Here is a 125,559-nt window from a genome sequence, read left to right on the forward strand (position 1 = left end):
TGCAGACCAGTGGGCAAGTAGAACAGAGCTGAGCCCCCGATGCTGGAAGGAGTTGCGGGAACATGGAACAGCTCCAGCTCTCTAGCTAGCGACGCCAGCCAGCGATATGGGAAAAGTTTTGGTCGCTTTTCTTCAAATTTTCCACCTTCTCAAAGTGGTGCCGCCGCAGTGCTTTTTACGCCGCCAAATGGCTTCACGCTCTGGCTGGTGGGCTGACTTCACACAATCCCCGCTCCAGTCCACCGCGGGCAGAAGACCGCGGGTGTGTCCAGTTTGTGCCAAGAGTTATCACTCGTGCAGGAAAGCGTGCAGCGGGGCGTGTGTGTGTGTGTTGCAAAAGTAAAACTTTTCGCCTTACATAAGCCGGTTGGCACCACCGAGCCATCAGCTCACCGCCACCGCCGTGTGTGTCCGCAGCCCGTCCAGCGTCCATATGGCCCCCCCTCGGGTCCAGGGCGCGAGGTTGAGCTGAGCTCGGGAGCCAGCGAATCGAAACTGACTGATGGCGCATCGTGCCATCGTGGGGTGGCCGGGGCCGGGTATGTGGCCAGTGTCGCTGGACCGCTGCCAACGAGCGACCCACCCAGGGGACGCCTGCGGAGGGTGGACAAGAATTTTGCAATTCCCGATTGCATTATAAATCACACCGTTTTCTTTCTCTCTGCCCGCGCGCGCGCCCGCGTTTGCGCCACAATGCGCCACGAAATTCCCCGTTGGCCGAAATGCAATCTCGGCCCAGGCCGGCTCGGCGCGCAAGGGGTTCTCCAACAACATGTTGACGTTTGGCCATTATTGCAATCGTGACGTTCCGTTCCGATTGCTCGGCTGTCGTCGTGCCCGGCCCTCGGAACAGGGACGGCAGCGGCAGCCCCTTGCGGACGTCGCCGTCGCCGGTTTGGTGACTTTCTGCGACTCCGTCGAAGACTCGCGGCAACGACGACCGCCCGTGGCTAGATGGACAAAATTTCAACCCACGACACACCGACCGACCGACCGACCGATCGGAACAGACCGAGCGGAGACGGAGTGGCCAGCCGGGCATGTGTCCGTGGAGACTCTCCGGAAGGCAGCGACTTTCGAGAGGGGGCCCCCGGTGACGAGGGCCGATTTAGATTTAATCGATTGTAATGTTGCCCCCTGCCGTGTGCGGACCGCGTTATTCTGCAGCTCTACCGAAAACGGACACTGTGGCACACACACACACACACACACCCACAAACACAAACAATGTGGCACAAAGTGTAACTGCCACGAATGGCAGGATCACGCCAGGGCATGGTAGAAAGGGGGTGTAAATAGTTTTCGTATTACTCTTTACGATCGGCGCAATTTCGGTGCCCGACGACCCAACAGCTGGCCCGGAGTCTCGTTAGGCCTTTCCAAAGCTGGGCGACTGATTTTATTAATATCGAGCAGAAATGGAAAAAAATGGCATGCCCCGTTAATGTAATTGAAACGGATGGACACCGAATATGGGATCTTTCCATCAGTCATATTTCTTCGTGACTTACAATTGCCAACAAGGGGCCATTTACTGACGGGGTGGGCAGATGAGAAGGTGAATTTGTTTCCTGCGAAGGTAAGAGTACAAGCGTCACCATGCAGCATCAAAAACATGATCAAAGTTGGATTCTTTTGAGCTTCCGCAATTCAAGCATTGTTTTAGATGCTTGGCAAGTCCTTAGACGAAGGATTTCGTAATTGCATCACAGCAATGCATTTAAATCTATCGTTGTATTATTCTATACTACACCAAAATGTATTACTCCATGGAACTTTGAACGACTAATCAGGAATTCGGATGTTGTTTTGGGGAACTGAGAACGTATTGTTTTAATGGAATCTTTGTAGCTCAGTTTTGTAGTGTTCTCATTAAAAAATGCAGCTACTTTCGCTTTGTTTGTAAATATCCGCAGTTCTATGTCAAGGGAATAGGTCAATAGATCAAGAATAGGCTTCTCGTGTGAAGTCTTTGAAAATGACAAGGAACTCAGTCCTCTTGAGCGGAGGGTTTCAATTGCATAAATGGTTTGATAAGTTACTTATCTGTACTTCCAAATTGTAGATTCGAAGATGATAGAAATTTCAAAAAAAAATTTCCCATGATTTAAAGTTAAGTCGCCTGTCAAATGTATCCTTATTCCACTAACTGCTTATTTTTATGAACCTTTCTTGGACCGATGATCGGGTGACGTATTTTGGTTCAGTTTCAGTAATGTCAGATTTATGTTTTCCAATGTGTTGCAGTTTTTGTAATATTTGAGCGGAGTAAGATTTAGGTTATTATCAACATTTCTCGAGCTTTACCATTGAGTGTAAATTGCATTATCGTTAGTGTGGTTTGGGAATGGGACTTCTCACGCGTATTCCCTATGTCATTATTTCTCTTAGTGGGTCTTAGTGGAATGGTTATATTAAATGTATAAAAGGGAAATTTGATCATAAAACCTGTGCGCCATAGTGGTAATTGAAGCCTTTTTCGGTGCTTTTTTGGTGCTGCTTAGCAAAACTAATCCCGTCAACGTTTGGTTGTTACTCTACTAAATGATGTTTCTGCTGTCGTTTCTGTAGTCGGTGGAGTAGTTAGAGCGGCTAGAGACGGTTGAAAGCCATTCTGCGTTGTAGGAATTATTTTATTACTGCTGCGGTCGGTTTAATCTTTGCTGTAAGAATCTTTTGGAACCATTTGCCCACACACACGGCTCGGCAGGCGGTTCTTTTAGTATCTTTAGCCGATGTGAGTATGAGACCATTTACACGCTGCTTCGAACATAACCAGGCCCGACCATCATCCGTCACGTTTATTGTGTCCGCCCCGAAGCGGCAATCATGTTATTTCGCGAAAAATAATTGTTGGTTCAGCTCCTAATTCTTATCTTCAGCGTAACGATTAAATTTAAACGATGCTTGTCGTTTCTTCCCAGCCCCCGACACTGTGAGGGCCAGGCCAGGCCAGCACCTTCGTACGGTCTAACCCTTCTCGCTGGCTGGCGGCGATGCTTTGACAAAACTCACACGAAACCGGTGACGATTTCAACACATCAAAGCCATCACCAACAGCGTAATAATGCTGCTAATTTGGCAGGACAAGCACGCACCGTGCTTCTTCGCGGGGCGCAGTCTCGTGCTGGAGCCACAGCCACACTCGGGGATGCCATTAAAACGCCAGCCCGTCTTCGAAGGCAAACGAGAACGCTTTTGCTTTTCGCGCACATCAAGCCTCCCAAGCAGCGTTTCCAATGCTCTCGGTTTTGGACTTGGCTCCCACACGCGGTCCGCGTCCAAAGGGGCGGTCGGTCGGGTTGAGCCAAGATGAATGGGCTTTGTGCCGTCGCTTTTTTGGCACTTTTTTCGGCACTCGCCCTCTCTGAGTTTATGTCGTACTTCGCGGTGCTGCGGCGTTTACGACTTTTTCCTTATTAATTTGCCGCGCGCTCGGAGGATGTCGGAGCAGGCAACAATGTCGTCAGGTCGAGCGCGGCATATTTCGGCCGGAATATGGGTTTCTGGGGTACCCCGCGGACCCCACGTGGCGTGGTGCCGAGTGTGAAGATATTATTTGGACACATGCATGGTTCCCTGGAGGAGGCTAGGCCCCGGGAAGTCCTGGATCCACGCGCGGACCGATGATAACTCGAATGGCTGCATCCCTCATTTGCGGACCGAGGTTATGGTTTTCCCAGGTCCACAGCACACGGCACGGTCGTTGCGATCGCTGGCCACCACAAGCCGTCCACGGACGGTGTGGTCAAGAGTTCTCCCGGGCAAGGGCCGTGGCCGGTTATGCAATGATTTATTGTGCCTGTATCCATCACGGTTTGTCGAGCTCGGTGTTGGCCCGGCCCGGCCTGGCTGTCACCGGCGGTCGGAAACCAACCGAGTGCGTGATGGCTGCGGGATACACCCGGGGGGGAGAACCCAGCAACGGAGCATTCGTCATCATCCAGCGTGATGACAAAGCCGCCACTTACACGCTCTTGGGCAGTCATTACCCGGCGTGGCCGGCGGAGTCGGAGCTCGGTCTCTCCGCCGGGCGGCGGTTCTAATGCTGCGCCATTAATGCTGCTCTGTGCTATTTTTATACACAACACCACCACCAGGAGTCATCGTTCGGGAAGCAACTCGTCCGCGCTCGTGTTGGTTAGAACAAATTGTGGCAAAGTGAAAGATGGCGATTGTCGGTTTGGCCGAATTGCACTTACCCCGATTCTGTAACTGTTAAGAATTGCGGATTGTGACCGATGCGAACTGAGGAATCCTGAGAAGAATCTCCAACCGCATGGGTCAACTCTCGCTGGACTGGACATCACGGTGTCGTCGTCACGAAGCGAAGCATCGTCGATTCCACCGAGGACAGTGAACCGTTCGGCGGGTCCGCTAAGTGGAATTAATTAGACCGCAGGACGACGCCGTTCCCGTTAGAGCCCGAGCTCTCCCGAGCGAACGGGTGCAACGGTCCTCCTCCGTTGCGGGGGGCGGGGGCTGGGTGCGTTACACAGGCAAGAGGACCGGCCGGTTGACGTAATGCGTAACTTTGGCCGCGCGTAACCACGATCTGACACCGATTATGGGCATTCCTGATGTCAACATTGTTGGCTACCCTTGGGAGGGGGCTTGGGTAACCGCTTTCGCTTCGAACAGGTTCAACTACCCATCGCACAGAGATGGGGAGACCGGCGGGGGGAGCATCATCGCGTGCACCGCTCGCGATGACGTGCGTGCAGCGGGCGAGCGCGGGTTCAAAGCCCCCGTCTGCCGCACAGTCTGCAGTGGGTCAAAAGCGCATATGCCCAGAAGCGATCGACACGAATTCCGCGGGGTGTACCACCGGGACGCGGTAACCTGAGCCAGCGTCGCTACCGGCGGCGGAGGGACCAGCTGCGCCAGGCTGGGCTGGCCTCGAACTTGAACGGCAAGCTGCTCCTGCTGCAGCGCGCCGGTTGTTGGCCCCCACCCGACGGACCTATTCCGTCGTACGGCAAGCCTTTAACTATGGTATTACTTTCTCGCGACAAGCAGCGACATGGACCGAGTGTTTGCCCCCAGGAGCAGGCAGCTTTTCTCCAGTCCGCACGCGACTGGGTTGCTCGATAAGTTTTGCGGTTCAACAACAGAGGGCGCTGTTGCTAGGCTAAATTTTTTTGCGATGGAAAAAATCAAGTATCGTGCAGTGATTGAATTTTTATTTTTGGAAGGTTTTGGAAGCAAAGGGAATTTATGAACGAATGTTGAAGGACTCTTCGACTTCACTTAGTACAGTAGAAAGATATGTTGCTGAATTTACACGTACAAACGTATGTATTTAGTCGTACAAACCTTGAAGAAAAATTCACGTCAAGGACGTCCAAAAACAGCACCAACACCTGAAATCTTAAAAAAATATTGAATATCGTATTGGAAAATTGTCGAGTGACTGAAAGACAATTAATAGAAGCCCTAGGGATCTCAATGGGCAGTGTAAGGAATATTTTGACTGAAGTATCGGGTTTCAGAAAGATGTGTGCCGCTAGTGAATACCGCTTTCGCCAACCATGGAACAACAACACATTGGAATGCAACTATCTCGTCAACATTTAGAGTGTTTTCCAAAGGATAAAATTGATTTTGTGCCTCAACTCATCACTATGGATGAGATTTGGGTCTATCACCATGATCCTGAATCAAAACAAGTGACTAAAGAGTGGTTCCTGGTTAGGTTAAAGAGTGAACCTGGTTCTTCAACGAGATCGTGTCCAGAAATCGGCCAAGAAGGTGTTAGCATCAGTTTTTTGGGGTGCTAAAGGAATTTTGTATGTGGATTACTTGCAACCGAAAAAAAACAACTAATTTAACAACCTTTAAACAGACTGAGGAAAAATATTCGTGTGCCCTACCCAGTTTGCAGAAGAAAAAATACTTCTTCTTCAGGACAGCATTGTGACGATGGGAAAAATCCATGAATTGTTCGAATTGTTAGAGCATCCACCATATTCCTCTGATTTGGCCCCTAGTGACTTGCATCTGTTTTTCAGACCTAAAAAATGTCATGCGTTGAAAGCGTTTTTCATCAAATGATGACGTCATAGCAACCGTGGAAGCGTATTTGGGAACGACATCTTTCTTCAGGGAGGGAATTCATAATTTAGAATCTCGTTGGAACAAGTGTAAGTGATGTTGCAGTGAGACCATACTGAGGGGTATTTCAATCCATAAAATTGTGTTTTTCTTATCGAACGGCAAAACTTATTGAACAGGCTGGAGGCGCGCGCATGGCTGGTGGCCGTGTGTGGCGACCGGCAAGATAGACGAGGCGTCGTGTGCTATTAAGGCGCAATGGGAAAAGAAACGGCGCGCCATAAAAATAAAACTCATTTCGTGTTGGGCAAAATGGGCGACATAGCGAAGGTGATTAAATTAGATCTTCTCTCCGTTTGGCCGGCCCCCCGGGGTGGCCTTCTGCCACTTCTCCTCCACGGGCGCGTGTGTGGTTCGACAGGCCGTCAGGCTCGTCAACATCGGCGAGTCTGCGCGAGCTTGCGTCGATCGGCCATTGTCGCCCGAGGGACTCGCCTGCGGGGGGTACTCCTGACCACGGTGGTCTAGCACCAGCGTATAACGGATTGAAATTCCAACCTGGGGACCGGCTACTAGCGAGCGAGATGAATGTACTAATAAAAACGGATCTCCTGCTCTCCCGAGACCCCGGTACGGTAGCGCATCCAGGTCGGGCGGGCAGTCCTCGGAGAAACTCGATCACTTGATCATCTCGACGCGCCCTAACGATGCACTTTACTCGAAATTCGCTCCCTCGGCCGATCCGCGGTGCCCCGGAAGATGATGGAGCCCATAATACGATAATTGGCCACCGTGGCCGTAATTGAAATTAATCCGCGCGCGTTGTGTAATTTCTGAGGCGAGGTGTACTTCCTTGGGCTTTTTGCCGCCGCCGCCGCCGCGCAAACGATGACGGAGCAGCAGCCCAACAGACAGAGCCCGCGTGTGGAGTCAATTGGGGCAATCCCGTTTTCGTTCCGGCCCAGACGGACGGACAGAGATCGTACGGTTAGTCGGATGTTTAGCGGCGGTCAAATTACGGGGCCAGCGATTCGCTGTGGTACGCGGGTGCGCACGAGCGCCCGGAAGCAGTAGGACGACGTGATCTATGGCGGAACTAGGACCGCGGGTGCGAACCAGGTATTGCTGGCACCCAATATCGGAGCAGATCTTCCGCGCTATCCGGGCGTTGTTGGCCTCGCTTCCCGCAGAGGCGATGAAGACACGTCGGTAATTTTAGCACCATCTCCTCCAGGGGTGTGCGGCTGGCCAGCTAACGGTACCAACGGCTCCGTTGGCTCTACTGGACTCCGCGGATTCTGACGCCAGCTGTCCAGCTGTTGTGCGCACACCTTGGCGTCACTCCGAGCTGTCACAACGCGAGGAAAGTCACACGTTTCCGTAGTGCCGTATCTTCATCTTCCTCCAATCCTGTGGAGCAGACCCACCTCCCTCGAGACCCGGGTGCCAATTCTGTGAATGACGCCACGCGATTAATTCTCGGCGCATTAATCCTAGGTGCCTAGGAATGCGTCCCGCTGGCGAACAATAAGTAATTATGTTATGACACGATGATTTGTTTGATCGTGATAACGACGCACCCCTAACGAGTGTTCTGTTCTGTGCTGTTCCTTCGAGTGTTCCGTGATGCATTCTAATGATTACTGATTGGCGCTTCGTGGGCAACGCCTGGGGCCGGACTTAGGTGTCCGGGGCTTTAGACGACACAGGGGCCAAGTTCTGCGAAATTAGCGGAGCGGCCATTTCTAGGAACGACTCCCGTCGCGCTTCGCAATCAGAAGTTGATGGAAACGGGCTGTGATTAATTTTGCTGCGTCTCTAGCTGTTGTGGTTGTTGTTGGAGGTTAACCAGGGGTTCAGTGACCTCACACACTGGACACCAACAGCTTACAACCACTCTCCAAGGAGCGCAGTAGCCCGATTGTTCCCGATGACAGTTGGTAGCCCACAGGTAACGACCGAATGGATTGCCTCACCAAATCCCTCTTTCAAGGCTATGGAGAGCGCAAAAAGCCTCACACCCTCGCGAGTGGCCGAGCGAACCGGTAACATGAGCCTGACATTTTTCCTTAAGACCGCATTTTATGTCACATAATCTGGATTTACCGTTCTTCGCTGCACTGCGATCCGATTTCGCGAGCGGGCAGCGTAAGTGGATCACCGTCGCCATCCGACTCGAAAAGGGTAAATGGTGACTCAATTAGGGCCGCCCTACGCCACAGGCTTACCGGTGGCGCGGTGGCGTCGGCATGTTGTACGACTCCTGTCGCTGCCGCCGCCGCCAGCGTGCGCCCGCGAGACAGTAATTCGTTGTGACAAAGTAGGTAAGAAAACAATTAACAATAACCAAATTAAGGTCCACCATCCTTGGCCAGTAAGTGGGCCGGCGACAGGGGCTGCGTGTGAGCCTCACACAATCCCTTGTGACTTGTGGAGGTATTCCTTGCGGTGCGAATGATTTAAAGAATGGCCCGGACCCTCTTGACAATTGGGCCACAACATATTCGGGGTGGGGTTGCCACTGGTGTGGCGTGTTGTGCAAAAGCGAAAGTACCTCCTCGGCCTGGAACCATTGCCCCTGCGCCGCTGTGCGTACAAGCCGCGTTACAAGCGGCTTTAATGAGATGGACAACTCGGTCAATGAATGCCGTGCCTGCCGTGGTGACGAAGGCGTGGGCTCGGACTAGAACTGCTCCTCGTGGCCGGACAGCTGGACAACGCGCCCAGCCGCCGAAGCCCACGCACCGTCGTACTCGAAATCGGGATTTACAATCGGGCGGAAATGGAGCTCTCCAGGTCAGCAAGAAATCAAAAGTTCTGCCCCCTCCTGCCACGGTCCCGGTGCCGTGTGCAACGGGGATCGTGTTGGGAGATTGGAGTCGTATGTCCACGATGGTGACGTGTGTGTGTGGAACTGTGCTATCTGAGATCTGGTCGCGATGGATTAATCTTCAATCGTACCTTTCATTAGCGCTGACTAAGCGTGCCACAACGGGCACGAATTTAGATGTCTGAGAAAACTAACTGGATTGCAGTGTTTTTGGTCTCTTCGGACGTTCGGACTTTGGACTGAGCTAGAGCGTGGTCCATCTAGAGTTTCGATTCCTAAGATGGGGCGCAAAATAATGATTGTTGAAACCAAAAGTGGCGTCCAACTTTTCAGCTTCCATTTCGGCGAAGAACCAATCAGCAAACAATTCTCGGTAGCGTACGCCATCGATAGTTACAGCGGGTTCTTTATTTTTGGAAATTCTCGACGACAATTCTGCTTACTAACATAGCCACCGAGGTGGAAATGAACTTAAACGAAATGAGCTTTTCAAATCTCGTACAGTTTGAGTTGAAGACTCACCGCTTTGGAAATAAGTTTTGAATATTTCCAAACATTCAATTATAATGGGATAGAGTTCCAGAGTTCGTAAATGTAGAAGTGTTTACTAAATATTTACGTAAGTTTGATATTTTAAAAGTCAAGTAATCGATAGTTTCATATCTCAATATTTGATGAATCACCTTAGAACTTAATGAATAGAATGGTGTCGTAAACTTTTAAACCGTTTTGAGTGATTGCAACCATGAAATACTCATTCTACAGAGCCGACGTCATTTCTACACTTGTGGCCAGTTTGGCTGTAAAATATTGCAATAAAATATTATTATATGTAAGGTACCCATATCAGGGAACATCTCATTGCATAGATTTAGGCGTGAATAAAGTTCTCCAAAATGATCTTATCGGTCGTTGGGGTTGGTCTTATTGGGCACATACTGAACTTGCCACCAAGTTCGATTTCTTCAGGCCAATCGTGTAGACACAGTGGCAAAGAGCTATCCTACGTATGTTCACCTATTTCTTTTGATAAAATTTTACATTTTCCTGTCAGAATCGAGCTCCAACTTAGGCTTACCATTCTATGTTTAATGAATGTGGCATGAAACACTTGCTTCCCACGTGAGGCCAAGCTTCGTGCAAATTCTTTCCTGAGATGTAACCTGTGTCGACGGTGTTCAGTCTTCCCGTCGACCTTTCCAAAATAGTTGGACCGTTAGCGCGGAAGCGTTTTAATCGTGAATGACGTTTGCATCTCGTGTGCCGGTCCCAAAACACTTAGAACCCCTCAACACTGAGTCGTTACACTGATCCAGCTGACTGAGCAGGAATGCTGGATGACAGCCCGGTTTGTGTGTTGGAGAGACACAGTGTAGCAAACTTACCAATTCTTGCGAATGAATTCCAACCCCCGGACGTCGTCGCCGGGGATATCATCCGTGGGCCGGGGGCTTCGGCGGCCAGCGAGGTGTCAAATAAAGCTCTGCCCGGTGGCGGAGTCGCGGTGTCGCGTTTCAGGGTCCTGGTTCCGGTTTTTTTTGCTGGTTTCCAGTACCTCACAAACGGCCCCGGTTCCGGGTGAATATTCGCCACGAACCGTAAATATTCGTTTCATCATTTTCCACGACGTAGAGAGTTAAGGGTGGTTGGGCTCCAACGCTCCACTGTCCTCTTCCAGTTTGTAATCATCCGCGCGGTCACCACACCCCGGGAATCGTTTCATCTTCCCCACTCTGGCGAGGCATCTGGTGCGGCTGCTTTCGCGAGGGCTTTTCGGCGGGTTTCTCAACATTCTGCCCCAGCGTTCGCCCCAGCGCCAAGAATGTGTCCTCTTCGTTCGCCTGGTCGGCGTGCATTTCCGAAATTGTTTCGAAATGCTCCGAGGATGCCACGTGATAAAGTAATTGCTCCGCTCGGCGCTGTCGCAACAATGTCGTCCGCTTCTTCGCGCCGCGTGGATGAAGTCATCAGCATAACGCGCTCGGTCTGCACAGTTATGAAATAGTTTTCGTTCGGCGCGTTCTGTTATTAATTTCTGGGAGCACACACATAGTTCTTTGACTACGGTTCGTTGTTTTCCCGCAATCCACAACTCGTAACCGTATGCAATCTCGGGAGCGGCTGCTGGTGCTCCTGTAACGATTGTGTCACCTCAACCGCGCACCGGTTAAGGATGTAGGTAGGTAGGTAAATAACAAAAAAAACAGCACCTGAACCAGGAACCCGGGGACCCGTGGCCCGGCTGTGTACCGTACCGCTCGGCATGCACGCGAGAGTAGCAATTATGGAGCATCTTCATCGGTGTGTTTCCTTCGTCTCTTCTCTGAAGAGCTCCGGAGCGTGGTGCGATGCACCACCACGCACCACGCGATGGTGGAATTTATCCGCCCTCGCCGGTAACAACACCCTCCGGCCACCAGAAACCTCAGGGCCCGCGCAGAGTGGTTGTTATGCTTACCGTCGTCGTCGTCGTCGTCGTCGGTTGTTGTCATTCGAGTGAAAGGAGATCGACGATAATTGCCAACTTGTTTGGATACCCTCCGACCACCGAAGCCCAGTCAGAGTTACCAGCCAGCCCGGCAGCCAGCCAGGCAGGACAACGCTCGGCAGGACTTGGAAGCGGCGCAGGAACGGGATCATTCGGGAACGATTCTCAGCCGCGGTGCGCAACGGCAATATTAGGACCTGACACTCTCGGAGGTGCGCTTTGGCCGTGTCCTCGTTGTCGGCAGCCTGAAGGTAGCGTACGCCGGGTGAGAACGGTGCTGGGCACACTGCTGTGGATACCGTTAATGATGTCCCCGGGAACCGCATCGTTCGCTGGTCCCGGCGTTCGCGCGGCAGCGTTCTTGATTTTTATGCTCCACACACCTTGACGTGGCGTGGCAATGGGGCCCCCGGCCCGGCCCAGGCCGGGCCCGATGCGCAAGAAATAGTCTCGTAATCATTGATTGGCTGAAAGTATCATGGGACACGCGAATGTGTTATTAGCGTGATTCGGGATCGCGGCCCGCTGCGATTTTCCGCTGCTATTCATCCCCCAGGCCCACAACAAAGCCCGTGTCACAAAAAGCGGGTGTTGCGTGTGGATGCGTGCGAAGGAAGCGCCGCCCCCCCGCACCGTTTCGGCCGCAGCTATTTGGGGCATTAAGCGACGCGTGGCCTGACGTGGTGTGTGTGTGGCAAGAAATGGTTTGTTAATTTTCACAAATAATGTTCACACTCTAAACGATCCTCGTCAGGGGAGTGGCGCCGCGCGTCCTGTGTCCTCCCGGTTTCTGCAGCTCCCGATTACGGCGGGGCCACCCGGGCGTTCCCGGGTGACTAATTAAGGGCGCGAGCGAAGCCGCTTGACGTGCGCGCGCGCGCGCGGGGTGATACTCGGTGAGCGGCGCGGTGTTATTAACGTGGGCTGTACTGGGGGGGACGGCAAGTGCTTAAAAGTTTCGTAATAATGCCGAGCGAGATGCCATTGGCATTTATGGCACTTCACCGGCGGTACTTCATTCACTCCGCGGCGTTAGGTCTTAATTTCGGCCCGCTCGGTTTCGGGCTGGTGCTTTGGTGGTATGATACCCGCCGTCGGTGGCCTCGCCAGTACTCGGTTCGGAACACACCACTTAACGAAACTGGGCATAAAGTTAACGAAAAAAAAAAAAAAAAAACAGAAGAGCAATGCTTAACATCCTTACGCGGCGACCGGCGTGTGATGACCAATTTCGACAGCATCCGGTTGGTGGCGGACATGGCACTAATCCAATAGATGGTCTGGGTGATCAAAGTGGTTGAACAGAGTGAATTGATAAGAAGGCAAATCTGACACTTCCTGCCACAGAAACACTGAGGTGGACTGGACATGAAACTGTATTTATACATTTAAATTAACGATATTACTCTTCTAAAAAGGCGATTGACGCACAGATAGTTTCCAATGGCAAATCGTTCATCAAGCAATTCTTTTAAGAATTTATTTTTTTATTCATCATCGAGTCATGTTTGCCAAAATGGCAACTTCGAGGCGATAAGAATATTGACAAAAAAATCAAACATTATTCCATTCCTCCTTGATCCATTTGTCTTTAAAGTACTCAATACTCGGCGGATCCTCGAAAAGATTCATCGCAAAATATTGTGATGTAAATCCGACCTACTGAATTTTTCATCACCAAATTTGCCAAACAATTTTGAAAATATCACTATCTTTGCACGGCGCAGCATAAACAACACAAACTAATAGATCAAATCAAAGACATCCTAACAGAACGGCTTTTTCCGTTGCAAAAAGTTTAAGGAAACCCGTTTTTTCAAATTCGAGTCTCCGTTTGAAAACCATAATGCCGCGACAACTCGATCAATCGACAGAAAAAGTTCATCCAGTTGAAAGCTTTCTAAACGGGAGCTCAAAAGGTGCGCAGATAGCAAAATGACGGTCGAGTGAACATTTGAGTGAACGTTTGAGTTTCATGATAGACCCGATTGTTAGCTCGTATGCTGGTGATTTCAATTACTAAGTACACCCCAGGGTCCCGGCGTAGAAAGCGCTCAACCATGTTCGATAGAACGGTAACTGTTGAGTATAATGAACGTTTGCTTGGCTATCGATAGTTTGCAGGATCGATCGAGATAAAATTAAGTTTCAAAATGTACCGAACCGATTAATTTCATACTTCAGTCATACGTCGATGGGCAGAACTCGCAGCACTTTGTTCCAGTACTCGAGCCCGGTAGGAGCTTAAGTTCAATTTCATGATCTTTTGTAGGACCGAAAAAAAGTTCTCAACTAAACAATCCCGTCGACTCCTGAGAGTGCGCAGGATCACAAAAAGAACGAGCTGAAGGACGATGTAATTGAAAATGTTACCCAAACGCCCGGGGTTAAGGGTGCCGATGTACCAGGTGCGCTCGCCAGGGGCCGATGTCGTTCGCGCAAACCTCTGCAGTTCAATCGCTGCCAGTGACACTCTCAAGTGATTCTGACTCTCCACTTGAAACTGGCGAACTGGCCGGGTCATTTGCCACTCCCCGGAGTCTCCGGAGTCGGTAGTTAGACTCCTGTCACTTCCTGCGCACTTACTTCAAGGTATCGCCAGGTGTGTGGAGGATAGTTTTCGAGCGTCACTTGAGGCTGCCAAACGTGCTACGCGGCACGGTTTTCGAACGGCCGGCACAATGCCCTCACCTGAGGTCGTTACTTGAAGTGCTCTTCCAATTGTCGGTCTGTCGAGTGGAATCTAAATTTTCGAAACCCCGCTCTCCCACACACACACCCTGTTCGCGGGTGTCGCGGAGTTTGTTTGAAATCCGAAACCTGCTTAGCCTCGAACTCGGTGGCCCCCAAAGCTGACACCGCCGCCGACCACACGACGGCGGATCGGTGGGTCCCTACGGTGCTGAGCGGAGTTTATTTTCTCCGGACCGTGGTCTCCCGGGCCATAGTCCAGGGATGCTACCGTATCTGGCCCGTCGCGGGGCCGGTATCGAGCAGCATCTCGGGGCTTGCTGATAATTTATTTCAATTACTCGTTACGTTTTTTCTCACTTTCGTACTCACGGCGCGCGGGGCCGTCGGATGTGTGGATATTAGTCCCGCTACGAGCCCAGGCTGTGGGGGGGGGGGGGGGTTCGGTCTCGCGGGCAGCTGTCTGATTGGCGTGTCCGATCCACCGTGGAGATCTGCGGGCGCTGGCTGCTATCGACGTTGCGGCATCGCAACGGAGTCATCCTTTTCGCCATTTTTCAGACGAAGCGTGATAAACGGAACCAACGACCGTAGCCTCGCGATGATTGAGGCACTACCGCCTCCCGGTGTGTGTGTGTGTGTATGTGTGGCTGCTGCACCACCCACCGACCGGCGGCGGCGGACGGTGCACCGACCGGTGACAGCGACTAAGAGTCCTTTCGCATAATTGCTGTATGATATCGTTTATTTGAAGTCGCTGACAGACTGTCATCCTCGACGTCGGCAAAGTCGCGGGGTTCGGTAGTTTTGCCGTTTGGTTCGTTTTTTTTCCTGCTTCGTCGCGCACATCGTTAGGGAAACGCAGGTACGGTACGTAAGGTCGCAAGGATCGCTGGCCCTAGCCACGGTGGCGTCGCTGGAGCGTTTGTTTTATGTCATTTCCCGCACCGATGTGAGCGGGATTAAGCATGAGCGCAACATTGCAAGTATGTTGCGGACGCCTAGAAAGCCGTGATGGTTATGGTTTATAGGAGCCAAATTATGCCTTAGTCACTTGCAAAAGCTTCGCCAAAATCTAACAAAAAAAAACAATTAAAGGAAAATCAAATAAATAAATACTAAAAAAATTATAAACTTCCTACACAATCGATGCATTAAGTTTGACAGCTTAAAAGCTTGACTGATTCATACCTTCTGACAGCTCCAATAATTATTGCAAAATATTTGATTCAACCAACCATTTGACACGCGGTCGATCGATCGCCAAAAGTTATGCAATGCGTCATGCATAGCTATTGTATAGTATGTTCCCCTATTAGTTTTGCTTAATTTTTTGTTCTCACTTTGCGAAAGAGATTCTTTCGAAATCTTTTTATTGATTGATGGTTCGAAACTTGTTGCTCAACAAAGCACGGCTGATTGGAAGAACACTGTACCGAAACAGTGTAATGACCGTGGAAACCGTTTTTCGGCGCAGTTCTGCCCGTTTCGGTCTCAATTCTTAGAGTATTATCGCTTGGTGCAATTATTTTGGGCTGGATCGTCGTTAAAATTGGAATGTTTTATTTCGGGACCGCAAACGGAGTTCGGCCCGGCTGGCAGCGGATACCAAGGCCGCGTTACAGCCGAGCCTTTCGGCACACCGGAGTGTGGGGCGAGACATGAAATAATTGGGTGTGCTACAAATTCCTCCAGCAACAGGTGGTAACAGCCGTGTCAATCATCGGGCAGACATCCTTGCGGTATTGTCTAACAACTCTCCAGAAGCACACCTTAACACGGCGCGCGATAATGGCGCAGTAGTACTTTTCATTCCGCAACAATTTGCCAGCCTTCGCGCATAACCTCTTCACTCTCGAACCGATTGTTTTTTTTTTTTTAGCTCCATTCCACAACCTGGTGTTTGGTTTTCCTGGTTCCAGGATTTTTTTTTTTGGTTCGCTTCGCTGGGTTTGTTTTCATTCGGTATGCCATCCAACCATCCAGCCAGCCATCCGCTCATGCGTGTTGTGTTTCCATTCCGTTTTTTTTGCAGAGTGGCGAGCGAGATAATTACGCGAGTTCCTGGTTAATCGGACGCAGCGCAGCATTCCGGTGTATAATTTATCAGGCACAGCCCACCGCCACCGCCACCGATCGATCGATCAATCAATCAATCAAGCGACGGATCGATGCTCGGTTCGCCAAAACCCGGCGGCATAAATCCACGGCCTCGAGGTGAGGTATGATAACGGAGGTCTCCAACCCGGGGTCCGATCGCGCATCATCATAACAATAAACAGAGATCCCGTCGAGCTTGTTGACGCCAGCTTCAGCTCCAGGTGGTCCCCCGTTCTGAGCTACCGTGGTGTTGCTGGCTAAGGCTAAGATGGTGCTAAGCGGGCCCACTCGTTATTGAAGGCCGTGCGAACGGGCGGACCTTTCGCGTGTGGCGGTTACCCAGCAGTGCCAAGACCGCGCTTGACTGTTCTGGAAGCCAGTAGTGAGTGAGAGTCGTTTGTTTGTAGGTGTCCGAAAAGTGGCCACACACCGAACGCAACATGTACTGCCTCTGCCGATCGGCGAGAACCATCACCGTGCGGATCGTGCTGCTGGACGAGACGGAATTTCTTCACGAACTGCAGGTAAGATGCTCTGGGGATGCTCATTAATTCGACCGCGCGCGGGAGCGGTTCCGGAAGTTGGATAATTTGCCCCCTCACCAACCCCCTTCCAAGGGGTGGCTGAGGTCCGGGGGGTGGCAGCTGTGTCTGCGCTGGTCTTAAGACGATTCGAAAATTGAATGGAAATTGAGCTCGTTAACAATCGGCACCTGTGCCGCCGGTGGCCACGCCAAGAGCACCTTCCCCTTCCGCCCCCCCCCATCCCACAGGGGCCTCATCGATTGGAACGCCGTGCGTCGCAAGACAGGGCTTGGGTAGTCTTGCGCGCCCCCGGGGGGTAATCGGGATACGATCTTTTGCGACCGACCGTGGGCTGAACCTCGCCGGCCCACGGCCTCCTCCAGGGAGAGAGAGAGCGAGAGAGAGAAAGGGATGCCACAGAAATGCTGCGCTCCGTGGCCAGCGGCACCTGTGGGATGGAGCGAAATTTATTCGAATTGGAAATCAAATTTATTCAATTCCACACAATAGTTATATTATCGCCTCATTGTTCTAGCCAAGATGGCGACCGCCGGGAGCCTGAGCCGGGCGCGGGGAGATATCGCGCGTCGCGGCTGCGGACTGCGGTATTCGATCGTAATTTCCGTGCTCCGCGCCGTTCTAGGCCTTCGGGCAGTCGGCAGGAGCCGGGCTCGTCGAAGGCGCCCAGAACGGAGACCACTTTGCCCGATGGCACTCGGCATTGAATTCAATTGTAAATCCTTATCGCTGACCAGCCTCAGCCCCCAAGGGGCGGCATCGGGTTGGCCGCCCTCTCGTGGGCAGCGTATTTTTAATGAGATTTTTGTTTTTCCAGTTTAACGACTTTTTTACCTCCTAGATGTTGTTGTTTTAGAAGCAGGCACTAAAATAGTGTACTCCCTTCCAGTGTCCGGTGTCCGGCCGCCACGGTATAGTTCGTCCGAACCGACACCCGGACAGGGCGGCGATGGGTGTTCGTTCCTTCGCCACAATGAAAGGAACCGCAGTTGCACCGCGACCGTCTTCGTTGCACAATCGTTACCGATCTTTACGACAAACCCGGGGCTGGATCCGGTGTGGCTAGTTGAGGCTGCGGAATGGCTTCCTCTGCCAACCCCCTCGGGTAATGGTCCACGGTCCTTGGTCCAGCTTGGTCCGGTGCGAGTCGAGGCCGTCCGATAAGCGGCCAGAAAATCATTGCCAATTGTAATTGTAAAACAAAATTGTCCATCTTGGCCATTGATTCTCTCGTTCTGCGCGCTTCCGTGCCGGGCACTGGCAGGCACGCTGGGTGGTGCGGGGTGTGAGAATTATGTATCTTAAATTCCTGCATAAAATGGAATCGTTGGCCGGCGCGGTCCGCGCGCTCACACCGTCCGAGGCACGGGTAGCTTCGAGCGATCCGGTGTATGATAAGAATTTACGGTCAATGTTTTAACCGGAAAATATGCCGCCGAAGCGCGGGTTTCCGTGACGGGAGGAGTTGCGACTTCCGGGCGCAACACGGCAACGGCAGCCCGCCATAAATTTGACGTTTTGCTTTCCCGAAAAAGTTTCCTTTAAAGTTATGATCGAAGCGATACATTAATTTTATGTGGCTTCCTGGCCTGGCCCGGCCGCCTTTCAGTGGCTTCATCCGGGAAGCCTTCAAAAACCGCCCCAAGCCACCACGAAGCACGAAGGGCGGGAAGGGTTAGGCGAAAGAACCACAGCCCGGACCCGGACTATTGTTTCACACCCCGTTGTTGTTGGATGAGCTTCGGTTACTATTTACTGATTCATTACTGAACTGCTGTTGAATCAATCCACGCGCAGCCTTCGGCCACCAAACTCCCGGTGGAGGAAGCATGGGGAGCGTTCTGGGGAGCTTCTTCCGTGTCTTTGTTCTTATTTATGTAGGCGGGCTATCAGGCCCGGGGCAACCTGCAGCGCAATTATAGGCCTATTTTAACTCAACCAGAAACTTTTTGGCCCGAACGCTCGGGGATTCCCTTTTGGCAGGGCCCGTATGGAAACCCGGTCGACCCGGGTTCCGCCGGAAAGATGAATAGTCCCGGCGGAATTCGGACACCGTGCTCTTCGCTTCCCGAGCCCAGTTCTCACCTCTTTAAACGGGGAATGGGAAGAATTATGTTGTTGATCCTGATGGCCCAGAACTTTCGCTGGGTTTTTGCGGAGACATTGGGATTGTGGGTATATCTGCCACTGGAGCATCAGTCACCGAGGAAACATTATCCGGCCTGGTTCTAATAGTGTGTGTGTGTGTGTCTATTTATGTACAACGGTTCTAATAAAGTAGAAAAGGGTGGACTGTTTATAAAGTTCCCGATCGATAGGTTTCAGATAGCTGGTCGAAACCCGAGCCCTATGGTTCTGTTTTATAGCCAGAAACCCGTCCTGTAGGTCCGTAAAGTGAAGACGTCTTCTTATCTGGCATTGCGCCTTCGTTTGTGGAAAAACGTCGTGATTCTTGCCACCTACCCTTGGGAGTCCTTGGCCCGTTGGCTCACATGAGCCTCACAGCGGGCGGGTCTCCTGTGTATTGCAGCGAAAATAACACTGTTTGTAATCACTTAATCGGATCGAGCGAGCGCACAGCTACAGTAGCGTACAGTGCGAAAGTAGTCCAAATTAATGACAGCCATAGAAAAAGCCATCTTTTCCGCCGGATAAACACTGCACGGTTTTGCGAGAAACGTTACGCCAACGGAGCCAGTACTCCGGTGCTCCAGATTATTTTCTACGGGACCGGCACCGGCTTCGGGAGCTAATTAACTTCCGGATTATGGGTTCGGTCGTGCTGTCTTATTCACCGACCGAAGTGCAAAGCAGCGAAAAGTATACGCGTGCGGCACCGACCTTAGCAGGTGGCATATCGTGGGGAAATATGGGGAAAAGTAGGTCGGTGAGAGAGTTGGGGACACCCGTGCGGCAGCAGCCGGTGCTCTGTCGTCTTAGAAACAATGGCTAAGCCAGATTTCGACAATAGCACCATAATTAGGGGATCCGCGCCACGGGAACAGGCGGCGGGATCAAGATGTGCTCAATATCGGGCGAAGGTTACCGCGGTGGAGGCAGGGCAGCACCGAGCGGGGGAAAATATGACCCCTTTCGGGGCGAGATAGGTAAAGTAATGGGCGGGAAAATAGAAAATAAGCACCTTGCTAATGCACTGGTTTAGACGGCACGGCTTCCCGGCACTGTTTACGCGTCTGTCTCGGGGTAGTCCCATTTCTGGTTAAATGTAGCGATAAAATATGCAAAACAACATCGGAAACCGTTTCGGAATGGCGATGCACACCGGAAGAAGCGCACGTGGGAAAAGCTTTACCAGGCTTTCTTATTCGGCCAACCGGCACTTGGGAAAAAATTGTTGCAAGGTGCCCGAAGAATTATTAGCGGAATACTGTCGTCCTCGATTAGAAAGCTTCCTTGTGCTATAAAATCCTTAAGCATTTGGTTAAACCAACATAAATCATAAGTTTTGGCTATATTCCTTAAACAAGAATTTTAATTTCAAAACTAACGAACCATTTACGGTCTGTGAGTCATTTTAGAATAGAAGTCCAAATATTGCAACTGAGCAGCACAATCTAGCCAACGTGTATTAAATCTTTCAAACACAACCTGCTTAGTACGTCTAATATGGAACTACTCCCAGCGTGGAATCGACAAATTTGCATTGTAATTTGCTTGTTTTTTATGCTTAAATGTCCGGTAGAGTACATAACGTATGTATGCTTGAAGTTTGCGAAAGTAAAACTTTGACATAACGTTTGCTCGTTAATGGTGCCAATCTTTAGCCCCACAAGTGAGCACCGCTACGACGCCGATCATTGCACTGCAAGCTGGCGTTTTTATGATAAGTAACTGATTGCTTCCAACGGCCCTACGGTGCACTATTTCTTTTATGGAGATCGCATAAATAAAATTTCTCTTTTACCACCTCGAAAAAAAATGAGAAGCAGATCGTAAAAGATCAATCATCGCATGCACCGGAATGCGGTTGGGCAAGTGCTTAGCTATCCACTGACTCGTGCCGCCGTTCGTTTATTAAATGACCGTAAACCGATGCAGCTGAATGGGCCAAATGGGCCAAAAGTTAATTATGCACGTACGGATCGTTTAATAAAACTCTTCAATCATAAATGACGCGCACGGGCCGAGTGCACCGGACTAATGGGAAATTATCGCCATTTTAATGAACAATTCCCGAACCCCGTGTCCCGAGTGCGGACCCGGGCCGGGGCGTGTGCCGATTGTTAGCGAAAGCTGACAACCGGAGCGTTATTAATCTACGGTATTTCAGCTTTAAGCCAAACACGCACCACTTCAAACAACGCCGTAGTTGCCCGGCATGGGAAGACCGGGGGATCTGCACCGGGCTGATGCACCGGGACGGGGCATCACATAGGCGTGGCTATGGCCTCGATGACGAATCGATCGATTTTTCAATAATTGCTGTGCCGAATCGAGCTTTCTTCTTCCCGGCCCCGGGTGACAAGATTTTAAAAATCATTACCTCGTTTATTATGCAAATTTCATTTTTGATCCGAAAAGTCATAGACCGGGCCGGGCCGGACCGGGCTGGGAGGCGGACGGACGGTCACCGCACATTTGCACCCAATTGCAGAAAATTGCATTCCACCGTGTGGTGGTGGTCGTGATGCCGATGGTCGCGGAAAGACACACCATAATGTGGTGTCGTTGGTGAAACCGTGTCTCGCCCCGTGTCCGTGGCTGGGATGCTGCGGTTAATGTTGTGTGATGAGCTAGAGCATTACCGGGGGCCGAGAGAACAGAAACGCAAATAATTAAATCATATTTATTTTACCACGCGGTTTTGGTGGCCTTTCTACACCGGAAAAGCATTCCGGGGGGGAGAGTTCGTCCTCGCCGTATTGAGGACACGATGAATTAAACAGCACGCATCGATTTTGTTGGGGCATTGTTCATTTTTTTTCGTTTCATTTTCATGAGGAGCCAACGAAAATGATGAATTGGAAAATATATTAAGCGTTTGTTGATGAGCATTTGCGGAATCGAATTGTCGAAAGATATAACAAATAGCGAATAATGATAGGTTTCCCTGCAATAATCTATTTCTGGAAATCGTTAGTCATTTATAAAAAATATTCCTGTGTTTGTTAATAATTACATTTATGTTGGAGAAGTGGACATACGGCAAATTACCACAAACCACTATATTAAATACTAGGGTAAATAAATAATTTGATTAAATTTAATTATGATTTGATCCCTCACTTTGCTGACCGGCATCATCGTAATTCATCGACGGGGGATTTTCGGGGACCCTGCCATGACCTTGTGCTGTCGCCGATCGTTCGCGCGAGCATACATTTCGTCCACCACCACCACCACCGCCGCAGCCGATCGCGGGAATTTGCATATTTTATCGCGCGCCGCTTCGTTGACCTTCACTCATCAATCAGCGGCGATGGGTTGCGTGAGCCCATTTTAAAAGCCTCTTGTAAGCTATTCGCGGCATTGCTGTAGCGCTACCATTCGCCCGCGTTGGCGTCCGGTCTTATGTTGAGCTCTGCGGCTGCTTCTTCTTCATCGTCTTCTTCTCCTTTCCCTTTTTGTTGGCTTGCTTTTTTTTTGTTTCCGAACCGTCGGAGAGCGAGTGGCGGCCAAGGTGTCGATCCGATTGCCGCGCGCGCTGCTGTGCGCGCGGCTTAAAATCTGGGCCCGTTCTGGTGAGAGGATAATCGATTTTCGTTCATCCACCCAAAATGCCACGGGCGAAGGTGCGCCGGCGGGTGGCGCGGGCGGCTTGAGCAAAGATCGATGACCATGGCATTGAGGAAAGGCAACCGGCTACAACAACAGAAAAAAATGATGCTGCCAGGCCAGAAATGAGTGCTAGGCTAGTGCTGAAGACAAAATATTTACCAATCGCGGTGCTGGTTGGATCACTCGCCGGCGTTTGCATTGAAGCGTTTAATGGTGAATCGTATCGAGCGATCAGCGGGATGGACACGGCGTGATTAAGTGATTGAAACGTTCGCCAACTCGCCAGCGCTCTAGTATGTCGGCCGCGGACTGGAATGGCGTAATGGTCACTGTAGGTGGACGTTTTTATCGCGTTCACAAATCGCAGGTCCCAAAAAGCTGTGCGTCATTCGATGGGGGATGGGGGGAGGGGCTCTTCGGCACGCAAGGACTCGCGCGCAGGATGCGCAGAGTCCGGCCGAAGCGGATGTGGCGGTCCCCAGGCCATCGAAAGACAATAAATTTTAAACTTTAAGAGCCCCCGTTTTATTGCGACCTTTCTTACCTTCAACAACCGGCCAAGTAGTAGGTCTCCGTGTCCATTTTTTTTCTTCCTTCGGGTGAGGCCACGGTGAGGCTCATTTGCGTGCAAGAAACCGATCGGCCATGATTACCTTTTGTGTGTGTCTATTTATGACTTGCAGGTTTATTTTACTTCTTTTTTTTACGGGGAACTATGTAGCTTCCAAGGTACCTAATGCTATAGTCAAAAAAGGCCCCCTTTTTCACAACAAAACGACCGTCTGGGTTCGAGTGGCGTCAAATGTCAACACTCCAGCGATGAGTAGCTGCTCAATTTCTTTTGTATTCGGTGCTGGTCTTCGTTTTGTCGAACGCATAGAATATGAATGTTTTTCGGGCATGTTTTAAACAAACCTTAAAGGTCACGAACGCCTTGTAAATCCAGTTAGAATTGCGCAAATCGGATAGTTATTTGTTACTTGTGTCAGACGTTTTTGTACGCTGGTAGAGAACAGTGAAGCCAATGAACACGGACATGATGACAATGAATACGGACAGAATTAATTGGCCATGTAATTATTTCGATAAATCAAATGTGTGTCAATGTCGAATGAGTCAGTTGATTGATGTATTCGGTTACATATTCACACAATCTTGTGCACTTCCAATTCTTGGTTAGGCTTTATTAAAATAAAAACATTTATCCTGTCGTTTACTCTTAAAGGACATGCAATTTTGCCAGTGATTCGAACTTGCGTGTTTTCTATCTAAACCCTAGCATTCGTAGCTTAATGAACTGTTTTAGTAGGTTGATTGCTACCTCAAAATGTGCCGATAGTGTCATTTCTGTTCTGTATTTGACAATCTTTGACGTTTTTATTTCCCCCATGTAGATACTGAAAAGAGTTTTATACCATGGATTACAGATATTCGTTGAAATTAGAAGCTGTATAAGATTTTGTGACCCGTTGAAATTTTGTTATTAAATTTATGAAATCCGTGTTGATTTTGAGGGCCAAGCTAGTCTAACATGCCCGTTCGCATCACCCAGCTTTGAAATGTTTAATACTTATTAATCTCTACTTTTCGCCAGCTTAGAGTTAGTATCATCTAACAATTCCATTGAAAAAAGCCCCAACAGCAGGTAGCTTTTCTTTCTTAGGATGAGAATTCGATCAACAAAATGTCGCCTATTTAGTTCTAACTTGCACGAAAATCTGAGTCAAATTTTTACAACCTCAATTGGTTGTATGCTACTTGTAGGCTCAACTACTAATTGACCGAAACGAAACAGTCTATGAAGTTTCAGTTTGTAGTTTTATTTGTTGTTTTTTTTCGCCCCTGTCTACAACATGACAACGTTAGCTATTTAATTAGCCCCCACTTCCATGCCAACGTATCGTAGCATAAATTAATTAATTAAACTTTCCCAAGCTGGCGCTGCCGGGAACTCGAACCCTGACGCAACAACGGGGCCCCTGACTGAGAATGTCTGAGCTCTGACTCTGAGCCACTCAAAGGTCTAGTGAGTGAAGCCAAAAAAAAAAAAGTGTGCAAAAAGCCCACACACTCGAGCACGGTTTCCATCAACACCGGACACGTGAACCAGCTCATAGGTCAAGCTCGTTATGTGTAGCACGTTGCAGCGCCGTGGTTGGGGCGCGATGCCTGGATGCAACTTTTATCGTTATTTTTATTTCCACCACAACTGGCTGCGCTTTCCGGTCATTGTGCAATTGTGTCGCCAACTCGCCAACGCTCGGCCGGCCGGCGTTCCGTGTCCCATGTCCTGTCAGCGGCATCTGTTGGACGGACGTTGGCACTGGTCCCGGGACCTGCCCAGCGCACAAAACGATCAAAACAACGAGTAGTCCCAACAACGTTGTAGTCGTACCGGTTCAGCCCTAGCGCTGTTTATTCTTTCTTATGGCCCATCGGCGCGAGTGGGTCTCTATGCAAAGCAGCAGCACCCCGGTACAAGTCGGCATCGGCGAGTCCACTGTGCCACTGTGGCCGCGGGTTGTGACCGGAGGTGAGAGAAGAAAGTCGCCCTGGGAATGTGCGCGATCGTCCAAGAACCGCCGTGGTCGGTCGTGCCGGAACTGTGCCGGATCCCTCGCCCTCTCTTGCATCGCGAGAGTTCGAGTTGGCACACAAAAAAGGTACATCTGTCCGGCATAAGGGTCGCCTGTGTGTCGTCCTCGTCCATTAGCGGCGACGGCGACGGCCGGCTATGGTTGGCAGCTTCGGATGCTGTACGGACCCCACCAACTTCTGCGCATCCTCCCTCCTCGCTGGCTGGCTGGCTGACTGATGCTGGGAAGATATGTTTTTCGCCGAGATTGCAATCTTGCTCGGTTGCAGCACACGGTGGCGCCGGTGGCTTTTCCCCTTGTATTCCTTTTTTTTTGCTTTTCGGGTTGGCACACCATCACAGGTCGTGGAAATTCGTGCAACATTTTCCGCCGGGTTCCGGTTTTTTTGCGCCTCGCTGTGACTCCCCGGTCGTCGGGGAAACAAAGAAATGCATCGCTCATATCATTGTTTGGCTGTGGCATTTTTCCACCACGACGCCGCAGAAACGGATGAAATAAAACCATCAACACTAACATCTCTGCTGCACGGCCGCGGGCGCGGCACTTGGGTACCACCGCTCCAGAGCGGTTCGGCCTCCATATTCATGGCCGGGGTGTTGGTTCTGCGGACGCGGAAAGTCTCCGAAGGCTATCCGGCGGGCATTTGCCTTCGCTTCGCTTGGGAACGGGCCGACCTGAAACAATAGCGAGCCAGGAAGATAAGACCTAATGATTATTTAATTTCCTCCACTGTTTATCGACTTTGAGGCTCGATCCGGGACAACGGCGTAGGTGTGTGTGTGTGTGCGTGTACGATAAGTTATGACCCGTTCTGGAAAAGGCACGCTCCGTCCGTGCGCTCCCGCCGAATCTTGACGGTGCCCCCGAAGAGGTAATATTGAATATAAATAATGTATTAAATCACTCGTGCGTGAAAAGCGCCGATGAGGCAGATATTTACGACCCAGAGGGTAAACCCAACCTTCGCTCGGGACGATTTTCCGGACGGTACCGCTCATCAAGGGTCGGTTGAGAATTTCCACCTGACCGAAGAAGGTGCCCGCTGTCGACGGCTTGTCATGTGTGGGGCAGGTGTGCGTGTGCAGCGGAAGGCTGGGATTTTCCTATGATTTTCCAGCCCACATCTCTAAATCACTGAAATATTAGACTACCCGTAGGTTATCAGCAATCCGAAGAGGACCGAAAGGTTCGTGCCATAATACCTGTTGCCAGCGCTTCTCGACGATTTGTTTGATAACAGAGCCATTAAACTAAAAGATTTGGAATTACAATATCCTTTTGATCGAGCTCGTAAAAAATACTAATTATTTACATACTCTCATGAGTGTAATTACACGATAGAATCGAGTCATACTGAAGGTGAGGGTCGTTTTTCTATTTGAGAAAGATTAAAGTAAGGCTACATTTTCGCCTCTCTAACAAGGCTAGCACCTTACTTCTAGCGTATTTTGAATTATTCAACTTACTTTTCGTGTCCTGCTGAGTAGCATTTGCATCATTACGTCGTTTGCCTGACACCGGCAAACAGAACCGGCAAAGCTATCCAAACAAAGTCGACGTAAAGCCCCACGCCACGCCAGCAAACACTACGGCCAACGAAGGGCGGTGCGCCTCTTGGCTCGGCGGGCGGTTAAAATAATTGACTTCGGTAAGAAAGTCGGTGGCAGATTTTCCGCCCCCGAATCGGAACAGACCGCTACCCCGCCGCGCTACCGTGGGATTGTTTTCAGGAGGCGTAGGAAGATGGTTCCCTCCAATGACGCGGGAGTCAAGTGAGCAAAACACGGCTCCCCATCGAACGGGCGGCGAGCGGGACGGGCCCACGGTGCTCGCGGTGCTCGCGGTGGATAGTGTTACCTTTTTTCATAAATAATCATTAACAATTCAAAACAACTACATAAATTATTTCGCAAAATGACAAGCCGGCGCGCGCACTCGGTGATGGGCGCCGTTCTGTGGGCTCTCTCTGGCCACAGTGTGGCGGTGCCAATGTACATGTGAATAAATCGTGCCCCGGGGGTTGTAAAACAACGGAAGCACCGGCCAGCTAGCACTGCCGGTGCCGGTGGATGTTGAACGAATTCAGATCTTGGCGCTTTTTCTTGGCGTATGACGCCAAGCCGCCGGCCGCAGAACGATGCGACTCCATTAGCCTCGATTGTCTGGGGCCGAGGCGTCTGGGAGACTGGAACGTAGACTCCTGCGCCGCCTCTCTCTCTCTGTGTGTCAGCCTGGTGTACTGGGCTGGTTTCGGCGAAAAAAGTAAAACCCCCGTCATGTGCAGTAATGCGCCGGGGAGACACACGGTCTCAAAGTCGGCCAAATGAAGGCCGACATGCCGACGACGACGACGGTGTCGAGTGTCAACTGTAGTGCAGTCGCAGACGTGTTTGCCCGTGAGCATTGCCGCACTCCAGTTTTTCCTCCTTTTTTGCAGGTATGCTTAAGTTAACAAATGCCCGAGTATGCTTTGATCGTGTGGAACAGCTCGGAAGGGTAATGACATGAAAACATCTTCCAACTTTCGCGCTCAGCGAAAGAGACAACGGGGAAAGAGCTTACCTTTCGGGATCGCTTCGGGAACAGCATCATCATCAGGAGACATACGGTGCGTCCTGAAATTGGGACAAATTATGGTGGTTTTCCATAACAATAACTCGTGGCATAGCTAATCGATGTGAATAACTCGAAATACTGAAGGAATGGTTATGTTGAGAGAACTACCAAATCGCTTAGGTGTCATACGTTGGACGCTGTAAAAAATTTAATTAACCGAACGTTTGAATACATTTTTAAAATAATCATACATTCACTGCTTAAGTAAAATAGTTGTGACATCTAAATGACATTATGGTTCAAACCATTGGACAATATAGAGTGGATTGCAGCACAGTAACATGAAGCTATGTTATTTTACTTCATTTACCAACCTCTAAAGTAGCTTCGTAGCGTTTATGAGTTTGCCCATTGCATAACATATAATTCAAATAGATTTAAATCGAAACATTTTCATTTTATTCATTTTAATACCTTAGACATATGAAATAGCTGCAATCCCAGTGTGGAATATCTCTGTACTCTTATGTAACCAACCATTTATGTCTAATAAAGATCCAATCAAAAAATGCCAACACCACGTCGTTTGGCGATAGTGTCTGAACGGTTACAAAATCTTGTTTTGCAGTATGGATATTGTAGATGTGTTAAAGCACGGAACACACACACACATTTCTCTTGTTAAAATGTAGCAATAGTTTCATTTACACAACGTACAAGATGTTTACACTTACCTTTGGCTAAAATTCTTTCTCGTATAATGTGACTCTTTGTTGCAGTACACTTCAGGGTGAAGTATACAGAGTGCGCACCCAAAGTACTTGAAGGGATGTTTAGTGACATTTTTGTTAAGTCCGAGAAGAATCCTAGTATGGCTGTTGTTCGCCTTCTGACCTAGGTTGATGTATTAGTATAAGCTCATGTTGCTAAAACAATCCTTGTGTAGCCGTCCAGATAATCCTCCATAACCAACGCAGTCAACACCATCGAACCCGCAGCGTAACTCGTGGGCTTAATAGGGCTATGTAAATAGCGTTAGTATCACTCCCCCCCGGGCTGGAGAGTCCCTTTTGGGCTCTCTCGGTGCCTCGGTGCCTAGAACTTCCCGACCGAGGTCGTAATAAAATGGTATAAACAGCGATAATGGCCGTCGATTATAAGCGATTTCGTATAACTTAATATCGGCAATTATCATTCGTAATTATGGCAGAACACATGCGCGCCTCCCCAAAACCGGATACCCCGTGCGGGCGCTGGTGGTGGAGCCAGAGACCAGTTCAAGAATCGGCGCCCGACGGCATTCGTGCACCGAAACTGTGCGCACTGCAACAACCGACTCCTAGAACCTAGCAGCTAGCGTCGTGGTCGTGGTCGATGTCTGGGACCGTGGCCGCCCCTTCTGGTGGTTGGCACTGGGCTGGGCGGTACAATCCCCCTCCCCCTACCTGCGCCAAAGTTATGTTCTGAGCCGCAATTGCAGTTGCATATTAAACAAGACAAGAAGCAATTCTTCGCGCCCCGGCGACACACTCCAATATGCACGACCGCGACCGCAGCCGTCGACGTCGCGGGCGAATAAAGTGCGGATAATGAGCTATAATTACACCTCTGCGGCCGACTTCCTTCTGCCCCGTGTACTCTCCGCGCACAGACTTGATTAAACGTTCGGGTCTCTCCGGTGTGGATCTGATTGCCGGCCGTCGACACAGGGTGTAGAATATTTGCCGAACCGTGGTTTTTCGGCATTCCTAAACTCTAGTCGTCGGCGGTTTCGGGGAGTGTGTGGGTCGCGCGAAGGATGAATAGCATTATTATCGGCGGGAAATTGATGTTGAAAGCTAATGGGATAATCATTAGCACGAAGAAGGTGTTGCTCCCAGCAATTCGACGCTTGGCCTCGGCGAGAAGAAGTGTTTAATTAAGTTGGCATTCCTACTCACACCTATACACGCGCCCTCGCTTCGTGGCAGGTGCCGTGCCGTCTCGGCCCACCGGAAGTAAAGTAATCCTGTGGCCCTAATTGGATCGTTTGGCACAACTGGCGGCCACTCGGGGAGGTTTACAGACAAATGGGTCACGTTTTGGTGCTCCTTTCGAGTCCTTTCGAGAATCGCGATACTATCAACACTTTCACCCGCCGGTGGACGTGTCTCTGAAGCCTTACCCAGGCTAGGCCGGAAAAGTTACAACGTGGTGTGCCCTTTTTGGACTTTCTCCTGGGGTTCTTCTTGGGAGCCCAGAGGGGGGCCGGCTTTTGTAGTTCTGTGCGAATGCGTTTTGGTCACGTGGCAGGGGGGTCGTCGTATAGTGAAGGTCAAGGGTTATGCGATCGTCTGTCTGGTGACCTTTTTTTTCTCGTTGCGCTCCCTTTGAAGTCTTTGAAGTCCCTTGTGGGGGAGATCGAACACGTACGGCGGCGTGCGGGCGATCATCGTCAACCACGATGCAAATCTCACGACCCATCTCGAGAGGCCACAGCAGAGTTCGCAGCTTGGCACGTTCGCCGTGCCGCGGAACAAAAAGCGCAACCATGCGCACCAACCCCTTGGCGGGTTGCAGGCTGTTGCTCCGCGGTAACTGAAACCACCCATAGCTCATTGTGGCCGGAGTGCATCGCGTACGTACGTACGTACGAGAGAGCCCGGTCCGCGGTTGGCAGTGATGTCTTAATTATGGCACTGACTGCGATCCCACGGCGACCGGCGGGACTCGGTTATGAGTCGCAGCGGGCTGCGGCGCGGCACGATGGAGGCCTCGATAGTAGTGTGGTGTGCGGCGCGGAGTGCAATCGTGGGCCCGTGTAATTTCATGCTGTGTTCTGTTTCCCTTATTTATTTATGCCCGTTTTTTCACGTTCCCTTCGCTCTAGTCCTTTTTTGTGATTTGGGAACGTAAACCGACGACGGCCCCGGATCCAACGACTTGAACTGCACAAAGCCATCGGTAGGCGAAAAGAAAAAAAACAGGGAGGAAATGCAGAAATATGCCTCCGGGCAGGCGATACGAAAGGGTGACCTCCAGGGCAGCAGCAAGCGGAGCCTGTTGAATGCAGCTGCCATTCGCCGCCCGATGTGGAAGGACGCCGGAAGGACTCGGTACCCACTACTTCCGTTCACACCAAATCTCGCCATTTGTCGGCCTCTCCGATTCCTCGGCCGTCCTTTCTGTGGCGTGGCGGTATCGCGGCCGTTCGGTGGAGTGGCGTTATGTTTTTCCGACACCATTGACACCTCCGAACAATGACACCACCATGACATTTTGCGTTAATAGCATTAGATCATCGTAAGGATCGGTGGCATCGGTGTAGGATGCCGTACGTAGGGCATACGGCATGACGAAGGACGAGATCCCTCACGACATGGCGATGACAGTGTGTGTGTGTGTGTGTGTGTGTAACAAACATAATTAAATCATGCGCTTACTGACACTTGCTGTTTGCAATTTGTTAAATGTTTTCGTCCTCGCGCTCTGAGGAGGCCGTCGGATTTTTATGCTTCATGGGCGGCCGGTCCCGTTTACCCGCTTGGCGTCCCTGGGGTTCTGTATGTTTCCTGGGAGGCTTTATCTTAATTAAACGACACTTTGGAGGAGGCTGTGACGGGCGAGGTTGTAAATTACGCATAACATAGCGCTCTCTGAAAACGATGTTTTTTTTATCGCGTTAATCGCTGTCAGAACCGTAAGAGTTTAAAATGTTCCCAACGGTCGTTTAAATTGGACCACAGTTGGAATACTCTGTTGACTCAATTCGCTTCTTCTGTGTTTTAATCAATTTTACCATTCCTTTTAGAATAGTGTCTGGGCTCTTTTAAACTCATCATCTAATGAGATTACTTCGAGAAGGTCAGACGGAATGGTATGCGTTTCGATTCAAATCATTTTATTTTTACCTTAATGAGCTATGATCCATTTTCGAGCAGTTCCTGTAACGTTGGTTGGTGCACGAAAGTGTTGCCCGGTGACGATTTATTTCTATGGCTCGCGGCTATGATCAAACAGGGTAAAATCATGGAGCTGATCGGTGTTTCTACTGAAGGTAGTACCAGCTTGAAGGCATTTTTTTAGTATGTTCAATATTTGGAAACTGTAGCACTTCTTAGCAGGGACCTTTTGGGGTCCGAAATGGTGACCTCCAATGACACTAACGGCCCGAAAAGGTCTTGGTTTGATAACACAATTTTAGACAAAAAAAACCACGGTAAGAGAGAAAGAGAATGAGAGAGAGAGAGAGAGCGTGGCCACCGAAACACGCGCCACATTGATCGATGGTTTGTGTGTACTTCTGACAACACTCGCCCCAACGGTCACCCGCTGGATGCTGGCCGGACTACGTTTGGCCGGGTCCTTCTGGGCTGCTAAACGCGTGCGGCACCAGTTTCGAAGCTGTCACTTTGACAAACAAGTTCGATCACTCACCTCACTTTATGACAGCCCCCCCCGCCTGATCGTGGTTGGCCCAAATGCGTCGTTTCACCTTCACTTTCATCGTACGGAACGGCCGGTCCCCCCAGAAGCATCCGATACGTTGGTTTGTTGCTTTTTTTTATCACCCCTACCGGTGGACACATCCGTCCGTAGCTGTCCGGAGAACGCACGGCGATCGCAAGTCGATCCGATGGCTGAAAGGTATACCCGCGGCTATATGGTTCAAGGCTCTTGGGTTTTGGGATTCGCGGAACGGGTTCACGCCAGCCCGACCCGTCAATCGCACAATTTATTATCCAAGAGTACGTCGGGCGGTGTGTGGGTGTGTGTGTGTGCGTGTATGCCCTGCGGAAAACATGGCGGAGCGGCGATGCGGATGACGGATCACTGACAGACTTTTCCGCGTTCGCCGACCAGCTGCGATTAGCTGCGGGGCATAAATTAGCTGCGATCGGGGTTGTGAAACCAACCGGGACTGGCCGACCGTCCGATCGACGGCGGCGGCCAGAGTAAGCACACCGCCAGCGCCCGCGCGTGCGCCGCAATCGCGGCCGGCGATCAGATTCTGTGACTGCTCGAGGGGTGACTCCGTTTTGGAAGAGTATCGCGATTAGAAACGATCATTACAGGACTTTGACGGGCAGACGTTGGTGGACGTTACAGAAACCTAGCCGCACGGAACAAGATCAGTGCCGCCACGTACCTCGCGGCCGCGATGCCTATCTCGTGCGCCAAGGATAGGTGCGCGGAGTCTCGTGCGACTTGATTGATGTCTAGCATTTGCGAGAACAGTTGTTGAATTAATTATTGAATACCCACCGGCGGTGGCGGCGGTGATCGCACGTCCGCTACCCTCGGCAACAACATTCTTGTAGCGGCTGCAAGATTGAAGTGTCATTTAGCCGCCACTCTCGGGTTGACAGTCCTGCGCCATATTAGCACCCTCCCCGCCAGCAGGCCCATGCAAAGTGACACCCTAGTTTCAGCGTCGTCGTCACTTGACTCTCAAGGACACTGCCGACGCGCAGTGAAAGCTTTCATCCCCATCGTTCCGCTATATTTATGGCTGGTGAGTCCGAGTCAAAGCGCCGTCACTTTTATTGAGGAAATGAGCCTAATTTTATCGCGAAAACCCGAACCGCCCAGCGGCGAGACGGTGAGAAGGCGCGCTGGCTGTTCAAGGATTGGTGGAGTTCAGCTCAGTTTTAAGGCCAGATTTGAACTTGATATTGACTGGTTGTGTATTTTCAATTCAAAATTCCCACTAAATATGAAAATCGATTTTCGAATACATTTTAGATAGTACATTTTATGCACCTTATGTTACTTATAATATTATAGTAATAAATTAATTTTATGTTGTGTTTATGTACGGGTGGACGACGAAAATACTTTGAGGATTCAAAATTTGTGGACCTTCATATTTTTCCGATACTATTAGTTGACGTGATTTAGCTGAGAGTTTGCGATACATTCGTTTCGACAAAGGAAATCAGAGAGATCAACGTTTGCAAACCAACAAATTCGGTGTAGTGTCAGCAGATTGGGACAAATTAATTAAAAACAGTCACATATAATCCAAACTTTGAGGAAACAAACCCCCTAAATTTGGTATAACATTTTGGCTTGTCTTTGATGTAGAGACGAAATACGTCGTAAATGGCTCTCTGTATTAAGGATAGACGAGGCACGAAATGCATTAACCACCTTTAGTGAAAAATGCTATGATGAAATAGCACGGAGTATTCCACCGAAAGACTTTATATGTTTCGATTTGCAGAAGATTTTTTTTTTAAATTTTCGGCCTTCAATGTAGAAACCCCACGAAGCTGATATACCAACTACAAAAGACTCGGTTTGACGTGTGTTATAGTGTTATATTATTTGACAATGTCTAAACATTCATTTATTTTCTATGAATAATATTTTCAATTTTTTTTGTAATATTTTCTTAGAGTGAATAAAGCCTGGAAATCGTAATAAGCCATTTTTGCGTATACACCAGTCATTTGGACTGGTTTGGGTAGAAAAAGATATATCTTAAATAGCTGGTCGTGAATCTAGTGCTACACAGCGTCGGCGATCGTTGGAGCCATTACCTTGGCGGCCAAATTATGGCTTTGGGTTCGGTTTTATTACTCCTAACGGCGGTAGCCCCCGAACCAGTCGGGATTGTGACCATTTTTGGTAGTGCGGCGCATACGTTTTGATAACGAAGTGCGATTTGGCGGTTTTATGGTGGCTCCACTATACGGCGCGTTGCTCTCCACATCGCGGCTACCCAATCGTAATGTTTGCTTAGTCTTTTAGATTTTTATTGACTTGCAAGCGCCCGGGACTGGTTCCAAGGGTTGGGTTCCACACTGGCCTAACGCGGAGCTCATTTGGAAGATTTTATTGGGATGCAGAAAAACAGTGTTAACGTTCGATCACTTGGGACCTCGTTGACCTTCGGCGCCCGTCGGCGGTTCGCTGAAGGATGTTACCGACTGTCTAACCCATAATCAGTTACACATAACACCCGGTCCCCGTTTGAAACAGGAGCAGGTCTAGTGTTCTTCTTCTGGATGTTTCTATTGGTTTTTGGGCTCACAATCGGCTCGGCTCGGGAATTAAGACAACTTTCGCGGGCGGTCAGACGATATGTTTGCCTCGTCCGTAGAGCGTAGTTACTTTCCATCCCGCCCTGTTCCGGGTTCGATTCCCGAGCTCCCGAGGAGCCAGGGGTGATAAATGAAAGAATGTCGGACCGGACATACGCACACACACCTTCGCAGAGGGGGGGAAGATAATTTAACAAATCTACTTGTCGTGTCCGGTCCGCCCTCGAGGATGTTCGGTCTGCTGCTGGCCGGTGGGCAGGGACGCGCGCTACATGACACAAAAACGCACATTACCGCCCGAACGGCGTCGGACGGACATTAACTAAATTAGTCAACCGCAGGCGAGGGCGCGGTCGTCCTCGACCGCCCCAAAGCTCGCACCGTACCGCACCGTTTGTTCTCGCCCGCTCGCTGGATCGATCGTTAAGCCTTTTTCGCCGAATGCAACTCTCTCGCCGTCTTAAGTACGTAAGAAATGAGTGTTCCACCCACCTCGAATACATTATCCCGCCGCGAAAGCCCCGCACCAGCCCTCCGACCGACCCCGACTCCGACCGAAAGACAAATGTCTCGCCATTTCTTCTGCCCGATGCGGTTCGTTGAACGCGTTCGACACACGTATCGTTGTCCGCGTGAGGAGGGTGATGCTGCCGGGCAACACCGGACGATCATCACTTTGCGCCCGAAAATGGGCCGATGCCGGACCAAGGGTTGATAATTCGTTTGTTGGGAACAGAATTAATTACACCATTAATCAGCTTCCCGTGTTGCCGGTGAGGTGTTGTCGATTGGCCGGCCGGAGGATTGGCGGGCTGCCGGAAGGCTGGATGCTGGAACAGATTTTTGGCCACCGCACGTGCTCTGCGGTTGCCTTATCGTTTATGTTCGATCGGTTGTCGTCCCGACTCCAGAAGGCGAGACAACCGGGCGCTCTTGTGTGTGGGTACGCCCCAGGTTCAAGTCCCAAGTCCGGCCTTCCTACACGGGTGGACCGATTCGAAGCGCTAATAAAGCGGTTTCCGCTTGCTCCGCCCCCGTCACCCCGGTCCGCCGGAGGTGGCTTGTCGGACAAGATTGTCAAAGGCCGGCCCGGCACAGGAACGGCGGCCCGGCGTGAAGGCCGACGCGAACCTCCCGCAACAGAGTACTTGCGGTGGTGCGGTTTGCAACCCGTCCGAAAATCCTGACCCGCCGCCGGCGAGAGACAGAAAGAGAGAGAGAGGTGGGAGTCCATTTTCTGCGCGAGAGTGATACTCGACAGAATCAATACTGACAGCTGGTCATAAATACTCATTAGCATTTTCGGCGGCAGCTCTGGACGCGGACCCATTGACAGCCCACATGAACTCCGAAACGTGTTGCTCTTGGACCTCAGAGTCCGCCCGCGGGCACCGACCGGGCCGCCGGCTACAACAAAGTTACCCAGGAATTCTAAGAACCACCAACTAGAACTCTCTCCCCTTTTTCTCCCTCTCTCTCTCTCCCGCTCTTTCTCTCTCTCTCTCTCTCTCTCTCTCTGGGTGTATAAAGTTTGCCGACAATTTCCACTTCCTCGCCCGCCGGAGCCGGTTCGATAAGCCGGCCCGGCCTGGCTTTGTTTACAATGTTTTATCAATCTGTCGGGCCGTCCAAACGGGTTGGAGGGACGGGAAGTATGCTCATCTGGGCGGGCGGGTGGACCTGCACTTCGGCCGCTCCCTCCCTCGGCTGCGCGCAAAAGCAATGCATAATTTATGGGCGAACCTTTTACGACGACGAGCGGCCCGCGGACTGCACCGAGTGCTTTGTGGCGGCATTCCGGACGGAATTCTTGGACTACGCAAACTCCGCAAACCGCCACCGCCCGGTGGCCACCTGTGGGTTTGCGAGAAAAACCCACCTTCGTTCACCGGCACCGGATGCCGGTGCACCTGCGGGATAAGGATCGGGGTTGGTTGTGTGTGCCGTACTCTGGCTCCGTCCGGGCCTTGCCTCGAGCCTTTGGCCAATGGTCCTTTTTTGGAGCCGCGTGGCACGGCATCTCTGGCGGCCGGCGGGTTCATAGGGGAACATGGACAAGTTTATTAGTGGTGCATGTGGCCGGTTCCATTTTTAAGCCTCGGTTCCGGCGAAGTAAGTCGGGGTCGGCCCGAGATGTATTGGGTCCGTTTTCATGATTAGGGACAAGATATGCACCTATTCCAGCCTATTAGCGTAAAGAAAACATATCGATTCCAAGGGCCGGCCAATCACAACAAGTTTACAATGTTGGCGAATCGCTAGTGAGTGAACTCAGTAAATATTGTCCAGCGAACCAGCGAAGTCTCGTGTGTGTGTGTTACGGGGAACTATGGGAGGTTGGTGCACACACAGGTGGTGAAAAGTAGATTAAACATTATCTGAAAATATAAACAACCTACCAGATAATAGGGTTCTAGATTCTCCTCATTAACAAGATGTTTGTGACTACTATAGGTGCGAGTGTTTTTTATATCTAAGTTGACATCACTGTCACCAACAAAAGTGAATTCTTCGATTTTCACTAAGTCTGAAAGTATTGAACAACGCCCTTCCATTAAATCCCTTCCTTCGGTGAGAAAACTCTATCGAAAACAAGAGCTTATAAGTGATACAAAATGTTCAAAGAGGGTCTGAAAAGCGTTGAAAACAAGGCACGGCAGGACGATCATTGGCATCAACTGGTGAGGTAAAAGTCAATAAAATTGAAGAATTGGTGCTCCAAAACCATCGATTAACAGTCCGCAGTCTTCCTGACCTTGTTTGAATATCGAAAGGATCAGTGGAATCTATTTTGGGTGTCCAAAGAAAAGTGAAATGTCGATTGCAGCCAAAAGCGTAATGTTTTCGCATCACATTTTTGGGATCGTTTCTCCCCAAACTCGGTCCATATCGTTCCACGACCACCGTCTTTGCATGACTTGACACCATGTTAATTCTGGCTATTCGCTACACTCAAGGGGCCGCCCCGTGGACACCGTTTTGTATATATGTAGAAGAGATGTAAAGCGAAGCAAAGAGGAACGAAATGAATTTGAAGGAATAAATGAGAGGTTTTTGAGTTATAAGCAAATTCTCATTAGTTTTGAGGACACAGTAGTATTTTGAAGCCTTAGAAACTTTAACGTGTTTGCGCAGTTTGCGACTGAAGAAATATAATATAACACTTTTAGTGAAAATCTGCAGTGTTCTCTCAGCAAACTCATTTTATACTATACTTGACATTGCTCACATGGTACCTTTCTCTGTAAGGCAGGCACAGTTTTGGCAGGTGCATGTTAAAGATTACTATTTGACTAGGTTTCAATGCAGATTAGTGTCAAAACTTCACTTTACTTTCATTGCTGTTTTGATTTGACTTTCCGTTTTGACTCGCCGATACTCTTTGCTCAATTTAATCTTCTCGATTATGTTCGATGTTTGGGACAACGACCTGACCTGGAATATACTCAGTTTCAAGCCTACATAGTCACTGTTTCAGTCGTTTATCAGTTCCCAAACAGGGTACCGGGTGCCTTAGTTGTCTCTCTTCAGCTACGATTAGTGGTGCTACTAGTTCTAAGTTCGTCCTGTAAGTTGTCCTTCAGGATACCCAGCCTGCTGTTGACTCTTTGAATAAATAAGTAAAACAACGCCCCAATCGAGACCAAACAAGGAAGGTCATAAAAACGGTTGTTACATTGCTTTTGTTACCATCTCCCGTCCCATAGTGACTGACCGCGCCGGTCTCGGTGGTGGTGGGCCGTGAGCACGCCGCCCCACGCCCCGAACGCGCCTTGTTGAACGTCCACCGACGCGCGCGCGCCCGGAACCGCGCGTATATTCGCGGGCTATCGTGATTTATTGTTTTCCACTCGCTGTTTATAAATAAAAGCGATGCAAGCGATATTTTATTGGCTTCTTATTATTTTTTGTTAATAAATCCCACAATGCACTGATTGTTCGCAGCGCGCGATGGTCAAGAGCCGGCTGGTGGAGTCGTGTTTTTTTTCACTCTCCCGAGGTTTGTTAGCCCAACGCCTAGCCGGGGCTTGTAACTAGTTTCGCGGGTGGTGCGCCGTGGCCGTGGCGTCGTCCATCGCGCGCCCGTTGGAAGCCTTAGGGAAAGGATTTATGGGCCCATAAGAGGCGGCCCGCCGCGAACTCCGGCGGACTACGAGGCGATCGGTGCGCTGGACTGTTGCGAACAACTCGCCCAGTTCGCGGCTCTGGGAGGGACCTCTCCCGACACGGCAGACCGTTCCGGTGCGGTCCCTGAGACTTTGACTTTATTATCTTATTACGCTAATCAATTTGACTTATAATTGCAAATTGGAGTAATTGTTCACTGTCCGCCCGGGATGGTGGCCGGACCCGGCGGGAGCATTGTGTTTGTCTGGGACCATACGGGGGTCTTGGGGAGCTTCACTTTTTCCCACCGGTGGAAAAGTAACAAATTCATTAAAACCCTTAAACAGTGATTTATGAACCCGTGTGGGAGCCGCACTGCCGTCGAACATCGAAGAGATCCCCGTGTGTTGATCGATACGCCGAGCCCCCGAGCCGCGCCCGGTAAGCACAGGGATACGCCCGGCTCTCCAGCCGAGAGAGTAATTAATACTTACACTGAGTGGCTGCGCTTCGAGCTGCACTTGGCGAAGATTTGCATTTCCGCAGCGCCGTCTGTCTTCGGGCGCTCCTTGTGCCGCAGCAGCATCATCCAGCAGCAAAGACGAAGACGATCGGGGGAAAAAAAACACCGTATCCAAGCATATGGAAAAGGAATCTGCCTGCCAGGGAGGGGCGGGTGCCTGGCGGCAAACTAGAGTTTCCAACACACAGAATCAAACGAAGATAAAACAAAGTTCCTCCTCGTTGCCGGTGCCGCTCACTTTTATCTTTCGTTCCGCCCGGTTTGGCTTCCAGTCTTCTTCAATTTATGATAAAATTGTTTAAATAGTTTTAATTAATACCCCGACCGAGCCGCCGCCGACGCCGCCACCGCGAAGGACGCAAAGGGGCGTATCTTCGCTGGCACTTGAGACCGCGCCAGTAGCAGTACCAGACCTGCTGCTGCCGGAGTTGCTTTTATCTCCGGCTTTTATTTAGCCGAAAGCTCCTCCTTTATGCAGTTTGTACACGGGCCAGCTTGCTCTGGCCAGGATCGCGGTGGGGGATCGGGTGGGGTCGCCGGTGCCCTTATGAGAGAGGCATGGTCGATGACCGTTTGCTTGAGTTGTTTAAGACGTTCGCTTCGGGCGCGAAACCGTGGCAAGTCACGTGGCTCTGAGTGCGGCGGGGTCGGCTGGTCCTTGCCCAGGGTTCACCGAGCGGCACGGAGCCATGTTGAACCGGCAAACGGGCTGGACAATTGTTGACCAATTTACAGAGTTCCCCGGATAGCCGAGCGAGCAGCGTTAGTGGGAGGATTAATGTTTAATTTCAGCTGAATCAATAACTTGTGGCCTTGTCTGAGTGATCCGGATCTGACGCTGGCGGTAGAAAATTGTTATCGATTACGAAGCCACGACTTGCGTCCGCGAAAAGTCTTGTTTTGTGGAATTATTTTAGGACTATTTTATGACTCTTTTAGTGGTGTAAAACAGTTCCAAAATGGTCGTTAAAATGATTTGAGATGCAAATTCTACTAAATTGGTCGAGTGAGCATCACCTTCGTCAGGTGATTTTTCCCGCCTGGTTAGGCGTTTTCCACATTTTCCTAAACTGCAATAAATATCGATTCGATAGAAAAGTGGAAAATTGAAAATGTTTCTGTAAGTCAGAAGCGACTGTCTTTGAAGAGTACACGTTTGAAGAATAATTTGACTATTTCATTTGAAAATTCCGGTTGTTTATCTATTTATTAGCATCGAATAAAATATTGTCTAAATCTGAATACAAACATAAAAACTTACAAACCACTGAGCCTCGTTTGGGTCACTTTAGCAACATTTTTGCACCAGTGACCCGCGAAGGCACTCCAAGGCATTTTCTGTGGTTCCTGGCAATGATTTGAAGTGTGATGTTTGATTTGTAAATGGTTTTATGTTAAAAGCACCGTTCTCCGACATTAGCCGACCGATTATTACCGGGAACCATGTTCAATCAAATAACGTGCTCTTTCCGAGAACGTCGATTGTAGTACACCTTTTATATCACTTCCAGCGATAGTTTCCCTTCGGTAAGCTGGGTCCAATTTCAAAACCCAAACCCACGCCAAGCGGAAACTCATTGGCGCGCTGTAATACACTCGGCGGCGGCAAGCGTATTGTAGCTCACATCCCGGAACAGCAGGACATAACACCGTATTATCTCCCCATTAACGTATATATGTGCGTACGTGATATATATATATTTTTTACCCATTGTCCAGAATTCAATAGTTGGTTCTCCTCGGGCCAGGACCTGCACCCGCTTCCTCGCCGTCTGATCGATTGAAACCATATCGACCGGATCTACCCGGCGCGCCCCGCATGGAGGTGAAACAACGTTTTTCCGCCCCAGCGACCAGACTCAAATGGGATATTCTCTGGGCATAGAAGCAAGGTAGGAGGGATCGGCTCCACCGCCACGGGAAACAGTAATTTGTATTCATCGGCCACCGGAGTTGTTCACGGCGCCGATGAAAATGTACGTTTTAATAATGCGCCGCTGTGAGCGGGCGCGTGCACCCCATTCACGGTCGAATTCGGTCGGTTCGCCGAATGGCAAGAATGTGGTGGTTCGAATGTGGTTTTAAACTCGTGATTAAAACGTACAAAGCACTCACTGGCCCCGTATCCTCGTATCCATAACGCTCTGACACTCGATATCCGCAGCAGCAGCAGCGCGCGTAATGGCGATTTTGACGCCTCACGGTGCAACGAATCGTTAAATTTTCGCAGCCAGGAAGTCGTATTGTTTCACCGGAGTCGTTTAGGAGTCGATTTTGTGCACTGTAACACAGAGCTATGGAGGATAGTTGGCTTAATGAGTGATTCGGATTAGCTTCGTCGCGCTGCACGACACTGACAATTTTCGCGCTTTAAGCGAGAAGTTCGCGTACAACTTTCGGGCACTTTCGTCCTTCCGCGCAAACCCCGGTCCAAGAAGTCAAGGGAAACCGCCTTGCTCTGGTTCTGAATTTTAATCCCCTTTATCGATACTTCACTTTCATGCTGGTCATATTTCACGGGAAAATGCTCTACTTTATAGGTGTATTGGGGCACAAAGTTTAGCTCCGGGTTTGCGCGTTAAGCAAACCGGCGCCCCGCGTGAACCCCGGACGTCGTCCTCTAGCACACGGGCAAATCCTACTTTATGACGCATCTTTCGGTCCCCCTGCGACGTTTCTTGCGCCGCCCCCGTTGCCAAACATCGCCAATTGCCGCTGAAATAACAGAGCCGAAATGTCGCAATAAAAATTCATGAATTATTTTATGCTCGCCGGAGCCTTGGCAGAAAGCACACACACACACGCAGAATGTAGCGAGGAACCGGCCTAGGAGTGAAGTTAGGCAGGCGGCGGAGTGCGTTGATGTGAAACAGAAACGCAGCGCAATTCGGGTCCCGCGACCGCACCAACCCACAATAATCGTTAAATTTAATTTCACTCCGGCATCGTTTGCCCCTCGAATGGGCCCCTGAAGAAGGACGTTTGCTTCGTACTTTGAGGCTCAGTGGCCGTTGTTTTTTTTTTTTTTGGTTCTAGTTGAACTAGTTGAAGTACTACAAACCGGAGTTACGGGAAGTTTTTTTCCGCCGTCAGATTTGTTAAACCGTCTTCGTGTTCCGAGCAACCGTCTGGACCGTTGGATCAACTTTGTTTTGTTGTTAGGTTCGCCCGCTTGGCCGCCATTGCGAGCCCTTGTCACGGCTTACGTATCGTGCCACGTCGCGCAGGACTCGTGTAAGCGTGGGCTAAATACTGTGCGGAAGGCACGCGGGCCGCGCTCTAATGCATTAGCACACCGTCCCTAGTCGTGCGGCACTTTAATCAAGAGCTGGCCGCACCTTTTTTCCGGCTGCAGCATGACTCGCAACCGGGGACGGACGAGTTTTATGGGCATAGGCAGAGAGAGAGAGGGTCGTGGACTCAGTTCCCCTTGTGCTTGACGACGTACTATTTTCGCCTGCGGACACCCGTTACCGTTACGTCGGTGCGATATGCTGCGCCATGTGTACCGTGCGCGAAGATTGATTTGAAAACTGATTAAACCAGCTCGGCGGCCACCGGGATTGTAACCACTTCATTTCGCTGAAGCCTCACGCGGGGAACGTGGTGCTAAATGGGGGCCACAAATAAGTGATAAGACACTTACACCGTGTGATGGAGAGAGCTTCAAACAACGGGCGGCCGGTCGGCGGCCCCTTGAAAACCTCGGCGAAGTGCTACCGAAAACATCGCCAGCGTTTTCCACTCGACCGGCTGCAATAAAACCGTACCGAAGCGTGCAGTAAGGGCTTCTTGATAAATAATTCGCCAGCCCGTCGGAGGCAACCATTTCGTCCCGGTTCCCCGAACGTCACTGAGTAACAGGAAAAATATAAACACAAACACGTGCATGTGTGTGTGTGCGTCGGTAAAGTAATTGAGTAACCGAACGGAGCGAACCGGTACGGGCGAACCGAAAATAGGCCAAACGGAAAAAGGCGCACACCAATGGAATGGGCATCGGGAAAGGAAATCTTTCCCCCAGGAGTTGTTGGCAACCTCGGCGCGCACACGTTCCCTTCGCAATCAACTCAGAATGTTCCTTCGCGTGAAGATCCTTCGGTAGGCCGGCCCGGCTCAACCAGCAAAAAGGGTGCGGCTGCGTCCATCAGCCGACCGGAAGTGAACATAAAATTTCCTTATGTGCAGCAATGTGCGTCGCCGTCGCCGGCTCTCTTATCTTATCTTGCCCGGAACACGTGCGCCGACTGTGGGAGTGCTCCGACACAAAATCCGACGCCGGCGAACGGGAAAGTGTTATCCAACAACAAATTGAAACTTATTGCGGTCATCCTTCGGGGGTGGTGGGGAATCGCACACGCACCGGCGGGGTTGACGTGACCGTTGGTTTGACATTTTGAAGCAAGTTGACGCCACGAACCACACCGGCCGGAAAAATCCTTTCCGACCGACCTTCTTGAACGCCCCCCGGCAAAGCCTCAAGACGTTCGACGTAAACTTTGCCAACCCGCCTCCGGGGGGAAGTCGGGGACTGGGCCGAACCCTGTCGCAGTTGGAGTGGGGAATGGTGTCTCCTGAAAAGCTGGTGAAAACCTTTTCAATTAACGCCCATTTCCTGCCAGTAACTTTGTGCTCCGAACCAGGAATCCAGACGTCGCCGGGTCGGGATTCTTTTTCCGTTAGTTTCGTGTTTTTTTTTTTCAATGCTTCGTGCGAATGTCGGGGGCGTTTGATGGCCGCTTGGAACGATTATGATGGATCGTGTCGATAATAAAATCAAGTGTAATTACGAAATGGGCGTTTGCTTAATTACTTGCCCGATTGCCGGCTGTCCGCACGCCGGACATCAGCCGCCACTGTCTCTCTCTCTCGCTCTAGGCCTGTGCCGGTTGGGGTCTCCTTTCCGCGTAAAATGTGCTTTTCCTGCCACGACTCGAGTCTGGCACGAAACGTGATAATCTGGTTTCCGTACTTTTTTTTTTGTACTTTCAATCGGTTCATTTCCTTTATATTGGCCATCAATTTCGCGCCAACAGCAACTGGTTTCGATTTGTTTTTATTGTTATGTTGTTTCATGTTGAGCAATCTTCAATTGTAATCCGGCGTAAGAGCTGAGTCGTTCCAACTCTGGCCATCTACGGGATGTTGATAACGAAACAGTAAATATTCATTTAAATAATTTGACAAATATTCGTCGAAAAACATTCCCCATGTAGTAAAAAAAACCACACACTTTGAGGACTACCTGATCCGGCGAAAAAAACTAGTCGACCGACAGCCGTGAACAACAATCCCTGACAGGCCGGCCGCCGGGTACCTTCGTACGAGGAGCCATCGTCCTTCGGCCGGCTCTCGAGTCGGCTCCCTCGTTCGGATGTAAATATTTTTCACTTTGACAGCTGGTACAACACTGGCTCCGCGGCTGTCAGTGACTTCAGTTCAGAACCGCGCACAAAGCAACGAACACCCATTAAACCCCGGGTTTGATCGGTCCGTCGAGAATCGAGACCGATCGAAGTTTATGGCGGCAGCGCCGGACAGCGAAAGATACATGCACCACCGAACCACGGGCCAATCCACGAACCCATAAATTTCGCACACAAACCCTCGCAGACGCCAGAGCGAGGCGCGAACGACACGGTGTCCCGGGGACCGGGGTCAGGTCCCGGCGTGTTCGGCTTCCCGTTTGGGGCTGCAATGGCCGTGTGTAACGTGTCGAAACTGCTTCGATTACAATTAACCTTGTTTGTCGATCCCCTGAGCGCCATCATTGGAATTGTCTACACTGCTGCCCCCTCCGAACACCCGCACCGCTTTCTTGCTGGCCTCGCCCACCTCCCCCCACCCCGCCGGCATCAGTACTTTTTCTTTCCTGTTCATGCTTTCATTTCACACCAGCCGGATTCAAATTTATGTCGCCCATAAAACGGTGAGGCGCTAAGCGGGTTGCGGCATTGCTCCGGTATTGCTTTGCGAACGGCCAAACTTTTGAGCGAAATCCCCCTCAGGCGACCCTGGCATGTTTTGATGGTGATAGAAAATGGTGCCCCGAATGGTAATGATGATGGTAATCAGGTAAAACCGGAAAAACTGGCCATCAACCTCAGAAGTGCCGCCGCCCTTGTCGGGCGATCGGGCTCAGTTTGGGCTTTTTGAGGAATTTTTAAATTAATGTAAACATATTTTACAGCAACCAAACAGTGAAGTTTATCACTCCAGTTCAGAGAGAAAAACGATTGGCTTGACAGTAGCCCATTCGGTTGACCATTTTTTGAGTACATTTTCGATTGTATCTGGTCCTGAATTTAGGTCTTGAGGTTGTCAATAGTTGCTGGTTTATTCGCATAACATAAATATCAATTGTGGCTGTCGCTTTATGACACGTAGCGCCGTCCTGTTGAAACCAAATGTCGTCCATGGTCTCAGCTTCAATTTCGCCGAAAAACCAATTAGTCAAAATCCGCACCAAATAGTCACTCGTTGGAGGTGCATTGGCTTCTCTTGCACGCTGTGTGGGTTTTCCGAACCACAATATTGCTTATTAACATAGCCACAGAGGTGGAAATGATGTTCGATGAAATGTGCTTTTTCCGAATGAGTTGACGATCTACTACTTTGGAAATAAATTTTCCATATTTCCCAATTTTCTGCAACCAAAATAGTATTTTTTACATAAATGTGAAGAATCTACCTTTCAAATAAACCTTCAAGCATCGAAAAATCTTCAGCCGTTCTTGTTTTACTAGGTCGATGCGTCGAGAAACGGAATTTTTTTGACACACAAAAATGTTTATAAAATTTTAATACGATTTTCTACATTGTTCAAAGTATGTGCCATTGCTAGTTATACATTTCTCCTATCTCTCTGCTAAATCATGGATTCCCAGAGGAAAGAATTGTTCGACTTTTTAAGTAAACTAAATAGTCATCCCTTTTCGACTTCCTCGTAGAAAACGAAGAGCTGCTCAGCCAATACGTGTCCCATAGATGAAAATAAATGATATTCGGAAATAACCAAGTCTTGTGAATAACGCGGGGAGGGATAGCAACTCCCATCCAAGTGATTTGATAGTATCCTGAAACAGTTTGGCTTTTTGGGGCGCCTGTTGCTTGTTGCCACGGGCCGCCAGGCGTCTCCATTGAAACCCACTAGAATTGCATTTTGGTCGTTTTTCGATCAATGCATGGTTCAAATTGATCATTTGTTGTCAGTAGCGATCGGAATTAACGTTTCCATCAGGTTTTAGGAGCTTGTGAAACACCACACCTTTCTGTCCCATCGGAAAGTCCGTTTTTAGGAGTCCTTCAACGCTTTTTTTTTGTTAAGTCAAAATTGCCATTTTGGAATTTTTTAAACCACTTAAAGCACTGCGATCTTCCGAGTCCGAACACAAGTCCGAACAAGCATTTGATGCGAATCCGGAACAGTTTTCTTCAAGAGGAGCAGAAAAATAATAATCCTCGCAAAACATCATTTTCAGGCACAAAAGTTGACATACTTTAACCCTTTCAATGATGGGTTGCACACCGAAATAATTTATTTTTCACCCTGAATTCATTTACCGGATGTCAATACAAGGTAATGATGAATTAACAGCAAAACTGGGAAGTCCCAATCGCCAGGTACAGCCATCTTTTTAAAATTCCGATTCTCGACGCATCGACCTAACCTAATAGTATGACCAAATGAAAAAGTGCACGCATTTTTGACCACTCTGTATTACACAGACCAAGCCCGGTCGGCGGTTGTGATGCCGAGTAAATGAAATAAATGGAACAGTGACGTAGTCTTAAGCGAAATACTCCTACAATTGGACCCTGACATGAAATGATTTGCTCCTAGAATTGACTAATTTTCCTAAATGTGCGCTAACATTCTAAAACGCAAAGCAACAGCACCAATTTGTTAAATGTTGCCAGTTTCCATTACTGCAACCGTGCATCCTCGAACGTGTGCGCGTTACGAAATGACGCGTTCTTCATGATACGGGCAATATGGATGCAGTTCGAGCGTATTAAAATTTAAACCAATAATGTTCGGCTCTTGAACTGCGGCTTCAATGTGCAACATAGTGTTGTCGACGACGGCGCTCGGTTGCCGTGGAGCTCCGCGGGCGCACCGGCACCAGCCGACGTGGTTGTCAATCACATGCATGTTACATGGTCGGAGTTACCTGCCCATCAGCCCAACATCAATGGCTCGGCGTCGCTTGCACTGGTAATTCCAGAATTAATTATTTGCTTCCCACCGCTCAAACAACATCCCGAATTCCCGTCGTCCCGGCGTGCCCGACGCATGTGGAGGGCGCCCGAGAGGGGCGCCCGGGGAGCTTAGATGAAAGTAATCCTCCGCGCCATTTTACGGAACGGCAAACGGGCTGCGGTTACCGTGCGGACGACGGTAAACCACATTAAATACGTTTCACCATACGCACACCCGGGGCCAGGCCACACTCCCATTGTCTCAAGACCATCTCGGCACCGTGTGTCCTGGAGTCCTGGAACGACCCCCCTCGGGGTCGCGGGCTCCGAGTTGGTCTTTGATTTGGATTTTGAATTTGAAAACGAGCCAGGGAGCAAAATTGATGGCAACTGCGGTCACTGCGCGACCCCGCGGCTAGTAGTGGCTCATCATGTTCCAATGTTGAATGTTCCAAGACCCGCAGGCGCGTGGCTTGCGGAAGCTGAGAACTGCACCTGCGAGAAGTCTGGGTTTTGGAGTTCGAATAACTCACAATACGAGTGATGGCCGCGGTGCGGAAAACTGCGACCGCCAGCAATCAGCCACACGCCCATCGCAACAGGTTCGCCCAACGCTCGGCAAAACGGATAAAAAGGTAAAATGGAGTAATGAAAATTATATTACAGCGTTGTTTGCGCGCGCCGCAAAAGGGACACGCTTGCCGCGGGCGCATTTTCCTGCCCTGGCTTTTGGCTGGTCGGTTATTGAATTACTGTTGCGCCTCCATTCCACCGCGCTGCCCGGCGGCGCCCACAGGCCGGTCTGAATGAAAGCTTTGATGTAAATAACCGTTCCCGTGGGATGTCTGGTCCCGCGGAAAACCCGGGGCGGAACGGGAAAAAGAATGAACCGAATAAAAACACAGACTCAACTTCTTTCAATAAATTCACTTTATTACCTTTATGCCGGCAGATTCTCCCGGCGGCAGCCCGGCTTCGGAAGTGCGACCGGTTGCCGGTTTCTCTGTAAATTACTAATACGAAAAAGAAGGGATCTTGATGGAGAAAAAAGTTGCTCCTGAAATGGGCAAAGGAGAATAGCAAAAACGCGGGGAAGGGGGCGACCAAAGTGCCACTCGAGACCCCCACGGCAAAGGATCTGGTTTTCTTTTTGCCGGTCTCGGAGGCTCGGACTCGGACGGAAGGATAAGGGCCGGGTTCCCCCGAGGCGAGCAAGGATCCAATCTGGGTCGGTGGCTGGCGAATGTTCCGCGAATCCCTGACCGTGACAGCATCTAAAACGGGCAGCGGCGACCCCTTACTTTCAATTAAATATCATAATCTAAACGGTAATTCTAGCCAAACCCACCGGCCGGTGTTGTTGTTGGAAAATATTGAAACATTGAACCGCGTTGTGCGTCACGCTCTCTCGGTTGGGGACTCGGCCTTCCACGCTGGTGTGTGTTTTCGTCCTTAAAAATGAACTGTTAGAGGGCAAAGTTTTGTCTATTTCTTTCACGCTCCGTTTGGCTTCTCGAGCGCCTCGAGTGGCGGAACCTCACCGAGGCTCAACGGGGCTATTTGTTAATTTAATAAGCACGAAAAAAAGGACACACCAATTCAACCGCCCAAGACAAGTGCACCCTGTCGGTGTTGTCGCCAGCGTGACACGGTGGGATTAAAAATAAATATTTACTAAAACTGGCAGCAACACCTAGAGAGAAGCGGACGCCGGAGAGTGGCGGGAACCGGCGTAGAATGCAGACCCTTTAAGTGGGCCCTCAAAAACTGACAACCGGAGAGTCGAACAAAACGGACCACACAAGTACCGCGGGAAACTGGATGCATTTTCATCGTTTTCTTCAAACCCTTCCAGCGGCGTTGGGAAATGTTGTGCGCTCAAGTTCATCCCTCCACGTTGACGTTTGCGGGAGAAAAACACAGAACCGCGCAACACACGGACACGGCAGTCAGTCTAATGGTACCAAGCAAAGCGTCTTTGGCCATGGATAAACAGCAAAAATGTGGATGAAATAAACGTGGCAACAATGACGGATGAATACCGAACGTGGGCCTACAACGCGTGGCACTAGCGGAACCAGTAGACCGGAGAAAGGCAAGTAGCGGAACGCACTGTTTTGTTGGATGCACCGCGAAGAGCCTGGCCGCAGGACTCTCGCAGGGAGTTCGCGCGCGTTCTGTGGACAGGATAATGCCGGATGTTGAGGTAGCTGTCTGCCTGGTAGCTACCGGCAACCCGGCCACAGCCATCTGCTTTACCGTCATTCGCGTCAGCGTCAGCTTCCGTTTCGACGATCCGCTCAGTTCTTCGCTGGGACATGTGCCTCGCTAGGTCCGCCGAGGTACGCCGAGGACCCCCGGGTTGCTTTGTGACGATGCTGGCAGTAGCAGTGACGCGAGAAAAAGAGCGGGAACTGTATAAAATAATTCCGGGAACCAGGAATTAATGTCATCCCACGGTGCGCCACGTGTTGCATACATGCGAGTTTCTTCACTCGAACCCATCTCGCTTCCAGGTGAATTTAATCCATTTAGATGTCCGTCCGTTGACTCGACGGGGGATCATTATGTTTTTAGGCTGCAAAAACCAATGTCTGGTTTAAAAACGTCAATTGTGTTTGATGGAAACTTCGCTCGCTAGAGAGGCCCCCAGGAATCGTTACAGTCGGGATTTATTAAAATAAAAATTTCATTTCTAAATGGATGATAAGATTTTTTGACTTCGTCCCGTTACTACCTAAGAGCCACTGCTTCCCACGAGCCACATGCTATACGTTTTAGTAAGATTAAAATAAAGTTCCTTTTGTAGTCTGTTGCAAAAGAGCGAACACAAAATGCTGCCACGTGCTGCATTTAATGACAAAAATCCAATACCCTTAGCTCCCCAAACTTGTCGCACCGCGAGGCGAATTCTGTATTGTACGTATATTAAAACAGTAAATTCCGAAACTGTCCGAACGAGAAATCGGTGCTCTCGGTGCACCAAACTGGACCGGAACCATCGATCGGAGGGCGCATTTGGACCAAGTACGCTGGCGAAAGATGTGAAGAAACCTGTCTCTCATTACCATAAATTCGACGACAAAGAAGCACCGAACCGAACCACTAAGCACCGAGAGAGAGAGAGAGAGAGAGAGAGAGACAGAGTTGGCAAGAGTTCCGGCTCTGGTTGTGGTACGGAACGTCAGCCGGCATCGGGCTGGTTGGCCGGGTGGCGCAGTCCCACAATTTATGCCCGAACAATGCAGACATCCGGTGGCTCCCGGCCCCGCCGGTGTCACATATTCCAGGACGCACACCACCGGGTGAACCGGCAACCTTTCTCGATCAAGGGGGGATACGCAATCGTACGGCACAACCGCAGCATTATCGGGGCGGCGGTATGACGCCAATCTGGTGTGGATGGTCTGTGGATGAGGACATGGGCGATGCCATCGATACGCCGACATTCGACCTCCCTGAGAGCCGAGTGCCGAGCGTCCGGTGAAAGGATTAAGCGGGACTCGTTGAGAAGCAGCATGTGGCCGCTTCTCGTCTTGGGCGATTATTGTCCGGGCGAAAAATGGACTCGTCGAACCGGGTTCGGTGCGACGACAGGTTGGGCCAACGATCCACACATAGGAAGTATCGCATTAAATTGAGACAAATAAATTTCACCGAGGACCCTACGTTCTTTGTGTCCTCCTGTCGCCCCCGCCACTTGATCAGATGTCCAACCAGCCGGCCAGTCCAAGATTCCTGCCAATGGGACAGAATGTAAGTAGTAACCACACACGTAAGGCGCCACACCAGCACTGCGCACACACAACCACTGGATAAATGTCCATTGTTGTTTGGCTTCCTGTTGTTTCTGGGGCTCAGAGCTCAGACATGCAGAGATGCAGCGAACGGCCCAACCACAAAGCCCGCGTCCACCCGATTTCCACCCGGGAACCCGGGAGCCGGCCGTTCGGCCAGCAATAGATTCAACCTACAAAGGAAATTCGATTTGGCTCCCCCACCGGGCCGGGCTGGGCCGGAAAGCCGTTCGACAATGACATTACAACAACGTCGTTGTTGTCACCCTGTGTCAGGTGATACGCGCTCATGTGTGCTAACAAGGTACAGTTCCTGTTTTGTGGTCACCCGGGGCTCCTGGGCAATCTTGGATTGGCGCCCAATTCCCGGACCCGGGGCTGGTGGAAACCGTTTCGTTGTGGGGTGGCCCCAACATCAAATATCCAATTGATGCCGTTTGACATTCGCCACCGTGGGGGGGGGGGGGGGGGGCGCGCACGCTGCATACTAAGGGCACGCAAGTGACGTTCCGATTCGGTGACCGTGAACGAATCCGAGAGCGGATGAAGATGTAACGGATCTTGAGAAGTTTTCGTCCACGACCTGTGGTGCGTATTGCGACCGTTCCGGATACGGGGCTTTCGAAGATTTATTTCCTGTTTGTGCGCTGGATAAATCAGATGGGCAACCATTCACAGAACCCCACAGTCCCTGCAGCCGGAAGAATTATGCTACCGCACTATTACGGGGGAATCGGATCGATACGATCGGTTGCGTAACGAGAGAGCATTCTCCCCACTGCGCTAATTCAGCATCATAACGATTTCCGTTCCGTAGTGGCTACCGGTAAGCTGAGTTTGAAGAGGGGGGTACTCCAGTGCGCTGAATCTTAACAGTCTGCACCATTATTTGGGTGCTTGGCCAAATATGGCGCCAAATGAATTAGAATTGCCAGCCAAACAATAGCGCACCGGACGCTAGTCTTAAAAACTCTCATCTGCTGCTGACAGCATATCGGTTGGCCATCGTTCTAATTAGCGCACGGCAGTTGGATGGCTGGATGGTGGCAGAGTTTTGCGAATTGTCCTACAATTATTCCCCCCCCAACCGTGTCATCAATGTCAAGCACAGGACACCACACCTTATGTTTCCAGAAGCCCGTCGGCACCCTCATTTAATATTATCTCAGAATTTTTAGGACGCTTCGTGGCGAATATTGATTATGTTTCCTTTTTTGTTGCTCTCTTTTGCAGGTAAGCTGTCGGAGACAGATGGAGAAGGACTACTGAAGCAATATGCGTGGAGACTGCCACGCTCGGCAGTTGAGTAAAAATTGCAAAACAATTACTATCAAAATCTAAAACTACATTCATTTTAACTAGACGAGGAAAGCAAGGTTTTTCTTCTATTGCCTCATTTTTATTTATCAGCAACCTTTAAAGAACCGAAAAAGATTTCTGTTTATTATTAATAATATAACCGCCGAATGGATTCCATCGCAGCTACACGGCTCCAGACATTTGTAAAAATGTAGCGCGGTCGTAGGCCTTTACGACGTATTTTCCTGTTCCTGTGAGGTGCTTGCAAAAAGAACTTAAGGTCAAGCTTAAGGCTCTTACACCGCAATAAAAAAAGGAAGGAGGAAGGAGAATCGAACCGAAGGAAAGCATAAAGGAAAGTGTTCATTTTCCGGATATTGTGTTTTTTTAATGGAAAACGAAAAATCCTCAGTTGAGCCATTCCTCAACCCACGAAACGTTTGTGTTCATTTGACTCAACGAATGGCAAGGGAAACTAGTTTTTCACAACGGTAATGGTTTCGGCAGAAGTGGCCGATAGACGCTCTTCAACTGCTTTCATCGAGCCTGGCCTCAAAATCAAACCGATTTATTGTCGTAGGATGCTACGAGGTGTGTTCAAAAAGCTCTGATAATTTTACATTTACGCGGGCTACTAATGTCACTCACTTATGATGACAATTTCGACCATTTTGAGTAATCAGTCAATTTATGACAGCTGTTTGGCTTGAACAAGATTTGGCTCATCTTTGATTTTGTCTCTTCCAAAAAATGGCTGGCAAAGAAATTGTTATCAAATTTTGTGTGCAAAACAAAATTAAGTGCGCAAACTTTCGTTCACACAATCAGTTTCCAATTGAGTTCCATTGAAAATAAGGGACGCACTGATTGACGACAGCGCTCAAACTTACATTGGCCACATTCGCGAAACATGCACCTCCTGTGTTGAATGTATAAGGACCATAGCCAAATAATGGACAAATTGATGCAATGCATTCTCTAATCTTGGATCGTTTTCGCACATTATTGTCTCTTAAATCATTAAACTTTTATCCCAAACAAAGGGTGCGATGTAGCGAAAGCATCGACCTTAGAAAAGTACCCAGGACCCGCTTCCGATTCGATGGCATCGGGATCGAGCGATCGCAAAGTGCAGGTGCATCCGCGAACACCCGTAGAGAGAACCGCACAACTGCGCTCCGGCCGGCAGTCCGGCATGAAAGCGGATGCGTAATGTCCGCTTGTGGTGCAAAATTAATGGTTCCGATGCCGCCGGCCGTGTGGTTCTCCCGGTTCTGGGCCACATCGCGCCAACGTGACTGGAGCATCAGCGATAGCGCCAAGCGAACGGGAGATGCTTATCGTCTCGACGACCACCGTTTACCGTTTCGCACTCGCGCCGATCGCCGTGTAACAGGATGCACGCGGGGGATGATATGAACCCACCCAACCCCGGCCAACCCGGGAAATTGACTATTGACTTTCGATGTTATCTGCGCGGAGCACCACAAGAAGTTGATGGCAGGTTGTGGCGTCGAGTCGAGAAGAAAAACGCCACCAGCCGAGCGCGCTTCTGAATGGGAGCGCCTCTGAAAAACACAGCCCACTAGGCGGGTTAGAAGCGACTGGCCGCTAGAAGAGGACCCTGTGACGGTAGTAAAAACTACGAAGAGATAAACGGTGCAAGCGAGCGAGAGAGAGCAACGAGCGATGGCGAGGGCCGTAGAGATGATTAATCGATACGCGGTATGCAATTAACCGGCGTCGTTTGTAGGTTTTTAATAAACTAGAACCGTTTGACGGAGAACCGTTTTCCGGCTCTCGGGCTCGGGTGGGCGCACCGCGCACCGCCGACTGCTTCCTCTTTGGTAACGAAAGCCGCCCAACGGTAATGATGCCGACGACGACGACGACGACGACGATGATGATGATGCACTCGGATGCGTAATGCGTAACAATGAATGAGATTTTCTAACGGTACCGCGCTAGTCCATGATAAATGACGACAAAATGAAGTAAAACCTTGTTAGGTGGGGGGGCCACGCTCTTCCGACGGAAAGGTTTTCGTCTTGCAGCGTCCAGCAGAAGCAGCAGCAGCATCAGCAGCGGTTAACGAACGCTTGAGTGATGTTTATGCTCCCGCGGACTGCTGGAGGTTCCAAGTTCCGAGCTTTAATCAATTCTTAGCGTGAGCCCGTGTGCGTGTTTCAAAGGAAGTCATATTTTACTGTAATTACTATCGAACAGACCCACCCAGAGAATGGTCATACTGCCATTGATTGCAAACATTCGATTGCACTTTGGTTGGTGGTGGCCTCGACCTCGACGGAGCCGTTACATCGGGAGCAACACATCGGACCTCGACGATAACCGGCGGTCCACAATGGACTGACTAAACTGACTTTGACATGCGTCAAATTAGTCACCGAGCCCGCGAGCCGAGTGTCGTACTGAGGCCGTTCCGAGAGCCACCTCAGTCTGAAGTGGGCGAAGTCGACGTTGCGGTCACGATTAATTTTTCAACACCCGTTGTTGGGCCCGTTGTTGGGCGAATATCTCAATTGATATTAGCTTCATTTGTGGGCAACTGTACACAAATTCATCATGTCACCTAACCCGGCCCGGCCGACCCACACGGGGGTTCGCCCACGGTGGCCCCGGGCTACCCGTGTTTCGAGCGCCGGGCCGACTTTAAAAGCCCTAACGGTCGCCGTAGGGCCCTGCTAACGGTAGCAAAGTGGACAAATGGACTCAATCGTTCGCTCCGCGGTAACCTAATCGAAATGGTCAGTCCGGCAAGTCGCTTGCGGGGTGCCATTTTCTTAGTGCCAGTGCCTTGGTGCTAGGCGGTACCAATCGATTTCTACCAATTACGCTCCCCGAAATGGACCGTTGAATTATTAATGGGTTCGCTTCGCCCCCCCGTCTGGGCATCGGATTGGAGTTGGCCCTTTTTTTCCACTGAACCGGGTGAGTCGTGCGTGTGTTCGTTGTATTTTGTGCCATTCAGAGGACAGTTGAAAAAAAAGTGGAGTGATTTCGCTTTTCCTCCCGGCCAACCGACCCTCGCGGGGGGTGGGGATACATAATTTTTATCACACTTAAGGATCGTTTGCGAGCGACAAATGAACGCCGGCGAACGCGCGGTGGAATCAAATCGCTGATAAATGAGCGTTACATTTGAGTAAATATTGTCGTTTTATGTTACACCGAGAGGAGCTGGCGGGTAATTTATTGATAGCATTAAATAAAGATACCGGCCGCCAATGTGGATCGATTTATATCGTTCCGATGATGTTGTACGGTGGGCTGGGTTTTTTTTTCTTCTGTTTGGTTCGTTATGTGCCGGTTGGCGGCACTCGTTCTCGCGCGCGCGCGTTTCCATCAATTACCGCGGCCGCTCCGGGAGGCTCCAGGAGGCTGTGGGACCCCCACACCGAGCGCTGACGTTGGCCGGAGGTGGCAAGCCTAACCACGCACACGCGGCGTGTCTTGGCGCGAGCCCTCTCGTAGCTCGTTCCCTGCGCTTGCACGCCCCATAAATCAAGCGCGGAAGCACAACGTGGCAATTGCGCACTGCTGCAGCCGGCCGAACTGCAGCTGGGACCCTGCGACCCGGGTTGCTGGGCTGCGGACCACTGTAAACGATTCCATTAGGCGAATGGAAAAGAAATCCTATTAAACAGTGGTAAATAAAGAAGATTACCACCGTTGATACAGCATACAATGACCATAATTATGTCGATCCAGTCCGATGCTTGTGGGAGAGTGTGTTCCGACCCGGCCGGTTGGCCGGCTCTGATTGAGATGCTCGGTGGATGGCCACGCGCGGCAGGGACCTACACCCACTCGATGAAAAGCGATGCACTTTACGCGCTCGCACTGTCCTGGCGACCTTGCACACCGGTCACGAACCGAACCGCCAGCGCCGAGACTGTTTTTAATTAAACCTTATCGAATCCTCGAAGTGAATCATCAACTGCGGAAACGGAAGATTTACGCTCCGCGCCGGCCGGACATTAGTGTCAAAAAAGCAAAAGTTTGTGGTCCTAGTACAATGCACAATCAATTGCCAGCGTGCCATATTTTATGACAAGTTTTTACCGACCGATCGACCGCCCGACCCGCGTAATCTGAAATTAAATTTCAACGCAAAGTTATAGCGCGCTTTTTGGTGGAGCCATCCTTTTGGCGACTGACAGCTGGTGTGTTGCGGTGCGCCGCTGTTGCCTAGCATCAGTGCCATAAGGAGGATAACAAGCGGCAAACAACAGTGGCGTACGGCGCTCACCCGTCTTTTTCCGGCTTTAATTAATCTAATTCATTTTGCTCCGATTCACGTCGAGATTCTTCCGCTGCAACTCTTCGGCACTCCAAGGTGCACGGCACAGTGTAGAGAGTGTCTTAAGAGTCAGGCACCGGTTGCACCGACGACGACACCGGAATGATAACCGGATCTCTCGGCACTTCATTATTACAACCCGAGTAGCCCCTTTCCGAGAGAGTGTCCGGGTCCGGGTCGCGCACCGGAAGACCTTGCGCCAATCCTTTCCGGTGCGAGATGTAAGAGGTCCGTGATTTTTTGCCTGCATCCTTCATTGAAGCCACCGCCAGAGGGCGGTGCTTCTCGAAGCGCGACGACCAACTGAAACACAATTTGCACACTTCCGGGAGCACCTTCAGGGAGCACCACCTCCCCTGGCTGGCTGTTAATAGTGTTGTTGGTGAGAGTGAGAAAGTTTTTCCAACCTCGCCCACGGGTCCTTCCTGCCGTCACAGGCGTCAGGCCAGCGGGTTACCATGGTTGCTTCGCTTGTGTGTGGAGCGCAGCGGCAGCGGCTTCCGAAGGATCAAGTTGGTCAAAATGAAAACACAATATGCGAAGCGAGAATATAAATTCCTTGCACACCCCACCACCACACCACACGCTGATGAGCCTACGAGTACGAGCGTATCTATATCCTTGTTCGACCCGGCACACGGTACACGGCGGCAGCGAAACTTTGCTGGTATGAGCGCATGTATCTGGAAGGGATGGTTTCCATGTTGCGTTGCGTGGAACTTTTCAGCGAGCAGGTTAAGCGGGCTTGATGCACTGGTCTCCCTTTCGTGGTCGTTGCTTTGCGACGGTGAAATGTCTTCCCTGAAATGCTGAAGTCACTCTGTGCGCCACTTCATAGCACCACACAGCATTTGGTTGCTCCGCGGGAGTTATACCAAATTTTAAAATTACATTCTTACATCGACTTGGAGAATGAGTTTTGACAATAGCACATCAAATGTGCAATATTCTAAGTGCTAATAATTTATAATTGTATGATTTTTTCTTGTCTATGTGGTTGAGATGAAGGATCTACCACGGAACAAGCCAGACAGCACGAATGTGATGAAATTTCCTGCCATGTCGACATCCGTATTAGTGTGCAACGGCAGCTACCTTTAGAGACCATTGCAGGAGAAACTTTTAATTAAATCCTAACCAAAGTTGGTTTAAATCCTGACCAAAGATTTTTCCAATTTCACTGTCCTGTCCGAGTGTGCACTTGCCATATAATGATTGTAAAATGATGATGAAATTTCTGAGGCTCTGATATTATCCAGTGTTAATTCATCACCCTCGAACACATTCCCTTGACGAGCTTCTGTAGCATTTGGTCTTGTAGCTACGGCTTTCGATGGTAGAATGCAAGATTGAGCCAAAACGGCAAAAAAGTACTACTATTGACATAGTTTTTTTCCATTTGCGGCCTACTTGTAGATGGTTTAAGAAAACTTTGCGGGCTGGTTCGCCGTCCATCATTCTCATGACATGACCAGTCCACCGGAGGCGTGGCGAGACGTATACGCTACACGACAGTTTCGTTAGTTTTGGACAGGGTTCATGTCTCAGATGCGTAGTACAGGGACTGTAAAGGTTCTGCATAAGCTCAGCTTCGACCGTCTCCACACGAGCTGTAAGCAAAATAGTTTCCTCAGGCTGTAGAATAACCTGTTGGCCGGGAGCCCTCAGCATTCCTGTTGGTGCTAACCTTTGGTCCTAGATAACTGAAACTCGAGACGACTTCGAACTTTCGGTCAGTTTTTAGTACGTCAGCTCCACGTGTGTTTGCCGATGTTGTTGGTAAGGATGCTGACGGTGGTGCCACCAAGAATTTGGTCTTGGGCAGATCGAGATTGCACGCAGCTTGCTTGATCCCTATGGGCGCCTGGGTTACGTCGGAGAGCTTGCGACCTATGATGTTTATGTCGCCAGGCCAGGAACTGGTTGGACTGGGAAGTAGAATAATCCTATTTGGTTTTAGTCTCTAGTTTTTAGTCCTGAGTCAAGCAATTCTTCATGACCGAATGAATTGATCAGATTGCCTATTTAAAATTATGTATAAGCTGCACTACACTCGGTAAATCGGCCGAGCTTTTCCGATTTAAAGATGTAGAACTCCTCCAACTCGATAGGTTGAAACCCGTAGATCTGCTAGAGAGACGTGTGTTACGAAACGATCAATAACAGTTGTTTAGACTTGAAATATGCATGTTATTGAGTAACATATAAAACAAAGGGCGACATTACTTTGGCGGAAGAAGGAACCAACAATAAACATTGATCCCTGCCACGGACCGTCCCCGTGGCAAGCGAAAACGTGCGTTCAGGTGAAAAATGGATCCAATCTTGCCAGATCGATTATGCTAGAAATGGTGCTTATTTTATGATCAATTATTGCTATCGAAATAAACATACGGCGCCGCCAGGGCCAGGGAAACACGCTCCAGGTCGGCTCCTCCACGGAACGACATAAACCCTTTGGTGGGTGGTGTGCCACCGATCGTGACGTAGCAGGGCGTCGAAGCCGATTGGACCGCAGCTCGGCCGGCAAACGGTTCCCACCGTGGCGCGCAAGGCCGGGCTCGGAATGCACACTCGCTCGACTCGACACCCTCCGAGTGCCACCGAATCGCGCAATGAATCGAACTGTCAAAGCACTTGACGTGTGGCGACGGGGTCTCGCCCCCTTGGCTCACACGGACACTCCCCGGCCGCGCGCACCGCGGATGGTGTTTAGTTGAAATGATCAATTAGCGTCGACGAAAGGCTAAACTCAGCGACACGTCTCTCGATGGCGCAAAAGCCGCAAAAGCGGTGGCCGCCGCATGATTGACTTCGGTTACCGCAAGTGCCTCGGACGACCGTTTTGCAATCGGAATTAGTGGCGAGGGGGGTTCAATTGTGATTAATGTTTAATTTACCAGCCCCCTCCGTGGGGACGTAGGGTGTGTCACTCGACTTGCCCAGAAGGGGCAACGGTTTTAATGAGCTTTTACAATATTAAATTAGAAACCATATGGCGGCAACCGGAGAGGGGGCGCCCGATCGCCTCCTCGCGTCCTTAAATGGTACTGTGGATCATTGCACGCATCAGGTGTCTTTGGACCGGAAACCTCCCTTGATTGGCCGCCGCGATCGAGATTAGTGCGGGACTTTCGCAACCGACCTTCGCAAGACACCAAGACCATCGGAGGGACATCCGTCGTCGAACGAACTGGGTGAGCTGGGCGGCCGCACGGGCACTCGATTGGTTATTAGCATCATTAGCATTGACATATGATTGAATTGGACGTGGTGCGTAATTAAGACGTTTGCAGCCGGCGCTCCCGAAGCCAATCCCGCGCCGGATCGATCGGATCTGATCGAATCGAACCATTCAATGGGTCGCGCCGCAAGGCCACGCTTCGGTCAAGGCCGAGCCACCAAATTGATGGTTGCGATGCGAAGCGAGACGACGCTTTGCCACTAATGAGACACAAAAACAGCTCTCTCTCGCCCCCCGGATGTGCGTGTGTGTGTGTCTGTGCGACTCCTGTCCCACAAAAAAAACCTGGAAAGCAACATTAAAAGAAAATGCAATGTCTGCAGTGGATTGCGCTGCGCACCGGATGATTTTCGCGCCGGGGTCGTGGGTCAAGAGCGTAATGAGAGTAACGCGATTTAGCAAATGGCCCCCGCTATCCTATTAAGGCTCCGGGGAGGCTGCAGTCGTGAGGCATCGTCGTTGTAACGATGCCCTTCCGAGGCTCTGGCTGGGCGCGTGATTGATGCGTTTAAACAAATTATGCTTCGCCTTCGCCGGTCCGGCGTGTCCGGGGTGCAGAATGCAGTACAGGGTATCGCAACCCGGATTATATGCTGATGATCTGTGGCATCTGGCTGACGAAGGAGGGACCCCTTAATGATGATGAAGCATCGTCGTCGGTCGTCGGCGGTGCATGTATCGCACTCACCGGAACTCTAGTTTCCGACTTCCTTCCGACCGACTGCGATCCGTGCGCCATAGTTTTGTTCGGTCTAATGAGAGGCAGCTTGATTGTCAGCAGTTATCTTCCAGCATTGTTCCCAGCGGCACGGCGATGGTTTTGTCAACAATCGTCATGACCGTACGTTTCGGAGTCTGACTTTTAACGGCTTTATTATCGGCCTTCCATCAAGGAATGTGTCTTGGAACGGGGTTGAGAATTTGGCCATCGCAAAGCGAGGAGTAGGGCCCCAATCCCGATTCGACACTACCACTTGATGCCCTGAAAAACCACGGGATGTTTCAATTCTGTTCATTCTCTCCCAGCGTCACTCGGCGGAGACACGGCCCCCATTCAATGCTAATTTGCAGCTAATACCACTCTGGGACAACTTTGTTCGTGGCTTGAGGGCTTCTCCGGGGCCGCAACAAACCACAGAAATTCCGGATATATTAGTTAGAACAAAGTGCCATCTTTGGAAGTGCTATCTTTCCAGCGGAAATGATTATGACATTTAATTCCATTCTCGCCATTCGCGCGCCGTTATGATGTTCTCACGCGCGCGCCTTCTAGAACCCCTGGGGAGGGGGAGCCGCGGGCGGTAAGTTATGGTTTGGAAGCGAGCCGGAACCTTTTTCCCCTGCTGCTCCCGAAGGGTCATGCATATTCATTTTTTTTTGGGTTTTTGAAATTTTAACTTAAAAACTCGTTACACTCCTGCTGCAACGGTGGCTTTTTGCGGTCGCTCCGGCATATTTAAACTTTATATTGCACACAATTTTTTCACGTAATAACACTATCTTTACGCGGAGCAGTTTTTATCGTATTAATGCGGAAGATAAAATCGGTAGCTTTGGGTTGCCAATCGACGAGGTGGCTCGACACAATGGGTTAATGGCGCGGCGATTGTTTTCTTTGCAGTACGTTAAATGGTTGATTTGGGTTTCAAGTATTTTCTAGAGCCACTTTTTGCAACCGTGAGAGCTCTCCATGCAACGAGCAACGGTTGTCTTCGCATCAAGTTGGACCCCAGTATGACTGATCGTAATAATAATTGTCTTAAAGTTCGATTTCTGCAACCGCTTTTCGTGCGGTAGACTTTCTACGCCAACCCAGGCTCGTGTCCCAACTTTGCTTATTTTAGGCTAAATGTCATGTCCTTCAGGGCCTGCGAGTTTCTTCGTCCGTTTTCCCGCAGTCCCGAACGGGCAAAAGCGCATCCACCCGTTCAGTGAATTGGGAGTGCAGAGGTTCTTCCGTTTCAGACGACGATAGTCCTTCGGCGGTGGGACGTGCCGGTTGTTCGGCATCGAAAGTCACAAATCTTCGACCACCTGTTAGTTCTGGGAGTGATTCCGGTGTGTGTGCCCGCCGACTGTTGAGCCACCCGGGGAAACGTCTTTTCGTCTAACGCTTTGCGAAAGGAAAAAAAACCCGGAACACCCTTCGTACCGGTTGGCGTGTGGATCTATCGGAGTTCTAGATCCCAGGTCGCATTCGAGACGGATGGGAGCGAAAAAAAACGGTTCTACGTTTTCAATTACCGGCACGCTTTTTAAGATGATTAAATGACACATCAAAGAACGTCAAGATGGCAACGATGGTGCCATGTTTTCTTTTCTTTTTTCAGGGGCAAATGTTTGCTCATTTCTAGTTCCGGGTCGTTTTGTCGTGCAGCGAAATGTGGGCAAAGAAACGATGGTTCTACTTCAATGTATGAAGTATTGCGATTCAACTTTCAGAAAAGAGTTCGGTAGAATTGTCTTGACAGATTCTACGTTCTGCTCGTCATTCGCATTGCCCTGCGGAATCGTATATTCGCAAAAAAAAATATCATTTGTATCGAAAAATGTTTGCCGCTGCTGGCCCGGGCCCTTTTTTATCATAATTGTTTTTGACACCGTCCGCCGGAGCATATCAGGGGGTCGATGGTCAGCTCGAAGGCCAACCAGGGGGCCGTCGATTAGTTTCGCTGCTTCATAATCGATTACAGCACATCGCTTCCGGGAGTGGCGTTTGATGGATGCACATTTGCATCCATCACGCAGACCGCCGGTCACCGTTGGGGCCACTTCTTTGCGCTCTGCTCAGTAAGCGAACCGTAGTTAAAATCTCTCACCTCTTGGCTTTCATCCTTACACCGACACACCATCCAGCGCCGGCCCGTCAAGCGAGACGCGCGCGTCATTTAAGTCACATCAATATGAACGAATGCCTTCGGCTGTAGCTGGTCGGTTCGCCACGCCCGGAAGGCCGGTGCATGTAGTTGACCGCAAAATCGCAAATGAAAAGCCGGTCAGAATGCAAATAAACATGGGACGCGGTTGGCTATCATCGATGCTGTAACCTCCCGGCGGCGGGGGGCCACGGCCCAGCGCAACCAGAACGACGCTCATTAACGAGCGCCCCGGTACTCACAATGCTCACAAATTAACCTGCCACAGCCAGACCTTGACAGGCGGCCAAGTTCAGGAGCAGCAGCAGCAGCAGCCCCGGCGGGGAGCAGTTTTGCGCAACGTATCGTTAATGGTCGGTTTCGATAAAAATCTTGTTAAAATCGAGGGCAGACCGAGATGGGTCGATTTTTGAGGGTGCAATCCCACAGCTTTTAGTATGATAGGTCGGTTTCATATCACTAGGGACTTATCTAGATTAGTATGCTTAGAAGGAAAAAAGGTAATTCTTAAAACACGCGAAGTCTGGAATGGAATCGAAAATGGATCACTTCCAGTTCAATGGTCAGAGCATAAAGCATGTCCCATATTTACCATTATGGATATAAGGCACCATCTACAGCAGTTGTTTCAAAAGCTCATAAAACCTTTAAACACTCACGTAAAAGTATGAAATGATCAAATGAAAAGTATAAATGGCACTGCTTAACTTCCCATAACCGAACCGAAGACAAACTCTGTTCTCTGTGTACCAATCGCAAAATGATGATTTAATTTCCCGTAACACAGAATGTCTAGGGCGCAGCCATGCAGCCGGCAGCGCATTAAGCTTTCGCCATAAATTAGTCAGCTGCCAATGTTGGGCGCTAACGTCAGGTAACTCCATGAAAAATAATTTCAAACTTTTATTACCCACGAAGTGCTCTCCAGGTGCACGCGGCGAATGCACATTTTCATCAAGTCGCACCAGGTCGCGCCCTTTGTAGTCGCGAGAAGCGGATGCTAGACATCATCGCCTTCTGCTCCCTGGTCTTCCAGTGCACATGTAGAACCGCGTCCTACATTCCGGCTACAGCCCTGTGCTGGCGTTTTGAAAAATGAGTGCACAATAAGTCTTGAAAGAAGATTAACGATAGCGAAAACCCGGCTACTCGGTTCCGGCTTACAACGTAAAAAGGTCCAAATAACGCCGGTTCGTGTGTGTGTGTGTGTGAGAGAGAGAACTCGGGACGATGTTCTGTACTGCACTTTCAACCCGGGGGTGGATTTGCACCGGATGTACCCATTTTTCGGTCGGTGCCGCAAACCAACGGAGAGGATTGTTTGAAAGGACGAACAGAGCTAGGGGCCGCCGCCGCCGCCGTCGGGAGAAGTTAATTTGCACTGATAACGACAAAGTTGTGCATTGGGCCACCCCTTCGAGGGAGCAAGCCCATCGGGTTCGCCTGGCGGAGAAAGCTTCACGTTCTCTGTCTGCGGCTGTGGACTAATTGATTTCACCGGAGATTACATTAATTAAGTGTTTATGTAGAAAAGCATGTCACAACCCGCGTTTACCGGTTAGCTAATTAGGGTGTGAAAAACTTTTCCTTCCGTTCTACCCTCGTTCCGTGGTCTGTGCCCCCACCGCAGCGGGCACGCGGATTCTTCTTCTATTTGCTTGTCTGTGGGCACCGAGAAGAAAAAACTATGCGCCTTCTAGTGCACTTCGGTGCGGGTGCCGGAGCATCCAAAGATGGTCAAAAGCGATGCCGGCCTGAGACCGCCGACTATTTATCATCTGTGCCAACGCGGCTCCCCGTCGTCCATCGTTGGCTCAATTCGAAGCTGAATGGCAGCAGAGACGGCTCAAAAGCCGCTGACTAATGCGCCAGCAGCCCGAAACAGGGCCGCCTTCCGGCACACAGCGGGAAGTCCTAGTTCTCACACCGCACGCCGCGGTGCATGGTTCTAGCCGTCATCGGTGGATTGGTTAACTCTGCCGCTCCGGGGGGCTCTGCTGTACAGTGACTCATCGTACGGCGTAAAATTTATCTCTCAAGTCGCTTGTCGCACCGCTCCGGTGGCGTTCGAAGGCAGCAAACTTCTTGCTGCGCTGTTCGGTGCACTCTGGTGGCGCACCTTTGGGGAGGCACTTGCGCCGCAGTCTGCTTAGGCGCCGAGAGTCAGCGGTTTTACTGGGTTGTTCAATAAGCTTCGATAAGAAAAACACAATTTTATGGTTTGAAAAACACTTTATTGTTCAGTATGGTATTCCTGCAACATCCTGATACACTTGTTCCAACGAGACGCCAATTGATGAATGCAATCCCTGAAGTCGACTGCAAAATACATTTCCACGGCTGTTAAGACCTCATAATTTGATGAAAAACGCTTTCCACGCATGCATTTTTTTTTTTGGTCTGGAAACAGATGGAAGTCGCTAGCGGCCAAATCTGGCATATAATTTGGTGGTTTTTGCCATTGTCAAAATGCTCTTGTGGCACGTTATATTGTCCTGATGAAAAATAATTTTTTTCTTCTGCAAACCGTGTCTTTTTCATGATTTTTTTCATACAGCTGCACCAAAAGGTTACAATAATATTCAGAATCTCTATGGTTTCAGGGGTTGTTACTGTTTTCGGACGTCCTTGGACGTGGATCTTCTTCAAGGCATGTACGACAACGTTTAAATTCAACAACTCATCTTTCTACTGTACTAATTGAAGGCGAAGAGTCCTTATCAGGGCGAAGACGAAAAGTCGAGAACATTCATTCATAAATTTCAGTTGATTTTAATCCTTCCAAACATAAAAAAAATCAATCACTGCACGTACTCGATTTTTCCGATGTAAAAAACACTGTGACACGTCGATACTAAATGGCTTGCAAACAAAGAATGAAGAGACAGATTGAAATGAAACTTCACATACGTTCATATGAAGAGTGTACAAACATAAGAAAACAAAATTAGGTTAGCTGCAGCTCCGCCTGATATTGAACCGCAAAGCCTTTTGAACAGCCTCGTATATTGGCCCGTTGAGCTTCGGAACCCTTTTTTGTGTCGGACCGCAGCCGGAGATCGGTGGACGATACGAAGACATGACGCGAGACGCATACGTTCGGTGCACCACGCACTGAACCGGGGCCATTCTGGACTCGAGACCTCGAGCACCAGTGTCAGAGCTTGCCCCGTCGACGGCTGATCCTATCGATCAGGAAATGCCTCGGCCTGGCCTTAGCGCGTTGAAAACATAACGCAACTCATAACCGCGGATGGGGGCGATCCACAGACGCGCGCATCATCTATCATTGGACATTGGACAGCGCGCAGAAATGCGGCGAGCGGCGAGCCCTGCACAATGCAGTCAACCCGCGCCAGTGGGGGGACTTGACCTCGTTTCTCGAGGCCCCGTTTGCGACCAAAATCGAATTAGTTCGCCGGTCGCGCCGGCGCGGAACCCTTCGCTCTGGAGCGGTCCGCATGGCGGCCGGAAATGAAATTCCAACCTGACCGCGCGCGTTTCGCTTCGCTTGCGGGACGCAAGCGGCCATAATTGTTGCTTTTAATTGCACCCATTGCCCCCCCAATTTGTTGTGCATTATTTGACCAGGTTTGTTCCAGGCCCAGGAAGCAACGGTGCCAAGTCCCGACCCGACCCGGGGCTGCGATGCAGAAACAATCAATTAATATGGCCGCGCGGTTTGGATTTACAGTTCGGTTCGGTTCGGTCCAGCTCATCAGTTTTCCCAAATTTATCACCGAAACAAATGGGGACCGGAACCATTATTTCATCGAAACCACACCGGCCCGGGCGGTCTTCGGGCTCTCGGCATGCAAACAGAGACACCCGGGGCCGCCCGTTTATGGTGTCGGTTTCGTTGCTTTTCGCTTCGCAAACAACAGCGCCCGCGACTGACGGCTGGCGATGGCCACCGCACCGCAATCCACGTTTCCTGCACACTGAACCGGGTCGCCGTTGACCAACAAATCATTAATTTCTGATTTGCTCATCCGGTTGCCGGGCTCCGGCCTGTTGGTCTGTTGGCATTGTCAAATATTTACCTTTTGTTTCGTCTGCTCCTTTATCGCTGCCTGCTACGACCGCGCTACGACACACAGGATGACCTGCCCGGGCAAGCGTTGCTGGACGTGGTGTTCGCCCGGCTAAACCTGATAGAGACGGCCTACTTTGGGATTCGTTACATCGACCAAGACGGCCAAACGGTAAGTAACGGGGCGCGCCGTCCGTCTTCTGGGCGTTTTCTTACCTCGTCCCGTCTACTCACACCACACAGCACTGGCTGGATCCGTCGGCCAGACTATCGCGGCAGCTGAAGGGCGGCAAGGTTCCTCCGTATGACCTCTACTTTGGCGTCAAGTTCTACGCCTGCGATCCCTGCAAGCTGGTCGAAGAAATTACTCGGTATGTCACTCTAGCCCAACACACACACACACACAGGGGCGCATCTAACTCGGCGGGGGTTTAATTACAGATACCAGCTGTATTTGCAAGTTAAACAGGACATCCTCCAAGGGCGATTGCCGGTGTCGTTCGAGCTTGCGGCCGAACTGGGGGCGTACGTCGTGCAAGGTAAGCTGGGACGGGGGTGGGCGGTCGATTGAGCGGTGTCCTACGGTCCAAGACTCTCTCTCTCTCGCTTGTGTGACTCTCCACTTCCACTTGCAGCCGAGCTGGGCGACTACGATCCACGGAAGCATCCGCTCGGGTACGTGTCGGAGTTCCGGCTGCTAAACAACCAAACGAAGGAGATCGAATGTCGTATCCACGAGCTGCACATCCAGCTCGCCGGCATGTCGCCGTCGCAGGCCGAGTTCAACTACCTGGACAAAGTCAAGTGGCACGACATGTACGGTGTCGACCTTCATCCGGTGCTGGTAAGCTTTCTGCGTGGCGAGTGTCAGAGTTGGTCCGATTCAAACTGCTTGTGCGGCACTTTACAGGGCGAGGACAGTGTCGAGTACTTCCTCGGTCTCACTCCGGGCGGCATCGTGGTGCTGCGCAACAAGACCACCGTGGCCCACTACTACTGGCCCCGGATAGCGAAGGTGTACTACAAGGGGCGCTACTTTATGCTTCGCGTCTGTGATAAAAATGTGAGTATCCATCGCGCTGGCCGGACTCGAGAACCCGAGTGGTGACGCTAACCCTGTCGCGACTGTTTCCAGAATGAGGTTAGTACGTACGGTTTCGAGACACCAAAAAAGAGTGCGTGCAAGCACCTGTGGAAGTGCTGCGTGGAGCATCACTCGTTCTTCCGCCTGGTGCGGGTCGCACCGATGCAGGCCACGGGGACGCTCGGCAGCAAGTACGGGTATGTTGTCCGGCGCCGTTCGTCCGGTGTCTAGCATCGCGCGATACTTTAACGCTCCATTACGATTTCAGCGGCCGCTCGGAACGCCAGCCCATGAAGGATATTCCGGGACAGCAGCGGATCGCACCGCCGTTCACCAGGACGCCATCGCGCAGACAACCGCGCCGGACGATGGTCGATGTGCAGCCGGTGGAGGAGAAACTGTTTGACGCACCGAAGTACATTCAGCAGGAAATCAAATCCATCTCAATACCTCAACCGGCCCAATCGTAAGTCCGCGTAGATTCACCTGGCACACAACGTTCACCTCACGTTCCGTTCTTTCTTCCATCACTCGGTTCGGTCCTGCACCACACTCCTGTCCTGTCGGCACAACTGGGTTCCCGGGTTAGATTTGACAGTCCGTATCGCTCTACTTGCAGCATACCGGCCGCACTGAACGGTATCGCTGGCACGGGCGGCAAGTGCCAGGGCGCGGTACAGCCGCCGGACTCACCGCGCAGTACCCGCAGTGCCCCCTGGATGCGGTCGCAGCAGCGGGGCCTGTTCGGGATCAACTCGAGCCCCAAATCGGTGCGCTCGGCATCGACGAGGATGAGTGCGCCGGCCAACAACGCCCGAATGCGCTCCAGCTCGGTCGAGAGCCACTCGTCGAACGAGTCGCGGTCGGGCCGTAGGCGCCGGCAACGTAGCCGCCGGGTGTCGGACAACGAGAGCGAAATGAGCCGTGGCTCGGGACGCTCGGGCAGGTCACATAACTCACACCGAAAGCACCGGCGGCACCGGTCCAAGAACCGTCGCAATCGGTCCGACACGGAAAGCCGCGATCGGAGCTGTTCCGGGCACCGGCGGTCCACGGACTCGATCGAGCTGGTCGACTCGGGCGAACAGTGGCTGGAGGTGCAGCGCAAGCAGCACTCGGATGCGGTCCCGAAGGCGGCCGTCATCAAGAGCAGCCAGGTGATGAAGGGAACGCACCCGGACTCGGGCATCGTCCAGCATCACCAGCGGAGCCGGCGGCACCGGAAGCACCGGTCGCCCTCGGAGAAGATATGGTCCAGTGAGCTGACGAAGCACCTGCAGTTCGATCTGGTCGATACGACCGGCATGACGGAGGACCAGCTGCGCGAGATTCCGTACACGGTGGTCGAGACGAACCATGCGGCCAAGAAACCGAACACGCTCAAGGTACACAAGACTAGTCACCACTCGACGACATCGCTTTCGAGCCACCACCATCATCACCACCATCCGCAGCAGCAGCAGCAGCAACAGCAGCCGCAGCAGCAGCAGTATCAGCCGCCCCAACACCTGCCGCCACCGCCGCAACAGCAGCAGCATCATCATCATCAGTATCAGCAACCGCCACAGCAGCAGCAGCAGCACACGGTCGGCAACAATCGGATTGACCGGATAAGGGAGTACCCGAAGGGCGGTGATACTAGCAGTCTGGTGGAGAACGGCGTAAACGGGGGTTCGATACGATCGGCCAGTACGATCAGCTCGTCCAGGGAGTACGACCGCAACTCGGGTCTCATCAGGTAAGGCTGAGGGATTGGTGTCAGCAGAAGAAATCGTTCACGATCCTTGCCCCTTGTTCTCCAGAATGATGTCCAGTATGAGCATGGGTGACTTTATCTCGCCGACCGGCTCGAGCCTGAGCCCGCTCGACAGCTCGGGGCTGCGGGTATCGCACGAGCACACCGATTCCGGACTGGGAGCCGATCAGGACTACGCGTACTCGTCGGAAAGGTACGTCGCCCCACGGTACGCTTAGGAATTCCATTTTTAAAACCCCCTGCCCGGTCCATTGTAGGTCCAGCGACAGTGCAAAGTACGGTACGAACAAATCGTCCGGAGCATCCGTCACGTCCGGGCACACGAAGTCGTCGTCGTCGAACAACATGAAGTCGCATCACCACACAGTGAGTAGTCGGAAACCGCCGCTCTGTCCCGGTCGGTCTGGGGCAGGACCATTACCACCGGTTACTTCTGCCATCACACAGCAGCCGCTGCTTCAACAGCAGCAGCAGCAGCACCAGCAGCAGTCTCCGCTGCAACCACCACCACCTCACCCGAGCAAATTCTCATCGGTACCGGGTGTACATAGTGCCAACGGCAGTAACAGTCGCTTGATTAACACCAGTAACACTCACTACCAAAACAATCATTACACGTTTAGTCTAACCCGAAACCCCACCCAGACCCACCATCAACATCAGCATCCGTCCCAGCAGCAGCAGCAACAACGGCACCTCGGTCCCGGTCCACCACTCGGTAGTAGTCTCGGTAATGGGTTAAGCACTAGCACCTACCTGGACGCGACGCTGGCCACGCTCGCGTCGTCTGCCGCCGCACCCTATCACTACTACTTCGACGGGACCGGCTTCCGGTCGAACGTGGGCCCGTCCGGAAGCGGGTACCACCAGCCGGTGACGGTGGGCGCCGGTAGTATCCGTGGCACCAAGTCCGACATCGGTGTCTCGGTACGGCCGAAGCGCCACTATCACCAGCAACACCTCCAGCAGCAGCAGCAACACCACCACCTGCCGTACATCAGCAGTGTGCATCGGCCGGTGGCGGCGAGCAGTGAGCGGAAGCGACGACTCGGGGCATCGTCGTCGCTCGGCAAATCGATCGACTACCTGGAAAACTATAAGACTGGCGTTGAGCGGCTCAACCAGAGCAACAACAACCACAACAGCACGGACGTTGCCGGTGTGGGTAGCGGCAGTCCGGAAGCTTTCACCGGACTGCTCGCCACCGGAGGTAGCCAGAACGTGCTCAATAACAATCACTGCCCGTCGCCACCGGGGCCGGAACCGTCCGCTGGTGGCTATTTCGATGCCAATCGCAACCAGAATGGTGACGGCAGTGTAAGTACAGTGTGTACAGCACTCTCTCTCTCTCTCGCTGTCCCTCGGAATGCCTGCCCTGCCCTGCACGCCTCTGAACACCCCTTCTGCTGCATGCAAACGTGTCGCCCTCGGTCGTGTTTAGCTGCATGTTACTTAAGTACCGCCCCACTCGTGATGTTTTGTCCTCCATTAGGTGGCCCCTTAGAGCTAGCTGGCTAGTGATGCCCCTGAGAGTTATGCAACCCGCTTCCACCGCTCGCTGTAATGTATGGCTTGTCTTGCGTAAAAACTGGAACGAACCTCACGTGCAGCGCCCGTGTGTGTGTGTGTGTGTGTGTGTCGAAGTGGATTCTGTCCTTGTTCCAACCGTGATGGCCTTCATCTCTACCTGCTCTCTCAATGTGGAAATGGGCCTGCTGGGGCGGAAATGGAACCCTTACCTAACATCCCATTGTTGCCCGCGGGGTACTCCTGACCGGGTGTGCGGTGCACCGGGGAAACTTTCGTCCGCGAAAAAAGGCACGGCCGAAGCAGGGGTGAAAATCGACGAAACAGCTTACATTGTACCTGGCTGCTGGTTGCTGCTGTTGTTGTTTCTGGAGCAGAATCACACAAAAAAGTGGGGAAAGAAAATGTTGCTCCATCCGGGCGGTAGCAACAACAAACGGTACAGCCATTCACCGCCGTTCCCATCCACCGTGCATTCATTATTGGTCTGTGCTACCTCTTTGTTGCACCACCGCATCCTTCTGCTGCGCTTGCCGCTCTCTCTTGCCGAAGGGTGAAGCGTTTGATCCGTTTGTGGTATGCTTCAGCGAACAAAGAAAGCTTTTCTGGCATTCCCGGCGCTGCACGTGGACCGCCGCCAGCCCTCCGTCCGGTAAAAGGAAATGCGCGCAGAAAACCAACCCAAATCGGGCAAAAAAGAGACCACAACGAAACAAACGGGGAAAAAATTGGAATGCAAAATATGCGCACAGATTCTGGGATGGCTGCGCGTGGCCTCACACACACATACACACACACTATTATCACCGGTGTGCCAGTTTTCCCGAGATTTTCCACGAAGCGTGTGTTTTTTGTTTGCTATTCAAAGCCCATTTTCCTTACTTCTCGGGGATGGGAAATTCAACCTCGTCCATCAGCCGGGACACGGGGACAGTCCGGGCTTCGTGCGGCCAACCGCCGCACGTTGTCACACGACCCCGGGCCACGGTTGTAACAGTTCCGTTGATTTTGCGTGCGATGTAAAAGTTTTCCACCAGACCCCGTCGAACGTAACGTTCCGGTAGTTGGTCCGTCCGAACTAACCAACTCTGCACGCTCCACGAGAGATTCCCGGGGAACCGGGCCCCTCGTTCCTCGTTCTATTGCTAAGTCCACCGTCGGACCAGTTTCCTCTTTCTTTGGGTGTCCTCGGAGTCCTTCAATCGGAAATAACGGTCGCGCAGTTCATCAACAATTTTTATTGTTTTCCACCGACTCGGAGCCAACTTTGCTCAATTAAATGGGTGAAATCGGTCAGTACCGCGGGTCGACACCTCGTCTGGTCGGCTCCTTTAACTTCCTGCATGTGACCCCCCGCCCCGCCCGGTCCAGAGTTGCATGCCTCCGACCCGGCTGGAACAAAAGGAGTTTAGTGTTTCGTTAGTGTGGTTTTTAGTGTTTGCCATATCGATACTCTCTCTTTCTCACTCACTCCCTCCGATTGATTTCCCGGGTCACCCGTGTCACAATGTGTCTAACAACTGCATGTGTATGTGTTTCCTCCTGCTTGCGAGCCGGTTCGGTTTCGCTCTTTGCACGCGAGCCACCACACGGCCGACGGCCACCACCCAAGCCACCTTCCACGAGCGTGTGTGTGTGTGTGTGTGGACTGTTTTAATAAAGCGCGCGCGCCATGCGCCCCATTTTCCGCACCTCTAGAACGCGCGAACGCCGGGAGGCGCTAGTGAGAATGGCAACCGGCACTCGGAGGCAGGCGTTGCGTCGCCCACCACCACCACCAGCAGCCCGTCGTACGGCCAGAACGTAGGGCCGGCCAAGGGCGCGGCTGCGACGGTCGGCCGGGGACTTTCGGCCGGTTCCGGTCCCGGGACCTGGTTCGGTGTCGGTAAGCACAGCAACCACCGTTCGTCCAGCTTAGAGCTGATACTAACACCTATCATACAGAGCCGACGGTAAGTAGAAACGGGGGCGCCTACGGGAGGTTGTGATTCGTCTTGAAAGGGAAGCGACGACCCGCCATGAAGCCTGCTCCCCGGATTTGGTCGATTTGGTATTGGGAGTTCAAACGACCGAAAACGGTTCAACCCATTGGCCGAGCGCGTGCCGGCAAAAGTAATAGGGAAACAACCAACCATACTTCATTGCGCCTATTAGCCACAGATCGGGTGTAACCGATATTGCATACATTTGGGCGCTTTTCCTTTTAACAGCGAGATGTGGAATTTACGACGCCATTCGGCAGTTACTGTAATCCGAATTAATTTATAATAGACAGAGAAGACCATATAGGCGTGGACATGTTTTTTTGAACAAACCTCCCCCCGCCGGTTTTATGCTCGAACGAGCGACAGCAAATGGAGCATTACTCACAAAGCGAACCGCTAGCTTAAAATAAACTTCCAACTTCTTCCAAATCGCCATGCGCCATGCTTTTCCAGGGACTACTATGGCAACATAATCTGGCAATCGGGGCTCGGGTTCCAAATAGCCGCCGCTCCAACCCCTGTGAACCCACTGCTACCTCACGACGCTGCTGATTATCTTCTCGTTGGCGGAGTCTAAATTTGTGACACAAATCGTACGCTTCAAAGGCCCATCGTCGCTGGCACACGTCGCCGGCGTTCACGGTTCACGAATTCCCATCTCGGCAAGGCTTTGGGTTTCGGCATCAAATACCTTATTAAGGCAAGCACGTATAAATGACACTGTTTCCACCGGATTTTGTGTGCCGCAAGACGCAACGCAGCGCACGTTATCACGTTTAACACTTTCGACGGTGAATCCTCACCTTGAACAAAGGGCAAATTGTTGAGTGAACAACCTTCGGCCACCGCCGAAATAACACCAACACACCGCCATGGGCTCTCATTGTCTCGCTTGGTTCGTTCAATGGAAATTTTACCTCATTAAGGGCATGATGTTTTTTTGTTCTTCGGGGGAACTGAAAACAAAAATTTGGAATGCCCAATACCCGGGCGGTGCTCGGAGAATTTGCGGCCCAAAACAGAACAAAGTGCTACTTGGCAAATCAGTAACCCGGGGGGCCACACTCAATTGCCACCGGGCGGGCCCTGGGAGCCGGGCCCTCGGCATAACACGCTCATCCCCGCGCACCGCGACCGTCGAAAGGTTTTTGTGGCTCAACTTTCGCCGAAAGTTGGGCCAAATTCAAAAATTCCTCAAACAAACATAATGACCCGACACAACATCCTTCGCTGAAAAATGGGCAACCATCCCGTCGGCGTTCGGCCGCAGCCTCGTTCGGTACCGTTTCGGGCCACCGGAAGAGGGAGTGTCAGGGAGCCCGCACGTGGACGCCCGCACGTGGACCCGCAACATGCTACAGCCCAGCGGTGTAGCATGTTGTGGAGTGCTTGAAAAAATTAACATTTCCGAAGAGGGTACCGATGCACTCTCGTGGGTAGCAAAACCACTCCGTGGTCGCCCTCGGCGCGTTCGGAACTAAAAGTGGAACCGCACAAACGATTTGGGGCAAAGCGGTGGGAAAAACTTGGCCGGGCTGTGCGCTAGTTTGAAAAGCCAACGCCGGCCCCGGGAACCCTCGAACCCGATGGGGCCCCTTTTTTGGTGGATGATTTCCGCACATTTCAATACCGCCATAAGCACACAAGGGGTCGGCCGGACGGACGGATTGCCGGTGCTCGCTCTGATTGGTCCGGTGGCCGAGCCCAGCTTCTGGTCGGCAGTTAACCCCTCGCTTACGATGCATGTATGCTGTGATAACAAACTTATCACGAACCTGGCCCCGTTGAAATGCTGCAACCGCAGCGTGAAACGGATATCACATGTTCACGGCGAGGGTTACACATCCCTTCTGCCTCGGTGCAGATACGGTGCTGGAAAAGCATGGACGAATATCGGGGCTCCTGGTTGGCGCACAAAATTGGCGTTGCTTAGCTTAGTGATAGCGCCCGGAAATACCCTTCAATTATTGTTTGCTTTCCACGATTAGCTAGCTGATGAAGTTAATTGCCGAGTTCTAAGGCGCCGCTGAAATTCTGCGGCCTTCGTCGAGTCAGCCTTTCACGTTTTTCGTTTACAGACAGTGGTTTCTATGGCAGTTCAAGCTTTGGCTTCGCATCGCCGAAAACTCTCAGCAATGGCAATCCGTTGCAACTGGAAATAATGAATCGTGCGCTCTTTTACGGAACAACGCTCATGCAACGTGATGCAACGTGGCTTCAGTAATGTTGTGACCTCAACCAAACAAAACCTAGTTTTGTGCCAATATCTTACCGTTGATTGTGAAATCCATCGTTTCACCAGCAATTTTGACTTGACTCTCGCTCACTTTTTTAGCTTTGATAAAAGGATTGAAAATTATTCGAAATATTCTTGAGCTCACGCTCATGCTCTGCCTTCCAAATGTGAGTCAGACTGAGACTGAGTTTTAATACTTTCAAACTTTTGATGTCCACCACAAATTTTATGAGCTTTCAAAGGTGCAATGATCGTGTACTTTTGAATGTACATCACAAACTGTTTGATTTTAATGCGAAACTGAGCTACTTGAATAGAATTTTCAATGTTTTCCTTGAGATTACACGACAAAAATGGGTGCTGCAAGCAAACTACCTGCTAAACTCAATTCTCAAAACGAAGACCGACATTTGAAAATAGGCTCCTGAGAAAAAAATGGTGTACTTCAAATGTTTACGCGAACGTCCAACAGTTCACTTGTTCACTACAGGACAATGTGACACCCGCCAGCCAGCCAGCTTAACCATCGCAGTAAGCATGGCCCCCAAGCAACATCGTTGCTTGGTTGCAAAACTGATGCTGCCTCACCGGCGCTCGCGTGCTAAGCTCACCGAAGACAGGCTAAGCTCTCGTGATCAAACAGTCTGCTGCCTGCCTGGTCGTGTAATCTCAGGTTCGCTGCACGACCTTTCTGCCCCGGATCAGCCCACGGGTGCTGCTCCTCTGCACAAAGCACCAGGCGTCCTCCATCGGCGTCCTCCAACATAAACAATTATACCGAAATCAATTCGCTTTCGGTGCGGTGCAACGGGGACCCCCTGGCCCCGCAACATGACAGCCGACTAATAGAGCAATCTATTTGCTTTAAAACTATGATTAATTATTCACTCCGTTCCAGCGGACCCGGTGGCGACAGGGCTGGTTCCCGTGGACACACGCTGGGATCTCGATGTCCTGTGGTTCGCCCCGACATCATCCTGCCATTTCATCATCGCTTCACTTTTTCGCTCGCTTCTCGAACGCTCTCTCTCTCTCTCTCTCTGACTCGCTCTCGTTCTCGGTCTATCCGCTACGCTACACCGTTCATCGATACAGGGGAGTCCGCTCCGTGGTCCATGGTCGCCTGGAACGGAGCTATCCTTACTGGGGAGTGTTTTCACTCCGCAGCGATAACAGCAAAAATTCCGTTTAGCTTATCGGAGTGAATTGGGCGTAAGAGTGGATCATTATTCACTTACTATTCACACCGCTGCGGAGCGTAAATTTAGTTCCAATTAGTAGAACAAATTCAATTTAAACCATCGCCTCTATTTGCATACACCGGGCGCCGCGTGTACTTGGGCTACGCCTCGTTGACTCTCGACAGACTATCGCGCTCGGTACGCACTTTGCGGCCAAATTTACGACGGCGCTGACGGCTGTTACATCTATCGGTGCCCGTCGATGCCGCTGTGTGTGTGCCTGCGCGTGCGTGCGTGTGTGTGTGTGGTTTGGTTTAATATTCTGCCCAACGTCGACGACGACGAGCCCACGGTACGGCACGGTTTTAATTTCGATGAAAGCCCATGCTTTCAGCATGATTTTCCCGTTAATTATGTCGACGACGAGTGCCGATGTGCGAAGACAAAAAAAATGTGTTTACCGTTTAAAAAACGCCGAGTTTTAATCTGTAGCTCATTAGAGGGATAAATCGGGGAGCTGGTATGTAAATAGTCCGGGCGTTTTGGCGCGAAACGTTTCCAAGTTAGCCAGCGTTCCGAACCGACGCCAGTAGCTGGCCCCACCACTCACACCGACTAACCTAGCCTCTAGACTCTGCACATGCGGACCGCTTTGAAGCGCGAATAAATAATTTAAGCCTTTGCGTAGTATCGGGCAGCCACTAGTTTGCTTGTACAATAACAAAGCCCTCGTCATTCATATCAGAATTAAAAAGGTAGTAAATGGGGCTCTCGGTGATGGTGCCGCAGAATCCATCAAAGGGCGATGCTTAGCGGCTCGACTCTTGCCGGCACCCTTCACTGTGTGTACATGATAGCAATTTGCGTTAAATTAATTCTCCCTTTCACATCGGCCCCCACGGGGGTGTCCCTTAGGGTAATAGGGTATCCTTTTAGCTGGCGCGGAACATCAGACTGCTGCACGGTGCTGGCGGGTAGTAACCACATGTAAACGGAAATTAATTTACAACACCCCCTACCGAACAGCTCATTAAAATCACACAATCCGGTCAATACACTGAATACACTGTCGGGCTGCTGCGGCCCGCTCGAACCCATTTTTGGCAGACACACTGCTGTGGGACTGTTGGGCGCATACGCCCCCCACCACTCTGGTCGGTTGCATAGTTTAATAGCATTTTGCGTTGGATTTTTCTGCTTCCATCCATTTCTTTACAGGGCTCAGTAATTATCGGTGAAATGAGCACGGAACTGTAACCGGACAAACGGCATGCAGCATGGTGACGCACTGACGGTGACGAAAACGAGTGGAGTCCTTCATCGATGGAGAAACTATTTGCCTGAGAAAAAAGGTGCAACACTGCAAAACTTTGCACCCGAAACACGTGTCTCGGTGTTCCATTTAGATGCACGCGACTGCTGAATGTTCGTTATTGTAAGACTCTAAACATCGATAGTGCTTAGAAGAAATGCGGCGAAACGTTTTTCGATGACTCTACACCAACGAATTAGCATTGATTTAGACAGTGTGGCGCTAAGCTGTTTGGCCGCAACGGCCTGAACACAGGAGTGAGCCAAACTTTTAACTCGTAGTGAACCGTAAACCGTATTTAAATGAACACTGTGTCCCGCAGTCAATGAGCGGCAGATTAGGATTAAAGATTAGTTTAAAACGAAAGGAAATTGTATAATGTTCTTGTACCACTAATGCAATCCAGAACCAAAAAATATGAATCACAACACTCAGTATTTACGCCTCGAAAGTGGGGCGTGGAAAATACGAACGAATTATACTTAGCACTAAACGCATAGCCTCTAACCAGTACTTAAAGCGAGTGAGAATGCGAGGTTCTTGATGAGGTGCGCAGGTAGTGATGTCAGTTCTCTCTGCTCTTTTGCGAGGCGAGCTGGCAGCTCCTCTTGCGCAAGAAAATAAGGGTCTAGGGTCTAAGTTTCGGTGTTTCTCCTCTACTCGGATCAGCAGGCTTAAGCAGTAGTCTTTTACTTAACAAACATAACAATCCGAGCAGCATAATTACGCATTCTGTGTGAGCAATCTCATTGTTAGGTGTTTTAAGGATCGCGTGTACACTGTGTTCCGTACGTTTATCTTCGTAATTATTATCATTAATATTATGTGTAACGCAAACTGCAATAATGGCTCTCTCTCTCTCTATGTTCGATGATGTTAACTTTTGAAGTTTAATTAACCCCACAGTGCACTCAATTTTGTATGACTGTAACATTTATAGTACCTCTTTAGAAGTAAATAAACTGAACCCGTGGATTCGGGCGGCTCAGCAAAGCTCCTCCTGGACCTTCCGGACCACCATTACTGTGGACCATGCATCCCGGGTTCGCCAGCAGCAATTGACGATTGTAATAAAGCGAAACGCAGAAATCATTCGTGCTCCCGTTGAGCAATCGGAAGATGGTACCTCCCAAAAAGCACACAATAAATATCAGAGTTGAATTGTAACCCATTTATCGGAGCGTTTCGTTTAATCTAATCTTCCACGTCTATAAAAGAAAGTCGTTTTAGTTACACTATTAGTTTAGTTTTAGTTTTAGTTACATTCCCGTGAAGTCACTATAAAACGTGGTACAACAAAAACGTCCCCGGTAAGTTTTGTCAAATTTGTGGAGCGTATTTTTCTGATTAACAAAAATGATCACATGCTGGCACCGTGTCACGGAAACCGCCCAAGACGTGGCGCAACATGCGAAAACCTCTGCGTCAATTCGAGAAGAAAAGCGCGAGTAGCGTTTTCCCAAATGTGTTCCCTGAAGCTTCCGACGGAAACTGTTTTTCTTTCGTGTATTGTTGCGATTCTTACCTTACTTTACTCCCCCATTTCTTTCGTTGGTAAATTTCTTTCCAATTCCAGTGGAAATAAAGACAATTCTGACGATGGGTTTTGCTATTTTAAAAGAAAAAGTTAGGAATTTATTACATGACGAGTGTCTTAAGGAGAAACACTATAATGAACAGTCACACATCCCACAGCTGGCCCTCACCAGGCAGCAGCCCGCAGCCACCCGCAGCAGGCCAGGGTGACCACTCCACGTTCACTCATGTGTCACGTCCGCTACGCCCTCGACCTGCTTTAGCAGATAGTCCGTGTGAACCGCGATAGTCGACCGAGAGGTCGCCGGCGATGGCAAACAGGACACTATCTATCTATCACTATCGTGATGTCCACGTCAGCTGGCGGGCGATTACGGTGTAGATTCGCGGCTGCATCCCCTCCAGCTCCTCGCCTACCTGGTAGGAAGGAAGTGCGGAAGGACGGTGAGTAACACATCCATTCCGTGACGGGAACAGGGTGCTGCTACGTACACTGAGCAACGCGGAAAACACCTCCCGGACGACGTGTATCGAGGGCGTTCCGACGATGCTGCCGATCCGCTGGAGACCCAGTTTCCGGTTGAACATGCTGGACCGCTTCAGCCAGCAGCGGATCCACGATTGGCGGGGAAACTGAACTTGCGCGTCAGGATCGACGTCGACAATGTGGCATGTTCACGGCTCGGGGGACCATCTGCGTTGTTTGGTCTTGTGCCTGAAAATAAAACAAAAAATGTTGAGTTCTTAACTGAATAAAAAAAGAAAGGCTTAAATAGTCTAAAATGCCCAATAAAGAATAATTAAAATACTTTTTTATGTATCCTAATCCTAATAAAAAAAATGAACTTGGTAAAATTCAAAATCTACTTTTTTATTGCCTCTGAGGTGGAACAAAGTTCGCCGGGCCAGCTAGTACTGTTATAAAAATTACAAACATATCACATATCATTACACATCACAAACGCCACTTTCGTCCGGCCTTGCTTAACACGGTTACAGGGGTTGTTGGTTTGTTTGCCTTACAGGAATTTGTATGCTCCGAATGTGCTAGATTCTTGTTACAAGGTTGGTGTTGGCTTTTAAGATACAAAGAGCATTTCGAACCAAAATTTTAACTAAGCACTGGCCGTCTCGAGCCTTACAGGTAATTCTCATTTGTTCCTGATAACGCATTCGTGTTTAGTAATTTGCATTGAATGAGGTGTTGTTGTGCTTTGGCTTTTTTTTAGTGGGGTTTTGGTGAAAGTGGCATCTTCGAGAAATGCTACCCACTGGTCTTTTTACATAGCGAGTCGTACACGGCGGTCAGCTGGAACAAGATCAAGGAACAGACAATTAGGTTTACGCACATTATATTCTTCGTACGCGAAAGCAATAACACTACGTGCTCACGATTAAGCTTAACTAGAAATGTTTGAAATATGATGAAAAAAAATTCGTCATACTTCTAGTACACCATTCCATTTGTATTGTTCACCGAGCAACCTGAAAACCACGACAGGTCACCCTCCCAGTTACGCAAACTCTGCCATATTAAACTTACTTGTGGCCCCCAAAAGCAAACATCGTGCATTTATGAATAATGAAAAAAGCCATTCCGACTCAAACGCTCGTGGCTTAGCGCGAAGCAGGAAAGGGTACGGGAGCATCGGTCTGAGCACCGAAGGGCCTCGTAGGGCCACGACACCGATACGCCGAACTGTTTTCCGATTCATTGCCCGTGAAAACGATTGCCGCTCGAAGGCGTCGACGGGATCGGAATGAATATTAATGTCTAGGACATCAACATCATCATCATCATACACCCCAGGGTTAACCAGGCTGTCTGTTTTACTACTTGTCGTCGTCGGCATTACCGCCGGACCATTTCGAGGGTCCTCTCGTGCGACTGCGAATGAGAACTTCATATTATTTCTTCGCACACAAATCATCGGTAATGGTTTTGGCGCTCATTATCATTCGAACCTACCTCTACCCCACGGAGACCGGCAGCAGACGTATGATGGCGCACAACATGGTGAAGATAAAAATTTGACAGAACCAAATGTTCAGAATATCCTTTGCGGCGGCGACACAGAATTTGATCGGTGGCGGGCAGGGTAAATATTTGATAGCAAACCAAAGCGATCCATTTCCTCGTGGTGGGTGTAAATACCATCCGCCAGCCAACGCGCAGACCAGTCGTCTTTGACGGGTTAGTCTGCCTTCGCGTGTAGTTCGTACTTTGAAGTCGAGCAGCACTTTGGTGGTTTGGGACTAAATTTTAATAAGTGTGTATTTCAGTGCGAATCTATCTGACATTTCGAATAAACAGAATAGTAACTCCCTGGTGCACGATGCTAAAGGACCGCAAACTGTGGACCATCTCCGCCGGAGCACTCTCGACACCCGAAAGCTCCCATTCCGGGCGTCAGCAACCAAGGTACAGCTTCAAGAAGGAGCTCTTTCAGCTGTTCACCTCCATCAGCGCGCATTGTTACCACCAGTTGGCCCAGGCGAATCGCAGCATTTGGGAACGACTGTTCTGGCTCCTGGTGCTGGTCCTGGAAGTGGCCACACTCGTCACTCTGACGCTGTCGGCGTGGAACAAGTTTAACGCGAACCCGCTGATCACCACGCTCTACGATACGATCTATCCCATCGCGAACGTGCCCTTCCCGGGGATCTCGCTGTGCAGCAACAACCGCATTTCGCGCTCCGCCGCCGGACAGTACGCCCGCAATCTGGCGCAGCGTGACCCGGAGCAGCGCAACGAGAGCTACTTTCTCGAGCAGATCGCACTACTCGGCAAGCTGTACGACTTCGACTTCGAGAATCTGCACCAGATGACCAAGTTTCAGGAATTTCTCGATCTGCACGATGTGAGCAACGCCACCGGCATGTACAACGCCCTGGACACGCTCGGCAAGGTAAAGAGACCACCAGGGTGGAGGTGAGAGGTTTGTGGCTAACTGTGTCCTTTAAGCTGTCACCCCGGTGCGAGGATATGCTTCTGCGTTGCTTCTGGAAAAGCATAGAGTTGCCGTGTATGCTCCGGAACGACATGATTGAAGTGCGGCGCACGCAGTACGGCTTTTGCTGTACGTTCAACTTCGTAGGACACAACGAGGACAGTGAGTAAGTGTTGATGCCTCTCGAGGCCGGAGCCCGGCGATCCAGATTTGGTCTGGACGCCAGCATGCTGCGGCTCCTTCCTAGTTGTAAACCTTTCCCCGTCCTAAATGTAGTTCTTTGGGCTCACAAGAATAGACCACTCAGGTTCCCGTTACTTGTGCTAACGATTACCAAATATTATCCATTTTTTGAAGTCCATTTAGTAAGGAAACCAAACGAGCTTTATTGTATCGATTTTTATTTGTGCACCAATAGTTTGAGTTTCTCTTCGATTTTCCTTCGCTTTTTGACAGTTCTGTTCACATATTAGTTGATTTAAGCATCATCTCTAATTATAGTGTAGATAAAATTTTAGTTTTGTTATGTTTACTACTACAGTAGACGTAGTCGTTGATAATGTGAAGTTAATAAACCTACCTACACCATAGTGGAGCAGGGAGCAAATCAAACCAAGTTAAGCACCGCAAACTCGTAACCCTTGGGTCTGTCGTGTCGTTTTCTCTTCGGCTATCCGTCAGAATTCATCCGCCACCGTACCACTTGGACATAGGCGGACCGGAAATGGGGCTCGTAGTGCTGCTGAATGGGTCCGCTAATGACTATTTCTACAACTTGTTCAACAACATCGGATTCAATGTACGAAGTATTTCCACCCGAAAAACGCGACTTAATCCCTTAACCGTGACTCCGCTCGGCGCTTGTAAAACGAGGGCAGGAACGCTCCCAAAATCCTCCCACACAGAAACGACAGACGAGCGGGGAGTTGATGCGCTTTCTATTACTTTCCGGGCCGACGGTTGCGTGGTTTCGTTACAGCTTCAAATTTTCAACCCCACCGAAGTGCCGGACATCACCGCCGGCGGAGTGAGCGAGCAGTTTATCCAGCTCGGCACGGAAACCTTCGTCCGCGTGGATGCCATCACCATCTACAGCGAGCCAGACGTGCGGCGTTACTCGAGACAGAAGGTAATGCATCCATTCGCCCGCGGTGAGGTCCTACCGGTCCTGAACCGGGCCGAACCACAAGCACCCGGGCATGCGAGCGTCAGGTAATTAATTCAATTTCGAAATGCTTCACGGTGACCACTTGGTTGCGAAACGCCCAGAAGCGCATGGAAGGTATTTTTCGGTACCCAGATCGGAGTGCACCGGCGAAGGGCGAAGGACCCATAGCGCGACGAAATGCCGCGGACAGAATGTACCGGATCGGGTTGGAATTTTACTATCAACGAAATTCTGTAATCGCCCTTCAATCAGGCACCGGGCGAATCGAATGCATTGAAGTGCCTTCGTGATGTGGCCCAAACCTAGCAGCATCGCAGGTTCCGCTTGGAATTTGGACTGATTTTGCGCGAGGTGGATTATTTCCGAATATTGGTGCTACGACCGATGTGGTCCAATACAGATTAGCGAAATACCTAATGAATCGATGTAATTACACGTTGGCGTAAGAATCTGATCGGCAAAAATCGTTACCATGGCAATGAAAGTATTCATTGCCGACTAATGGTAAGGTAGTTTTGAAACAAACATAGTCTGTTTAATATTTTGAACAAATATTCCCGTTTTTGAAATAATGTAAGTCGATTTCTTTACGGTTTCCGATTGTTTGACACAATAGCACTTATGCATTTTTGCTGTCTCCGCTGCAGTCGCCTGTGGAGGACGGTCGGAGAAAGTCTTCCCAAGTGTTTAATCTCGGCCGACACAAATTGTACGACTTATTCAATTTAATGTCAAGTTCGGGAAATGTTTTTTTTTTATAATCTCAGCATTTGTTCGAAACTATCGTACAATTACTATGCGGGTTCTAGAACTCAACAATAAAAGGATTTTCATCGAAGCTTATCAAACTTAACGACATAGACCGCGGCATACCATTACTAAATGCTGAAAAACGCACAAAGTCAGTTTAGACAGCCAGCGATCCGATTCGCATAGTTCAATCGTCTCGATTCTTACGCGGACAGTGCAAGTTGTACTCCTGTCAATGTCCCTATCTGTCTAGAAAAATCGAGCAAATTATAATATGACTCTGCCTAACGTTAATTATTAATCCGCAGAAAATTGGAATGAATACCCCAATTTGGGATGTTAGTGTACTGTTCATAGGATAACTAGAATTTGTAAACTTTCTTTATTACTGAGAACGGTTAACGCTAGGAACGTAAGCAAATCGTTAGCAAGTCGCTTGAGAGTCCTCGAGCGGTGGACAGAAACAATTTCAACTTTTACACAGCGAACAGACAGCTGGGTCATGTGGTGCCCGTTGGTGTCATGACGTTCCCTTTTTTATTCCACTGCTACCTATCGTCCGCTCGAGTTGCTGCCGTCTAGAACGTTGCAAACCACATCGTTACAAGGGGAAAGTACCACTTACGGGTTACTAACCGAAACAGTGAACCCTCTGGAGGGCTGGCCAGAACAGCGGCAGGAGTGCTGAACGCAAAACTAAAACCACAGAACAATATTTATGTACCGTACCGTGGACACATGTAGAGTAACTGGCCGTACTGGGCTGGCGTACTGTACCATTTCAAAACCAGATGGCACCGAACCGATCTCCATCGTCGCCCTGGTCGCTGGTCCCTGCGCGATGGTGGCCCGTGGAAATGTACCGGAACTTCCGGGAACGGGAATCCTCCTAATATGTGTTGCTAATTTTCTGTCGACCACCAAAAAGCGGCGGCTACAGCGAGTTTCGCCTTTGGTCTCCGCCACTCCGCAGCGCCAGTGTGTGTTCCGGGACGAGGTGCACAAGTACGGGGCCAACTACGGGCGCAGCAATTGCGTGGCCGCCTGCCGCATCCGCAGCGTGCAGGCCCTTTGCGAGTGCGTCCCGTTCTTCATGCCGATGGCCCGTGGCCCCGTTGGCGGCAACTCGGTAACGATCTGCAATTTGCAGCACATCGCCTGTCTGAACAAGTACAAAAGTAAGTATGGCCGAGAACGGCGCGGTATCCTGGCGACCCACGCAGCGGTACCCTGCGGAACCCCGTTAATTATCCTCGAGCCGCGAGACCCGTTGAGGTTTGTGATTTTTGTGTTTAACATTATCTCCCCTCCTGCGTTTATTGGCGTGTTTGGGGACTGCGGCACTTTGGACATGCACACACACACACACACACGCATATTTAAAACATGCCACCCCATGCCAGTCAAATGGTCCACGGTGATAACGGACCTCGTGCAGATCGCGGGCCTGGAGAAGGAGATGGAGGAGTCACTCTACTGCCCAGAGTGTCTGCCGGCGTGCTCGGACAGCAAGTACGAGACCAGATCTTCGTCCCTGCCGCTCATACCGACGCGCCGGGATGGGTTCGGCGTGATGGCCGGCATCACCGACGTGCGGGACGTGAGCCTGGTGCGCATCTTCTTCGGCTGGTCGGAAACGTGGCTGTACAAGCAGAGCGTCGCCTACTACTGGTTCGAGATACTCAGCAACTTTGGCGGCATGTTCGGCATTATCGGCGGCATGTCGCTGGTAACGCTGGTGGAGTGTGTTTACTTTGTCGGCCGACAGCTGGCGCTCGTGGTGGTGAGCCACGCGCGGACTACCCGAGCCCGTCACCAGCAACACACTCCTCAGCTGCTGCAGTAACACTAATAACTGGCCGCCCAATCCCCTGGCGGAAACCAACGATTATTAGCGGCACTTTCAACAGCCAACTAATAGGGGCCGATAAAGCCACAAGACCATCACACCGGACTTGAAAGCAACCGTAAAAGGACCACAGCTTAGCGCGTGCCATACACGTTCAACGGTAATAAAAATGTTAACCGGAATACTTTAAACTACTGAGGTGTTCAATAAATATTGCGTTTCAATATCATAGGGAGCTGCTGCTAAAACAAGGATAATTAGTTGCGCCCACTTTGGGTTGTGAACTGAGAACAGCATATTGCTGCAGCTTGACGATCCGGGCTATGCGGTCGCTAGTATTTCGCCTCTCCCGTCCTCTCGGCACGCTGCCCTGTTCCTCCAGTCTCCAGAGCCGAGCAGGTCCTCGCTGGCCTTGCGAACAGTGTCCTCCCATCTATATCTAGGCCTACCGACTGGCTTCTTACCGTGCACCTTTCTTAAAAGCGTTTTCTTTGGAATCCTTAACTCATCCATTCGTACAATGTGCCCAGCCCATTGCACCTTTTGTTTCTTCATCATGACAGAAACTTCTGGAGTATTAAGCATTTCGTGGATTTCTCTATTGTGTCTGATCCTCTAAAATTCTCTATCTTTCACTGGGGCAAGAATTTTTCTAAGTTCGAAGTTCTCCGATCCATAATACAAGACAGGGCGGATTATCGTCTTGTATGATCTTGGTTTACCCTGTCTGTGCCCTATCTTTGATTTGATTATGGGCAATATAGAGAAATATGTTCGGTTGGCTATTTGTATTCTACGACGTATCTCGTCTTCTTCATTACCATCTGCTGCCAAATTGGTACCGAGATATACGATGGGGCAGTATTTATGCAGTGCTTGTAATAATGCTCGATTCTGGTTCCATTACTCCGGTCTTTCGAGGACTAGTGCTTAGGCGAATCCGTTGAGTTCTTATGGTCCGACGAGCATAGCCCCAACGTAAGTTTTTTCACACAAGTTGATACTCCGCCAAAGCTCAAACTGATGCCATTCGTAAAGCCCTAATGCCCGGGACGGGTACTTAATCCTACTGAGGATCCCAATTGTGAACCTGAACACCTGAACTCACAGCCCTCATCGGCGCAGTAGTGTTTGTGAAGGCGAAAATATACACTCCAAAGAAAAATTAAGTGCCAACACAAATTAAACCCAACAACATCATGTTTTGCACCGGCGGCCCACAGCACGGTGCATAAAACAATTATTACACTCGCACCGACTCGAGCCAGCTGCACGTGTAAATCACAACATGTTAATTGTAGTTCACAGTGTAGTACATCACCACCGGCGGTTCCAGAACGCTCTGTCGGGCGCGCTACCAACTATCAACATCCGCCACCGGTGGCCAGCGCCAGGATTAAAACTTTCCGAAACACACCACAACCGGCCGGCAGGATGTGAGCACGTGTGCCGCGCGAGTCGTTGCATGTGACACCGCTAGCACGCCACCCTCCTGCGCCCGGTCGAAGGACGAATGCTAATGAGTGTGTTTTACACCGAGCGCTGGTTGGCGGTGTCTTGGCGGTTTATTTTTCGCTAACAGAGCACCGAGGAAGCTCATCTGGTTGCGGTTGCGTTGCGTCCATCACGTGGCGTCCCTCGCGGCGCTCTTACTGTGCGGACGGTTCCACAAGCGACAGGATGTTGCCGGTCGGTTGGCACGGCTTCCGGAGCTCGTTGCCCCGCGTGTGGATGATTTTCTTTGCCGTCCACTTGGAGTCCTCCTTCAGCGGGCACACGCTGTACCGCATCCGGTCGTCCGCGTCGCCCGTTTCCTTGAGGTTATACCAGAAGACGGCGTCGCCCTTCCGCGGCCGAATGCTGACGCGCAGCCGTGGAAATATAAGCCTGCCTCCTTCCTCGACGTCACTCATCTGCGGACCGAGGCGAAGGTGTTTAGCGGAGGGGACTCCCACGAAACCGGGTGGCAATTCCGGTAAGGGTACTTACGAAGAAGAACACCGTCGCTAGCCGATCGCCGGCGTACGCAAACTTGTGACGCTCCTCCGGTGTCCTGATCGCGTCGATATCGCTCGTCCGGAACGCGCCCACCTCGTTGTAGATCACTTTCAGCGGCTCGGCCGTCTCGCAGCTCAGCCCGGTCATCCGTTCGATGCGCCGTGTGAACCGCTCCACCACGCCGTGGTCCCGGTCGTGCAGCGTGAAGGTCTGATGGTTGTCGTAGTACACCGGAAGCCAGCTGTCGTTTGTCACTCCCGACTGCTTGATGTACGCCTCGCCCAGCTCCTTCAGCTTGGCGATCTCGGTGTCGTGAATCACGTCGTGAAAAATGCCAACGAACGGCTGCAAACTTAGCAGTTCCACCTTGTGCGGCCCGATCACACTGTGCAGGTTGCGGGCATCGTACCAGCAGACCAGCTGGCTGGTGATCGCGGCCGACCGCTCGTACGTTCCGAGGCACAGCTCCTGGTACGGGTCGAACCGGACCTTCACGGTCTTGGGTTGTGGAGCCCCATCTTCGGCGGTGTCCTGTGCGGCAGGCTGGCCAAGGAACAGTCCCAGCAGCAGAAACCCTAGCAGCCATGCCCAACGCCCAGCACTCGATAGATGTGCGCGATCCATTGCGTGAAGTGAAGCACCCAAAAAATTGAAACTAACTGACTTCATACCCCAGAATACCTGACGTGTCCCTCGCGGGAACCCAAGCCACGCAGTTGATCAAACATTATTCGACAACACACGAAGACATTCCCGGACCGCCGATGATGCGCGTCGTTCACGTCGCTGCCAACCCTAAAATCAAAACGCCCGGCTTGAGGCTCGAGTTCCCGAAGGTGTTACACTTACCTTTGAAAAAATGCTCATTACAACGACGAGCTGTTTGGGTGTGTGTGTGCGAGTGTGTGCGCTAATGGTGCGAAGTTCAACACTTCAAAAACATGGCCCTGCACAATGGGCGCACAATGGAAATGAGTTGAAAGCAAATACACTTCAAGCACACTTTTGCACGGCGTTCCACGATGTGCGCCGTAATCATTACGTCGATGCACCACCAGGACGATGGTGCCACGGTTTTCAATATCCATTGTCACCCCCACTACAGACCGCCCCCCACACCGGAACCAGCACCTGTCCTGCCTCCGGCCCGCCAGATTTCACCGTCGAACCAATATAAATTCCAATCGACCTGTGCAAACTCCGGACCCGACCCGGGAGGGCGGGCTGATTAAAAGGTCAGCTGGTGGGGCACGTGAACTAACACGAGGTCCCCGGAATTATCGTTGATTTGTTGGTAAATGGTGAAAAAATTCCCCCGTCCCGTCCCCTACCAGTGGGCGAACTATTCTGCATCCGCGGCTGTTCCGGGGGATTGGAATTGATCGATTTCGCCGAGTGCATCCGAATTCGTGTGGTGCCGCCGCAACCCACCGCAACAACACAAAGGAGCACAATGGCTGCACACGTCCTGATCACCGGTTGCCGCGTGGGGAGACCGTGCGGCCGTGCGGCCCATCGGTACTCAGCCCCCGAATTGTCGGGGGTTGATATTTTCACCCCTTTTTATGAATATCTGATCCCTTCCCGATTATTACTTGTTTGGTTTATTTTCCGAAGGTCCTGACGCCCAACGAATCCTGGTTCTTGACCGTCTGCTCTGGGGACGATGGCTTGGCGTGATGGCGCTAAGCAATTGATAGAGCGTGGATCTAACTAAATTCCAAATTCAGCTCGAATCGAAAAGCCCTTTCCCGTTCTTTTTCTATGCGATGATATGGCGGCGGCCTGTTAGAGTACTACGTGGATTGCAAATTGGTCAGCCACACAATGATTACATTTTAATGAATTTATTGAGCCTCCGTAGCGCGGAGAAGAAAGAATGGATTTTTGCACCTGCACATCAAGAGATTCTTCGCAGCCACACTGGAGTCAACACTCGAAAGTGAGCAAAAGGTGTCATTTAAAAGAGTCACTGTAGAATGTGAATTGGGGATAAACTACATAATGGAAACGAGAGATTTTAGGCGCAAGGTTTCGTTCCACTTTACCGTATTACAGCTCTCGGAGATCTCATAGTAAATTTCTTTCAACATTCCCGAGATGCGACAGATGAAATGGAATGAGGTGTTCTGCGAACTAAGAAGCCATAGTCGGTGTTCTTCAAATTTCGCCCATTTAGGTATTCCAACAAAACAATGACTTCCGATGCTTTAAGTTTTCCAACAAAGTGTAGGTCTTTTGTGCAGAACTCTACAAAGCAACAACATTTTTGGTTTCTACTCCAGTGATTGAAATGTTAAAATGCCGCTGGGCAAACTATTGTCAACATGAACTGGATGTTGACGAAAAAACAGGTTTTTTGCCAACCTCACCATTTCTCAGTTCATGCAGGCTCGCACCGGGAGAGATGTGTGAAATGCACACCTCCACCAGGAGTGGTACATGCGTGGGCGCGGAACTAGAATAAAGCGAACGGAAGCATAACTGTGCCCGGGCGGTGAAATGAAAACCGGCGGATAAAAATGCATGAAATATTTAGTCGTTATGAAATCCAATCATAACGATAAATGTACTTTCAATAAATTGTTTTCCCACCGCGTGGCACGGGTCAAGGGTCGATCGAGGCGCCACCACTCTCGGAAGACTGTTCGCTGCGAGGAACGCGGGTTTTGAGGAGTTCAAAGCATTCCTGGCAAGTGATTGGGACCAGACCAAACTGCCGGGCTGGCTGGCTTCATTCTGCGGGTTTTGTTTTTTTTAACAGCATTCAATATTTTTAACTTTTGTTTCCAGCTCACCCTTAACATAACCTGATACGCGTTCGTTGCCGTGGGTAGTTTAAAACGTGCGCACCGAAAAAGGAGTTCTTTGCGACGACGGGCCCGGTGCCTGGACGTTCCCTCCACAGGTTCCCTACATTAATGTTTGCGTTCTGCGCTGTGGGCAATATTTGAGCAAATATTTACCGAATCGTGTCGCTTTCGCTCCGGATGGTCAGCTTAGGAAAACCGGCAGCGCAAGGGGCACGTCGTATTATTTTTATCGAATTTTCAACATCCCCATTCCGGGCGCAGTCGGGGATAGGGCGGCCATCGGAGAGCGGGGTCACGAAAATTTTATGTGTATTTTATGTTGCTGACCGGAGGGAGCACTGGTTCGGCCATGGGTCGAGATTGTTACCATGTTTGACGATCGCCAAACGAACGACCGACGCTCGAACAACACACTCGCCGGTAATTGGGAGGAGAAATGCAGCCAGAAATGCAGAAACACGAATACGATTTGCATCCCCGATCAGCCGAAGCATTAGCGGAGTCGAGTAAATGCAACGGACTGCTTAATGCAAACTAAGTCGCTTCAAGAAACCGAACGTTCGGTATTGGTAGGGATCAATCTGGGATTCGGCAAATCGGAGCAGCGCCTTTGTGCATCGTAGAAAAATCGAACCCCTTTTCCGACGTGACGTGGATCTTCGTGCGTCCTGCACGAGATTGGACGAGGGGTGGTCGGTGTAGGACGAGGGGTGGTCGGTGGCAGCTTGTTTATCCTCAACTCTGCGAACAACGTAGACCATGCTGCTGCTTCACTTTACCGGTCGACGGAGCATTCGATGGTGTACGTTATCAACCGTAAGCCGCATGTAGACATCGTTGTCGGTAAATAATGACATGCAACCGACCACACCACAGGCAACATAAGGGTGGTGGTCTTTGCTCCTGTGCGCCACGCTTTCTTCGGAAAGGACCCGAGGCTCACCGAGGCAAGCATCGACGAGCTTTACCGGAGCGAACGCATGCCACAACTTCCCAAGAAGTGGAAGATAAAAGATGACGAAAGGTAGGGACATTTGCTACAACTTCAAACAGACAAACAGTGCAGGAGGTTTTGGCGGTGTGATGAGGACCTAGTTAGTGGGCCAGGCCAGCGCAACATGCTCCTTAATAAATGAAGAAACGGTAGCACACACACCGAAGTGTTTGAATTGTTCCAATCGATAATGTATCGTCGATAAGGATAATACCGTAGGCATGTGTTGCTCTTCGCAAGCAGCTCATCATAGGTCTGGCCGGGCTCGCAAACGGTCCGATAGTTTGTTGGATAATTGAACAGCTTGCTGCAGGAGAGTGGAGTCGGCCCGGTTTGACCCACGTCGCGTGTCGTGATGTTGAAGATGTGCGTTGGATAGAAATGGGCCACCGTATAGGAGATGACCGTACGGCGAAATGTAGCGCCCAGGACATGACAGACGAACACGACGAACTGTAAGCTCGGCGGTATGTTCATCATGTCTCAGAAGCACGTTTGAGAACGCATGCCGAAAAAAAGAGGCTCAGTATCGATCACTGTGAAACATTGCATTGCTTCCGTTTGGTCAATCAGTGCACCGAGCTGGGTAACAGGATCGTTATGGCATACGGAGTTAGAAACGACTCAATGCACCGTACCTTGCAGCAGTGTTTGGTGCAATTTTCGCTCTGTTATGCGCCTGTTGGTTTGAGGTAATGATAATAGTATAAATTGACAGTCCTGAGGGCTCCTCGGCAGACTTGCTGTGTTCTACGCAAGTATTCTGAATTATGATTACGCTAGATGGAGTACATTAAAACCGTGACACCGTGAACCGTGTTTCGTATATGAATTTTAATGCGTTTACGAGTTTGTTCTGCTACTAGTCTAAATAGATAAAGAATAAAAAAATTGTTTTACCGGTGGTAATCGTGGAACGTATTTCTGGAAAACAAAAGGTTCTATACCTATCATAGGAAAATGGATTAACTAGGAAATAAGATTAGCCAGAAGAAATAATTGAAAACTTGTTGACAATAGAAATAAATTCAATTTAAATTTACTGCACTGTATTCAATAACGATAAGTTAAAAGATTATACTTAAAAGGTACTTTGAGTAATCTAACTGATAAAATTGCAACCATTTACTTTTAATCACAAACAGTGTTCACTTAACATTGATTCTTCGTAAGATATTGACTGCAGGTCTAAGATAAGCTAGCCCATCTAAGCTTTTCTCTGATGGATATGAATCAGAATCAGATCGGATGGGAAAACAGGAAAAAACTTCCTTTTGATGCAATACCATCAACGTTTTCTTATGCTGTCCGACTGTAGCATTCTGACATCAAAGTGAATCCCGGTAACAGTGCAAGTGAGAAATGCGGAGTTTCTTCACAGAAACATGTTTGTGCCGAAATTGTAACTCCTTTCATAGATGCATAGAGCATGGTGGCTCCTGTAACATTGCTCCGAATCGTGTTGATAACTGTACAGGAACATTCTGCAGACAGTGGCGGCGGATGTCATTCCCGCCAGGACTTACATCGCCACAGAGCCACTAGTGTGTGCCAATGATCTAACCGGTCGATAACCACCGTAGCTCCGATTCCCCCGTCCACTTTGATTGATGCCACCGTTTGGATGTAGGAATCGTCCGTTCCTAGCAACACGGTCCCCGGGGGATAAACGGAGCGCTCGGATCGTAGGTTGCCGTGGGGACGATGGCAGGTGTCGTTTTTGGTGAAAGATAACACCATCATCAGCATCGCCGCCCCGGATGGCGATTGAGTTGTACCGCCGAAGAGGCAAAACGCTCATCCCGGTTCAGTGTTTGGTCTAGGACCTTCTTGCAACCCTCTTCACGGTGGCAAACAAAATCGGTGGCCCTCCAGACCCGCCCACGGAGAAATGTGTAAAATTTACACATCCAAGCAAATCTATTTGCGTACCGTTTACTTTCATGTGTTCAGGTATTTCAGTAACAGAAACAAAAAGTGACTCCTGTCTCCCCTTGAGACACTGTATCGTGTCAGTAATTGCGCTATATCTTGGCCAGAAATCAACCGGCAGCTTTCCGAGGCGCCAGACAGCACAGCGTTCATCATCAGCAGACACATGCAGGATTAATAAGCCTGCTCTTTCTGCAATCCCCGCCGAATGCGCTCGGTCAGAGTGGTCACCTGTATGGCCACACACACAGTGTCTGGCCCTTTGCAGGGCCAGGCGACGTCACTAATGAATAAAATATTACTGAAATGAAAACATTCTTCGCACACTACGGCCCGTTTTGACGCAGCGATGAGTTGCAACCAGTGAATTTCGCGTCCTAGTGTGCTTCGGTGAGCTTGCATCTAAAAACAGCTACATTTACCACCCTTTCTCCCGCCACCGGTCAGTTAGGTTTGGGTGAAGCGGTGGAATAACTTCATATTACAACATACTCCCGGAAGTGCCGAAAGGATTACGTTTCCGGGTATATGCTTCACCGACGCTGGGGAACACGAATGAAACGCGTCGTTCGTGAAATATCCCACCTTCGATGGGTCGACTTTCATGGACGGATTACTGTGTGTGTGTATGATTTAATATGTTTGCTCTTTCGCTACGTGTTTCACCTAAACACCAATGGTTGCTTGAATAGGGTAACTGGTGGGAATTATCTGCAATCCAATGCAAGCTTTGCATGTTGAAAGTAAAGAGCTTATGCTTTGTGTTTGCAAAAGGATGGGCTTCAGGTTGGTACTTACTGTAACAAGCTCCGCTCGAAATGTATGTTTCAGATATCTTTGAGGCGTCGGAACAATCTGTTATTTTAGTTGAAATCTTTACAATGATAATATGTGGATGCTACAAATATCAGCTGGCGAATCAACACAATCGACAAAACAACCAACTACCATTTTGAATTAACTTACAAAACTCACAGCTAGAGTGCGCTATCGTCTCATGTAAACAAAAATGAATCTTGCACGCATTCCAAACTACCCGACCAAAATTGTATGCAATAAAACAGAACTGTCACTTTTTTTAACAAGTCTCGAGCAAGATTACACAGTGCGAAGGTCATCTGGAGGTTGCAGTTCCGAAAAAAGATAGAGCGCCGGTTGGTTGGAAATTTCACTTTCATCGCTGCTGTGTTGTTAGTATTTGATTACCTTTCGACCACGCATCGCTCAGATAAGGGGCTGCCACTAATCCGTCGACCTTCGTTCCGCGTTCGCTCAAACTCGCTTCATTTCACAGCGACCGGTTACACAATTCGCTTTCGCGGTAACAGTTTCAATCGGATCATCGCCAGCCACCATCATGGGTCGTAAGTTCTGCGTCGGAGGAAACTGGAAGATGAACGGCGACAAGGCCAGCATCACCGAGCTGTGCAAATTGCTGTCGGCGGGACCGCTGGACCCAAATACCGAAGTCGTCGTCGGTTGCCCTGCACCGTACTTGTCGCTGGCGCGCTCATCGCTACCGGAATCGATTGGTGTGTCGGCCCAGAACTGCTACAAGGTTTCGAAGGGTGCTTTCACCGGTGAAATCTCTCCCGCAATGCTGAAGGATCTCGGCCTCGGTTGGGTCATCCTGGGTCACTCGGAGCGCCGTGCCATCTTCGGTGAAACGGACGAGCTGATAGCGGAGAAAGTGGCCCACGCCCTTGCGGAAGGACTGAAGGTCATCGCTTGCATCGGCGAGACGCTGCAGGAGCGTGAAGCCGGTCAAACCGAAGCAGTGTGCTTCCGGCAGACGAAAGCCATCGCCGCCCAGGTGAAGGACTGGACCAACGTGGTTATTGCGTACGAACCGGTGTGGGCCATCGGAACGGGCAAGACCGCCACCCCAGAGCAGGCACAGGAAGTGCATGCCGCTCTGCGGAAGTGGTTCACGGAGAACGTTTCGGCGGACGTCTCAAACGGCATCCGCATTCAGTACGGTGGCTCGGTTACGGCCGCAAACTGTCGCGAGCTGGCCGCCAAGCCGGACATTGATGGATTCCTAGTTGGCGGTGCTTCGTTGAAGCCCGAGTTTGTGGAGATTGTCAATGCCAGAAAGTGAGTCGGAGCATCGGATCTGCCCAGTCCCGTTGAGTAGTGACAGGGACACGCACAGTAGAAGCGCACGTCCCCAGCAAATGTGTTTCGTTTCGTCTTACTTTAAGTACCGCTCGATGCGCTGATTGTTACATTTAAGCATTAAAACCAAGTCATTCATTCAAATAAATGTAAAATCGCCGGCATGTTGTCTCAGTGAAAACGAGTGTTATCTTTTCTACGCCGTCATCTCCACGTTGTCGTAGATATCTTCCACACCGTCCATTGCTTTCAGTTTGTCTTTCAGCTTTTCGTATGCCTCCATTGCCTCAGCATTAAGCACGATGGTTGACTTTGGAAAAAAGGCTTGTTCGCAGTGCTCCACGCTGTAGTTCAACTTTTCCAGCTCTTTCTTTATCCTATCAACGTCACGAAAACTGCAAAGGAACTGCAAAAACAGGATCGTGCTTGACTATTTTCCACCCTGGATGTTGGATTATTTTGAACGTACCCTGACCCGTCGATCATGCGCATCCATCACCTCGATATCCTCAGCACCCATTTCGATTGCGTGATCCGTACACACCGAAGTAAGATCTTCGCTTTGCACCTCTGCCGGAGGAATGGCTTCCACAAACCCTATTTCATCAAAGGCATGCTTTGTGTCGAAGAACAGAGCGCTGGGTATGAAAGACAACGATGTTTCGAGATTAAATCGAACATAAACAGCACAGCGGTTTCCATTAGCTTACAAATTCTTCCTCAGAGTCGTGGCCATTTCCATCTTCAGTTGTGTGAAACGATCCGTGTACAGTACGCAAACAATATTGATTTGATCGAGGGCTTTGATCTCCAGTACGTACTTTTTCAGTTCCGCCGACTGAGTGGTGCACTTCTTCAGAACGCCCTGAATAGTGGCGTTGGGCATATTTTTCTTCAACGCTTCGTCGATCGCCGCCCGGAGTACATTATTCACTGCTGGGTTAGGTCCACCGGCTGGAAGTGAAAAGGAGCGTTTAACGAGGCATGGATTAACGTGAACATTATGTTCAAACCATCTTTGCCTACCCTGCACCGCAAGACGGATCTGGCGGGACAGTTTTATGAACAGGACGGATTTGCGCCCATCATTCAATGCCTTTACGTGGCGAATATTTTGCCATTTTGAGTGACCAGCAAATGCGGTTTTGGCTGGATGTATGTGCCTCGTGAGTGCTACAGTTGTTGGAGGCAACCTCACAATGCTCACCAGCAGCCCCACAGTTCTTAACATCCTCCAAGCGGACGAGGAAGCTCAGAAACGTGATCGGACGATTACATAAAACTTTGTTTCGAGCCGGCTGCACTTTACATTTGTTTACATTTTTTGACAGCAGGGTTCGATCTTAAGCTACGTAAACATAGGTTTGTCAGCAGGGCTCGATCTTAAGCTACGTCACAGGAGGTCTACAGTTGTTTATGCAATCCGTACGAATCTAACGTGGAAACCACATTCAAATTTCAATAAGAAAAAAATAATCTATTCTAGTCGTATCGCATCAATTTATTGCTGTTCCGCCAAAAATGCTCTTCCGAAATTATTTTATCCGTTTAGAATCATTTTCCTCTTCTCGCTTCACGACCAATCTTGCGAATGTTTCGTCTACACACATGTAATCAGATTACGAAGACGTGAGACCAACGCAGACAATGATTATTCTTATCATTCCACTCAAGCCTCAAGAATCTGCACGGGCCGGATCTCTGTAGGCCCGGAACACACAGTCATGGGTATCGCCAATTTGTTCAGCCTCGTACTTACAGGGCTAATTGTGTTTCTTAGCAAAGAAACACTAGCGCTTGAGGACTCAAAAATCCAGACGGTTTTAAGAATCGAACCACAATCCCTGAGTGGCATTGTGGGACAAACGGTAAGCTTCTCACTCTTTGCTGAGTAAGTATCAAACCGACACGACTAAATTATGAAAACCTAAAACATATCCTAATTCGATGCCTTATTTCAGGCGACTCCGCGCTAGCGATCAAAATGTCTCAGTTACTTGGAACAGAGCGGAAGCGCTTTCGATCAGACCATCCACTACTATCATTGTATCCGAGTGTGAACCAAATGTATCCATCGTCGAATCGAAATACTCAGTGTACGTTTCGTCCACCAAACAGGGACGATTCCTCATTCGTCCAATCATCCATCCGCATCATTCGGTGGACGATAGTCGCTTATTTGTGCAGTTAAAAGTGGCCAAGTACCGACCGCTGATAATCGTTTCGACTTCGATCGGTTGGATGTACACGCTTTGCTGGACGGTTGGAGATTACATTCAAGTGTGGACCAATTACAAGCGGAAAAGCGTTGTCGGGCTGAGCTTTGATTTCTTGTTCCTCAACGTCGTCGGGAATTGCTGTTATGCGACATTCAATGCCCTGCTGTTCTGGAACCATTACGTTGAAGTATGTAAAAGTGAGCTTTACTTTGCGCATCGGTCAGCAAAAACTAAAACCTTTTTCTTCTTTCTAAGTTGGAATATTTCAGAAGACACCCGTTCGGTCTTAATCCGGTGATTGCGAATGATGTCGGATATGCATTACATGCCGTTTTCGGTAATCTCATGTTAATAGCTCAGTTCTATCTGTTTCCCAGCGATGGAAATTTGGTTTCCATCCCCGTCAAAATACTTATCGGAGGCTGCATGGTGCTGGTCGGTGTTTGTAGTAGCTTAGCATTTGAGGGTCAAATGCACTGGCTAGATTTTTTGTACGTCCTCAGCTATGTGAAGCTATCGTCAAATTTGGTGAAATACGTTCCTCAAGTATATATGAATTTCAAACGGAAGAGTACCGAAGGATTCTCCATTTCAAACCGCATCGTGGACTTGATCGGTGGACTTTTGAGCCTCCTTCAGATGATACTGAACAGTTGGAACTTTGGTAAGTATGCTAGAGCACCTTGCAAGGGCCATTGTATAAGACAGTCGCCTTTCTTCAACAGACGACTGGCAATCGATTGGAGGAAGTCCTGTAAAGTTCGGGTTAGGATTCGTGTCCATATTTTTCGATATTGTGTTTATGGTGCAGCATTACGTGTGCTACAAAGAAAACCGATCAGATAATGCAAAAAGCATTCCGTAAAAAACAATAAGCAATTCTGTGCAACCCAATCCGTACAAACCATATTGGAGGTCCAAATAACGAAAGATATTTGATTCATAAAAATCATTTTTATTATTTCTTACAAGTTCATATATTTGTCATCTTCTTTCAAACCAACAGCTAAGTGAGCTTTGGACACTGTTTCTAGGACGAAAATACGCAGCTTATCTTGCGCGAATGTTTCACGCATTCTCTGAGATGGCGAGCTGCGGTGTAATCTGAAACGGTGAGATTTATGTTTGACGACAGCTTCACTTATCGCTTTCGTCTACGAGTTCAGAGCAAAGTGTGGATAAACTTAGTAAGATTAGTCAGTCCGCTACTACTCGCCCTAAGAAGACAGGTGCTGATCGTTTGAGTGATGCATCTAGTGTGGCTCCTGCTGTTCATATTCGTTGGAGTTGAAGCTAAAGTTGGAAACTTTTCTCTTTCGGTTGTTCCCCAGTCCATTGTGGCGACTTTCGGCGAACCGGTCACCATTAGTGTTGAAGCAAAGTAAGAAAACTATTGACTATTCCTGCAGGCAATTTCAACATATCCGTTGCTTCTGTTGCAGTGGCTACATACCGATTCCTTTCGAGCTTAATTTTGGGTGGCCTCGACAGGATGCTGTCCAAGTATTGCCCAATAGAACGATCACCTTCGCCAACGGGTGGAATAATAAAACCTTCAGCTTGATGCTGCATCCGGTAAAGCAAGGTCGCTTCATTATCAAACCCACTGTCGAGCCGGTCGGATTCGTCGACGATAGCCGCCTGTTTGTTCTGATGAAAGTTGCGATGTACAAACCGCTGATCCTCGTTTCACTGCTGATCGGATGGACGTATACTGCTTGTTGGTCAGCCGGCTACTATCCACAGATCTGGCACAACTATCGTCGGAAGAGTGTGGTTGGCTTAAGTTTCGACTTTTTGCACATCAACATCGTAGGGCACATCTGCTACGTGGTGTTCAACGTGTTTCTCTACTGGAACAGTTACGTCGAGGTCAGTGACTACCGAAAGTGCCCTAGCTTACTGTCCTTTCCGATTTTATCGAAGTTTTTTACGCTCGGTTCCAAAGGAGGAATACTACAGGAGGCATCCACTGGGACTGAACCCGGTCATTGGAAATGACATCGGTTTTGCTGCACATGCCGTTTTCGGCACCGGAGTCACCATCTTGCAGTGCCGTTTGTACTACAACGGTGGCAATACAGTGTCCATTCCTGCGAAAGTCATCATTGCACTGTTCCTGATTACCATAACCCTATCAATGAGCATGGCCTCGCTCCGGTACATTCACTGGCTGGACTTTTTGTACGTCATGAGCTACATCAAGCTTCTCACGACCATGGTCAAGTATTTTCCGCAAGCCTACATGAATTACTGCCGCAAAAGTACGGAAGGATTCGAAATTATGAACCGAATTCTCGACTTAGCTGGCGGGCTTTTTGGCATATTGCAAATGCTGATAAACGCGTGGAACTTTGGTAAGCCTTTGCGCCTGTGGATGGAGAACGCAGTGAAAAACGCTTGTGGTTTCTATCTTCAGATGATTGGGGGTCTATCGGGGGCGATCCAGTCAAGTTTGGACTCGGCATCTTCTCCATACTCTTCGACTTTGTATTTATTTTTCAACATTACGTCCTCTACAGGTATGTTCCTATTTTGATCCAAACACTCCACAAGGTGCGAACTAAAATTTCTATTTCCCTAGGAAGCCGATACCTACAAAAGATGTTAATGTCCCAATGCTGTTAAGTCCGGTAAAAGTAATTGTTCCCTCGGAGTGATCGTACAGATAAATTACATCAGTGGACGATGAGTAGGAATTGGTTCGTTGTGTTTTGTAAGAAACTAAAAATGGTTATTAAATGAAATTTTTTTTCATGTCTATTATCGAAATTTTGCTTCTTTAGTATGTTTGTAACATACACTTAAATGGCCAGATCGGTGCGAAATTGATAGGATAAAAAGGATACAGGAAGATATATGTTTTACATAAAAATTAAGCACAATTAAGCATTAAGCAGCACATTAAGCATGTAATAAGAAAGACGAATCAAGTTCCATTTTACTTCGGCGTTGTATTTGACAATACTTTACAATACACTTATTTTTCACGCGTGCGCATCTTGGTAGTTTGCTATATTTTCTATTGTTACCGCATGAAATGCACAATGCGCATTGTTGCTTGCGTAGAGTTTAACGACTTCATGTTTTATATACATGTACGGTTAGATGACACCAATGAATATAATTGCTATTTTCGAGCACGATGATTGATATTTAGTGACAAGTTGTGGTAATACAGTTTCTGAGCAGTTTCCACTTCCTGCGTCTTAGCTTAGCTTTCTGCTGTTAAATAGGTATATTATTGTCAACAATTTAGCTCAATTTTCGCACATCTTGCCAATAAACTCTTTTCTGGCGCGTTCACGAGCTCTGGAACTAACCTTTTCAATTGCAACGAACTAGTTTCATGTTGTTTATACTCTAATACCATAGCATGGAGGCCGTGTGTGCTTCCAATAATACGATTGAAATCAAACTGTATGGAAGCTCTGTTAAAATCAGCACTAACATCGAACGACCAAGTCTTTTCCTATAATTTGAATACGTTCGGCGCAAACCTGGTTTGCTTTTAAATATGTTTTTTTTGCTTATACCTTTAGAATATACGAAGCCCACCAATTTGTTTGCCAATGTAAACCGATAATCAATATTCAAATAAATAGCCAGGAACATCTGCTTTTGAGGCTGTCAGAGTGATTCGATGAAACCATTGATATGTAATTTTCGTTAGTACAACAAACAGAGCTTGAAACATAAATCAAATTAGACATAACGCTAGCACCTCAAAACGGGAGTTTCCTTAAAAATTGTCGATCAATACCGATCTTGTTTTCTGCTTTCGCTTTCCGCTTATTATAGTCTTGATCTGAACACTGTTTTTTCCGTATGACTGTCGTTTGTGATTTGTTTTACAATGATGTCTCGAAAGATCGTTACCAATTAACATAAAACGCAATGTATTCCTCTGTTTCTGTGGCTACGGTTTTCGCGTTCGAGAATCACAAAATCAATGTTTGAAGTCACGCAAGCACACAGCTGATAAAGCAAGAATTTCTGGCTAACCAATTTAAGGACCATCAACAGCTCAAAATGCCTAGGCTTGACATTTTGCACCACTCTCTTCGTTATACTTATATTCGACGCAGAGCCACCACTGAATCAAATGACTATAATCTACGAAACAATTAAAAAGAAACACAATTCAACAGCCTTTGCAACAAGGAAGAACGAAAGGAATGCACGGTGTGTTTGAAGTTAAAAACCGCAAGACATTAATCCTGGTTCGTCATCTCGTGTATAATGCGGGTTAGTGTATATGGCGAGTGGATCGAAGGACCAATTTCCAGCGATCGCATGATGCATACATGTTTAAACCTGAGCAGATTTGGTCTTTCCTACGACCATGAGCATTTTCTGTAGGAATCTCGTTAAAGCCACTGGAAAAAGAACATTGAGACAAGAGAAAAGACGAAGTTAAACATTGGTTCTCAAAGTACTGAATATGCGGTGCATAAAGTAGTAGAAGTTTTGATTATGGTGCGAGCTAATATTTATCATAAGGAACCGAGTTGTTACTTTGAGTTCGGTTAGATGGGTCAAAATTGAAGAAACTGAAGGCATTATTTAAAAAGAAGTTAAATTAAAGCTTAGCTCTTCACGTCCACTGATGGTGGGATGAGTAGTTTTGGTCGCACAACTCCTTCAATTTCTTCAAAGCATGCAAAAAACATTCGAAAACTTCGCAACAATAGAGCTCGGATTAGAAAGTGATTGTAAACACGACGTGAACGTAAGCGAACAGAAAATGATAAAAACCTTTTCGCGCCTATTTCTGTTTTGGCCGCACCACCATCATTAACTTTTGTAAACTCTGCGTAATTCCACCTGTAAAAATTAGGTTAGAAAAAAAGAAAGAGAGAGAGAGAGAGAAAACATTGATACAGAGAGAGAGAAAGAGGCGTTTGGCAAATGATGAATTAATCAATTTCACTACATTATAAATATTACACACAGTCAATCTAGTGCCAATTAGGTTGAATAATCATCGGGAAGGGACGTCCGAAAGAAGCGATCTACGAAAAGCTCGCCGACGATACAGGTTAAAGGGGACAGGTCCTTGGCGTGGATAGGATGTTGGAAAGGATGGCTTGAAGGTTGCTAAAACCTTTCAGGCGCCAGCTACAGCTGGACAGCTTACCCATCGAGCGATTGAACCACTTCGGTTTGTTTTTCCAGGCGATGAACAGGAAGTAGACGGGAATGCTGGAGAGAATCATAAGACAACCGTAGCCCGTCTCGACGGGACTGGCAATCATTGGCACAACGGTCACGAAAACCGTCGCAATGAGGTACAGTATCGGAAACAGCAGGTTGACTTTAATCGGACGGTTCAGATTGGGTTGCTTCCATCGGAGCCACGGCAAACACAAAACGGCTGCCCCAATACTCAACTGCAAAACGAGAAAATTATATCCTGTTCATTTCACGTCCTTATTAGGCCAGCTCCCAGAACCTACCCATGTCGCAAAACCGACATAGTTGATGAGCGCGAAAATGTCCGAAACCGTCAGATAGAGCATCGAGAGCAGGGCCATAATCAGTACGGCCGGTGTCGGTGTGAGACGCTGGATCTGGATCATGGTCAGAATCTCCGGCATCTGACCTTCGCAAGCGCCGGCATAGAACAGACGGGAAGACGTCAGCAAGATGCCATTCACTGCGCCAAACGTCGATAACGCGACAAACACTGAAAAAAAAACGGAAGGAAGAAGCTTTAGGAAAGGAAAAAAGCCTCACAGGATAGCCCTTCACGAAGTGCAAGTCATCACGTTGCGTAACAAATCGAGTTTCGTTCTGGGTGACACAGCAAACTCATTTACTTACCCGGTATCGTCCAGGCGAACATGCCAAACACTCGGTCAGCGAAAGTGACAGCGACCGCCTCGGAACCGAGCACCTCTTCCGGAGAGAGCACAGTGTAGAAGGACACATTGGTAAACACATAAACCACCGTCACCAATGTGCAGGAAATGGCGATAGCCCGGGGCAAATTCTTCACCGGATCCTTCAGCTCCTCGATAATGAAGTTCAAATAATTCCTGGTGAAGTTGATGAGCAATGCGAATAAGAGGATTAGCGTCAGTATCGGTGGTTGTTTTTTTGCCCTAGGGCGTCTCTGCCAGCTGTCCCCAGCTGGACATCATTCGAGCTTGACAAGGTCGCAGGATATATCCCCTAAGACCGTGCGGCAAACTTACCAGCCATTGTACGCAAACAACCCGGAGTAGAAGGACAGTGCCAGCGATGTTACCTCCGTTTTCGTGTTATTGAACGTGAAGTGCTCGGTGTTGCCTGTGGGAACGTAGAAAAGAAATGCGCGCGGATAATGGATTTCATCCACAGTAGATGCCCAAGCGACCAACGCAAGCAAGAAACCGTTCCAGTCTGTCCTGGTTTTGCTGCGATTATCGAATTGAACTCGCGCACACCGGTCATATCGGTGACCGAATTCGACGATCTGCAACGATCAGAGCTGCCGGGAAGTGGCCCAAACGGCAGTAGCATAAGCTTAACCAGCTTAATTGAACGTGGGTTGTCCCAGCATGTATGATCGTTTAATGCGATCACGCCAAGAAAGATGGTCGGAAACGGGCCAAAGCCACGCGATGACCCGCTAGACAGTATGATGTAAGTGCAAGCGACAAAGACACAGATTTGTTGGCGCTCAGCACGATGATTTGTGCCGAAAGTAGTTTGGCCAAATTTTCGCTAATTTAAACACGACACTTTGGATGTGGCGGCTGAGAGAAGAAGTCTTATTTTTGTCTGGCTGGAATAAATTGGAAAAATGGCATACACGCGTGCCAAAGTGCTGGCAAGACAACATAAATTTTCGTTATACTTATTTAGTTTGAATAACACTGGACCATATGCATGCAAAGCTCAATCTGCAGTGAACCAAGTTCCTATTTTTAACTAAAACTTTAAATTGGTCCTTAATACTGCTCTGCCCGTTCTAGTAACAATAAAGAAATAACAAATAATCAAGTTTCTTTGAAGGAGAACGTAGAACTTTTTAAGACAATAGTACAGTCCTATAAAACCTCATCATAGCTCATCCGATCACACAGCATCCTGTTTCCTTCGCGTTTCCCTCCATGAAAAGGACGATTGAAGCTACGGAAAGAAATAGGTTCGTATTCTGCGATCTACCGTTCGGTAAAGCCTGTCGGCTGTCGGCATACTGTACAATTTGTTGCCACCCAATAAAATGCGATTGGGTGTGTAAGCAGAGGATGACAAATAAAGCTGCCGCTGCCAGCGAGCGGCAGGCCATCGATAATGCCGAGGATTATACCTGCTTCTCTTACAATGTACCGGCCACACATCCGACCTCCGGCACGTTAAAGCTCTCGCTTCGAAAAGCTCGAAAAAAGAAAACAAACATATAAATCTCTCATCGCATCGTGTCGCAGAGCCCGGGGCCCGGGCCACGTATTGCTTCCACGTGCCGCAGTGAAAGTCCTCGGAGGCTGTTGTCAACGGGCGGCGAGCCCATCTCGCCGCCGATGCTTGTGCCGCAACCTGTTTTGCATCGTAACTGACCGCACCACATCTGGTGAGGCTGATTTATGCTAACCATAGTCACACACGGGCCGCACGTCACGGGAACAGGTTGTACTCCGTTCTGACACGGTGACGAACGCAGAGTACCTAAGCTTACCTAGAAACAGGAAGTATGCACCGGCACCGATGATGATAAACAGGGCCAGCAGTTTCGCGTAGGTGAAGATGTCTTGGACTGCGGTCGCCCATTTCACGTCCCAGCAGTTGATGAATGTTAGTACCACTACAATGACAGGGAAAGAGAAAAAGAAGGAAACATCTAAAGCGAGCGTCGGTGGCAATAAAAGTAGCATGGATTGAACCCGATTTGCATAAACGGCCCGAAATGAAAGCTTTGGTCGCGTAAGCCACATGGCGGCAAGGCTTCGCGGGTACGGCCGTTTGAAATCGATTTTCCTATCCCACGGATTACTTACGGATGCAACAGACGGCAAGCAGTCGGGCCGCATCCTCCGGCGGTTGGCACTCGGGGAAGAACGGCTTCAGCACGTAGACGCTGAAGGTGAGGGCGACGATGGCCTGCGAGCAGGGGCGGACGATCATACATTCAATCCACAGCCGAATGAAGGCCAAGAACGGGCCGAATGTCTCCATGATGTACGCATAGTCGGCGCCGGACTTTTTGATCATCGTACCGAGTTCGGCGTAGCAGTACGCACCGACCTGTGGAGAGCGGAGGCACCAAACGGAGCGTCATGAACTGCCGGGCGGGGTCGGCCCGAGATTGCCCAAATTTTATCGCATCATAGCCATTATCCAATCTATTCCCGAATGGTCCGATGTTGCGCGTATTTGGGCACACAAACGCTCGGGGCCGGCTTTCCATCTTTTGCATGCAGACTTCGCGGCAACGGCAACGCGAACCGGTTGCTCGTTAAAATGTCATCGGCGGTGCAACCACAAACGGAGCAACTGGACCAGAGGGCCCGTTAACAGCCGACTTACCATGGAGAAAAGGCCCGATATGATCCACACGATCAGCGACATGTTGACGCTCCCGGTGTTGATGAGGACGCCGGTCGGCGAGACGAAAATGCCGGAACCGATAATGGAGCCGACGATTACCGTGATGCCGTTGACTAGTGTCATTTTTGGCTTCAGCACGATCTCACCACCGTCCCCGCCGGCATCACCGTTGGTCCCGTCGTGCTGGTCGCCCTTCTTGAGCGAATCCTTGCGCTCCCGGTCATCTTTCTTCAGCGCTTCGTCCTCCATTGCTGCGGCGGCGGTGGTACTTCTCACTTAGTCGACGGGAAACGACTCCGCACTTCCTAACGATGGGACAGCACAGGCGCTGCGCGAAGATGGAAGAGGACACAGTTCGTATGAATAATACGGCAACAATATCACGCACTGAATAGGACCTTTGATTAAGGGTCGCTTTGACACTTTCCGCAGCAGATTGCCACTTTACTAGCCGTCCACCGAAATCATTGTGCTCTAATAAATCAACCACACGCTCTGCGCTTCTGGGCAACCGGTAATTTGCTGTGTTAAATCATGCACATTTTCGATGGTCGGATTAGAAACGAGACACACGATTGAGAGCACACTTTCGATTAAAAGAAACAGTATCGGGTTTGTAAACAACGCCGACTGCTGCTCTAGCGAACCAGAATGCCTACTAGCGCCTCGGCAGGATCGCACCGGACTGGGCAGGTCTTTGGCCTCTGTTCGCGACGGGTAACGCACAGTGTGTGCCGAAATTTTGTTTGCTTGTCAAAATGTGTTCAAAACGATTTACTATTAGTTTTGCTCCTTTTTGGGTTCTTGTTTAATTCTATACGCTTCGAATACTCGAAACAAACTGGTCTAAAGCCGAGGGCAGAGCAATGAACGTTCCGTACCGGAATCCAATTGAACCTTCGGACATACGTAGGGGACAGGGCAGCCAAACACGGGGATCAACGGTGGAAAGGGAAGACGACTTCAATTAAAAGACGTCGGTAATCGAAACGTGACGCACCAAACACAGCTACGCCTGCACCGGATAAACTCTTGCCTGAGCTCGCCCCAGCCGTCGTTCAGAAGAATACCTTTCACTGTCGTCACGTTACACGTGCCTCACCGAATCGAACAATCACGAAAGGAAAAAAGGTTTTTATGGCACTATTTAAACAGCTTTAAAACGGTCTACGCTAGGCAGCGCGGTGGGCGCGAACTTTCAGCACCCGTGCGTACATTACGCTGGCATCGCGTAAAAGCGCACATGTGGTCGTGATGTTCGCGTACGATTATCCTTCGAGGACACGCACGGGTTCGCTAACGCAACCTAGCGTACGATGCTTGCGTTCATTCGCGCGTATCCTTTAATTCGTTGCCCGTCTGTAGGTTACAAGGAAAGATTCAGGGTCACCGAATCTGAAGGGTTAATCACTGAAGGGTCAATAACGGGTTTCAAGCACTTCACGCACACAGGACACAGGATGCTCTACAACTATAATCCGTGAATTGTGAATCCGTGACCGTGAATTACTCGCACCATGTAATTTGTGACGCTTCGTTCGAAGCGCTGCTTACCTAGAAATTTAGGCTTCCTTTTCTGGTTTTCAAGTAAGTGATTTTGTTGGAAATTCCAGAGGGGATTTTTTCCTTCCGCTCCGTACAAACATCGAGTCACGAATGCGAACCACGGCGGTGACCGCTGCGGCGTTCTAACGGCGGTCACTCACGCCGGTTCAAATCTGACTCGAGCGCCCGTGGCGCCACGGAACTCAAACGGAACGCGCGAATTCAGAACCGGAATATGAGCGTCCGCGCCGAAAGCGCGCTTCGTCTATTGGCGCGCCGCACCGCGTGTTGACACCTCCGCCAGAACGTTTTTTGATAAGGCTCGATGGTCCCACCAATGACGTCCCCAAAATCGAGGAGATCGTGCTTTTTTATCCCTCTCGTAGCCTACTCGAGCCTTAAGCCTTTTTTGTGACGCCTTGGGACTTTGGGTTACTTGGATAGAAACGGGTTTTGTTTTCGTTTTTCAAACACCGAGAAACAGGGTGAGATGAGAATTTTGTCTCACTTCCGCGAGGCTTTTAGTCTTTGTTTGGCGTTCACGTTGAGTCATGGTCCGATCCGTGTTGCTAATAACGTGACCTCTGCCGGTACGTGGTTCGATGGGCATCAGCATCAGTCAATCAAAACAATTTGCTTCCACTGCGAACTCGTCGTGGAGTTTTGCGAACGGTACGATTTGCTTAGGACACAATGCAATCGTAGTGCATATCGTGGGAGACCCGGGCGTCACTAGGTTGATTCTACAAAATTTACCGGGTTTTACCTGTCACCGCGTTTTCATCATAATAAAACGGGACCCCCCCAATCTGCAAAACACACAATCCACCCCGCGAAGCAATGATTATCTCCGCCGTCCGGTAATGTTTACGAAAATGTTCTTTTTAACACTTTATGGCGCCGCTCGAGTGTCAGCAGTGGGGTACTCTGTGGACAGCTTTTGGGCAAAACAACTGGTCACGTGCTCGGAAGACGCCAGTCTCATGAACGGTTTGATGTAAAAAAACAGTACAGAAACATGTTTCACTGTAGCCCATCGACCTCACTGGATACACTGAATGGGCTGGATTCTGAACGCTGAATTGGACCAGGTTTTCGGCACGGCAGAACGATAATTGGATTGCTTTAACTGAGAATCATCTCGCGACTAGCTCCACGTTTACTGTTGACCTTTGTCAATGGCGCACCCGCAATGCCAGCGCAACGCATTCGTCGGTGTCGGGCACAAGAAAAAGTATGACTCCAACACAGAACTTTAACCTTCAACGTCTTACCTTACCTATCAAAAGGCACAACTCAACGGTAAGCACAACAACTTTTTCCTAAACTGTTCTTCAACTTTTTGCGGAACGGAACCGTGTGCCGCGAGGACACTTGTTCACGGTTCGCGTTTTTACTGAACGAATGAGCGGAGAAGAAAATTTGACGTCCACCACTACTGCTCTCGGAGGCTGCGATGTCTGGAAGAGTAAAAAGGCGTTATCCTTCTCCCGCCCTGGACGGTCCTTTCGCCGGGACACCGACCGTGGAAGATAGAATGGCAACACCTATACTCGTTCAAGTAGTGACGTATTCGGCAGAGGGGAGGCTTCAACCGGCGCATGCTCCGTGGATGCTGCGAGAGCTTCACACCGGTTGGATGTCCACTTCCTGTTCGCTCACCTCATCAAAAGAACGGCGTGGGCCGGAACATGCGTCACTGGCGTTTCAAACGTTGATCCTTGGCCGAATTGGAGTGCACTTGCATTTTCACCAGATTCCACACGGTCTTCGGAGTTTTTGTCGTAGGGGAAGCGCAATGTTTTGAATCACGTCATTCGCTCGATGATGCTGACCCGTATCATCGTACATTGACCGTCCTTCGTGTGCCCAGCTTAACCCTGAAGCAGTTTATTACTGTCATTTTAGTGCCAGAGAATCGCGTTCTTCCCGTGGCGTTATCAATTTTCCCATGTTTTTGTGTTTTCTTTCGGTCCATACTCACTTCAGTTATCAATCCACGAGCGCTACGCAATTAAACATCTTCAAGCGAGAAAACCGAAATCCCCGTCCAGCGATTACTAGTCACCCTGAACTTCGAACCACGGACGTCACCCAAGCGGTGGCGCCAAGATGTCTTGCAGCATGGAATCAAATGTTGGCCCCCCCCCCCCCCTTTTGCGGTCGGAGATGACCGTGTGGCGGCCCGTTCGAGTTGTAATAGGAGACTAATTTACGCGATTGGATTTTCTGCATCCACTGCACACACAGAGTTGGGGTAGTTCTATCGATCGATGCTCGGAAACTGCGGTGAATTAACGGGCTGATGAAACTCTTTCGATGGCTTGCATCAGATGGGGATGCAATGTGACTATCAGCCGGCGGTCGGAATGACGCCTTTGGTCATTAGCAGTTGAGATGATTGACTGCTGTGGTGTGCACGTCCACGGATTTTAGTTTCTGTATTGATCGCGGCAACGTCGTGATTATGCGATTTCGAACACCGGAAATCATCTTCGTAATGCACACGATCAGGCGTCGGCCCAAGAGATTCAGAATTGCTCACCCTGGCTGGCCCGGTTTGACACTAAATTCTCGTTTTTTAGTGTCGCAAATTGACCAATTTATGTTGGATTACTCGAACTCACCAGAATGGCACACAAATGGCACTCAGTTACATGGCACTAAATCATTTCCTCCACCACCATTACCATAATTCGATGTGATTGTTGTCATCATATCCATTAATCGCGTCAGCGACATCAGTGTGGCGGTAACGGCGTGGCTGATTTATCACCGTGTAGTTAGCTAAGACACGAGCCTCGGTCACGGAACTGTGCACGTTGCATCACCGAGTACGTTCACCGGTTGTAGTATTTCATTAACAACCACACTCTAACGGTTTATTTTGATTTACTACTGCACCGGATCTGTTCTGACAATTGAAAACAACAGATTCGCTGCACTTATTAGAAACCGATATTCCGTCAATACTAATCGTTGCCGGCCTTCAACTTGCACCTCAATTTGGTACGCAATGCAGCAGAATCAAATTTTTACTCTCACTTATCGGTCTACCTTGGCACAGCTTGTAGCCTACGGTGGATTTTGCTAGGGTCGTGGTGCTTGCTTCTCGCTATTTGCTCAGCTTATGTCGGGTAGGTGATTGCTAACGGTGGTCATTGCTTGACGGAAGGTTCAAGATCGTTATGCGGTTTGAACATGGCATTGAGGTTGTTTCTGATGCACAATTTTGCAGACAGCTGTCATACCTCTGGCGGCAACTTAGTACGCTATCTAGACCAACGCAACCACCCTGTTGGCCAAACTTTAAACACACCATAAAAACCCCGCTTACGGCTAGTAAACTTGTTATCAGGGCGCTTGCAAGAGAATGGAAAAAGAGGAGGCTAGCAGCGTGTCGCGCGTAGACCTTCCTTATGTCAACAGAGAGTTAGAGTAAATTAATGTCAGAACATAATGATTAACTTTAATTGCTCGGCAAATTACGCTTCGATTACAGTTTTGCAGATGCGAACTTGCCAGTGATTACGAGAGAATAGACAAGGCTTTATTGGTCGCCAGCAGCCAGCGCGAGATAGAACGGTGATGAAAGGCCACGGTGCAATTTGCATGCGTAAATCTATAGACAAGAAGCGTGGACTGACAGCTGATGATTATCGAGTTCAGCAAACACTGCTTATGGCAACAATCTTGTAACTATGAAAGTATCTGGCTAGTTGAGAGGCTTAGTCACGGTATAAATGGTATACCGACAACGAGGCAACAGGGGCAAGAGGGAAAACATGCTTGACGATTTGATTGATTGTAGTTCATAAGAAACTCTTAATTTGGGAATTGATTCACCTTTCGCTTAAATCCTTGGGATGCATTTTACTCTGCTGAACGCACTTCGGGATGGTTGGTGATTGTATTGCGTTTCAACATAACGGATTATTGTGATGAATTTACGTAATGGTAAGAATGTAGTCCACGAAAAGTACAATATAAGTACATTTCTTTATCTCATTTGTTTTTACTTATTGCACTCAATTTAAAATTCAACGGGACAACGTTCATTTAAAATTCAACGGGACAAATTTAAATTCAAAACATTTCAATTTCGTATGACAGATTCCATTACTGTTATACGGAAATGTTTCACGATGAAATTTTTCACGGCTTTCAACGGCCTCGGATTTTAAATTAAAGGACTTAAATTAAAATAAAATTCTCACTTCTACCATTAATATTTCTACAAATTAGTTTTTCGCAACACGTAACCGTAATCGTGACCTTTTACCAACACGTAATTATGCAATTATGCCTCAAATCGTGAATACAAAATCAAGGAAAGGACAGCAAAAGATTTGATGTTGATGTTTCATTAATGAATTCATTTGAATAACGATGGTATTTTCTCCAGTGCTGACTTAAACCGTCCATTGTAAAAAAAATAAATTCCTAACCTAATAGAATAGTTCCTTCCTATAGAATAGATTCCTTCCAGATGATCACACTGTCAACAAAGAGTACTAATCGAATGTTATGTGTCGTTTGCGTAATGCTGTGAGCCAAAAGAGAACGGATTTGTGGACAAGCAATTCTTGGTTCAACTTTCTCGTGATGCACCACAATTTTGTAAGCATTTCATGATCGTTTCTCCATAAATGCGACGCAGATCGTTCTGCAACCGTCGTATTCACTTGATTTGGCACTCAGGAGACTGATCCGAGGACACCTTTTACAGTCAACAGCTGAGATAGGATCCGAAATGGATAATTTGTCGCTGACAGTTCCTAATTGGAACAAATGCAGACAGTGCAGGTGTATTGCATAGAGTAGGGATTATTTAATGGTGATTCAATGGTTTCGAAAAACGAAGACAGAGTTTTCAAATTATAAGCAAATTCTCGATATTTTTTGGCAACAGTAGTATTTTTGAACGATGCTGAAATATTTTCTCGCCTCTGACCGTTCCTAACACACTGACTATAGAAATCAGGACTGGCGTAAACCTTACTAAAACAGAATTCAACTCAAAGCAGGACAAAACACTGCACTGCAATCCAAGTGGCACCACTCTTGGCGGCTTGCTGTCCATACACATGGTCCACATGGACTCGTCTTCCCGTTTCCATTGCCCAAAAAAAAGTTCCCCAACGCCTCCATTAACATGGGGAACTATGACCTCGGGATCATCCCGGCAGTTTAATCTTCCATGTCTTTGCACGCCTGCCTCATTTGCAGTGTGTGAGAAAGTGTGTAACAAATGACACGCTTGATGAAAAACTGCCAACCACACATGTGCGATACGGTTGCCCGACAATGAGGATACATTTACGTGCGGCGCACTCGGTGTAACTGATCGGGAGACCAACAATGAGCGATGGCGGGACCGTCTCTGTCTGCCTGGATCGCAGTGTTAGGATTTGCCACGGTTCTAGTTTTCTGCACACGCATCCAGCGTTTGGTTCGCCGGCGTTACGGGCGGACTGTTATCGTTAGTCGATTGAAATGTGTTGCTGCTGTTTGACGGTCTCGTATCATTTGGTGCTGAATCTGGTCGATCGTTTCCTGGAGACGATACGTGATGTGATTTATTGTCGCTCCCGAGACGAGCCGTCAAGCCAATCGGACGAAAGTGTTGTAGATCGAGCAAGCGCTTCGTCGAGTGTTGACTGTAGTTTGAAGCAATCTGTGCAGTTGACCGATAACAACAAGGTGGAACCAGTGTTGTCCGCGAGCACCAAACCACGCTACGTTCTGCTGAACGACACCATAGAGCTACAGCCTTTCTACTACGACATCGATCGTCGGCACAGTGAGCTTCTACTGAAGAATCGCCCAGAAGGGACCTGTCTGGTGCGACCATTCAAGATCAAGGTAGGCTCAGCGTCATTTCATTATCGGTTTCCTATCCCTTTTCTCACTCCTTCCATCTGTCCCGTTCTAGCATGAAACCATCCGGTACATTTTATCGATCCGTGCCGAAAGTACCTACTTTCATCTGTTCATACGGAACGCCGGACAGAACGGGATGTATGCGCTGGGACTGGAGAAACGGTGTGAAAAGCGATTCAAGTTCCCGTCCGACATCGTGGCCTACTACCAACTGCACTCGCTCGAGTGTACTCGAGCCACGATGCTCGCAAGGCTCAAACTGATCCCGCTGCAGCTGTAGTCCGCGGCACCAACAAAAATTCCGCTCGACAAGCCGTTTGGATTTTAAAACGAAGTACGTAAATAAAATTTTATTCTTCCACAGTAAAATAGTACTCCCGGACTATGTACAGAGGGTTGTTGCTGTTGGTTGCGATGGAGGCGAATGATGCTGGGCGCCTGCGATCAGGTGGCGACCACCGCCTTGTAGACGCAGTGTCCGTTCTGCATGAGCGCTGGCCACAGGAACGCCCGGATGATGTCGGAGCGCTTCTCCGAGATCGGGTATCGTTCGTGTTTTTCGGGCTGCAGCAGGCCTACGGAGCGTGGAAAGGAAACCGTCATTAGCTATGTCCTGTGTCAAACGTGTTTACGGTCCTACCGAGAGTAAAGTCCGTATCCAGATAGTACGGGTTGGTTTGATTGACCATGCGCCACGCTAATCGCACGCAGTCGCTGATGTAGTGGATGAGCGGTATGCAGGCTTCCAGACAGGGATACTCGTGCAGCGTCGATAGGACCTGGTTGGAGACTTGCCGCTCGACGTCTCCCATCGGGAACCGGTCGGCCGTCTCCTTCAGGTGCTGCCGGACCGCACGGTCGAGCGCGGCGGTCGCGTCGTCATTTGCATCGAGCACGTACAGCGTCCGGCGTACCTCCAGCACTTTGCGCTCCTTCAGGCCGTGACAGGCACGGAACGCCAGCTGAAAAGAAAGTGATCGCGGCGCGACAACATTAGCGCTCATTTGCCTAACGGCAACGCCGTGCGCTCCCGAGGTGTCAATTTCTAATCGCCAGGTCATCACTTAGCGCACATCGTCGCGGCCCTAAGGGGGTGCGGATACCTTCCCACCTTTGCCTAATGAAGGCATCTAACAAGATCGGGTGCTGCCCACCCGACTTACCACAATAATGGAGAACAGTATTTTGGCCTTCAGCTGGTGGGCGTGCTTGAGCTGGGGCAGCGCGTTCAGTGAGTCCAGAGTGTCGATGCGGTTTTTGCTGTACATCACGCTGTACTGTCGCACCAATTCGGAACTGGAGCGGTGAGCCGCAATCGATCCGATACACACCACGCATCCATCCATCCATCCGGCGAAGGGCGGGCGAAATCGGACAACAAAAGCGAAAGATAGTCGTTAGTAAGGCAGCCGACTGGGTCGGGTGTGGGACAGCGAAAAGAGAGTGCGTGTAGGGTATACTTAGTCTCGTCCGCATCGGAGTCGGAATGGTAACCGTCACTTCCGCCGCTGCTACATCCGTTGCTGGTGGGGCTGCTCGGGGGCATCGCGAGCGGCCCCATCAGCCCGAGCACGGTGTCGCAGCCGCGCGAATAGTTCATCAGCAGCCCGGCGGCCGGCCGTTCCTCGGTGTTGGCCGTTGTGTCGGTCCGGCGGATCTGCCCGACGCAGAACAGAACCTCCTTGTCGTTCTGCACGCGCTGCGAGAGGTTCTCCACCAGTTGGCCAAGCTGCTTGAGGGCGGGCTTGTCGAGCATCGTCAGCAGTGTCTTGTTGTCGATCAGCCGCTGCTGAATGTCGGCGTAACTGATGGCCAGCAGGCGCTGGTGCGACGACTGGGCCGGATCCTGGTTCGCGGTGACCGGGCTTAGCTCCTCCAGCTTGTGGATCGCAGTCTTGTACGTGTCGATGTGCCGCTGCAGTTCGTTCTTCAGCGCTATGTGCAGCGAGATGAGGCTCCCGGTTTGGTCGGCCGTCAGACCGTGCACGCCGAGCCCCTGGATCGCCTGGTCCAGCTGCTTGCGGCGCGCCAACAGCGACTCGCGTAACGCCGGCTGCCAGATACCGATGGCCTGGACGAGCTTGGTGCACCGCTGCCGCAGTCCCGTTTCGTGCGGGTTGCTGAACAGCTTCACCAGGTGCCACATGATGGCCTCGCACGGCACATCCGGTCGCGGTATGGCCACAACGGCATTCAACCTGAATGCGGATGAATCGAACATCAGAAACTCATAAGCCCGACGGATTTGGTGCCGGAACGAAGCCAGAATGGTGCTGATCTTGTTATAATTGACCCCAGCCGGGAAGTTGGACCTTCCATCAGAGATCAATTAACCCGTCGTCCCATTTAAGCGGAGCCCCCGCCCCATATAGGCAGATAATTTTAGGTGGTTAACGGAAAACACTTTGCGTGTTTTTTGCCCCCCCATTTTGCCTAACGATATCTTTGCCAGAATGTTATGAAAGTTCGGATAGCTATTGATAGGCTATCCCGTTGGCTTTCTGGTGGGCCTCTCTCTCTCTCCGGGCTTACTGTAAATGTTGTGCCGGCCTTCGCGCTAAGCACAAACGCTTAAACTTTGGCCTTCCGTACGAGAAGACGCTGATTGAGAAATGGTGTAACAAAAACAGTTCAACCCAGTAATTAAGGCCACACGAGGCTTGCGCCATGAATGTGTGAGCTGATTTACTTTAGAGCGGTCAGCACTACCCTTGCCTTGCCTTGCCTGCGGATGCGCGCCACTTTCGTAATTCGGGCGTACATTCGATAGCCACGCGATCGATAGCCCATTTCTTGTGCAATCCGGAGTATCGCGTTATTATGCTCATCGGAACATAAGCCACCGCAGCACGCTGATTGTCGGAATACAGAAAACGGGTCATGCCGGCTACCGACGCAGCATCTCCCGATCCCTCTCCGATGGCTGTCCTAAATTTTTACATGTAAACGAGCCTCGCGCCGGGCTGGGCTTTGAATAATGTTGATCTCCGCTTAACGATCGATGATTGTGTTCCGCGTTTTCTAAATGTAAATCGTGCGTTTCCAATGGCCCATCGGAACCCCTCCCGTTATCGTCGAGCGCGTGGTCTTTCTGTGGCGCGCTAATGATTCCTCAACGACGACGGCATCTCGTTTTCCAATCTCTTCCGCGCGCGGCGACAGGTCCGAAACGGCGGCGACGACTCGAGTTCCTCGATTGGCCCAATAAAACGGGGTGCCAAAATTTGCTAACTAAGCCCGGTTGGCCCATTAGGGGTCCCTTTAAAATGTGAGCGATCCGCCGCTCGTGACAAGTGAAAGTTTGGTCCCGCCTCGGCCAACCGTTCAACTTTTAAACATTAAATCTTTATTTTTGCGCGAACAAGCGAGGCGAGCCAGAAGGCCAGAAGAAATGCTACGGCTTTCCTGACCAGAAACGAAGCCTAAGCACAGTGGAGAGAGAGATCGCAAATCTTCGGCCCCGTCTCACACACGTGCGCGACAACTTAACGGCGGCGGTGGCGCAGTGTCCTGCGGTTGGTTGGACTGACGAAAATCATAAAATCTTCGCGGAATGCTCATCGTCTGACGAATGTAGACACTTTCTTTCTGCTCAACCCAGCTACCCTCGCACCCGGGTCAGCTCGCCCCGGTCGATGAACTCTGGACACTCGATGGCGCGGAGGAGCTGCACCGCACCGCAGCGCAATCCGCTCCACGGCCAGACCCCAGAACTGGTTTGACCTTAACACACTCAACCGACCGACCGACCGGAGAAACAACTTTTCATTTCACCTTCATTAATCAAACGCCCGATCGATAATAAATTGGCGAAATGGCCATTCTGTGTGGCTGCGGCGAGAAGGATTTGCGGGCTGCGGGCTGCGGTTGGCGGCCGGATTTGGTTTGTTTTTAGGATGCTTTTCGAGAAAGGCTCCTTTCGCACCCGGGTTGGTGAAAGTATGGCTGAAAGTGGGTCACAGGGAAGGGCTTTCGCGAAGCCCGGCGCGAAGGACTCCTTTCGGAAGGGAGTTTGGCCCCGGCTGGTGATCCGGCCCCGAACTTACCGGTTGAAGAACGACTCGAGCAGGTAGGTGCTGTGGGGCAGTGCCTCGATCAGGATGTCCATCGGCAGCTCGGCGACGACCGAGCGCAGCACGGACGGCCCGAGCCGGCCAACGACGGTGGCGGCTTCGCGATACTGGCGTCCCTCGGACAGCAACATCAGCCGGCGGAGCACCTGCCGGGGGCTGGTGAACCCTTCGCGGCCATCGCGCGGCGGTGCCCGAATTCTTTCACGGCTGTCGGCCATCTTTCGAAAGTCCAGCCGGATTCTCGCTCTTTCACTTCGTGTGTGTGTGTGTATTTGTTGTGAGTGTTTTGTCGCGGAGGTGGAGAACACCGGTTAAGGGACACTGATTCGCGGTTACATCCGATCGCGATGCTCACCGGCGAAGTGTCCACGCGTGCATCGAGGTGAAGGTTACAGGCACCGCCAATCACATTCCGTTCCACTCACGATCTCAGCACACCGTGACCGCGCAAAACAGTTATGCTACGCGTCACCGAAGGCCTAAGCGAAACGCCGACAGCAGACAGAAAGGCAGACAAAGAGTCTTCACCGAGAGTTTGTCGCGGCTCACTCACGAATTGCTTTGCTCGGAAGATAGGAAGTTCTCACGGCTCGCCGCGCTAAAGGCGCCTCCTCACGCAGTTTTGCTCGGTGATGTTTGGGCTCCGCAAACGCCAGTAAGCCAACCTGGCACCCGGTTACATCAGCACCCGGGCTGGGCGTCAGCTTTGTTGAGATTGCCACGGATTTTCGCACACACACACACACTGCCAGGCGGCTGACCCACCCACCGACCGACTCAACAACAGAGCGGGCCGCGATAAACACTAGACGTTACGGTAACGGCACTCGACCACACGGCACTGGAACGTGTCATCAACGCATTTGTCGGTTCACTCGGCCCGGGCGGAAAACTGAACGGAAAATCGATTTCCAGACGTTCGTCACCGTCACCGGTTGTTGGGTCTTTGGGTCTTTTGTTTCAACAACTCCTCTCGCGTAGGATCCGTCGGGCGAGGGTCGATCAGTTTTCCGCAATATTCTACACCACTGACGACTGACGGGCGAACGGGATTCGCTGTAAGAGAGAAGAAGAAGGAAGATAATATAAATCGGTTAGGAAAAGTGGAAAACTGAGCGCCGCAATGCCGCGACTTAAGCTTAAGCTGTTTGACACTGGCCGGACCAACCGGTAACAGCGGGCCAGAGGGCAACACAATGCGTTTGGACGCGGTGTTACGAGGAACAGCAAACCACAGACCATCGGCGGGTCTAGGCTGTTAACTAAAAAACAAAACATCAATTACTGGGCTCGGAAAAGTGCTGTGTTTCCTAATTGTTCGGCTTGTGATTGTGTTTCTGGTACCTGGATGATCTCCTACTAAATGTTTAACACGAGACTCCCGATCAGACACGAACCCGGGACACCGTGGAAGCTTAGGCATCTAGGCTTGTAGTGTATGGATTTTAAACTTCCAATTACTTGACTTTTAAAACGTTAAACTTCATTCTGGAAATTGTAAACATTAGGTAAAAACTTCGACATTGGCGAAATGGGACGATATACGCTTGCAAAAACTTGGAAAATATTAAAAACTTATTAAAAGCACTTTGGTGAGTCTTCAACTCAAACTGTACGAAATTTGAAAAGCCCATTTCCACCTCGGTTGTTATGTAAGTAAGCGGAATTGTCGTATTTGTGACTCGGAAACGCGTGCACGTCGTGCAGGAGAAGCCAATGCACCCAAAATGAGTGACTGTTGCGAATTTTGAGCTGGGCGCATTGTGGCTTGGGCAATTTCATCGAAAATGAAGAAGGAGCCGTAACCCTCGATGGTGTACAGCCAACTTAAAATGTTGGCTGATTGGTTCTTCGGCGAAACTGAAAACTTGAAGCTGAAAACTTGTCCTTCAAGCAGCTGCGATTTGGCACCATTGAACTAGTATCTTATGGGTTAATGAATAAATGTGCAAGCATTGAAAAATAATTATAGCGATAGCGACAGTGTTTCCACCAAGCATAACATAATCATGGTTAAGTTGTCACAAGCACATCGTCTGGCCGGGCTTCTGTCCGTTCGGGAGCCGCTGGTGCTCGAAATTGGTCCATACAGGGTGCCATTTTGCAGAGATGCCCATTTTACTTGGCTCCGCGTGAGGTGTCCTATTCACACTGTTGCCCATGCGCACGAGCACCTTGATTGGTGGCCAAACACCTTCGCCACGGAAAATTGTCGTGAGCACGGAGCTAAGTGGCTTCATTAAGCAGTCGGTTCCCGCCGTGAGGGTAATGAACCGCGCACATAGCCACCCCACTTGCTGGGCCGATCAATCGGCCGATCGGCGGCCGATCGTTGTCAATGTCTTACCAGCGTTCTTTAACCGGCCCCGACGTCGCTCGCTCTTGAACCAGTTCCCATCGGCGCAAACTAGCCCGAGACTCGCGAAACACGCGCAAGTGTCCGTGCGCGGCGCGCTTTAATTAAATTGTTCCGCGATGCAATGCAATCGATGGTTGGCGGCTATTAAGGACACCAGGCACAGGCATGGGGGGGAACCCTGTGCGATGTTGTACCACGTTGTCCCACTTTGCTGTCGCGGGAAGAATCGGGGAGAATTACCTGGGAATGCGTCGCGCGGGAAACGAGGCCTAACACGGGCCAATGTTTGCCAGCACAATGATAGAGTAATGATAATGTACGCGGCGCGACCAGATTAGGATCATGCGGGCAAATCGATCTCGCCACGCACCGACATCTCATAAATCGGGCTAACGGGCCGGGTTTGATGTGTTGTGCCGTTCCGTGTTCTGGCAGAAATGGAACAGACGAGACGTTCGACGACGACGTACGGAGATCCGAAGCGTATGCCGGGCCGTTGCTTTCGATTCGGGACCGTTGACGGCCGCAAACAAGGTAAAGGGAGACGAGTTAAGGTTTCTTGTCCCAGACAAGCGAACAACGATTGACTCTGCCGATCAGTAAATAGCTATATTGCACTCTTCATTACCATACTTCACACACGGAAGGGCTATGCTATGCCCGTATCATGCCGCTGGGATTTTTTCGTACAAAAGACAACATGTTTCTTATGCTTTTCCCATCTTCCCACGCTATGATACCAGCCTCAATTTGCAATCGGCCTTGATCGACACCACGTTGTTACTGTATTTTCATCCAACCAGCCCCAACCGGTGATGTTACTTTTTTCCAATATTGTTTCCTTGTGCCCCTAGACGCCAGCATATGTTTTCAAGCGGCCAAGCATCTTTTTGCCCCCCCCCCCCTCCGTTGGGCGGTCCAAACGAGGAGGGCTTTCAGAAGGGCAGGAAAAACCATGAGATTGGATTATGTAACGCCCGTCGCCGACCGTCGGTGGCGCATCTTCGTGTTCGCTACCGGGCTTAAGCAATTTAGTTTCCTCGCGTTTTCTTGCTCGGCCCTCGGCTCTTTTGCGCGCGTTTTCCGACGCTTCTTCGGCCGCTTCGGCTTCGTACATCATCTTCGATGGGATGGGCTTCGCTTGCGGCCGTACCGCAATTACAGTCGCGTAAGATTGACAAACTAGGTGATGCTTGTTGGTTCATTCGATGGGAAAAACTCACGCGAAACCGTTAGAGGACGGTAAAAAAAACAAGGCGAAACTCTGAGGAGCCATTTTTTCCCTGGCATACTAATAACAGCATATTTTAGAAACGATTTAAAATTGCGCGCAATATGTGTTCATATTATGATGTAACGATTTGTATTTAACCGTCAACCGCAATGTTAAAAAAAAAACTTTAGAATTTTACATTTATTTATTTGATTAAACATCCGATTAAAGTGACCGAGCATCGACGGAGAATTAAGTCAAGTCACAAATATTAAGTTACGACCATCAAAGCTTAATGCAAATGTTTACAGTTGCTTCAAGTTAGCGTAACGATCCTTTAAGTATTACTTGAGGCCCATCATGTACCTTAAAATAGGACGGACACCAATAAATCGGACACCATTCTGTATGAGCTTTTGTTGTTTTCGTTGTTCTTGTTGTTCGTAAATTACTTTGTTTTGTTCTTTCGCAGTAAGGAGCATAAAGATATCAAGAACGTGTAAAGTGAAAACGACTTCAGTTCAAGCAATGGAGACAAAATGATGACAGTTAGGTAGATTACGAAAAATTAAGGGTCAGTAAACGATTATTAGGACTGGACAGCTTACATTGGGACAGTAAAAAACTACAGCTAAGGGTATTTAGCTAAGCAAAGGGCAAAAACCAAAGGGTATTTTGAACATCCTACATCAGAACAGAGCATGTTGATAGCCGACCAAACGTCAAAAACTTGTTGACAGTGGCATAAATAATCGGATGCAGCGTGTTGCTGTTTACATCGATGAGAAGAAAGGCTTTCCCATAGATCCAACAGCTGCAAAAAGGACTACCAATCTTGATATTCCTTATGCTCCATTGCATATTCCCTAATCAGATTGCCCGTTCGTTGAACGATGGCCCCGGTGACCCACAAACCGAATCGAGTCGGTATCAGATTTTTATAACTCCATTCACACACAGCATCTCTCGGGCACAACGTACCTAATGGCGGCAGAAATTTCCACCGAAATCGATACGCTCATCAGGGGCAAGCGGGCATCGTGGCTCCATCATGCAATCATGGCCGATTAGTTTCCTCGGCCGGCCGGGACGATTGTAAAGCTGCCCGGTTATTGATTTACGTGGCCAATAAATCTATCACGGTGTCCGCTTCCCGGGCGGATGTTTTTGGAGTTTTGAATACTGCTTTCCCCCGGGAGGCTCCCAGCGGGTCCATCTTTCGCCGCGCCCGGCTTACGGCCATTAATCTTCGGAAGCTACATTTGTGGCTCATCGTTTATGGTGTAATGGCGCTGATTGATTCGCCTCGTTTTCCGCCACCGATCCTCCGCGCAGGCCGTGTGAATGAGTGTGCGAAAAATGAATACTTTGCATTTTAATTTCGATAGACCCACGCCGCTGCTGCTACACGGCGAGCAGGGCTCTTTAAGAGGCAACCGTCCCGGTCTGGCCGAAAACGGCGCCTCACACATCAGATCTGCTGGCATCGCGTGCTGCATCTAGGTCCGCGAAAGGTAATTAGCTAAGTGTTACGTTTACGGCCGTGCACAAGTATTGGGGTACAATTATGATGCAACCACACGAAGCAACCGATGGTGCGGGCAAGAAGAGTTCCTTCGATGGTTTGTTTCATTTATGAGTCAGGTTAATTTGAACCAATTTCCATCAAACGCAAATCGGCGGGATCGTCTTGTCGTGTCGTCTTCCAAGCGGCCAGCAGCAGAAGCAGCATCTCGAGATCTCGATCTCTCGAGCTGGCCCACGACGTGACCTCTTCGACATCCGGCCGGTTGGGTGGGCACATTGTGCAACATTAATCGACCGGCACGGCTGACGGCATATGGCGTGACGCTCCGTTCCGCGGACGATGTGTGCGAGGATCGAATTAAGGCACATTTTGCATTCGCGCCGCGATCTTCGGCGAACGCATTAAAGTTATGGTGCGTGACCAAGATCGCTGAACTTCGAACGAAAACGGCCAGCGTCCGGCGAGAGCGCGTAAAATCGCCACATCTGGTGGCATAATTACTTCACGGCGGGACTCCTCCCGCCTACGGGCCATTATAGGATGTTGTCCGATCGAAGAACACAGAGATGGGTTTCCTGATTCCTACAGCACAGCGCAAAGGGCCGGGGCAGGAATCTTTGTGGCAGGAAACCGGAAGAGCCGGTGTTTGACTGATCGATACCACCCTTCCCTATCTCGGGAGGTCCCACCCATCCAGGCGTAACTTCCAGCTCCCTCCGCTTCCATTCGATGCCACCCGCGTAGAGTGCGTTTTCTTTGCCACATTCCTGGCGCAACAGGTGACCAGCACTAAATCAAAGCTATTTCTCGCGCCGTTATCGATAGCCCCGGGAAAGCAGGAAGCTCGGCCAGTAATGAGATTTTGCCTTCTCCGTGTCCGGGCGGCGCCGTGATTGACAGCCCTAGAACCCGTGCGCTGCGAACAGAATCTACAATCGTTCTCACTGGACCACGGTCCGGTCGGAAGGCGTCGGAACAGCTTTCCCCTGGCCAGTATCCAATTTCATCATTCCTTCTCCATTACAACACTTCGTTCCAGTCGATGGCTCCATTCGCAGATGTTGGATACAGTGGGCTGAGTTTTCTATTACCATTTATTTTTTGTTTTCCCTTCGTCCATTGCGGGGAACGAATTAGATTTTTCTAATTGCTTCAAAACTGGAGTTTCGCTTTTGAAGTTTCAAGCGTATTAGGATGTACGGTAGTTAGAATATTAAAAGGGAGAGACATTCTAATGAATTTCACATTTCATCGGCATTATTGTACCATCTTTAAGTGTCTTCTAACTGAAAACATTTCAAAAAATGAAACAAGCAATTCAATTGTAATCCTCACATGTCACTTATTATTATTTGATTTATCACAACTTGTGGCTCGTTCGTAGATCATCCTTTTCAGATCCGATTGATCGGTTTCTATGCGAAAGATGTCCGTTTGAACTCCGACAGTACATCTTCTTGAGTGCAAATACGGCTCGGTCCTTTCTAATAAAAACGAAAACCGAGTGCCAAACCCTGCCTGCAAATTCATCCAACCGTAATCCCAGTGACGAGCCGTATAATGGGCCCAGTGCCTGGTGCCAGTGTTATAACAAGTCACCCTTATCGCCTCCACAACAAGTCCCCTTTCTTTTTCTCCCTTCTTTCTGTCTCTCTGTCTCTCTATCACGTCACCCGCCGCCTCGGTGCTGAAGGTGTCAGTGGGGGTAATGTGCTGCTTCAGAAACAGTGCTGCCATCGTCTTCGGGTTCTATTGTTCTCTGCAAGACGCCCATCCCGCAGGGGCCGACCAGCGCGATGCGAGCTCAGGCGAAACCAAACAACCAAATTCAAAATCCGTCCTCCCAACCCGGCCGGGGGGCTGGATGGACCCAGGGACCCCGGTTCTAGCGGCCGGGTGTCATTGTTTGCGCACCCGGGAACGTCCCACGGTCGCTAATGGGGGCCTCCCGAATCGCGGGAGAACCGTTTCCGCTTCGAGTCATGAA

At 49.9% G+C, this 125,559-nt stretch overlaps 11 protein-coding genes across 12 annotated transcripts; 6 read left to right on the top strand and 5 right to left on the bottom strand.

Moving 5' to 3' along the window:
* Positions 1–16,603: 16,603 nt before the first annotated feature.
* Positions 16,604–78,024, top strand: LOC128270225 (uncharacterized protein DDB_G0283357). Its single transcript, XM_053007626.1, has 13 exons — positions 16,604–16,687; positions 67,095–67,199; positions 67,271–67,398; positions 67,469–67,566; positions 67,663–67,871; positions 67,938–68,090; positions 68,163–68,308; positions 68,380–68,577; positions 68,701–69,849; positions 69,914–70,060; positions 70,125–71,184; positions 73,093–73,346; positions 78,015–78,024. Exons 1-13 carry the CDS (start codon positions 16,604–16,606, stop codon positions 78,022–78,024), a joined length of 3,741 nt encoding a protein of 1,246 aa, XP_052863586.1.
* Positions 78,025–79,983: 1,959 nt separating this feature from the next.
* LOC128270226 (uncharacterized) lies at positions 79,984–80,799 on the bottom strand. The gene is made up of 3 exons (XM_053007627.1): positions 80,787–80,799; positions 80,137–80,282; positions 79,984–80,061 (listed from the first exon to the last, which is right to left on the bottom strand). Exons 1-3 carry the CDS (start codon positions 80,797–80,799, stop codon positions 79,984–79,986), a joined length of 237 nt encoding a protein of 78 aa, XP_052863587.1.
* Positions 80,800–81,980: 1,181 nt separating this feature from the next.
* LOC128270227 (pickpocket protein 28-like) lies at positions 81,981–86,359 on the top strand. The gene is made up of 6 exons (XM_053007628.1): positions 81,981–82,553; positions 82,610–82,761; positions 83,277–83,401; positions 83,522–83,724; positions 85,487–85,691; positions 85,917–86,359. The coding sequence occupies exons 1-6, from the start codon at positions 81,981–81,983 to the stop codon at positions 86,357–86,359; spliced, it is 1,701 nt and encodes a 566-aa protein (XP_052863588.1).
* Positions 86,360–88,011: 1,652 nt separating this feature from the next.
* On the bottom strand, positions 88,012–88,984 carry LOC128270229 (prolyl 4-hydroxylase subunit alpha-1-like). Its single transcript, XM_053007629.1, has 2 exons — positions 88,352–88,984; positions 88,012–88,275 (listed from the first exon to the last, which is right to left on the bottom strand). Exons 1-2 carry the CDS (start codon positions 88,982–88,984, stop codon positions 88,012–88,014), a joined length of 897 nt encoding a protein of 298 aa, XP_052863589.1.
* A 6,203-nt stretch (positions 88,985–95,187) lies between these two features.
* LOC128274875 (triosephosphate isomerase) lies at positions 95,188–96,389 on the top strand. Its single transcript, XM_053013208.1, has 2 exons — positions 95,188–95,289; positions 95,394–96,389. Exon 2 carries the CDS (start codon positions 95,457–95,459, stop codon positions 96,198–96,200), a length of 744 nt encoding a protein of 247 aa, XP_052869168.1. The 5' UTR covers positions 95,188–95,289; positions 95,394–95,456; the 3' UTR covers positions 96,201–96,389.
* A 2-nt stretch (positions 96,390–96,391) lies between these two features.
* Positions 96,392–97,482, bottom strand: LOC128274874 (probable transcriptional regulatory protein TTE1135). Its single transcript, XM_053013207.1, has 4 exons — positions 97,244–97,482; positions 96,928–97,171; positions 96,687–96,855; positions 96,392–96,623 (listed from the first exon to the last, which is right to left on the bottom strand). Exons 1-4 carry the CDS (start codon positions 97,446–97,448, stop codon positions 96,414–96,416), a joined length of 828 nt encoding a protein of 275 aa, XP_052869167.1. The 5' UTR covers positions 97,449–97,482; the 3' UTR covers positions 96,392–96,413.
* A 459-nt stretch (positions 97,483–97,941) lies between these two features.
* Positions 97,942–99,301, top strand: LOC128270230 (cystinosin homolog). Its single transcript, XM_053007630.1, has 4 exons — positions 97,942–98,108; positions 98,179–98,623; positions 98,692–99,100; positions 99,162–99,301. Exons 1-4 carry the CDS (start codon positions 97,942–97,944, stop codon positions 99,299–99,301), a joined length of 1,161 nt encoding a protein of 386 aa, XP_052863590.1.
* Positions 99,302–99,663: 362 nt separating this feature from the next.
* On the top strand, positions 99,664–102,807 carry LOC128274316 (cystinosin homolog). Its single transcript, XM_053012469.1, has 5 exons — positions 99,664–99,817; positions 99,879–100,308; positions 100,385–100,793; positions 100,856–100,958; positions 101,021–102,807. Exons 1-5 carry the CDS (start codon positions 99,684–99,686, stop codon positions 101,094–101,096), a joined length of 1,152 nt encoding a protein of 383 aa, XP_052868429.1. The 5' UTR covers positions 99,664–99,683; the 3' UTR covers positions 101,097–102,807.
* Positions 101,075–108,609, bottom strand: LOC128274315 (Y+L amino acid transporter 2). 2 transcript variants are annotated; one of them, XM_053012468.1, is made up of 10 exons: positions 108,526–108,609; positions 106,951–107,299; positions 106,422–106,668; positions 106,103–106,228; positions 104,637–104,730; positions 104,263–104,477; positions 103,896–104,125; positions 103,577–103,829; positions 103,195–103,263; positions 101,075–102,815 (listed from the first exon to the last, which is right to left on the bottom strand). In XM_053012468.1, the coding sequence occupies exons 2-9, from the start codon at positions 107,218–107,220 to the stop codon at positions 103,205–103,207; spliced, it is 1,494 nt and encodes a 497-aa protein (XP_052868428.1). In that variant the 5' UTR covers positions 107,221–107,299; positions 108,526–108,609; the 3' UTR covers positions 101,075–102,815; positions 103,195–103,204. The 2 variants fall into 2 exon arrangements, with proteins under 2 accessions (XP_052868428.1, XP_052868427.1); XM_053012467.1 differs by lacking the exon at positions 103,195–103,263.
* A 5,403-nt stretch (positions 108,610–114,012) lies between these two features.
* LOC128270231 (uncharacterized) lies at positions 114,013–114,679 on the top strand. The gene is made up of 2 exons (XM_053007631.1): positions 114,013–114,381; positions 114,452–114,679. The coding sequence occupies exons 1-2, from the start codon at positions 114,013–114,015 to the stop codon at positions 114,677–114,679; spliced, it is 597 nt and encodes a 198-aa protein (XP_052863591.1).
* Positions 114,680–114,843: 164 nt separating this feature from the next.
* On the bottom strand, positions 114,844–118,690 carry LOC128273941 (uncharacterized). The gene is made up of 5 exons (XM_053012016.1): positions 118,446–118,690; positions 115,860–116,597; positions 115,563–115,695; positions 115,040–115,361; positions 114,844–114,974 (listed from the first exon to the last, which is right to left on the bottom strand). Exons 1-5 carry the CDS (start codon positions 118,688–118,690, stop codon positions 114,844–114,846), a joined length of 1,569 nt encoding a protein of 522 aa, XP_052867976.1.
* Positions 118,691–125,559: the final 6,869 nt, after the last annotated feature.

Source organism: Anopheles cruzii, chromosome 3 (genome assembly GCF_943734635.1).
Source record: "Anopheles cruzii chromosome 3, idAnoCruzAS_RS32_06, whole genome shotgun sequence".
Classification (NCBI taxonomy): domain Eukaryota; kingdom Metazoa; phylum Arthropoda; class Insecta; order Diptera; family Culicidae; genus Anopheles; species Anopheles cruzii.

Coding starts and splice junctions, on each gene's coding strand:
- LOC128270225 (XM_053007626.1), top strand. CDS start 16,604: ATGTACTGCCTCTGCCGATCGGCGAGAACCATCACCGTGCGGATCGTG. Junction 68,578..68,700: donor ATACCTCAACCGGCCCAATC/GTAAGTCCGCGT, acceptor TTCCCGGGTTAG/ATTTGACAGTCCGTATCGCT. Junction 71,185..73,092: donor ACCAGAATGGTGACGGCAGT/GTAAGTACAGTG, acceptor CCGCACCTCTAG/AACGCGCGAACGCCGGGAGG.
- LOC128270226 (XM_053007627.1), bottom strand. Junction 80,062..80,136: donor TGTTTTCCGCGTTGCTCAGT/GTACGTAGCAGC, acceptor CCTTCCTACCAG/GTAGGCGAGGAGCTGGAGGG.
- LOC128270227 (XM_053007628.1), top strand. CDS start 81,981: ATGCTAAAGGACCGCAAACTGTGGACCATCTCCGCCGGAGCACTCTCG. Junction 83,402..83,521: donor CATCGGATTCAATGTACGAA/GTATTTCCACCC, acceptor ACGAGCGGGGAG/TTGATGCGCTTTCTATTACT. Junction 83,725..85,486: donor GGCGTTACTCGAGACAGAAG/GTAATGCATCCA, acceptor GCCACTCCGCAG/CGCCAGTGTGTGTTCCGGGA.
- LOC128270229 (XM_053007629.1), bottom strand. CDS start 88,984: ATGGATCGCGCACATCTATCGAGTGCTGGGCGTTGGGCATGGCTGCTA. Junction 88,276..88,351: donor TAGCGACGGTGTTCTTCTTC/GTAAGTACCCTT, acceptor CTCGGTCCGCAG/ATGAGTGACGTCGAGGAAGG.
- LOC128274875 (XM_053013208.1), top strand. CDS start 95,457: ATGGGTCGTAAGTTCTGCGTCGGAGGAAACTGGAAGATGAACGGCGAC.
- LOC128274874 (XM_053013207.1), bottom strand. CDS start 97,448: ATGTTAAGAACTGTGGGGCTGCTGGTGAGCATTGTGAGGTTGCCTCCA. Junction 97,172..97,243: donor GATCCGTCTTGCGGTGCAGG/GTAGGCAAAGAT, acceptor TTTCACTTCCAG/CCGGTGGACCTAACCCAGCA. Junction 96,624..96,686: donor CGCATGATCGACGGGTCAGG/GTACGTTCAAAA, acceptor CTGTTTTTGCAG/TTCCTTTGCAGTTTTCGTGA.
- LOC128270230 (XM_053007630.1), top strand. CDS start 97,942: ATGGGTATCGCCAATTTGTTCAGCCTCGTACTTACAGGGCTAATTGTG. Junction 98,109..98,178: donor AGCTTCTCACTCTTTGCTGA/GTAAGTATCAAA, acceptor GCCTTATTTCAG/GCGACTCCGCGCTAGCGATC. Junction 98,624..98,691: donor TCTGGAACCATTACGTTGAA/GTATGTAAAAGT, acceptor CTTCTTTCTAAG/TTGGAATATTTCAGAAGACA.
- LOC128274316 (XM_053012469.1), top strand. CDS start 99,684: ATGCATCTAGTGTGGCTCCTGCTGTTCATATTCGTTGGAGTTGAAGCT. Junction 100,309..100,384: donor ACTGGAACAGTTACGTCGAG/GTCAGTGACTAC, acceptor TCGGTTCCAAAG/GAGGAATACTACAGGAGGCA. Junction 100,794..100,855: donor GATAAACGCGTGGAACTTTG/GTAAGCCTTTGC, acceptor TTCTATCTTCAG/ATGATTGGGGGTCTATCGGG.
- LOC128274315 (XM_053012467.1), bottom strand. CDS start 107,220: ATGGAGGACGAAGCGCTGAAGAAAGATGACCGGGAGCGCAAGGATTCG. Junction 104,731..106,102: donor TGCATACTTCCTGTTTCTAG/GTAAGCTTAGGT, acceptor ACGTTCCCACAG/GCAACACCGAGCACTTCACG. Junction 103,830..103,895: donor ATGTCGGTTTTGCGACATGG/GTAGGTTCTGGG, acceptor CTCGTTTTGCAG/TTGAGTATTGGGGCAGCCGT.
- LOC128270231 (XM_053007631.1), top strand. CDS start 114,013: ATGTGTTGCTGCTGTTTGACGGTCTCGTATCATTTGGTGCTGAATCTG. Junction 114,382..114,451: donor TGCGACCATTCAAGATCAAG/GTAGGCTCAGCG, acceptor GTCCCGTTCTAG/CATGAAACCATCCGGTACAT.
- LOC128273941 (XM_053012016.1), bottom strand. CDS start 118,690: ATGGCCGACAGCCGTGAAAGAATTCGGGCACCGCCGCGCGATGGCCGC. Junction 115,696..115,859: donor TCCGATGCGGACGAGACTAA/GTATACCCTACA, acceptor TCACCGCTCCAG/TTCCGAATTGGTGCGACAGT. Junction 114,975..115,039: donor GGATACGGACTTTACTCTCG/GTAGGACCGTAA, acceptor CACGCTCCGTAG/GCCTGCTGCAGCCCGAAAAA.